Source organism: Acipenser ruthenus, chromosome 23 (assembly GCF_902713425.1).
Source record: "Acipenser ruthenus chromosome 23, fAciRut3.2 maternal haplotype, whole genome shotgun sequence".
NCBI lineage: Eukaryota > Metazoa > Chordata > Actinopteri > Acipenseriformes > Acipenseridae > Acipenser > Acipenser ruthenus.
This window is the reverse complement of record NC_081211.1, coordinates 15,882,261-16,026,439: the sequence shown is the minus strand read 5'-3', so window position 1 is coordinate 16,026,439 and position 144,179 is coordinate 15,882,261. Positions and strand designations below refer to the sequence as shown.

Genomic DNA, 144,179 nt, shown 5'->3' with positions numbered 1-144,179 from the left:
ACCCGCGAATGCAGACGAGCCCAGCATTCCTATCAGTTCTTGCATCACTGCGAACAGAAACAGATGCAGTGTATATTCCGGTGGCCGTGGAAATCACTGGGCTCAGTTAGATGAGTTATTTAGAGGTGGTGATGCAGGCTCGACTGTAATACTTTCGTAAACAGGCTATAACAGTCAGACAGAGGTCAAATTAGAAGAAATGAAGTTTTTTTTGTTTTTCTTTGTTTTATCCATCATGTAACAGGGTGAAGGAAGATGGATGGCAGAAAAACTGGACTCCCGACAGACAGCCACGCTGGCTTACGGAAGTGACCTCGACATGATAGCGCATACATAGAATAGTGATTTGTTGCAGCAGATTAATGGTACAGAGAAGGGAACTGTGTAAATGAGTCTGATGGTTGAGTGGGGGGGAGTCTGGTGCGGGAGCAGAGCAAAGGAGACAACAACAAAACAAACCACGGAGAAGCTGACTCTTGTGCATTACTTTCCAAGGAGGACTAAGCGCCGGTGCGAACCAGAGAACCTTGAGGGTTCAGAGAGATGCAGAGAAGCGAGACCATACCTGCTAAAGATGGTGGCAAGAGGGAGCTTGTTGTGTTTTGAATGTACTTGTAAAAGAACTGAACTTTACAACAGTAAAACATGTGTTGCATTGCAATCTGAGGCTTTGTCTTTAATTATCACAACACCCCATCACACACCCGTACTCCAATAAATCACAGATGGATTTTTAGAATTTTATAGCCCTGGGATTTTATAGCCCATGGTTGTCTCATAACTACACCTAAAAATATGTTGTTTATGCAATCCATGGTGCTTCCCAGTCCTGCAAAATGCTCCAAAAAATCCAGGTCTGTATTTACCCCCCAAGTCAAATAAAAACAATTTACTGTTTCTCTGTCTGACTTAGTTCATAACAGTGTATATAGTTCCTGAAATACTATTTTCATGCTAACTATAGACTACTTTATGGAATTGCCACAATTACAGTGTGTGGCAGGGTTACCATATGACTCCATGTACACTTGGACAGTTTGGGACAGTGCAGGCTTTTGAAATCGCATCACAATGCATTGTGGTACGTTTTACCCATCTGAGGTACCTTTCACGGCAGGACTGCACTTACCAGAATGCATTGGGGTGTGAGTTAAACATCTCAACTGTCCTAGTGTACATGGAGTCATATGGTCACCCTAATATTTTGTATAAGACACACTCCTTGCATAACCTCTAATAAGCATACATATCGAATACCCTATTTACTATTTGGAGTACTATTACATTAAGTAATCTGTGCACCTTGTAAAAACATGCTTGTTTTACACAGAGATATCACTGCATGTATTACCTTATCTCAAACCATTTTGAGTAATTATATAAGATAATAATATGCAAACAAGACTGGTTAAAACACTACGTTCTCATGCCAAAGTGATCATTATCAACTGTGCACAAAACCTCAAGACAGTAATGGTGTTTCGACAGTCACAAGAGGCTCTTCAGCTCGTGAAAGAAAACATGATAAGCAACACAATCCCTTTTATAGGGTTTAATACAGCTCTGTGTGCAGAACCAACAGGCCCTATTCACAAAGCTTTCACTTGGTAGTTCAGTAAAGACTGGATTTTAAAGTCAATGCTGTTTATAATTCATGAAGCTATTCAAGAATGTTGTTGGATAATTTAATAAAAGTCAAGAACAGTTTTGTAAATATGCCGTTTTATATAATAAACCTGCTGTGAATAGCGACCTGTGTTTAATAGGTAGCACCCAGGTTCTTCTGCACACACCCTACACTAAAATGAAGGGATTTCATATCTGAAATGCATGCAAACATTACGAGCTAGATTCTCAAAGCTGCTTGCTCCAAACCATCATTAACACATTTTTTTTCAGAAAGGAAAAATGCACACAAAGAAAGTTACCAAACTAGAAACCACTTATAAGCCGTCCTCAGTTGCTCATGTTAGAATTTTAATTGGGGTTTATTTTCAGGAAAACAAGTACGCTAAGGACAATTTGAATACAGCAAATAGCTTTGAAAATATAGCCCTTTGTTGATTACTGGAATAGAATAGGAGCTAAAATAAAGAATGTGTTAAAAACAGCAGCAGTTTAATGAAGAATAAACTGTAAGATGTATTAAAATGTGTGAAAACTAACACAGTTAAGAGGAGCACAGTATTGGGTGCTCAAAAAAGGAATACAGTATGTAATTGTAGTTCACTTTTAAAACAGCTGTGTGTTGAATTTAGTTTAGTGTCCATTTATTTATAGAACACCACCAAAATAAAGCAGGGGACTGAACTACAGCTTGGGGTTTCTACTGCAACACTCACTGGGTATGTTAATGAGACTATAAATTAAAAAGCAATGAAACTGAATAATTCAGAGATTATATGAGATTGATTCAAAGAGCTTTCAAAGTTTAATCTTTTCATTAGGCTGTGCCAATGCTTTCTCTGTTTAATAACAATTAAATTCAGGACTAATTGCTCAGGGACAAGGCTTGCGAGCACATTTGCAATGCCAACAAGTGCACAAGGCTACCACACATTATCATGCATCTCCTGTAAAGGCCAGTTTTAGCATTGAGTGTGTTCACTTTCTGTTTATTAGCATTGTGTGTGTTTCATTGTGTGGGCTGTGATGGAGTGTAGATGCATGCCCCGAATCATAGGGCACTTGGACCGTTGGCTTTCTGAGAGAGGTTGTTGCCCACAGTTCCATGGGGTTGTGGGATACATTTTAGCTTCACTGTGGACAGAGATGAGTGTAGGCTACTAGACTGGCAGGGTTAAAAAACTTTGTAACGCAGTCAAGTGAAGGGGTGCCAGGTAGAGTGAGAATACACTGCACTACCAACTACTAACTTGTCTGACACACGTTACCAGAACGTAAACGTACCAACCCCATCTAAACCCTGTGTATTGGGGACAAACAAACAGCGAAAGTAAACAAAGTGCTATACTGGCCAAAATGTTTAATCTCAATAAAACAGTTCTGGAATAATTAGTTCAAAATGATAGTCCACCAGTATAGGGCTAGAAAGTGGTACATCGTCACAATGTGGTACGCCTACTGAAACCTGACCCATGTAGCATCAGAAAATGGTATGCTGTCAATGCTGTGATTGACTACTGCACAAACAACTACAAACAAGACAAACTAGATCACCCACAATATTGTACATGTGTACAATTTTAGATAACCCAATGTGTTACTCATCCGTTAAAGTCACGTAAATGTACAGAATTGTGAAAAAATATATATTAACAAGAATTTTAAGGGCCACCGTACATTGTACCCCTTTCAGATGGGCATTTCCTTGTTTTGTGAGCTAAAATCATTTGCTCATGCCCAGGCAAGCACAGTACACGTACCACTTTGTAGCAGCCTTCTACACACAGCCCTCAGAGCACTCAGCAAGCTAGCTAAGAGCTTGCCTTTTTATATGCTAGCTTTAAAGAAACAGTGTCGGTTTACCTAGTCCACTACAATTTATGTGGCGAGAAAGGTATGGCAAATTTTCAAGATGCTTTTATAAATACTCTGCATCACAGATCACACAGCTGTGCAAGCGGGGCAGCAGATGCAACTGACCGAAGGAAAAGAAAATATTATACAAAATGGTTTAAAATCAAATGTTTTATTGTAAAGCTAACAATTTTAGTTACTGTGGAACTACTTTTTTCTCTCAGTGGAAGGTTACACAAATAACAATTATTAAAAACAAGTTTTAAAGTCTTCTTTATTTACCAACAGCACACTCATAGACCCATTTAATAACAGCAATAATACACTCTAGGGTCTGTCTTGCTCTGAAAAGCGATCTCCGTTCATCATTTAAAAATACTGTATCCCAATTAAACGAAGTGACATCCCAATTAAACAACTGTGTAAGGGCAGAGCCCTGAATGTAAATAGTGTTGGGGTTATGTGTTTTGGTGGTGGTTGGCAGGGATGGGGTTAATTCCTATCCCTGCCAAATACATGTGAGGATGTGACTGTTCCCAAATGTGATAATTGGTGCTAATTAGGAACAACCACAGGATATAAAAGGGCATCTTGAAGCTCTATTAGAGAGGGACTACCAGGGAGTTGGGAACAGAGTGAAGCACTGTGTGGACAAAGAAAATATGAGTGTTTGTAGTTTAAATTATAGACAACTGTGTGTTGTAAAGAAGCTGGTGTTTTGGGATACAGGGAAACAACTTAGTTGTCCCATCTTAGTTTAGTTAAAACAAGTGTTAAGTCTAGGTCTCCGAATGGAGATAGGCTTTTGTTTTGTGTTTGGTTTATTGTGATTGTGTTGTAGTTAATAACAACCTCCAGCCTGTGTAAGTGTTTTCCTGCCGTCCTCGGCCTTGAGCGGCAGCCACTCTACCACGACGACATAAATAGCATTGGGAAGGACCGTCTCCCAGAGTTCTGTGCCTTTTAAGCAGAAATCCCGATTATCAGTGTCCCAATTAAGTGGCTCCGACTGTACTTAACACCCTACTACACAATGTCTTCGCAAGTCTTAGACCCTGGACAAACACACCACACGTGTATTCTTCCTTTGTGGAAATAGGCAGTTTTGTTAAGAACAACAAAATCAATGTGGAGGGTCTGTATCTGTGTGTTCTTGTCTGCTATGCACAGAGCTGCTAACAGTCATTTATTTTGAGTAAATCCAACCCAAACTAAGCCTTTTATCACCTGGGATTCTTTTACTTAATTGCATGTTTACAGACCTGCCTAAAGCAGAAATGCCTATTTTTGTAAATGGAAATAATAAATCAAATGTTTTTAATGCCCTGGTACATCAAAGAAAATACTGTTACAACAATAACACACACAGAACCCCTTCGGCTGCATCGGGCTTTACAAACAAACCTGAAATACAGTGGAACCCAGAACACAGTGTACAGGTTTGCACATCTCGTTATTCATGAGATTCAATTCTAGTTGTCTCCTGCTTTTTCTGTCTAAGTGGTGAGAGTTTTTCTTGCCCTGGAGCACCTATGGAGCTCACACTTTCCCATCAAACGTGATGCCAAATGATCAGTGGGGTATTAATAAGGCTGGAGATGAAGTGTTCTCAAGTGAACAGGATAATAATAACACTGCTTCTTAAGTGAATTACAGCAGCTAGGATACCAAGGGTTGTTATGGAAACAAACGAAACCCGCTTGGGAGTTTGAAATTGGAGGGGGAGGGGTACCTGTATCACCTATCTGATGTTCAATATTGATGCTGTGATACAGTGCACTCCCTTTATACACTATAGTCTGGAGTCATAGTTACAAGACTGGGCTATTTGTGTACCCATTATAACACAAATGAGTGGAGTGGAATGGCATTATGGGGCAAATGGGAGCCATGACCCTGACGCATTATAACTTGTTCTGCTGTATAAAGGGATGGCTTATATAAGGGACAACTGTATGTGTTTTACGCAATGGCATGATGTTGAGATGCCATCACTTCCTGGATCTCAAATGTTTTCCATGCTGCACTTCCTGTTGAAGGCACTAGTAAATGAAACAGTCTAAATGTTTGCCATGTATTTTCTTTAAAGGAATTCAAAAATCCCAGAGTCTTCACCCATTGATTTGTCTTGAGCACCAATAACTGCTTTACTTCATTTCAATGTCAACTTAGTTCTTTCATGTTACTGAAGTTGACCAGGAGTGTATCATTGAAGTATCTGCAAGAAGCAATCAATACATTTTCTTCACAAACAGCTTTAAATAAAATGAGCATAAGAAATAATCCAATTCACCTTTTATATGTTGCATTATGTAGGAACATGTGACACCTACAAAATGATGGCATTGCATATAAGGCAAGGTTTAGTGGAATTATTTTGTAAGCACCATGCACTTTAATAAGGGAGAGAGGAAAGTCCAGGCCAGTGACACTAGCTACAGTCAGGCACATTACCAGCCCCGCCACCAGCGCCTGACTGAACACCACCTGCCTTTATCAAGCAGGCGCTGGTGGCTTTGTAAAGGGGACCAATACCTATGGGCTAGGTTGAGCACCAAACTCATTTCACATGTGACCTGAGCTGAATTTGAAACTGGAAAAAGAAACTAACAGTTCATTTGATATTCAAATAATACAAGTATAAAAGAAGCAAGCCTGTATAGAACAGTCCCCTGAACTTTGCTTATATATGCATTTAATTACAGTAGGGTGAGGATAAACTGCTAAAACAGCACCATCTTAAAAAAAAGACAGCAGGGAATTGAGCTGTATATATTTGTAAAGTGCATTTACATTACTGTAACATTGAGCTCCATGCAAGAAAGCTGCAGTAATTGGCCATTATAAAGAATGCAGTTGGTTTAACATTCAATTGCCAGAACCCCAAGCTGTAGCTACTGGTTGAATGCCAATGCAGACCCAGTCCTCAGCCATGGTATGAGCGCTGCCTGTGTGTCTGTGTGTGTGTGTGTGTGTGTGTGTCTTTGGGTTTGTATCTGTGTGTGTGCGCCTGTTTGTTCAGCAGGGTAGCGTTGGACTCATTGTCAATACTAGAAGGAATGAGTCCTGCCTAGTCTCATCAGGAGTCCCAGTCTCCCCTCGTGGGAGGGTGCTCATCAGGAGTCCTGGTCTCCCCTCGTGGGAGGGTGCTCATCAGAAGCCCATGTCTCCCCTCGTGGGATGGTGGTCATTATTATTATTATTATTATTTATTTCTTAGCAGACGCCCTTATCCAGGGCGACTTACAATCGCAAGCAAATACAAATACATTCAAGTGTTACAATATAAGTCATACAATAAGAACAAGAAATACAATAATTCTCAAGTGTGACAAACCACAATTCAATAATACAGCAGATAATAGTGAAAGTTACATCAGGATATGATTAAGTAGTGATAGTTACATCAGGATATGATTAAGTACAAAATACTACAGATTAAACACTTGGGAGATTACAATATTCTGAGGTACAGGATTAAATGCAGTAAAATAGGGGGCAGATAAGAGCAAAATAAAGCATATTTAAATGAAGGGTGATAGTGTCCCAGGATACAACAGAGGAGTTCTACAGGTGCTGTTTGAAGAGGTGAGTCTTAAGGAGGCGCCGGAATGTGGTCAGGGACTGGGCAGTCCTGACATCTGTAGGAAGGTCGTTCCACCACTGCGGAGCAAGGGTGGAGAAGGAGCGGGCTCGGGAGGCAGGGGAGCGTAGCGGAGGTAGAGCCAGTCTTCTAGTGCAGGCGGAGCGGAGAGGTCGAGTGGGGGTGTAGGGAGAGATGAGGGTCTGGAGGTAGCTGGGTGCAGTCTGATCAAGGCATCTGTAGGCTAGTACAAGAGTCTTGAACTGGATGCGAGCGGTGATCGGGAGCCAGTGGAGCGAGCGGAGTAGTGGAGTAGCGTGGGCAAAGCGAGGTAGAGAGAACACCAGGCGAGCAGCAGAGTTCTGGATGAGCTGGAGCGGACGGGTGGCGGACGCAGGGAGGCCAGCCAGGAGGGAGTTGCAGTAGTCTAGGCGGGAGAGTACCAGGGCCTGGACCAGGAGCTGGGTAGCATAGTTGGTGAGGAAGGGTCGGATTCTTCGGATGTTGCTCAGGAAGAATCTGCAAGTGCGTGCCAGAGTGGAGATGTGCTGGGAATAAGAGAGGCAGGGGTCCAGGGTGACTCCAAGGTTTTTAGCTGAGGAAGAGGGAGAGAGTGTGGTAGATTCCAGAGGAACAGAGATAGAGAGATCAGAGGAGGGGGAGGAGGAGGGAAAGAAAAGGAGGTCAGATTTAGAGAGGTTGAGTTTGAGGTGATGCGAGTGCATCCAGGAGGAAATAGCAGACAGACAGGTAGAGATACGGGAGGAGATGGTGGAGTCAGAGGTGGGGAAGGAGAGGAAAATCTGAGCATCATCAGCATAGAAATGGTATGAGAAACCATAGGATGCGATGAGGGGGCCCAGGGAGCGGGTGTAGAGAGAGAACAGGAGAGGACCCAAGACTGACCCTTGGGGGACTCCAGTTAAGAGAGGGTGAGGTGTGGAGGTTGCTCCACGCCAGGTTACCTGGTAAGTGCGGTTGGAGAGGTAGGAGGAGAACCAGGCCAGAGCAGTGCCAGAGATCCCCAGGTCAGCAAGAGATGATAGTAGAATAGAGTGATCAACAGTGTCAAAGGCAGCAGAGAGGTCGAGGAGAATTAGGACAGAGGAGAGAGAGGCAGCTCGGGCACACTTAAGTGAGTTGGTGACAGAGAGAAGGGCGGTTTCAGTGGAGTGAGCAGAGCGGAAGCCAGATTGGAGAGGGTCAAGCAGAGAGTGGTTGGACAGGAAAGCAGAGAGCTGGCGGTGTACAGTCCGCTCGAGGGTTTTGGAGAGGAAGGGTAGGAGGGAGACAGGACGGTAGCTCTGGAGGGAGGTGGGGTCGAGGGTAGGTTTTTTGAGGAGGGGAGTGATAGAGGCTTTTTTGAAGGCAGAGGGGAAGATGCCAGAAAGTAGAGAGGTGTTGAGGAGGGAGGAGATGAAGGGGAGTAGGGCAGGAGCAGCAGCTTGAAAGAGGTGAGTGGGGAGGGGGTCCAAGGCACACGTGGTGGGTTTGTGACCCTGGAGCAGGGAGGAGAGGTCAGAGTCTGAGAGGGGCAAGAAGGTGGAGAGGGAGGGCGAGTTAGTAGGGGATGTAGTGGGTGTAGGGGTTGGAGCAGGAGGGGGTGCGGGGGAGGGAGAGGTGTTAAAGAGTTTGCGGATATCTGAGATTTTAGAAGAGAAGAAGGAGGCAAAGTCGTCAGGGGAGATAGAGGAGGGAGGAGGAGGGGGGGGAGGGTTTAGGAGGGAGGAGAAGGTAGAGAATAGTTTACGTGGGTTGTTAGTGGAGGCTTGGATTACAGATTGGAAATAAGCACATTTAGCAGAGGAGAGAGTAGAGGAGAAGGAGGAGAGAAGAGTGCGGTAAAGGTCTAGGGCAGCAGGGAGTTTGGTTCTCTTCCATTTCTTTTCAGCAGATCGCAGTGTGATTCTTGCCGAGCGGAGCACAGAGGAGAGCCAGGGATGGGGAGGGGAGGGGCGAGCGGGTCGGGAGGTGAGGGGACAGAGGGAGTCGAGGGAGGAGGTGAGTGAGGAGAAGAGGGTGGAGGTAGCAGAGTCTACGGAGAGTTGTGAAAAGGAGTCGATAGGAGGGAGGTGAGAGAGAGCAGTGGAGGCAAGGACAGAGGGGGAGAGAGAGCGGAGGTTACGGCGAGAGGTGACAGTGGGGGTAGGAGGAGCAGGGAGAGGGGGGAGGGACAGAGAAAAAGAGATGAAATAGTGATCAGAGAGGTCCAGGGGGGTGACAGAGAGGTTGGAGGGGCAGCAGGCCCTGGAGAAGGTGAGGTCCAGTTGACGGCCAGCTTTGTGGGTAGAAGGGGACGGAGAGAGACAGAAGTCGAAGGAGTGAAGGAGAGGGAGGAATCCAGCAGAGTGGCTGGGGTTGGAGAGATGGATGTTGAAGTCACCCAACAGGACAGTCGGGGTAGACAGAGAGGGGAGGGAGGAGAGTAGATAGTCGAGTTCATCCAGAAAGTGAGTGAGAGGCCCAGGGGGGCGGTACAAAACAATGAGCAGGAGTTGACAGGGAGAGGTTAGTTGGACTGCATGAAATTCAAAGGTAGTGACAGAGAGGGAGGTGAGATCAGAGGGGACAGAAAAGAGTAAGGAGGGAGAGAGGAGAAGACCCGTCCCACCTCCCCGTCCGGTGAGACGCGGGGTATGGGACAGGACGTAGAGAGAGGACAGGGCAGCAGGAGTAACAGTGTTATCAGGGGACAGCCAGGTTTCAGTGAGAGCAAGGAAATCGAGCGAGAGGTGGGAGGCAAAGGCAGAGATGAAATCAGCTTTGTTAGCAGAAGAGTGACAGTTCCAGAGTGCACCAGAGAGTGTGCGGGAGGGGGGGAGAGGCAGAGAAATGAGGTTAGAGGGGTTGGAGGAGCAACAGCGGAGGGAGGGCAGAGGACGAGGACGGGAGGACAGAACAGGGATGTGAGAGACAGTCATAGCAGGACAAGCAAGACAAAAGGCACAGTAGGAGCAGTGGGGTGGAGGATACAGACCTGACTAGTAGATGGCTTCTTCCAGAGCGCTGGGAGGTTCGGATCTAGTCGAACAGCGTCTCAGCGCAGGCCTCCCCTCGCTGGACTCCCACAGCTAGACTCCCGTCATCAGGAGCCCCGGTCTCCCCTCGTGGGAGGGTGCTCATCAGGAGTCCTGGTCTCCCCTCGTGGGAGGGTGCTGATCAGGAGCCCCGGTCTCCCCTCGTGGGAGGGTGCTCATCAGGATTCCTGGTCTCTCCCCTCGTGGGAGGGTGCTCATCAGGAGCCCCTGTCTCTCCCCTCGTGGGAGGGTGCTCATCAGGAGCCCCGGTCTCCCCTCGTGGGAGGGTGCTCATCAGGATTCCTGGTCTCTCCCCTCGTGGGAGGGTGCTCATCAGTAGCCCCTGTCTCTCCCCTCGTGGGAGGGTGCTCATCAGGAGCCCCTGTCTCCCCTCGTGGGAGGGTGCTCATCAGGATTCCCGGTCTCCCCTCGTGGGAGGGTGCTCATCAGGAGTCCTGGTCTCCCCTCGTGGGAGGGTGCTGATCAGGAGCCCCGGTCTCACCTCGTGGGAGGGTGCTCATCAGGAGTCCTGGTCTCTCCCCTCATGGGAGGGTGCTCATCAGGAGCCCCGGTCTCCCCTCATGGGAGGGTGCTCATCAGGATTCCTAGGGTGCTCATCAGGAGCCCCTGTCTCTTCCCTCGTGGGAGGGTGCTCATCAGGAGCCCCGGTCTCCCCTCGTGGGAGGGTGCTCATCAGGATTCCTGGTCTCTCCCCTCGTGGGAGGGTGCTCATCAGGAGCCCCTGTCTCTCCCCTCGTGGGAGGGTGCTCATCAGGAGCCCCGGTCTCCCCTCGTGGGAGGGTGCTCATCAGGATTCCTGGTCTCTCCCCTCGTGGGAGGGTGCTCATCAGTAGCCCCTGTCTCTCCCCTCGTGGGAGGGTGCTCATCAGGAGCCCCTGTCTCCCCTCATGGGAGGGTGCTCATCAGGATTCCCGGTCTCCCCTCGTGGGAGGGTGCTCATCAGGAGTCCTGGTCTCCCCTCGTGGGAGGGTGCTGATCAGGAGCCCCGGTCTCCCCTCGTGGGAGGGTGCTGATCAGGAGTCCTGGTCTCTCCCCTCATGGGAGGGTGCTCATCAGGAGCCACGGTCTCCCCTCGTGGGAGGGTGCTCATCAGGATTCCTAGGGTGCTCATCAGGAGCCCCTGTCTCTTCCCTCGTGGGGGGGTGCTCATCAGGAGCCCCGGTCTCCCCTCGTGGGAGGGTGCTCATCAGGATTCCTGGTCTCTCCCCTCGTGGGAGGGTGCTCATCAGTAGCCCCTGTCTCTCCCCTCGTGGGAGGGTGCTCATCAGTAGCCCCTGTCTCTCCCCTCATGGGAGGGTGCTCATCAGGAGCCCCTGTCTCTCCCCTCGTGGGAGGGTGCTCATCAGGAGCCCCTGTCTCCCCTCGTGGGAGGGTGCTCATCAGGATTCCTGGTCTCCCCTCGTGGGAGGGTGCTCATCAGGAGTCCTGGTCTCCCCTCGTGGGAGGGTGCTCATCAGGAGCCCATGTCTCCCCTCGTGGGATGGTGGTCATCAGGAGCCCCGGTCTCCCCTCATGGGAGGGTGCTCATCAGGAGCCCCGGTCTCCCCTCGTGGGAGGGTGCTCATCAGGATTCCTGGTCTCTCCCCTCGTGGGAGGGTGCTCATCAGGAGTCCTGGTCTCTCCCCTCGTGGGAGGGTGCTCATCAGGAGCCCCTGTCTCTCCCCTCGTGGGAGGGTGCTCATCAGGAGCCCCGGTCTCCCCTCGTGGGAGGGTGCTCATCAGGATTCCTGGTCTCTCCCCTCATGGGAGGGTGCTCATCAGGAGTCCTGGTCTCTCCCCTCGTGGGAGGGTGCTCATCAGGAGCACCTGTCTCTCCCCTCGTGGGAGGGTGCTCATCAGGAGTCCCGGTCTCCCCTCATGGGAGGGTGCTCATCAGGAGCCCCTGTCTCTCCCCTCGTGGGAGGGTGCTCATCAGGAGCCCCTGTCTCCCCTCGTGGGAGGGTGCTCATCAGGAGCCCCTGTCTCCCCTCGTGGGAGGGTGCTCATCAGGAGCCCCGGTCTTCCCTCGTGGGAGGGTGCTCATCAAGAGTCCCGGTCTCTCCCCTCGTGGGAGGGTGCTCATCAGGAGCCCCTGTCTCCCATCGTGGGAGGGTGCTGATCAGGAGCCCCGGTCTCCCCTCGTGGGAGGGTGCTCATCAGGAGCCCCTGTCTCCCCTCGTGGGAGGGTGCTGATCAGGAGCCCCTGTCTCCCCTCGTGGGAGGGTGCTGATCAGGAGCCCCGGTCTCCCCTCGTGGGAGGGTGCTCATCAGGAGTCCCTGTCTCTCCTCGTGGGAGGGTGCTCATCAGGAGCCCCGGTCTCTCCCCTCATGGGAGGGTGCTCATCAGGAGCCCCTGTCTCTCCTCGTGGGAGGGTGTTCATCAGGAGTCCCAGTCTCTCCTCGTGGGAGGGTGCTCACCAGGAGTCCCCGGCTGCCTCATTTGCTATAGCTGGCTGCACTAACAGGCGAGACAAATGGGCCAATGTATTGCAGCAATTACATTATTTTATTGCAACAGAAAGAATAATTAAATCTCTTTTATACTGTGAAATGTCAATATCAGTCCTCAGGGTAGCATTTATTTAACATGTTGATTGTGTTTAAATGTTTTAACACTGGGGTGTAAGCATCAAGGTTCTTGGTCCATAGCCCAGGCTAGTTCTGTTTCCAATTGAGCAGTTGAAGATGGTGGGCAGAGAAGTCTATAAGTACTGATCCACAAGAAGAGTGGCAAAGATATCCCACAGACTTGTCTATAAGCTGTGGCAAATCCACAGGAGGTCATACCCAGCTGTACTGAAGACACACTGAATGGGTGCCAGCACTGACAACACTTTTTTACCAAACATATTATTGTTCATTTTTATGTTGGACTGATGGTTAAAAAAAAAATCTGTATTGCAAATCATGGCATTGAAAGTTAATGACGTTGCAACAACAAAGTAAACAGATCAACAAAACTCAGTTCATACAGCATGTCTGCAAAACATTAAATGACTACCTTGCTCAATACAATAGACTAACCTGCTAATTGAAGCTAATGGCAACTCACATTCAAATTAGGTCTACACATAGTACTGTCATTTTGCAAACACAGGTGTGCATCCACCTGGCTCATGGAGTTTCAATGTTGTAGACACAGGTGTGCATCCACCTGGCTCATGGAGTTTCAATGTTGTAGACACAGGTGTGCATCTACCTGGCTCATGGAGTTTCAATGTTATAGACACAGGTGTGCATCCACCTGGCTCATGGAGTTTCAATGTTAAAGACACAGGTGTGCATCCACCTGGCTCATGGAGTTTCAGTTTAGAATTACGTTGTCTCGCAAGCCAGCAGACATGCTGTAGCCATAATAATGCAAGAACACAGACATTGAATTACCTGTTTCAACCACACGGGTCAGGATTCTTCCCATAGGCCACCACTGTAATGATTTAGCATCTTAGCCCATTGAATTGATTGGAAAAGCAAGGGCTGGATGCAAACCTGCAAACCATACAGTTCAAAGACCAACGTCTTACCACTGCACTAAAGAGCACACGCTGCAGTCGATAGTTAAGTGCATGTCGTATGCTAAAGTCATTATTATTAACATTGGCTGGTAGGAGGAGATTCGCTACAATATCTCTCTGGGATGTTTGCTTTGCTATTCATTATACTTTATTACACTTTGCTATGCTTTTACTATGGTAAAGTTTTAAAAGGGCTAGCAAATATTCCATTTGTTTTTAACTGAAGAACTTCCATCTTCAGCTTTCCACTTCCTATGATGCTTTTAGGGTTTAGGATACGCAGGATGTGTGTTTGCGTATGCCTGTCAGCAAGCCGAATCCAGACAGCTAAAGGATTGATTGATTATCTGAAACCACAGTGTGTGCCAATGCTTCTGCACGGCCATATACAAACAACCAGACAACAACCGTCCAGGGGGATTTCATGAATACCAAACCCTATTTAATTAATCAAAACAGACTTTAAAAAACAGTCTCAAAAGTGAAAGACAAGGCTTTGCAGACTGATCCTGTGTGCCAATAATAATGTCAAAGGGAGCAACAGCACACTCTCCAAGGGCCCCTGATTCATGTTCTATCAACAAAACCACGGTACAGAACATTGCTAACAGCCAGAACTCCCTTCACGGTAAGAAAGCACTGCAGCAATACTAATAACAGTGTTCAAAAGTGTTCTTCAGACCATCAAAATGGGTGCTTCATATTTCAAGCAAATCAACCAACCGCAAGAAAAGCAGTGAAAGTTCAATTCTCACTCATTCAAACATTGTTCATTACAACTTCCAGGTTAAATACCAACCAAGGCAAGTTAAGCCATGCAGAATCTGCCATTAATGAAAACAATGGCTCCATTTACAACAAAAACAGAAGTAGTACATTGTGGTTGTCATGCTATTATTCCAGAAAAAAATTCCTTTACCCTGTTGTTGTTTATTTTGACATGGGTTTGATGTAGTGCCTCAAGGCATTCCACACTTGGAACGCGCGTTTCCAAAATCTAGAAGAAATATAGTATAATGATGGTATGCTGAAATCACGAATCTAGAAGAAGAAAAAAAAAACTTCCATTCTGAGTGCACAATGTGACTTCCAGGAACAGGGATGATCTACTCATGGATAGTGGAATCAGGAGAGTTCTCAGAAGTCATTACCTCTCGAGTGCCAGAATTGAGCAAAAGAACCCAAAGAGGAGGGCTTTATCGTCTGGTAATGACTCCTCATGAGGTTAAATGTCCCGAGCCACTAACTTTTTATTTATTATTAGGATTTAAGCGCTAGTTCGTATATTTGTTTAAATCTCAGTATTTAAGCTACCGTTAGGTAGTTTATATGTGTTAATGCTGCTCGTGCTGTTTGGAACTTCTTCACAGGGTGTACATAAAGTTTATTCAAGTTTATGGTGGTCCTCAGCCCTGCTATTTCATTTCTAGCTGCAATTAGTATTAATGAAAGTGGTGAAGAGTGATACCATTTGTAATGCAGTTTTGAGAGTCCAGTTAATATCTATTAAACTGTGTTTCATGGTAAAAAATAAACAAGATGAGAACCCCTGCAACTACTAAAAGAAACTTGTATTATAACTCCATACAAGGACAGTGCAACTCTGAACATTAATGCATTTGTTTGATACTGTCATAGCATTCCAAAAATGAAGTCTTGAAAATCAGGAGGCTTGCTGTACAAACCTCCCACCACCCAGCACAGGCATCAGGGTTTTATGCTGTTCTCATTGATCTCCTTCACGAGCTGGAGTCTATTCGGCACATTAGGCACTACGACCCCCCCACCCCCACCCCCCACTCACGTCTGCAAACCCAGTGACGAATTCCAACATTCCACTGAACATAGAACATTCTGTCCGAATGCAGCAAGGCCCCCGGCTAGAGGTAACTCCGTGGACTAGCTCAGAAACTACTGCTCGAACTACATGGGCGAGAAAGATTGATCACCTGTAAAATCAGTTTTGTTGTTCTATGTGGCCTACAACCCCTCCACCGGTTACATAATGTATTGAGAAAGGAAAAACAAACTGCTAATGTTACAAAACTAGCAACAGTAAGCAAAAAGAGTAGTTAGAAAGAAGGAGTTCTCCCCAAGACTTTCAAATTATTTTCTTGTGGTACAGTACCATTACATTTGTGCATTATATTATCTATTTTATTATTGTGTTTCCCAGAACTTGTTGCAGGGATGGTACAATATACAATAAATACATCATATATTTAAAAACAAAACCATTGCATTACATTGTACATTCTGTCATTTCTCTATTAGCAAAACATCTTTAGAATTTCAGGAATCTTTGGGATGGCTTGCTTCTCTGGTAAAGTGTTCAGCAGTTCTGCAGTTATTCTCTAAAGACACTTGTGCAATATGGTGCTGCACAGCGTGGCTCTGAAAGCCTGGCACATCTGCAACCAGCATCGGTTCTGAAGCAGCTCTCACTGCGCTTGATTGGTAACATGTGGTGCGCAGTTCACAGTGAGGTAACCCTCATATACCATGAACTACTCCAGAAAAAAATAGCTTTTGAAAAGTTCTCAAAGCTGAACAAGAGGAAATGTGATGGAATCATGGCAGCATTATACATACAGTTCACTTTCAGAAGCATTTTTTAAAAACAGATTTGTCAACAGGGCAAATACTTAAATGCATACTAAGCTATGAATCATCATAAAGCCGTTTACAAATGCAACATGTTTAGTTTATTAAGAAGAGGAAGGCAGAACAGTGGGTGCTTTTAGCTGCTACAGCCTTCCTCAACATTAGAGAAGTGAAATAAAGTTTTCCTGTAATCGAATGCTTTCAAATATACAAACGAAAATATTTTTAATATGTTTACATGAAGATCAACGATATTGATTACTGTTGTTGTTTAACGGCAGCTCGTAATTTAAACACATATTTCACACTTGTAAAGAAAATGTTCCAGCTAGATTTTTATCATGTAATTAATTACTGTAAGTGTAGTTTTTTCTTTCTCATGCAGACGGGTCAAAAAACTTCTAAATCATTAACCCACTGGATTTATGAAGTGTTTAATTTAACACGACAAAACATTACGTAGCTGGCGTGGACACAAGCATGATGGTTTAATTTTTATCTTCATGGGAGTAACATTCAAAAACTCAGTAACTTACTAGTTTCATCGTGTACGTTAAGAAAATAATGATATTAATTTTCTCTGTAGAGCGGTTCCCAGAATTCATTGATACACATATTTTACTTTCAAATGGATTTTATTTCACATGCCCTAGAAAACGGCTATATATTCAAAATTCCATCGTATTAATTGTTTTGAAGGTTTAAAAGAAGAAAAAAAAACTAAAATATAAAACCAGGAAACTAAATTAAACATTTCATGACAGTAATCTTCCTTCAGATGTCTAGCTTTCCATTTCTTAAAGAATTAGTAGTCGATCAGAGGAGGGACCGACCACGTTATTGACCATAGAAATCCATAGGTGGATGAGACTGACCGATTGGTTTAATAATGATTAGATTGAGGGCTTCTGAGTGGCGCATCCGGTAAAGACACTCCTTGCAGAGCGAAAAATAACGGATGGCTGATGGCACTCGTTTTGGAGGACGCGAGTGCTCGTGCTCGTCTCTACCGAGATAGTCTGGTACTACACGAGGTTAAAGACATTTCTCAGTGTGCTTGCCTTGACTTCCAGGAAGTATGTTACTGCTTACTTCCTGTGTCATTTCACCGCAGCAGTGACTTGTGGGTCAAAGCTTGTTACTGGCTGAAAGCATGTCAATCAATAAGGAAAGCACCAGGTGAAAAGAGCCAGGAAGTGCCAGACATTCTAAAAGCATGGCTTGCAAACTGAGATTTCAACCTAGTGTACTGTAGTACCAGAACTGTTTTAAAATGAATATCCATGTTTGCTAGAACGCGTTTCTTTCAAAGCGGCACATTTAAGACTTGTGTAATGCACGAATGTGCATGGTAGCGGACATTTGAGGAACAGTTTTGTTAGCTGCAATTATTTTAAAGCTGGCATTGGTCTTACACTGTGAAAGTCAATCTCATCTCATTTCCAATATCAAACTGGGGCTGCAGTCGGTTCCATCTGCAGTCTAAAATCCACTCTGCAACCGGACACAAGTCAAAGAGCACCTGATAAACAGTCTGCTGAGGTCCCACCTGCTTTCTGAAGAATATACTTAAACCTCCTGACCCCACAGCTTTCATATCAGAGTTTATAATTCTTCATGAATCCTAAAAAGAAATTCCAATAAAACAAAACCACAACTCCAGGTTCAAACACTGCTTATTGTCTCAGTCTCAAGCCTTTACAGAGCCCCTCACGATGGGAAACAGTGCAAGTGTTTGATTGCGTACATCGACCTTCTATTGTGGCTTGAGCATATTCCAAAAGCCATTCCACAATACATAGATACCCTCCAGTGCTTCTGAATGATCTCTGGAAATCGCTCCTGTCAGGCATAATTGCTTAGGTACAATTACATGTAATTATATCATTAAGCTAATCTATTGGAGATATTAAAATAAGAAAGAAAAGAAAAGCTAGCAGAGGCACTAAGATGTTTTAAGATGTATTTCCTGGGGAAACCTGTTTTATGGTGACCTGTAGAGCTATTTGTTTTGTATTGTCGTGCATAACTGCTCTTAAAATAAGTGATTAAAAAAAGTAAGGAAAGTTACAGAAAGAATGAAACCAAAACCAATGACATTTCTAGGAGCTGAATGCCAGTCCCTTCCTTATTAAACAGTGCCATCTACTGTTTAAACATGGTACTGTATTTTGAGAGGCCAGATTCACTCTAGTTTTGCTCTGGTGAAAGGTAAAGTAAACAAACACCAAGCTGAGACTCGGACCTGCAGCCTTCCACAATGAACCTCCCTCTCTGTTTGCAGCACTAGGAATGTTTTTACTGGCATTCACATCCCATATTTATTACAGAGCACTCTGGTTGTAATTAGTAACCAGAGAGCTACACAAAGAAAACCACATCATTATTTGCGACTGCAGTAGAAACTGTTTGCCAATGCTTGCTGGAGTGCAGAGTATTGGAAGTGCCCTGGATTTCAATGTGCAGCCCAGGGTGTGGGAGAGAGAGAAATGAGGGAGAGAGAAAGAGAGGGAAAAGGGAGGGAGGTCGGGGGGGGGACTCCACTGTACATCTGCTTGTGGTTTATCTGCTTCTCGCTGCTCACTGCCACGTCCTCTATCTGCGTGACTGCACAGGCAATGTGCTTGATCAGAAAAGAATAACAGGACTGTAATAGAATAAAATTAGCCAGGAACAACTTACCCCAAGGATTCATTTCGCATTATACTAGTGCTATCCTAATAGCGATTTTTAAAAAAAAGCGAGATAACAAAAACTAGGATCACTGTGTAATTTTTATACGCAGTCTTTCGCTTCTCATGTGAGATGGATCTCAGTCTCATACGCAGTCTTTGGATTCTCATGTGAGATGGATCTCAGTCTCATACACAGTCTTTCGCTTCTCATGTGAGATGGATCTCAGTCTCATACACAGTCTTTGGATTCTCATGTGAGATGGATCTCAGTCTCATACACAGTCTTTGGATTCTCATGTGAGATGGATCTCAGTCTCATACACAGTCTTTGGATTCTCATGTGAGATGGATCTCAGTCTCATACACAGTCTTTGGATTCTCATGTGAGATGGATCTGTGTCTCATACACAGTCTGGATTTTCATGTGAGATGGATCTCAGTCTCATACACATTCTTTGGATTCTCATGTGAGATGGATCTGTGTCTCATACACAGTCTTTGGATTCTCATGTGTCATGGATCTCAGTCTCATACGCAGTCTTTGGATTCTCATGTGAGATGGATCTGTGTCTCATACACAGTCTTTGGATTCTCATGTGAGATGGATCTCAGTCTCATACACAGTCTTTGGATTCTCATGTGAGATGGATCTGTGTCTCATACATAGTCTTTGGATTCTCATGTGAGATGGATCTGTGTCTCATACACAGTCTTTGGATTCTCATGTGAGATGGATCTGTGTCTCATACACATTCTTTGGATTCTCATGTGAGATGGATCTCAGTCTCATACACATTCTTTGGATTCTCATGTGAGATGGATCTGTGTCTCATACACAGTCTTTGGATTCTCATGTGAGATGGATCTGTGTCTCATACACATTCTTTGGATTCTCATGTGAGATGGATCTGTGTCTCATACACAGTCTTTGGATTCTCATGTGAGATGGATCTCAGTCTCATACGCAGTCTTTGGATTCTCATGTGAGATGGATCTCAGTCTCATACACAGTCTTTGGATTCTCATGTGAGATGGATCTGTGTCTCATACATAGTCTTTGGATTCTCATGTGAGATGGATCTGTGTCTCATACATAGTCTTTGGATTCTCATGTGAGATGGATCTGTGTCTCATACACATTCTTTGGATTCTCATGTGAGATGGATCTCAGTCTCATACACAGTCTTTGGATTCTCATGTGAGATGGATCTGTGTCTCATACACATTCTTTGGATTCTCATGTGAGATGGATCTCAGTCTCATACACAGTCTTTGGATTCTCATGTGAGATGGATCTGTGTCTCATACACAGTCTTTGGATTCTCATGTGAGATGGATCTCAGTCTCATACGCAGTCTTTGTATTCTCATGTGAGATAGATTTGTGTCTCATACACCTTCCAAGTGGGAAGTCACTAGTGTTCACATGCCCATGTGGTGGCAAAGGCTTCCTTTTCGATTTGCGCACTCTTGAGGCACAGGTGACTGGTCTCCATGGACTTTTCTCTGCCTTTGTAGAAGAAGTGCCCCAAGACCATAGGATGACGCATCAGCAGGTGCAACAGTTTTAGTTTTTGGTTTACATAGAGCTGGCCCTGGTGGCATACTTAGCTCTTGTTAGATTTCATTAAGTGCTCACTGCTGGCTGGATCCCCAGCTCCACTTGTTCTTTGCAGAGAAGGTCTCTTACAGGCTTTGTTTTCTCTGTTAAATATGGCAGAAATTTGTTTAGGTGGTTAACCATTCCCATGAATCTCCTCACCTCGCCAGTGTTAGTTGGCTCTTTCATGGCTGTGACAGCTTGTACTTTCTCTGGATCGGCTCTGACTCTTGACAAATAGACAATATGGCTAAAAAATGTGACACTGTCTTTGTAGAACTCACATTTCTCATTCAAAATGATCCCAGTACCTTGGATCCCCTGCAGAGCTGCGTACAGACGCTCATTGTGTGCAGCTTGTGTTGCTCCATACATCATCCATTTGGCAAAGTACCTCTTCTAGGCCTTCTAGAACTTGGGACATTCTTTTGTGGAAATATTCAGGTGTAGAAGAAATGCCAAATGGCAGTCTTTTGAAGAAAAATCTTCAAAATCGTCATGAATGTAGTTAGCATAGTAAAAGCTCTCCATAACCGCAATGCTTTGAGAAACAATAAAGCACTGTGATAAAGCTATCTACAGTGTCGCCTGCTTCTTGCTGTCGCTGGTTTTCTTTCGAAAATTACATTGCTCCGATGTACGAAATGGGATTCCAGTGCACCTTCTACAATGTCCTACTGCGAGGAAAATGTGCAATTATTAATACAATTCATTTTTAAACAAGTTAACTTCCAAAATCAAGACGTCAACCAGACTTCTAAACTTCAATTTGTGTGTGTGTGTGTGTGTGTGTGTGTGTGTGTGTGTGTGTGTGTGTGTGTGTCTGTGTGTGTGTGTGTGTCTGTGTGTGTGTGTGTGTGTGTGTGTGTGTGTGTGTGTGTGTGTGTGTGTGTGTGTGGATGTTTTTACACCTCCCCCAAACTTCCAAAGACATACTGAAGAAAGTTATAACTTCTAAATGCTTGATTGATTAGATTATGTTCTGCCCAAAACCAGTTTTACAGCCTGTGGCCAGAACCACTGTTGTGAGGCCAGCCAGTTGAAACGAAACTTTAAACAAAACGCTGATTTTTATCTTAAACAACTGGTCTCTGGCTACAAGACTAACAATTGTGAAAACCAGACTCCAATGTGTATTCAACTTTAATATAAGGAGTGTACTCCCCCCAGTGGATTAAATGAGTAAATGCATGGGAGCATTTACAGTCACAGAATTCTCAATGAAGCGGACTGTATTACAATTGAAACCAAAGAAGTATGTATTGGCATCACTGTGCAATGTAAAAATGAATCAAACACAGTTATTCTTTCAACTTCATGATTCTAAAACTCATTAGAAACTCAAGTTTGTGAATCCACTAATTTGATGTTAAATGCTTAATTGAACATGCTTAAATAATTTTTGAATGTCTTTATGAAATTATTGAACCAATCTAGATGATGTGTAGACGTTGTATGATATTATATACTATGAAAAATTAACTCAAATTGGATCACATTCAATATGCTAGAGTGTAGATGTTTTTAAATAATTGGGTGTAGAAATTGTTGTGGATTTATTTGAAAACTACTGGTGCTGTGCCGATTATCCTAAAGTACTGTGACTTTGTATGAGCTAAAGAATGTTGAAATGGGATGGTCTAGCTATGCTTCGCAAATATGTGGATTTAATTACAAGCTTTGATACTGTGAATAAATGGTTTTGAATTCTTAATTTTTGTAAACCTATTAAATGTTGTTTTTTAATAAACAAAAAAACTCTGTATAGTTTGTCTGTTTATGAAGAAATTTGAATAAACCTGGAAAGAATAAATATAGTATTCTTATATTTCTTTTAGTATTTATCTTAAGAACCTTAGAATTTATGAATATCATTTTTAATAGAAATATGAAATATAATGGGGTCAACCTAAACCCTAGACATACAGAATTCTTACCACAATACTCACTCATCGGTTCACCTGTAAGGCAAAGAGAACACAGCACATCAGCCATTCTGTATATCAGTGTATTGTAGGGAAGTGTGGTCACTTAATTATTTATTATAATGACAGACAATTCTGCTTTGATAGAGTATTCGAATTCCTCGATTTATTGATCAATAAAAGATTATTCTTAAATAATGATATCCAGTACATGGTTACATTTGATTGCATTCAATGGTAAATGGTAGTCACCTAGCTTACAATCAAAATAATAAACTGGTCATATCCCGTTCAACTGGGAATGCTATTTCAGGCAGGAATTTCTTTGTCAAGAAGACCCGAGCAGCTCATTTAGGTGCAGTCTCAGTTAAACTTATATAGTACCTCACAGATTCAATATTCTGACACCATGTAATATTATCACTGTGGTTATGATTAGAAATAATTATACTGTAACTCAAATATTGTTTTATTAGCAGTGACCATCTTGTACATAACTCCCTCAATACAGGCCCATACCAGACCTCTAGATGGCAGCAACACACCATGAACCATCACCATGGGGAGAAACACATCATGAAACACCACCACAGTGAGAAACACACCATGAACCATCACCACAGTGAGAAACACACCATGAACCATCACCACAGAGAGAAACACACCATGAACCATCACCACAGAGAGAAACATCATGAACCATCACCATAGTGAGAAACAAACCATGAACCATCACCACAGTGAGAAACACACCATGAACCATCACCACAGAGAGAAACACACCATGAACCATCACCACAGTGAGAAACACACCATGAACCATCACCACAGAGAGAAACACACCATGAACCATCACCACAGAGAGAAACATCATGAACCATCACCATAGTGAGAAACACACCATGAACCATCACCACAGTGAGAAACACACCATGAACCATCACCACAGTGAGAAACACACCATGAACCATCACCATGGGGAGAAACACATCATGAAACACCACCACAGTGAGAAACACACCATGAACCATCACCACAGTGAGAAACACACCATGAACCATCACCATGGGGAGAAACACATCATGAACCATCACCACAGAGAGAAACACACCATGAATCACCACCACAGTGAGAAACACACCATTAACCATCACCACAGTGAGAAACACACCGTGAACCATCACCACAGAGAGAAACACACCATGAACCATCACCACAGAGAGAAACACACCATGAACCATCACCACAGAGAGAAACATCATGAACCATCACCATAGTGAGAAACACACCATGAACCATCACCATAGTGAGAAACACACCATGAACCATCACCACAGAGAGAAACACACCATGAACCATCACCACGGGGAGAAACACACCATGAACCATCACCACAGAGAGAAACACACCATGAACCATCACCACAGAGAGAAACATCATGAACCATCACCATAGTGAGAAACACACCATGAATCACCACCACAGTGAGAAACACACCATGAACCATCACCACAGAGAGAAACACACCATGAACCATCACCACAGAGAGAAACACACCATGAACCATCACCACAGAGAGAAACACACCATGAACCATCACCACAGAGAGAAACATCATGAACCATCACCACAGAGAGAAACACACCATGAACCATCACCACAGAGAGAAACATCATGAACCATCACCATAGTGAGAAACACACCATGAACCATCACCACAGTGAGAAACAAACCATGAACCATCACCACAGGGAGAAACACACCATGAACCATAACCACAGAGAGAAACATCATGAACCATCACCATAGTGAGAAACACACCATGAACCATCACCACAGTGAGAAACACACCACGAACCATCACCACAGAGAGAAACACACCATGAACCATCACCACAGGGAGAAACACACCATGAACCATCACCACAGAGAGAAACACACCATGAACCATCACCACAGAGAGAAACATCATGAACCATCACCATAGTGAGAAACACACCATGAACCATCACCACAGAGAGAAACACACCATGAACCATCACCACAGAGAGAAACATCATGAACCATCACCATAGTGAGAAACACACCATGAACCATCACCACAGTGAGAAACACACCATGAACCATCACCACAGAGAGAAACACACCATGAACCATCACCACGGGGAGAAACACACCATGAACCATCACCACAGTGAGAAACACATCATGAACCATCACCATAGTGAGAAACACACCATGAACCATCACCAGAGTGAGAAACACCTAGTGGTTGGGTTGTTTAACCCTTTATTGGCATTTCTTTCCTTATTGTTGCAGTGATGATGATTTCTTCTCCTTTGAATACTATTCCCTCTGCTATGTGGATTTCCTCACAGAAAATCCAGTATAATCTTTGGATTCTCTGGGGTGCAGTGCTTAGAGGTTTTTTTTTAATTATTGCCTCTAAAAGCTTGTGATCAGACATACTGATGGAATCTTTCCAGTCCAAAGACAATAACTAGCATTTCTTTTTCAATTTGTGCATAGCGCTGTTGTGTTTCTGTCATTGCTTTTGAAGCGTATGCCACGGGTGCGTCATTTCGCAATAAAACTGCTCCCATCCACTGAAATCTTTACTGGCTTACTGACATCATAATACTTCATCTTAATACATGGGTCAGTGCTCTCTTCAGGCTGGACAGAGCCTCTTGATGTTTTTGTTCTCACTGCCATGCTGCTTCATTTTCCAGAAGTTCTCTTAGAGGTGCAGTATGTTCTAAACTTCCCTAAGTAGGTCACCATGCCTAGGAATCTCTCCAGGTCTCTGTTGCATTCTGGGGGTGGCATGTACACTATTGCCTCAATCTTACTCTGATCTGGATTCAGTTCATCACTTGTAAGCACATGTCCCAGATATTTAATTTCACCAAGTCCTGTTTTGCATTTTTCAGCTTTAAGTTCCTTTCCCTTGCTCTTTCCAGGACTTGCTTCAATCTGTATGTTTCCACTCCTTCAATTCCTTCAAACAACCGTGTCACCATTCTGTGAATAACCTCTGGTGCTGCATTAATGCCAAAGGGTAAACACATAAATCTGTAGCGTCCATACGGTGTGTTGAGAGTGGGGAACTTTTGTCATCTATCTTGAGTTGCCAGAAACCTGAGCTTGCTTCCAGGACTGAGTAGTATTTGGCATCAGTCACTTTACATGTGATCTCCTTTGATAATGCTCTCTCTGAACAGACACATTCAAACCCTTTGGATCCAGGCTGATACTGCTCTCTCTGAAAAGCCACATTCAAACCCTTTGGATCCAAGCAGACTCTTAGATTTCCATCTGGTTTTTACACAATCACTATTGGATTAACCCACTCTCATACTCACCGAGAACATCAGTCCCTTCCAGCCAGCCTATACCGTGAAACACATCCTCGTACTCACTGAGAACACCAGTTGTGATTCCAGCTATTCCTCGAATGGGTTTTTGTATCTGCTTTCACTGCCAGGAATTGAAGTGCTTGGCATTGATCCTTGCAGTTCACTTTGAGTGTTCACTTGCCTTCAACTTTAATTTGTTCTCCTGTGTAGGTGGACAGCCTTACTTTTCTTTTCTCTCATTGCTTGCCTCTGCATATTCTATTATACAAGCCTGCTGGGATTACATTAGCTTGTGTACCTGTGTCAAGCTTAAAGTTCACTACTGCATCAAGAAACTTTTCAATTCACCTTTCAGTCATCTTCTTTGGCATTTGGTGTTGTTACAGTTGCTATGAAAAGTTTGTTTTGGAAACCGATTTCATCCTCCTCCGTTGTGTGCACTTTCCTGGCTTTACACATCTTTAAAAAGCGGTTCATTTTATCACAATTTCAACATCGCTTTACATAGGCTTTGCGGCAAATGTTCTAATCCGCATCTTTTGCATTTTCTTCATGCCCGAGCTATGCTTTTTACTTTCGGTTTGTTTCATCCCCCCCGCATTTACTTGCTTGCTTATTTGCAATGTAAGATCGTAATCTTTTCCTAAGTTAACGTTAGGGAGTGTCTTCTTACAACATCACAGTTCTGTATTACTTTCAAAACAATTTGAAAGTTGAAAGTAAATTGCGTTTCTCACAGGCGCTTAAGCCTAGAATTGGTTGCACCTCTTTCTCTACAATTAACAGAGACATCTTGAACTGCTGGCCTTTGTGCTTCAGGGCTAACATGCAGCTCCCTTTAACTTGAATGTTCTCTCCTGTATAACCAGTTACTTTTATCTTGGCTGGATGAATTTTAGATTTTACATGCAGAGTTTTATAATCTTGCAGTGAAATCAGGTTCACCTGTGCTCCTGTATCAAGCTTGAATGGTATGATGGTCTCATTCACTGTTAAAGGTATCAGAAGAGCACAGCTAAATGAAATCTACACATAACTCTTCAGGTTCATCTTCTTTGACAGTTTGCACTTTATTTTGCTAAGTTTTTGTTTTGCAGCATTTAGCAAAATGGTTATTTTTGCCACGCTTACTACAATACTTCCCATAAGCAGGACAAGCTCGTAATTATAGTTATTACCACATCTACCACATGGTTTTCGATTTGGCTGCTGCTCCTTCTGCTGCTTTGTTTTTAAAAGATATTTCTTGTTCTTTACTGCGTGCACTGCGCTCTCAATTTCTTTGTTCAGCTCCTTGGCCTGTGATCTGGTAGTTTCAGCAGCTCTACACATGCTTACAGCTCTGTCCAAAGTTAAATCTCACTCTCTTAGCAGTCTCTCTCTGAGTCCGTTGTCTGATATTCCGCATATAATTCTATCTTTAATCAATGAATCTTTTAGATCTCCAAACTCACACATCTTGCTGAGCAAACGTAACTCTGTTAAGTATTGATCAAAGCTACCACTTTTTTTGTCACGTGCAAAACTTATATCTCTTGTATGTTACGTTTCGTTTCGGTATAAAGTACTCTTCAAATTTTTGCATAATCACTTCAAGATCCATGTTCTCTGTTGTAAATGTAGAAATATCAAGGCCTTTGTTTTGTCCTCTTCACTTTCAGCGCTGCTTGCAGTTAAATATATATTAAACCTTTGTTTAAATCTCTTCCAATTTTCATAAACATTTCCAGACAATTGAATACCCGACGGAGTTGGAGTTGAGTTATTTTCTGGTGTTCTTTCTTTTTCCTTCTTTCAGGTTTTTCGTGTCCATTTCTAACACCTTGTTTTGTTTAACAACACCGGAGTGAGTTTGTATGCATCTTTATTGTTTTGCCATCTTGAACACACTGCTTAACTAAATCAAAATCTCCACCCCCCAGCTCTCTAGGGGCCATCTACCAATAATAATCTTTTCCTAAGTTAACGTGAGGGAGTGTCTGTTAATATGTTACATTCCTATAACATCACAAGCGCTTTTATTTCCGGAGTGGTCACACCACTGTTGCTATGCTAATGGAATGACTGGCCTGCGTTGTCAGGAGCGATGAGAATGCGCCCTCGGTTTCTGTTTGGCGACAAGCACGAGAAGAGCAGGAGGGGAAACTGAGCCAGAGCAGGATCAAGGAGACCTTCGCTGCTTTATAAATGGACCTGGTAAATACTGGCCATAGATTTATAATCCTTTAAATTGAATACAAGAGGAGTAGCAGCTGTGCTAGTGGCACTACAATGGCAATGCAATCGGGGTGAGAGAGGCCTGTCAAAGCCTAACTGGTGCTGTTTACCCTTTTTTATTTGTGTCTGCTACATTAGATGCCATTGTTGTAGTTCTTATTAGTGTATACAGTTTATTCTTTTTGTTTTGGTTTCTTGTTTTGTGCTTGCTCTTAATAAAAACGCCAGTTTGCACCAATCCTTTTGTTCATGCCTGCTTTCCTGTATGACATCACACCCGCTGGCTGCGACTTCTACAAATAACAAAGACTTTTTATCTCACTAGTCAAGCAAGTCCCATAGTTTGAACTACCGCTATGGCCAAAGCATTTGCATCACCTATAATTTTAGGATTGAGACATAATCTGTTCTATGATATTCTATAGCTACTCTGTGGTATTCTATAGCTCCTATATGATATTCTATAGCTACTCTGTGATATTCAATAGCTATTCTGTGATATTCTATAGCTACTCTGTGTTATTCTATAGCTACTATATGATATTCTATAGCTACTCTGTGATATTCAATAGCTATTCTGTGATATTCTATAGCTACTCTGTGTTATTCTATAGCTACTATATGATATTCTATAGCTACTCTGTGATATTCAATAGCTATTCTGTGATATTCCATAGCTAATCTGTGATATTCTATAGCTACTCTGTGATATTCCATAGCTAATCTGTGATATTCTATAGCTACTCTGTGATATTCCATAGCTAATCTGTGATATTCTATAGCTACTCTGTGGTATTCTATAGCTACTCTATGAACACTGTTGCTGTGTCAGATTCATTGGCAATTCAAATGTTTTGCAGTTTGAACTTTGTAGACTACAGATAGCACAGTCAGGCACACACTGTACTGTAATACAGGCCTTAATGGCTTCAGATCTGTTTACTTATCATAGTCCATTAATGACATATAACACACTAAGTAAATAATGTTCAGTGCTATTTCTGTCTGTTTTCTTTCAGACTCAACAAAGCCCAGCACATTGTATCTTGTGCTAGTCTGACACTGCAAGGTGAGGTGTGACCATTGTGTTCAAGGTGTAAACAGAATTGCATAAGTACATTAAAAAAGATTGCTATCATGTGTGTATTTCAAAAGGATTCTTTTGACATTTGTATGCAAGTTTGAAAGAGATGCATTTAACTCAAAAGGTTTATCAAGAGGTACTATTGACTGATTATGACTTCTATTTAAACTCTTTATTCCAGGATGAATCACGCTGCAGCTGTACACTTGAGGATAATAAAAAGGGTTGCATTCAGCCGCTTCTCACCCTCAGAGAACGTCTATCAAAGAAACATTAAAAAATGTTTTGAAACCACAGTGCAGCTCATTTTAAATTGCATCATGTCGGTCTTCTAAGTTACTCTGTTGTTTTTGACCAGTTTTCCACTTTGGCACGCATGAAACTCATGACCTACATGATGCCTTGCGGATTACAAATCATGAATATGAAATAAATAACCTGGCACTGTATAGTTATAGTACATTATAATATACAATTATAGTATAGTTATACAGTGTCAGGTTATTGATATCATAATCAGGATTTATTCACAGGCTTTAGTCATTTATTTGAAACTCAATGGGAATTCCATTATTAAGTTTCTATTAGTATTTCTAAATGTATCTGAGTAATTACCAACATTCCAGATGTGAGACTGCTGTTCTGCTATTGAGGTATAAGAAGATGATAAAGTCTTTAACCACACTTTATTGCCTCTGTGTGTCTTTTAATTGTGATCCATATGTTTAGACACGCAGATAACAGCACAGAATTTCAAAAGTGATTTTGCTGAGAAATTAAAATGATTATTTTATAATGGTGTGCTCGTAACATTCCTGGCTCTACAGGGCTTTGGAAAAGGCAAGTCTAATTGGAAGAGAGTTCCAAGGTTACAGCAGGGCTCTGTCTCTCATGCTGTCATTTCAATAAGCTTTAATAAGCTTTTTGGATTTCTTTACATTTTAATAAGCTGTCACATGAGGGTGGCACTTGGGACACAGAAACCTCCTAATAACTTGGAAAGTCCTGAAATCTGACATCTAGATTTATGGACTCTGACAGCCATCATTTCTGTCTCGCCAAAGTCTCTTAAAATACCTTTATTACACATGCCAGTCAAAGAGCTATCTTTATTACACATGCCAGTCAAAGAGAATTCTTTATTACACATGCCAGTCATGCCAGTCTAACCCCCTTAATATCACTCCTGTCACCCTCCACTTATTGAGAACTTATTGTCAAATGAATTAGTAAAGGAGAGGCAAAAAGCCAGAGGAAAACACAGAAAAGCAGAAGCTCTAATGTAATGTGTGTGTGTAACTTGACACAGAGGAGAGGGAAAAGGTTTCAGAGAAAGGTAGTCTGTTTTTATTTATTTATTTATTTAAACAATGGTCAACCGAAGTTCCTACCATGCCACTGCCTGGCCTGGAGCACCAAACAGGGGAGCATACCCACGTTCTTATTTACCACTACCTAGCAGTACCACAACTGGATGGCCAGTGAGGGACGCCATTGTAAAGAACGACTTCTAGAAGTTTCACATTAAAGACATGTCATTTTGCCCACACATCTGAAAATAAAAACAACATTTGTGTTGGACAGATAAATGGAAACCAAAGCTGTTGTTCTTGATAAAATCTAAACCACATGTCGTTAAATTGCCAGCATGGATACAAAACTTAAATAACTATGTGAAACCTGTATTATAATACTCTACTGGCACATATAGTGTGTGTTTTCTATCAAAATTCAAACACAGTATCTATGTTCTATTATTATCTAAAAGTGAAATCCACCTTTGCAGTAGGATCAAAAAGATCCCGATATTTTGGATCTAGTAATCCCGATCTCCTCTTTAAATTCTGAAAAACCCAATTACAACATTTACTCACGATTAAAAGTGCGATCGGATTAGCAAAGCGAAATCCAGATCACAGTAATCCTGATCGCATGCTGACGTTTTGAAAAAAACAGATTTTACCATATAATCCTGATCAAATGCGGAAATCAAATTACCATAGTTTTGGAATACGACATGCGTCGCTAGAGACGCCTCAACTATACCCCCCGTAGAGGGGGATGCGTTCAGCAGGAATAATGAACTACACAGAGGTACAGTTCCTGGCACGTTGATCCAGTTTTGAAGGGTGTTGTAGCTTGTCTGCTGGCTCCATCTTCATTACAGTACTTCTTTACAATGGGAAGAAACTACCTTCATCTTATTTAGACAGATTTAACGAGCATCATTACCAGGCTGTGGTTTTTAATCAAATATTCACTTAAAAATCACCTAATCTGCAAACCTTTTCATGTGAAGGGTAATTGCTGAAAGAAATCCACTCAGCAGTTTGTATTTACTCTCACCACCAGGTCAAAGGTAAGGTAACCCACCCAGCTCCCCAGGGGTGTGTATTACAGCATATTGTATTTGCAATGTTTGAAGCTCGCCCCAGAGCAAAGCAAATCAGTGAATCACGTACATATTCGATTCATTTCGTCACGGTCAGTTCTCTTAAACTACATATTTGAATACTGCTTTTCCGATCATGGATTTCCAATCGTCTTGTGAAAGCCTTTTGTCCATTCGTGTATTCAGTCTTTCTAGGATCCTCATTCAAGGCATGGGGACGTTTCCCGGTCCTTGTCTATCACACTACATGGCAAGCATACCCCTCTTGGTTCCTTCACTCCTGGCCTCCTACAGACGTTACATACTGCATCTGACTATAATCCAATGCACTTGTGATTTTATACAATCATCTTTAGCCCTCCAGGCTGTGTGATCACATGACTACAAGGAGCCTCTGTACCTGCATGCACTTGTTGAAGCATCCCAAGCCCTGCTGATGAGCCAGTCTGCATGGGTCTTTACAGCTTATTACAAACCAGTCCAGACAACACAGCAGATTACAAGGTTAAACTGCAGCTTGCTGGTAGAATCACAATGCAAAATCTGCTAGTGCTATATACAGGTGTGGGCCTGTGTAAAGTGTGTGGGAATCACAGGTGTGGCCATTCCACACTTAGGTAATTGGTGCTTATTGGGGAGTGGACACATGTATAAAAGGAGCCAGAAATCCTTTGTTTGTTGGAGGAAGGCAGGTGACTGTTTTTGACCTGTGTGGATATAGTAGTGAACTTTATAATGAAGGTGAACGCCCAGCCAATATTGTAGTGTTTGGTGTAAACCTTTTATTTTGGCCCTTGTGCCTTTTTCTTGGTGTCTTTTTGTTTAATAATTGTGTGCTTTGCTCTTTAAACTGCAGCTTCTGTAGAGACTCTAATTCCGTCTGGTAACATCTTGGGTGGTGACGCTATCCTGTCACTACAGCTAAAATTCCCATTAGCCTGAGTTTTACATGTGTATACTGAAACCTTGATTTCATGTTAGTTGCTGAGAAAAAGCTAGTGATTTGTTTCTTAAGTAACAGAAATACCTAAGATAACCAATGGAATAGTCTATTGTACAGGAAAGAGAAGCACACACTCTTCAGGGAATCATGAAGCGATGAAAAGGCAAGAGATGTTTCAGTCTTTTATTAAACTGCTGCATGGCAGCACCAAGCTCCCAGACTCTCAGCAGCAACTTACTGCACACAAACAAAACTCTAGTGGCTTCACTTCACAACAGGAGCTATAAACACCAGCATCCCCACCCTTGATTGTTTTAAAGATTTACAAAGCCAGTACGCTTCAATTAAAGACTAGCGTGAACGCTGTGTGTTTTTGTAAACTTGAATGTATCAAACACATATTTTGTTTAAAAAAAAAAAAAGTTAAAGTAACAATGATACAAAATGACTGCGTTAAAAGAAAATGAATCAAATTCCCTACCAGCTCCAGACGCTATATCCTACAACATGGTTACTCCCTCGGGAACAGTCCTGCTCTGCTTGGAGCATCAAAAATAAAAAGGTTTGCTTGAGACACCAGAAGAAACCTTTAAAAACAAGAGGAAATGCTTCCTTCGTGCTGGCTGGCTGACTGGCTCTTCACATGTCCATTTCGAACTGGTCACTTTCATCCACTAGAAAAAAAAAAAAAAAAAGAATGAAACCAAGTTAGTGTTTCGTTGGGTGAAGACATAGGGGCTCAATTTTAATTACTTAAACAGTGGCAGATCTAAATACCACCGCCTTTAAATACAAGAAACACAGTCCCACTGGGGTCCCAGGCAGAGCGATGCACTGTCCCTCTTAGCATCCTTAAATACAAGAAACACACAGCGGAGACAGGGCTGGGATTTTGCAAGATTATTTGCAGGCGCTTTTAGATCAATACAGACGGTTCTGATTACTTTTTAGGATACCGATATTCTTGATTCAGTGACTACATTTCATAAATGTGAAGAAGTGGCGTGAACGCCTCAGTAAGATTAGATTGGAAGTCCACACCTTTCGTAAGATTTGTGCATATTACCTTTTACAGTGATTAAATTAACTCTTCAAAATGCAGCAGTCTGGCTCCAGCCTACATTCTCTGACACGCTTGGGATCTATCTATTTTCAGGAAGGTGCTGTACACAGAAGGCATGTGAAACAGGACTGGACAGCCTATGGCAGCTGCACGTGGCCCCCATTGCTATCTGTCTGTCAGGGATACTGGGGAGCGGCTGCACATTAAGCAGCTTTTTCATGAAGTCTGAAGCGCTCTGTGCCCAAGCAGACCAAGGCTTCAATCTAGATTGGGAACAGCTCGGAGAGGCCAGACAGAGGGCCAAGGCCCAGGGCGGGGATACAAGTGCTGCTTCTGCTCTGCAGCCTGGAAACAAACGCTGTATGTCCGTGGCTTAATGTTTTCCTGAACTCAAGCCAAAAGCAAGCATTGCCCAAATCAGGGTTCCTCTCAAACAGATTCACAGAGTTTCTTCACTTGCTCAAACTGTGCACTCTTTTTCCTACTAATTAAAAACTTTATATAAAAAAGCACTGCACACAAGGGCTGCTGTGGGGCTGGACACAAAGCCCATCCACCATTAGGAGGGTCTGGAAGGCACAAATATGGCAGTGGAGTTATCTGTTTGAGCTGAACAGACACCACTCGCATGGCACTGCTTATTGTGCAGGGGGGGGCGTTTGAAATAGCTGAATGATGTTTACCGGGGGAAAACAACCTGAAAGTCACATGTTGAAAGCTCTGGCCCCTCCTTCCTCTGAGCAAATCGGGCTCTGATAAACAACTGAGAGCAGACCCCCAGGCTGAGGCCTTCCACAGCATGTGACTGGGAGCAGCAGGGAGGGAGGGAGGAAGGGAGGCACACAGAAATTACACAACTTATTTACACAAAGAGCAGTCAAAGTTCAGTGCTTCAGAGACAGTCCTGCAGAATATCTAGCACTCCACCCAGCAGGGAGTTCACATAAAGCTTGCATGGAGTTTCATTACAGGGTCAGAAGTTCAGAGCGCTGTAAAGCTGCCAGCATTTGCAGGTCTTCTGTCAACACACTGCTGCAAAGAGCCAGCACACAAAACTCCTCGCTTTTATTTTGTTTTTTTTTCTGCAGATTCTGGATCCAACAGATCACCAGGCGTAGTCTTAGACATACTAAAAGAAACGTAATAAATTCAACGGCAAACGCCTTGAAAAGTCTCATTATAGTTACAAATGGCACATATACTATATTGCTGAACTCTGTCACAGACTGAGAGACCTGAACCAAGGTGATTTGCTGAAGTGCTCCACCTTCCCGTTGTGGAGCGTGTTCCTCTTGTTCCAGCGAACACCTCAACGAGCAGCTCCACAAACCTGGTCCTGTTCACAGGGAAGAAGCAGAACATGCCGGGTCTGTGCGGCTCTCTAAAGGACACCTTTATGTGGCCCTGTACAGTATGCCCAAGTTCAGAGAGCAGACGGGGGTTATAAACTGCATCCCTACACCTGCCACATTGACTCCTCGATGCTGGCTAATGTAGGAGCTACAGTGGAGTCTGTCTCTCAGCTGGCCCTGCACTGCAAATCTCGCAAGTCGCTCTGAAAATCCTCCCAAGCATACAGACAAGGCTTCCACTGTCTCAACACATGACAAGGACTGCCAGTCCCTTCAGGGAGTCTGCGGTGGAAATGTACAGTGAAGGAGGCTGTGTGCAGTCTTGGATTGAAAGCACCTGCCAATCAAGTGGCTGTTATCACATCTAGAAATCAATTCAAATGACAAAACGTTTTAACCAGCAGGCATTCCACAGCGTCTTTATTGAACACATTGAGAGACTTCAAGCCAAAATGTTGTAAAAACGTAACACTATTGACTAACAGTTATGGATGCTATTATCAAATCTGTACATTTTTATGCTACCCAGTTTTGAACAGAAGTGAAGCATGCACAGATTTTCTCTGTCTGACCTGCAGCTTTCCCCAACCACCTCACACCCACCCCAACTGTGTCCGACTTGCCCCCACACCCCGCCTGTGTCTGACCTGCACCCTGCCCCCTCACACCCCACCTGTGGGTGACCTGCACCCTGCCCCCTGCCCCCTCACACCCAGCCTGTGTCTACCCTGCCTTCCCCAACCACCTCACACCCGCCCTGACTGTGTCCGACTTGCCCCCTCACACCCCACCTGTGTGTGACCTGCACCCTGCCCCCTCACACCCAGCCTGGGTCTGACCTGCCCCCTGCCCCCTCACATCCAGCCTGTGGGTGACCTGCACCCTGCCCCCTCACACCCAACCTGTGTCTGACATGCCCCCTGCCCCCTCACACCCAACCTGTGTCTGACCTGCCCCCTGCCCCCTCACATCCAGCCTGTGGGTGACCTGCACCCTGCCCCCTCACACCCCGCCTGTGTCTGACCTGCCCCCTGCCCCCTCACACCCCGCCTGTGTCTGACCTGCACCCTGCCCCCTCACACCCCGCCTGTGTCTGACCTGCACCCTGCCCCCTACACCCCGCCTGTGTCTGACCTGCACCCTGCCCCCTCACACCCCGCCTGTGTCTGACCTGCACCCTGCCCCCTCACACCCCGCCTGTGTCTGACCTGCCCCCTCACATCCAGCCTGTGGGTGACCTGCACCCTGCCCCCTCACACCGCGCCTGTGTCTGACCTGCACCCTGCCCCCTCACACCCCGCCTGTGTCTGACCTGCACCCTGCCCACTCACACCCCGCCTGTGCGTGACCTGCAACCTGCCCCCTCACATCCCGTCTGTGTGTGACCTGCACCCTGCCCCCTCACACCCCGTCTGTGGGTGACCTGCACCCTGCCCCCTCACACCCCGTCTGTGTCTGACCTGGCAGGTCCTTGTCGGGCTCCTCCTCTTTCAGCTCCTCCAGTTTGGACAGGGGCGGGTGCTGTGGCACAGTCACCCCCGGGATCTGCGGCAGGCAGCAGGGGGGAGTCCGAGCGAGCGGAGAGTTCCGGCACTCCAGGAGGAACTTGCGCTCGTAAATGATCCTGGTCCCTGAAGAACAACAGAGGGAGGTGAAAAACACTCCCAAGTAGAACTAGTGAGAATACGTACATTCAGAATGATTCTAGGAACAGGTTCTGTTCAGGGAAGATAACACACACAATCACTTATCACAAATGTACTTTAATGAGGACTACTGGATATCACTTGGGCTCGGTAGATTGGGACAGGTTTATCAACTTTTTTGTTAAAAGTAAAATACTGTTAGTGTTACAAAAATTTGAAAGCTACTGGGCTGGTTAATTCTCAGAAGTATCTTGTCCAAGACACTTGTCTGCATCCACATGTTGTACAGTACTGGACATAGTTTTGCAACAGGAACTCAAATGTTCCCTTCACATACATAAAGTAAACTCAAAAACACAACAGAATAAATGTGCAGGCAGCTCACTGACCCTGCTAGAATAGCTAGCTGATGAGACATCATTGTGAATAGCTGATGAATTCAAAAAGACAAAGCTACTGAAACACACTCAAGCACAAATACGAAATACGGGCCAACGCAGAAACTTCCTGTGTAATGGAAGCAATGCTGCCAGATCAAATCCATTAATAACCAGGAACTGTTAACTGGATATCTTTATCAGCATCACATAAAAATGTAATTTGAAGTCAGGCACCCCAGGTGTTGTTGACCAGGTTCAGCCACAAGATATTGCATCAGGCTGGTATACCTCCCCATAGCACAGTGTAAGCGGTCTTCTTTCACAGTGGAATGTGTTTACCATTCCCTGCATTCGTAAACATTGCGTGAATGTGGAAGCAGAATCCAATTACAAGAGACATTCGATGCAAAGGCACGCGTCTGCATTTTTACTGTACCACTGGCACCTCCTCACATGTTATACAGTACAGGGCCTGCACAGAACAACATGTTGTGCAACTGTGTCCTGCCGTCAGAACAAAGGAAGGGAATGTGCTGGCAGACACACACAGGTACAATGGCACTCACTGCTGTGGTTCAGTGTTCGTTCTGTGTATTGCTGCATGAACAGGCACATCTCTTTTTTTGAGGTGCAGAAAATATAAGTACTCCATAAAAAAATACTTTGAATGCTGAAGTATCCGTTATGAATACAAACATTTTATTCGGTTGACATTTAAAGTTTCACTTCCTTGAGCTGCTGCCAAGCTTAGATAAATCAACATGTGAGCATAGCACAGGAAACTATCTTTACAGGATCAAAACAAACTGGTGGTTAAAGGGTTATCTTCATACAGGTGATCAAAGCTGTTGATCACATTACTGAAACATATATATGTTATGATAAATGTCAGAATCCGCTCAATCTGAAGTTTTGCCAGTAAATGTCAGCTAAGTATGGATTGCTCTGCAGACATTTATCGGTTAATCTTAGGATTTACTAAAGCTTATTTGTAAATACAAGTGTGTCATCGAAGAATTTATTTATTCCTGCATATAAATTGTCAATTAACAAAATAATCAATGTCGAACAATATATTTATTTCTGCATACACATTTCCCATTAACAAAACAATCATTAATGATCTTACAGTGATGCACAACTGAGCAATTTAAACTAGTTCAACGTGGCACTGAACAATATTGTGATGCAGTTCTGTTTTGTTTTTTTAACAGAAAATCACACTTCAGTTATGACAAAAAATGCCACAAAGACAGGCACTGAATAGATATATACTTATTGCAGCATGACTTGTGGCACTTGGAGTTACACAGGACTCTTGAAGCCTCACAATGCACGAAAGCGATTAGAAAGTCATTCGGTCATTAGTCAAAGGCACTTGATTATTCTTGAGATTTACTGGTAAATGTCTAAAGTAAAGTGTTATCAAGTTTATTTCGGACATTTACCAGTAAATCTAAAGATTTGCAAATATTCCGACTTTTACTGTAACATCTACACTCTATAGAAGAGTGTTAAACTCCATGCGTGCCAATGTTGTTCACAGAATTCCAGATGTTCTGTGAAACGGTCTCACTTGGCAGGGACGGCATGTATCCCACGACGGCTGGCAGCAGGTGTGGCTGAACGGGGCCTGAAACATGAAACAAGAGCCTCCAGTCTGTTCCACTCCCAATGGCTCCAAGCCAGGGCCAGCCTGTGTGTGCAGTTACAGCAAACCACACTCACTGGACTCGGGCTAGGAGGGGCGTGATGGGTGTCCTCTAGGTCCTGCACACAATCAAGAGCGAGCAGCAGTGTGTTCAGGTCAGGTCGCTTGCAATGCTGCACAAGGAAACTCGCACGGAACTTGCCTGCACTACAGTCAGCAATAAAAGAACTGTGTATGTTATTTATTTTTTTAAATATTTTGATGTGAACCAGCATCCACAGGGGGCTAAGTTGAGCCCTCCAAACTAATTTCACGTGTAACCTGTGAGGGATTGAAATCCAGCCCCACAGAGGTGAGGTTCATTACTTTCTAGTGAAGTAGCCCCTGTGACCTCACCCATATCAGATACTCCCGAGAACGACAGAAACAAGATGGTCGGGTCAGCTGAACGGGGTGGATGGCATTTTACATATTTCATAGACAAAAATACACTGAAGAATCTCACATGCAAGGTTAGAAGTTTGATTTTCATTACATGTGCCTTATTTGAATGGTATTAAGATTCTCCAATGTTTACTGTGAATACAGCCCAGTGTACAGCTATTACAGCGAGGCAGGAGAACCGTGCTCCCTCCCTCCAGCCTGTTCACAGTACAGACCTGCTCCCTCCCTCCCTCCCTCCCTCCCGTCTGTTCACAGTACAGACCTGCTCCCTCCCTCCCTCCAGTCTGTTCACAGTACAGACCTGCTCCCTCCCTCCCTCCAGTCTGTTCACAGTACAGACCTGCTCCCTCCCTCCAGTCTGTTCACAGTACAGACCTGTTCCCTCCCTCCCTCCAGTCTGTTCACAGTACAGACCTGCTCCCTCCCTCCCTCCAGTCTGTTCACAGTACAGACCTGCTCCCTCCCTCCCTCCAGTCTGTTCACAGTACAGACCTGTTCCCTCCCTCCCTCCAGTCTGTTCACAGTACAGACCTGCTCCCTCCCTCCAGTCTGTTCACAGTACAGACCTGCTCCCTCCCTCCCTCCAGTCTGTTCACAGTACAGACCTGCTCCCTCCCTCCCTCCAGTCTGTTCACAGTACAGACCTGCTCCCTCCCTCCCTCCCTCCAGTCTGTTCACAGTACAGACCTGCTCCCTCCCTCCAGTCTGTTCACAGTACAGACCTGCTACTGCAGGATCGGGTCGGGTCGGGTGGCTTCCTGCTGCTACTTGCTGGCTTTTGTGGACTGCATGAAAATGGAATTGAAATTTCTGGGCACTTGCGCTAAAAATAAAGCAACGCCAACCAGCAACTGGCAATATGTGAAGAATGCAAAGAATGGAAAGGGTGGATTAGAACTCAAAAATGACAAATGTGAATCGATATTGAAAATATTTCAGAGAATAAACCTCAATTAAACGGGCTCAGGCTAACTTTTTTGTTCTCTCCTTGAATCTCCACTTATAAAAAGTAATAAGTCCTTTGTTTATAGTTAGGGCTTCTGTTTTTTTGGTTTTTATTAATTTAATTTTTCGGTGCTTATTTTTTAGCTATTTGAGTTATGTATTTTTTTTTTTTTTTTTGCTTTTTATACTGTATGCAGTTATTGTTTTCAGTTACTTTCCAAAATTCTTGTGCGTTTTTTTTTTTTTGTCAAAATATGTTTAGTAGTAACTCGACAGTACTTGCACACTTCAGTTCTATCTTCTTTCCTTTGCTGTCTTCCACAACAAAATCCTTATGGTCACGGGCACATTCTTCTGGGGTTTTTGTGTCAAGACATTTTTTTACATTTCGCCACAATTTGCAATTCTAAACTCCACGAGCTTGTAAACATTCCCTATCGAACTGTAATATATCTTTAAATCTCACGAGCAAGAACAATTTTCTGTTTCTAATTGTAATCTCATTTAAATCATGTAATCTTGTGTTACATTCCTCCAATAGAAATGCAGGAATTTGCTGCCACTCAGTAGTTGGGGTGGGTTTAAAGTATTCAGAACTAATCTTGATAGATACAAGTCAGAAAGGAAGGGCATTGCCCAACTGCACTGGCAAAGTTTTTTTTTTTTTGGTACAGTATGTGATTTTTTTTTTTTTTCATGAGGAAGGCATCAAGTCAACATGAATTTCCAGTGTTTTTTCCCGTGTTTACTGGATACACACCAACTTCATTTTTTTGTATCCGGGGTGTTTTAAACCGAAAATCAGAGGCCCTATTTATAGTACATGATTCGACAGTGTAAAAAACAGTATTTTTGTGGGAGATACAGTACTAAATCAACTAAAAAAAATAAGTTGCAGTTCCCATTCTAACCACCAGGTTGTGCACTTGTCATATTTTCTAAATGGGCATTTCAACACACTTGTGGTTGGTTAACTGAAGATTAAATCAACTAATGTTTACAAGGTTACACTAAAGTTATGCATGTTAGAACATTGATAAAAACACATTTTACTGTTTATATAAAAGGTAACCCAAACTAATTTGAACTCAAACATATTAAGAAAATAGTTGTAGGTAAAAACGAGGTAAACTTTTTTCGTCCTTTTCAAAACAAAACCAGTACAACTGTGTTGCATAATCCGACATTAATTGGCTTTCACTGAAGGCAAAACGTCCACGTGATAGAGAAGAATGCAACACCTCAACACAGGCGCACCGAGCAAAAAACAGCCAACAGAAACTAACCGTGTGCAAAACTGCAAACACTAAACTTTAACTTCACGAGCAGGATCTGAAGACCAAATGACCATATTCAGTGATGGAAATACCAGTACATTTTCTGTCGTGTATATATGAATTCAAGCACCGACTTTAATCTCCAGGAGTTATTATAACTCCTAAACAGCATGTATTTATTAACGTTTAAAATGTTTCGAGTCTTTTCTCTAAGAATGCGCATAGACGCGCAGATACTAAATGCACCACCATTAAAGTAATAGTACTATACTTTAATAATTTTGCTCATGCGGTATTATCAGAACATAAGCACGTGTACAAGCTATCACGTGGTTTTAGGTTACTGTACTTGTTGCAAACTTTCTACGAATCCCCGCCATTAGATAACAATTTGAAGGGATACGTGTTTACTTGCACGGTCTGCACAGGATGTCTCTTCCTACCTCCTGGCGTGGTGGAGAACAGGGTTCCTCCCGGCGTTGAGCTGTACCGGTCCGGGAGCTGGGTCCAGTCTTTCACATGAACAACTCGGGTCGGAATAGGGCAGCTCTTCCTTTGCTGGCAGTTTGCAGACATGCTGGTTACTCAGAGATTTTCACACACAGAAATATATATATATATATCTTTTTTTTTTTTTTTTACAAAAAACTGACTTATTTCTGACATATATTGTATAAAAAACCCTGTGTTACGATAGATAGAACAAACAAAGAAACACGGGGTGTATTGCAAGAGCAAGCTACGATATTAAAATGTTTGCAAACGCTTCCAATCTCTTACTAAACTAATCAGCTTCCCTGACTGTTAAATTAACTACCGAGCTGTGCTATAGCCTATAGCAGCGTGTACACAGACTGCTCCGTCTCCTAAAACACAGCGAGCAGCAACAACACCACTGGGGCCCTGAACAGTGCGAGCCAGTTGGATTTTGTGGGCGGGCTCCTAAACCGTGTCTCAGCTGCTCCGTCGTATTCCATACAGGGCAGAGCGTCCATTCCCGGGATGGTGGTGGTACACGTAACTACTCTTAACATGTATATAATCACACTGTTAAAACCTAACACAGCAAGAAAGATTTCACATACTTTTTTTATTTATTTAACAGCTATAATGCATCCAGTACTGTATCAACACATCCGTAATTAAAAAAATAACATCTTAAGAGTTTTATTAAACTTGGTAATCAGTTCCTTTTTCACTTTTGCAGTTGTAGTTTTTATTTTGTACTGTGGAAGCATGAAAGAAAAAAGCAGATACATATAAGATCATGTGCTAGTGTCATCTGTATTAAAAAAATAAATAAATAACACTGCATCAACAGATTCAACTAGGCCTGGAGAGGGCGCATGGGGAAGGATTTGGGAAGCTGCTGCCATCAGGCCCAGAAGCTTTTGGAAGGTGACAACCTTCAGTGCCACGTTGGGCTGGAACAGCTCCAAGCAGGTAGTTAGCCTCTGGTTGTCCGACAGAGTGGCGATTATGGACCTGGAGTCAAAATACATCCCCAGATAGATAGCTGTCTGGGAAGGTGTCAACCGGCTTTAGAAGAGGTTCACTGAGAGCTCCAAACGTTGCAGGTAACCAGTGACCAGCTCCGTGTGTAACGCTGCCTGTGTGGGTGACATATATAATAGCCAGTCATGCAGATAATTGAGCTCTGATGCCTTTGAGTCTCAGAGGGGCCAATATAGTGTCCATGCACTTGGAAAACGTGCAAGGCGCTAGGGAGAGGCCAGATGGCAGGACACGGCACTCGTACGAGGTTCCCTGAAAAGTGACCCGCAAGTACTTCATGAGGCGGGTCTTATGGAGATGTGTTAATTGGCCTCACTGTCTGCAGCAGCAGTTGCATTGTCAGCATCTAGAATTTCCGTCGCCTCAAGAACAGGTTGAGCTGTCTGAGGTTGAGGCCACCATCCCGTTTCAGCACCAGAAAGTACCTGGAGTACGACGGAGATTGCCTGTTTTTGTAACAGGGCTGACCTCCTGAGACGCTAAGATAGCATCTTGTGGATTCATGACCGTTGTTGTGGTCACAGCCGGGGGCGACGCCCTTTTTCCCTGTTTGGACGCAGGACCGCACTTGTTGCCCAGCTTCTCCGCATCATGCTCCCCATAAAGGTTGTCTATCGCCCGGGAGACAGCAGGGGCGGTTGAGTTTGGTTCCCTTATAAAAGTTTATAGCGTCAATTTTTTCAGTTTCCCAGTGCTTTGCATGTTTTGTTTTAATATGTTTTTGCCATAGCTCAGTGCTTTACCACGCTTTCACTATGATTTATTATACTTTGCTATGCTTTTATAAGGGTTTCTACAGCTGCAGGCAGAATGCATTTGATTGTGAAGCATGGTTCAAATGACTAGGGCTCAGTAGAGATTAAGAGTCTGTAAATTAATATGCTCTTTGTAGGGTGTCACCTCATAAAGTCTGGGTGAAAGGACTGCAAAGCGAAGCTGAGCTGTGCAAAAAGATGTCTCTTATTAAGAGACACTACACACAACATGTTAACTTATTATAAATAACAACTATGAAGACTGTGCTCAGGGACCATAGCTAAACATAAAAAAGTGTTGTTTTTGGAATCATGCTCTATACATTAGATCTGTGCACAGGATAAAATGTTCTGGACTTGGCAGATCACAGTGATTGATTTCTTATATGTAATTTGAATTCTATATATGAGTTATGCAATACTATATAGTTTCATATTCTTAAATCAAGTTATAGAAAATGTCAAAACTGCATTGCCAATCAGTGTTATTATTTCTACTCATAACCTGTAACATTTAATAGCAGAATTAATAGTATGTTTTGATATTGCATAGAACTCATAACAACCCTAATATAAAGTAGTACTTCAAATGATGTGGTGCTGTTGATGTTTGATTTTCATAGCCTTGCTGCACAAACCCTTGTGGAACTTTATAATAATAAATCAAGGGTGGGGGTTATACAATGTAGGTGGTAGACTAGCAACATCATCTTAATAAAAACACAGTAAATGCATTGGAGACACATGGGAAACTGACAAATAACCATGTAAATACATCAGGGGAAACCATCAGGGGAGCTGTTTTCTGTAGCTTTCACATTTGCATTATGTAGGCAGGGCTGGTTGGAAACTGCAAGTGCTACTGTAAATCAGCCACCAGAGGGAGCCTGTTAGAGGGGACTATCATGGATACATTAACCGGCGATTCAATCATTGAGACTGTGAACATATCTACTGCCATGGGAGTGACTCTGCCCACTTAGAACAATAAAGGCTATAGAAAAACGACTCTAGAACTTCAGACAGTGAAGCAGTGAAATTGTGTTCTTGTTAAAGGAGAAAACAAAGCATAGCAAATGAAGGTGGGTTTAGTAAAGCAACAACAGGCTGGATATTTGAAAGCTCACAAGCTGACACTCACCTTGTACTGGAGTCTTGATGGTGCCCTCTTGTGAGAGCTGAGGGAAGTGCATACCATACATGAATATATCAAGTAGCTGTTATCTCAGTTTGTCAGATTTGTAAGTTTGTGTATTACACAGTAAGCTCAGGTCTGCTCTTTTATGTCCTATTACATCCACTGGAGGTCTGGAACTTGAAATGTGTTTCAATGGTAGGGCTCATTGATTTGACAGCACCACTGAACAGGGAAATGGCATGGGACAATGTACAGCATGTTCAGCTTGACTCCACCTCAAGATGTTCATTGGATTTCATTCTCTTTTGAACTACTGATAATCGAGATCCAACGCTATCAACTCTTACCTTTCAGAAAACAGTAAAAGCCAATGGAAAGCGATGTGTATTACAGTCAGCACTCGGATATACAACACTCAGATACACAGCAGTCGCGTTTTACCATCCTTGTATTAAGAAACAATTCAATTCCCATTATATATGTAACAAATTAATGCACTTACTCATCACACGCGATTTCCGACTCCGTCACCAGTTTTCTGATAACAAAGCCCATTTCTTCAGTGTTACAGTTTATTTGATTATCCGTCACAGCCCACATTTTTTTTTCTTGCATGCCAAATCAGTCTGTCTTTATTGTGCAGTTAGTTTCACCCGATGAAAATGCAGCAAAAACAAAGCAAACGAGATCAGCTGCTGTAATGTAAAACAGTTCATCGTTAAACAGTTTTAGATACTGTGATGTATTTTTTTCTTTAGTTGCTTTTGTATTACAGTCCACGTGTCGTCTCTTTTGGCAAGTGATATTTCCAGAATCATATCGTTCTGAATTCAAATACTTCTTCTGTTGAATATATAGTATTGTACAAACAAAGTACATCTAAATGGAAGCCTACTTATTTTAAAACAATCCTTTCAGCTATGTATTTTTGACATTGTATCTTTTTTGTCACTGAAGTGAAAATTTTATAGGGTTGGATATGCGAGTGCTGACTGTATACAGTACACAGTCACAAGAGGCTAAAAGGTTCAGATAAATCTACAGTAGAATCTTTTGACTGTAATGAAAACCCTTCAAGTTTGAATGATTCCCTGCAGACCAAGACAAAGGGAATTTGAGGAGGACACTATAGAAGTGAGACGGGAACCACAGGAAGAAACAAACGCCATCCTGGCAAGGCTGGCAATACTGTATCAAAGGAAAGCTCAGGCGATGAAAGGGAGACGACTGTCACATGCAGGTGAATAGCTATAAGAAAGAAAAGGGCAGATAAGATTAAAAAAGGGGAGGGGAACACTTAGGGGCCAGACTGTCAGGAATGGTATGAAGTTACCAAAAGAGACAATAGGAAGGGATTCGGCCCAGGGAACGTACTAATCTCAAATGAAGTGCCTCTAGTTGAAACCCAGAGACCAAGGAGAAGTTCAGTTTTGATTCCTGTGATCAACCGTTTTGAAAGCCCTGCTCTAGATCCCAGCTTGGGTCGTGATGGCTGCCTTGTTTAGGGTCATAGAATTAGGGTGATTAGGGTCATAGAATTAAGCGCCAGTTTGATTGGAAACTCAATTTGACCAGTGCTCAGAAGTCAGGAATCCTTTAGTGTAGTTTACACATTTTAGCAGTGTCCCCTGGTACAGACATGGTGTCATTCAATTGATCCAAACAGTGCTGCTGGATCCAGATAGCTTACATTTTACATACAGATCTGTTCATGGAGATTTAGTCAATGATTGTGCAACAGAGTTTACAGTGGGGTAACTCCAGATAACAGAAATGACATTAGTGGGGTTTCAACAAAGGAGTCTGTAAATAAGGCTGCATTTACTGTTTGTACATTGTCTTGTTCTTGGGTAGCTGTATCTTGTGCTTTACACACATTTACAGCTGTAGTATGTTCTTTTTGTTGTTGCTGCCTTGACGTTTCTGTTTACACCAACATTGATGTGCCAAAGAATGAAGGATATAAATCATTTTTAAACTTTGTTTATACGTTATAATGAAGGTAATCTTTATTGTTTTGATGAATTTCACTTTTTAAATTTACAATGCATTAAAATTGATTATATAGAACATGTACAGTGGCTCTCAAAAGTATTCACCCCCTTGGACTTTTCCACATTTTATTGTGTTACAACATGGAATCAAAATTGATTTAATTAGGAGTTTTTGCCACTGATCAACACAAAAAAGTCCATAAAGTCAAAGTGAAAAATAAAATCTACAAATTGTTCTAAATTAATTACAAATACAAAACAGAAAATAATTGATTGCATAAGTATTCACCCCCTTGAGTCAATATTTGGTAGAGGCACCTTTGGTAGCAATTACAGCCATGAGTTTATTTGGATAAGTCTTTACCAGCTTTGCACATCTGGACACTGCCATTTTTGCCCATTCTTCTTTGCAAAGTTGCTCCATCTCCATCAAGTTGGATGGGGACCTTTGGTGAACAGCAATTTTCAACTCTTTCCACATATTCTCAATTGGATTGAGGTCCGGGCTTTGACTGGGCCACTCCAGGACATTGACTTTTTTGTTTTTAAGCCACTCGTGTGGCTTTTGCTGTATGTTTGGGGTCATTGTCCTGCTGGAAGATGAATCTTCTCCCAAGTCCCAGGTCTCTTGCAGACTTCAGCAGGTTTTCCTCCAGGATTTCTCTGTACTTTGCTGCATCCATTTTGCCCTCTATCTTCATGACCTTTTCAAGCCCTGACGCAGAGAAGCATCCCCATAGCATGATGCTGCCACCACCATGCTTCACGGTAGGGATGGTGTTCTCAGGATGATGTGCGGTGTTAGGCTTGCGCCAAACATAGCGCTTACCATTGAGGCCAAAAAGCTCTATTTTGGTCTCATCAGACCATAGAATTTTCTTCCACTTGGTCTCAGTCTCCCACATGCCTTCTGGCAAATTTAGCTGAGATTTGATGTGAGTTTTTTTTTTTCAACAATGGCTTTCTTTTTGCCACTCTCCCATAAAGGCAAGTTTTGTGAAGCACCCAGACTATTGTTGCCGTATGCAGTGTCTCCCAGCTCAGCTGTGGAAGACTGTAACTCCTTTAGAGCTGCCATAGGCCTCTTGGTGGCCTCCCTGTCTAATGCCCTTCTCGCCCAGATACTCAGTTGTTGAGGGCAGCCTGTTCTAGCCAGATTCACAGTTGTGCCATATTCTCTCAATTTCTTAATAATGGACTTTACTGTGCTCTGGGGGATATTCAATGCCTTGGAAATGTTCTTATATCCTACCCCTGATTGGTGCTTTTTGAAGAACCTTATTCCGGATTTGCTTTGAATGTTCCTTCGTCTTCATGATGTAGTTTTTGTTAGGAAATGTACTAACCAACTGTGGGACCTCCCAGACAGGTGTATTTAACCTGAAATCATGTGAAACACCTTAATTGCACACAGGTGGACTCCATTCAACTAAGTATGTGACTTCTAAAGACAATTGGTTGCACCAGAGCTTATTTAGGTGTGTCATAGCAAAGGGGGGTGAATACTTATTATTATTATTATTATTTCTTAGCAGACGCCCTTATCCAGGGCGACTTACAATTGTTACAAGATATCACATTATTTCACATTATACAGATATCACATTATTTTACATACAATTACCCATTTATACAGTTGGGTTTTTACTGGAGCAATCTAGGTAAAGTACCTTGCTCAAGGGTACAACAGCAGTGTCCCCCACTGGGGATTGAACCCACAACCCTCCGGTCAAGAGTCCAGAGCCCTAACCACTACTCCACACTGCTGCCCCATGAATACTTATGCAATCAATTATTTTTTGTTTAATATTTGTAATTAATTTAGAACAATCTGTTGATTTTATTTTTCACTTTGACATTATTGACTTTTTTGTGTTGATCAGTGGCAAAAACTCCTAATTAAATCCATTTTGATTCCATGTTGTAACACAATAAAATGTGGAAGAGTCCAAGGGGGGTGAATACTTTTGAGAGCCACTGTACTTCAGCCATTTTGGCAGCATTTTAACGTTCACAACCTTACTTCACACAGTGCTTGCTACCTTTGAGCAAACCAATACGTTTGGTTATTATCATAACCCTGGTTCCCTGAAATTCAAATGTAACCATTACCAAATGGGATACGTCAGGGTGTTCCTCCTGCGCTGGTTCTGGGTCAGGCAATGGTACCTGAACCGTGGGGACTCAGACAACAGGGTGCCTTACAGAAGCTCTGTCAAAAGGGACTGCTGCTGGTTCATAGCTTCAACAAGCTTTTCCATCTGCCCCACAACCTGGTTCGTATTGCCAGAATGCCTGCTATGGCGGCTTCTGTGCCCTCTTCCTGGGTGGAGGAAAGGGGGAACTCTGAGCCAGAGGACAAAGAGGAGAAGATGAAGAGGAGGATCTACCCGGTATAACAGGGAGGGACCCTCTTGACCACACTGCAGGGGATGAAGTCTAGATGCTGTGCTAGTGTCAGTTGCAGAACGGTCCCTAGAACAGACCAGCCTCCTTTCTAATGTCCTCTTAGAAAAACAAGCAACAGCTGCGGTCTTTAACTGCTCCCTCGGCATGCTCCCTTCCCAGGCAGTGGATGCACCTGTCATGCTTATCCTCTGCTGGAATGTTTCTCTTGCAAGCAGCACAAGGGTGAAACCCAGGCATGGTGAAAGATTGAATAAACAGTTCAGCCATGCAATGCCTGCGCACAAAAAAAACAGACAGCAACACTGACTGGTGCTGAACTGATGTGTACACAGAGTGCACAAGAATGGAGCACTGGTAACAGTCTTGGTGCCAAACTGCATTGAACCAGGTCACTGGTACCGATTCTGGTATAAACAAGATGGCTGGTACCGACCTTGGTACCAATAAAAGGTGACTGGTACCTACTTTGGTACCAACCAGGTCACTGGTACAAGCTCTGGTACCGAGCAGTCACTGGTACGCACGCTGGTACTGTAGGAGTGCCCGAGTACTGACATCAGTACTTAAGGGGCTGCAAATCACCTGCTAACTAGAAAAATCTAGTAGACTTTATCGGCAGTGACCCTAAAGCAGACAGCAACGGCAAAATAAATAAATCCCGGTAGAAAAGGCTCCTGTCAATTTAACAGCACAGTGCAGCTAAAAGCCCTTAACACTGGCAGTGTGTCTCTGTGGCATGAAAAGCTGACTGAAAAAAACAGACAGCTAGCGCAGGACACCGTCTGTGTACAGAGACGAACCCAATAAAGAGATATATTATAGATATAGCATATAGGAAAAGGCTCTAGCAAGAAATAATATTGACTCTTGAAGAGCCGAGCAGTAAGGGACCGAGTCCCGGGAAGGGGCAGGGAGAGCCGCCTGCTTCGCACAGCACACAAGGCTGTAGTGGGACTTAATCAGAACCTTGGCTAAGATAGAATTATACGTTTAATATTAAAGCAAAATTATTTCAGAATAGAAATTTGAGATTGTGATCAACTTATCTGTAATTTTGGCTGAGGCAGGCTGAAAGAAAAGGTGCTGATCCCCTTGCGAGTCATCGATATCTCCTGGGGGCGGAGATGACGGCCGACGCAGACGGGGCTCTTAAAGGAGCAGCTTTGATATAAGTGCTCAGGTAAGTCAGGATATATCCCATTCGGTACTTGAAAAGGAACTCACTATTGCTACATAAAGAAAAAAATTCACCATCTCTTGAGTTTAAAGTTAATACAATACTGGTAGCAATTATCAGAGGACAGGTGCCCAGTGTGTCAGTGTTGAGGATTGTAGTGTGCTGTACTGTACTGCACATGTTTTTTCTGTTGTATGTTTATAGGTGAAACACCAGTTTCATTTTAATGCATTTGTTTTGACAGTGTTTTAGTTGTGTTTAGCAGAATGTTTGCAGTTTTGCTCTTCTGTAAAGGGCAGTTTTTAAGGAAAATAAGTCACCAGTTATTTTAATCATGCAGATAAATTATAGCAGCCTGCACAGCTGCAATTTTAGAGTGCATGAGATATATGGAGAAGCCTCACCACCTAAACATGCTGCGAATGCAGGTCATAGTGATCCAGAGACTATGTCCATGTCTATTACGGGCAATACATGAAATTTAGTCTTTGTGAAAATAGATTTTACTTTAATGATATAGATTATTATTAATATGCAGCCATGGCTGCATCAATGTTACAACCATAATTGTTGTATACAGTGTACACAGTCTGGTGTAGATATCGAACAAAAAGGTCTTGGTCTTAAGTTCACAAGGGTTTTCAAATTCATGAAAGTCTGTTTTAGACAGCGACCTCCATCCCAGTTTTTTATACTTCAGACCTGTGGAAAATGACGAAGTTGAGGCACCCCTAAACAATCAGATAAGAAGTCTGATATTTTCTCAACACACCACCCATGAGGGTTACTTGCCCTTCAACTATTTCCTGGCGACAAAAAGACAAGAAAGAAACTCGCACAGTAGCCTAGTACAGTTCCATCTTTTTATTGAATATTAAGGTAAATATTTCACATTAATACAGGCTACATAAAGTAGAGCCACTATACGACATGAAATTTACTCTTCTTTAACCCTTTTTAGTATGTAAACAATTATACATGTATTTACCACTCTAAAAGGTCGGATTTCTTTCTTTTTTTAAATGTAATTATCTAGTTCTCGGCTGCATATAAATAGCTTACAGTACTGTTCAGCCAGCAGCACAAGAACGGTTTATGTGGGTTTAAAGTCAAAATGGCTAAACTAAGTAGAGAATGTATCCTGTTGTACAGGCAATCATTTTGTTCATTGACAGTGGTAAATAAAAATAACAGCTCACACAGAAATTTTAGTTAGGCACATCAAAAATGGTCTCCTCTTTTCCAATGTAACTTTAGGACACAAGTTTACATATCTCTATTTTCTCTTATTATGCCTGTATCATCTTCAGTTAACATGGTTCAGATGCACATTTCCAATATGTGGTGCCCAGGTTCCAGTCCAGACCTGTAGAAACAGACAAATCGATTTGAATTAACAAGTGATGCAAAGCAGGGCTTGGGTTCCTAGTGTTCGTTTCACAAACTTTCAGAGCTTGTGTACATTCAACACACATGTTCAAATGATTTTACAAGAATCGTCACAAGAGCTTATATTTTAAATCTGGGCTTAAGAAATTCTCTATCTATAACAAACTTAATTACCCAGTGCACATCAAGGAAAAAAACATACAAAAAAAAAAAAACCAAAGCAAGAGCTCCCGCTACGGATGAAGTTCCCTAAATCCAGGGGGCTAGAACTGGCTGCCTTCCAGATAACTCTCTTTGAAAACTGTTGTCAAAGGAAGCGACGTTCTTGGCTCGTAACCCAGTTGTTTGAAATACCTTTTAGAATTTTACCTGCTGGGGATCTGCATTTTCCGCTGAGTTTGGGACAACCTTTAAGATGGGATTCCATGCAGGATCGGCAGTATGTAATCCATTATACATCTGGCCCCCTGGACCTTCCGCCATTGTTGGATGAGGAGGCATCATTGCGCCGCCGTACATGGACATCGGCAGACCCTGGAGAACAGGAGGTGGTGAGGTTCTGGGGTGGCTTGCTTCTTTGTCATTAAATGGTTTATATTGAAAAGCATTTTCTAGATTTCCAAGTTAGACAATCAACCACCAAATTACACCAAAACTATTTATATATTTTTTAGACTATAAAAAATGAAAATGTTAATAGAAATTCACAAAACCACAACATTTAATGCATTTACTTTAGGGAAATCCATGAAGTTACTAGGCATGGGCTGATGGAAGGTGTTAGAGGGCGCCACTATTCCAGTATCGTCTCGCTCCATGGGCTGATGCTGAGAAAAGGCAGATTGGTCTGACAGCTGCTGATGCATCATATGGTTACTCATGAGGGGCTGGGACCACCCAGACATGGCCTCTGAAAGAAGAAATGAGGTGCTCATTCAGAAATGCATTTTAAACAGTTTCCTTTTATTTGTATTTTACACACAAAGCATAGTAAATTGTAATGTGTTAAACCTGAAAACATGGTCTCCATTTTAACAGAAATGAAGATGTCAAAAGCCTGTTTCACCCTCAATGTACCAGTTGCTTAATTCAGCCCCATGTTTCCATTTTTCTTTTTTTTTTTCGTTTGAGAAGAATTCACTTTATAAAATGACTGAACTTGTTCTTTTTAATTGAACAATTATCAAACAAATTAAAGTGGGATGCCTAGCAGCAGACACAGACTACAGGCTTAAACTTGGTTTTGTCGGAGTTTGTACATGGTCACCGTCTCCTGCTCCTTAAACCCGTCAAGTGCACACCTTCAATGAAATTCATAATGTGGTTATTTGGAGCAGTCTTTTCAGGCTCCAAATATAACTAACTGTCTAGCCAAGGTTGAACAAGACCTCAATGTATTACCAATATCATAGTCAATGGTAGGTGGAACACTGCATCTGACCTAGTATGCTCTGCAGAAATTAGGTTGCTTATAATATGCAGGAACCAAACACTGCACATTACCCTTCAGAAATACAATGCTAGTAGTGAACACAAGCAAGCTTCAATAGAACCCCTTCTATCCAAACTGAATCTCATCCAAAAATGTTCCACTATAATACATAAACAGAAAACATAATGGCCCCTACCTGAAGCACTGCCTACACCAAACGACCAAATCCCCCCGTGTCCGACTGGGGCAGTGTAGTTGGTGTTGAGAAGTGCTGGATTGACGGAGCCAGTCTGCCGAATGCGAGCCAGTCTCTCTGTGCCGATGGGAGGGGGCACCTTGCGATCCTGGCTGGAGCTGCTGTTTTTAGCCTGAATCATGGTAGGAGCAGCGGTGGAAGCAGACAGAGGAGAGGACGTGCCAGAAGACACAGATGGAACGGGAGATTCGCCTGTTCAAACAATAAACAAAAACATGGATATTAATAAAAAATGACCATTCCACTAAAGAAACTGTTTATTTGATTTTCCAAAATCACATTGGCCTTATTTAAGCTCATATTTCATACCACATTTTGACTGTAGGGTGGAGGTGGGAGTCTAAAATGTTTATGTAATCCGAAGGAACATTTTAAACCGACAAATGTTTTTTGCAAGCTAGAATGAGGTGATAAAAACACACAAAAAAACCCCACAATGACACGGCATGCAACAGTGTTAGATTTAATGTCATGTTGCCCAAGGCAGAGTCTTTTCAAAACACACAGCAAATACCAGTACATACATGAGGTTGAAGCGCTCCAAGGGTGTGGGGAGAAATGCTGTCTGCTGAAGCTGGGAGTCCCTACGGGAGCGTGTCCTTGTAAAAAGACTGGGCTCCCTGATACGCTTGTGGCAAAGCTTGTCAGTGGCGTAGAAGAGGAAGAAATAGAATTGCCAGAAGGGTCTAGAGCATGCATTCCTGAAAATACACATGAGAAAATGGGTTTTAATTTTTTTCAATTTAAATGAAATGTATTTATTTATACAACTAAAATTAGGGGAACTGACTTGGCAAAACACAAATTGTGTGTATTATCCAGATAGTTATAATTAGGGGTTCTGTTTTCAGGGTTTATTGTTTTTTTATTTTATTTTAGTAGTCGCCAATTGATTTTACCCCATTTTTCTCCAAATTTGAAATAGCCAATTGTATTTTAGGCTCAGCTCACCGCTACCACGCCCACGGGAGCGGCAACGATGAACACACACTGTCCTCCAAAGTGTGTGCAGTCAGCTGACCGCTTCTTTTCCCTCTGCAGGCCTGTCATGCAGCCAACCCAGTGCTACAGCATCGGAGGACAACGCAGCTCTGGGCAGCTTACAGGCAAGCCCGCAGGCGCCCGGCCAGTCTATAGGGGTCGCTGGTGCACGGTGAGCCGAGGACACGGTGTGTGCTGCCGCCTGGGAACTCCAGTCCACGGTTGGCAGTGGAATAGCCTGGACTCGAACCGGCGACCTCCAGGCTATAGGGCGCATTCCTGCACTCCGCGCAGAGCGCCTTTACCAGACGTACCACTCGGGAGCCCTTATTGTTTATTAATTAAGTATTTCTTTTTTACAGGCTCGAATTCTGCATGCACAGCGATGGGGAAATTGGGCAAAAATCTAGTTATTTTATCAAACTATTAACAAATAAAACATCAGAAGCTTTACATTTGTAATATACTCCCATCTAATACACTTTTAAACCCCAGTTCCCTTTGGAAGGTAGGAATTAAGCTGCATCAGAATTGAACCTAAAATCAGAACCCCTAATCATAAGACAAAAGAGTTATTTGGCAACTGGTAAGCAGAAAAAATGCACATTATTTGGGATGGTTAAAGCTCAGTTAATGACCGAGTTCATAAAATGATGTGGAAGGAGCTGCAACTCTCAAATGGATTGAACACCTGTACTGATGAGTCAGTCAAGGAAATTAATTAGAATAGTCTGAAATTTTGGAATTGGATATAAAAACACATTTGATTAGGCGATTCCTTTATTTCTTTTCAAAAATGTAGTATGTCATGCACTGAAAATACACATCTGTGAGTATAAATTGTTTGGTTGCTTATGCATGCAGCATTCCTGTGTAGCTATGTAGGTCAGCCAATAAGATTTGTAGCTGAGCAAGCAAACGTGTAAATAAGTGGAGTGGAAGTTTACGGGTGAAAATCAGGTGAAAAAATGGCGAAAGAAGTGCGAGCAAAGTGGCAAATATCACTGCTAAGCAGAGAACTGAAATATCCAAAGGGAACATTTCCTGAAAGTGGTGGCATTATGTTTTGTATAGCATGTAATTTTCCTGTGGATTACAAACTAAAAGCAAGCTGTGACAAACATATTCAAAGCAGTTTACACAAAATGTGAAAATCAAATCAATGTGTATCCGTATACTGCACACCCTCCCTGAACGTCCCTTGTTTTTGCCCCTGCCATTGTGATAGCACGAAACATACCCGCCAGCTAATCATAGTACACAGCGAGTTAGACCTTGTTGTTTTGCTTTAGTTTTAAAAATGGAATTTATGTATCAAATTAAGATTAAAAATCAGACCTCAATAAATCGTTTTGGAAATGTGGGATTATTTAGAAGAATATGACCGAAAACTGAGGTGAATAACAGTCCCAGATTTCAACCAGATGTCTCGGCATTCACTGTATTTATATATTATGGGACCATACAATTCTGGGTATTTACCCACTTCACCAATCAATTTTTCCATATTTTCTTTGCTCTGTTACCAGTTTGCTGCTGAATTACGTGCCGGAGGTGGTCGCTTAGGAAGCAAGTGAATCAGCTCCTTAGTGGATTCCCGCTTGCAGTGAGACCGCTGCAGCATCTCATCTACCGCGGGACCGAGCGTATGCCCTGGAGTCATCTAGGCGTCCAGCAGCAGTGCTTTGTCCCCGTCAGGCACAGCTCATCCAGCTGTTGTGGTGAGGGTCTGTGGTTCTCAGAGAGGGACTGCAGCAAATGCGACTGGTAGGCTACTAGGATGATATTGTAGTTCCCTAGCCGTGCAGCGAACGCCCCAGGTGAATAGGCTCTTGAGGATCACCTCAAACCCAGCACTGCTTGTTAGGAGCGCCAAATTAGGCACCAGGACCAAGGCAGCAATGGAAGCCTCAACCAGTGGAAAATGGGCCAGGCCCAGCTTTTCCGCATCATGCATCCTATATAGGGTGTCCATCGAATAGGAAACAGCAGAGGACTGGATTTCATTTAGAAATTCCGGGTGAATATTGGGGGTGGGGGGGGGGGGGTGATATGGGAGAGGCAGTAGGCTCATTGGGAAATACTGATTGCCTTGTTTCTCCTGGTTGCAGTGGCCCTCTAGATTAGCAGTATGAGCTTTGCTGGCAGGGAGAGCTTAACCGCTGGGGACGTGCTGTCCAACTCCATGTCCTCCATGACGGGAACGCCAGCTCCTGTTCGCCAACCTCCTCATTATGTCTTCCTGCCAATCTGCACTTACAGCCCCATGGGGCCCCCATGGTGGCAGGCGGGGCAGGCGGCGCCAAACATTCCCGCAGTAATTCAGCGAGAACAGTTCCTTGGTGGGAAACAGCTGCCCAGATCTTTTCCATCTACTCAGAGTCTGCCTATCGCCTGGAACAGCGACTCTTCTTTCTCTTCTGCGGGGAAGGGAAAAGAGAGGCAGAGCTCGAGGAAGATGATTTCCTGCATGGGCTACTTTCATGGGTGCAACGTCCGCTCTTCCTTTGCGCAGAGCATGGGGTGAGGACACAGCCATCTCTAAAAGAGTGTGATGGGGGAGAGTGCTGAGCAGGAGTAAGGGACACAGAACATTCCTTAGAGCTGTCGGATAACCTCTTCAAGCGCGCGCTTGGAGAAAGGGGCACAATTTGCAGAAACTGTGATTACCCAGTACCTCCTTGGCATGCTCTGGCCCCAGGCAGGAAGAGCACCTGCTGTGCTTGTCCTCCACAGTCAGAGTGGCCTTGAACCCGGGCATGATGCAAGGAGCAAGTAATGCACAGTATAGGTTTGCACAGTTGTTGCCTCAATCTGCTTAGCGGCACCAGTTTGGCACCGGTCAGTACCGGTTCACTGTATTTAACACCAGGTCGGTACTGGCATAGAAATATGCGAGCACATTCCTTTTGATACCTCGGGGGAGGAGTCATGATTGCGTGAGACTCGGTGAGCAGCTGTGGTGTACAACATTCAGGATTCGGGTCTTTAGGAGAAAAATACCTATTCAGTAATGGTTATATTTCGTACTTGAAAGGGAACCGATACGCAATTTATGACTGTGCAAATTAATAGAAGCTTCTTGCTCTTGCACAGCAGTGATAGCACCAATTTCTCACCAACTGTATGGGGCTGCTTTGCTTTTGCAACATGGAGGCTAAAGAAACTAACTTTACAAGACAAACAAATACTAACCAAATAACACAATCAAAATAGCAAGACTTTCTTATGATGTTTCTGAACACTGTTTTGGGCCAACGGTATTACTGTTTCTTCATGCGACTGTCGCTGCCAATAGTGATTCCAGTAAAACTGGGCACCAATATGAATACAAGCAGACAGTGGAGACTGGGCGCAATGAGCAGATACGGTATGTGTGCTAATTATTCATGAATGGGACATCCAGCTTGCAAAGATGTGAATGGAAGTAGTTACCACAAGCCATGTAGATAAAGAAAAAAGGAAAGATCATGTAAACAGTTAAACTTCAAAACATGGTGTCAATTACCAATTTACATGAATTATACTGTCACTAAAATCTAAAACTTGATTAAGACAGTAATAAGCCAATCTTACCAATGGGACTTGTTACAATCCGCTGGGACGCAGACCTGTACCCAGGAGCCTTGGAGCCATCAGGAGGAAGCACGTTTTCCAGCTGTCCCATGTTACTCATGTACGTGGCTGGTGCGTTGTAGGCTTGATCAGGTGGTGTTCGCGTAGGCAGGTGGCAAGCGCCCCAGACTGGGTTGGTATTCACCTGGCTATTATCGAAGATGCTGCTGAAGTGATTGAAAATCGCTGCAGGACTGAAGTTTGGAGGCAGGGCTTTGTTTCCATGATTGAAGTGCACCTGTGAACCATTCATCATGCTGATGGAGGAGAGCTGCATGGAAGGAGGCACGCCAGCCTGCTTGATGGGATCCTGCGACTGTGCCGACTGGACGAAGACCGACTGCTGCTCCTGCTGCAGGGCGGAGCCGGGGACCATGGGGTAGAAGGAGCCACCGTGCTGAATTCGGGGGGAAGCGTGAGGGGCCGGAGCAGCGAAACGAGGTAAAGTGTTGCTGGTGTGAGTTACGGAGCTGGCGCAGACAGTGACTGTGCGGCTTGTGGATAGGCTGGAGGAAGCCATGTGTCCGTGATCGTCGTGAGATGCGTAGGGCATCGATAAAGGTGGCCTGCTGTCATGCATGCCGGCTACAGCAGGCTGAAGTGAAGGCATTGATGAAGCCGTAGAAGAGAAAACTCCGATCACTCCAGAGTTACTGCTCTCCGAAGAGCTGCCTGGGACGGCCGGCTGCATCATGTGCCCTGCTGTTGTCTGTTCGGAGCTGCCGGAGTTCTTGTCCTTCATCACGGACACAGGGGAGCACGGTTCGTTCTTGGGGGCGGGTGGTGCGATGGGGGGTGGCGGAGGGGGGGTGGGTGGAGTGGTGGGCTGCCCGCAGTGCAGAGGCGCTGGGGAGCTGGCAGGTCGGGAGCTGCAGACGCTGGTCACAGTTGAGGTCACTGTTGTCACAGTACTCGTCTTGGGATCAGAGGTAAAGAGCTGCTTTCTGACCGATGAGGGAGTGGGGCTGTTGGTCAGGCAGGCAGCAGACTGAGTGATGTGACAGGGAGGTGATACGGTGACGGGAAGGGTGTTTGTGTTCGCTGTATAATCTGTGTGGGAGGTAGTGTGACAGCCGGGGCGAAGGGCACCGCCGTTGTGCTTCGGGGAGCTGTTGTTGCTACCGGGACTGACGGGCCTCACTGGGAACGGCCCCCAGGTATTTGGAGACGGGGAGAAGGTGCCACCGAACTGTGCCATGGGCAAGCGGGGGTGTCTGATCTGGTGCATGGTCTGGGCAGCAAGCAAGGCAAGCTGGGGGTGGGCGTAGGCCAAAGGGAGAGAGACGGGAAAAGGAGGGCGCACGCTTGTTGAAATGTTCTTGTTCAGCTTGTTTCCAGACAGCGATGTTGATGGCGAGGAGGGCTGGAAAGACACCGAGGACGATGGAACCAATGAAACCATAGCCTTGTTTCCAGACGCAGTGGTGCTGGTAGCTCCGGTTGATGTAGTGAAAGTTGACCCGATTTTGGTGTTGGCACCAGGGGTTCTGATATGATTGCGGGGAATCAGGTCCTCTAGTTCCTTGGCAGGGTCTTGAATCAGTGCGTTGATGAGCTGCACTGCATGTCTGGTTGATTCTGTTCCCCCCCTGTAAAAAATGAATATCAAATTAAATAAATGACCCTATTAGAACACAGTGTGCAATATGAACTAAAATACTGTCGATGATTTCAAATCTAATAAACTGAGGGACTGCACAATATTTCCTGGTTATGAAAGAACATCTTTTTATAGTATATTCTTTAAAAATTTGAGTTAATGCTTTCAACTTTATACCATGGCTTGGTTGCTGGAATCGCACGATGAAGTTCCCAAAAATAATTTCCTAACCGTTCATAAACTTTCTTCCAATCGCCATGTGTTTTATGAGCCAAGGATTGGCGCAAACAGGAAATGACAACCAGGCAAAGCACATGATTTTGAAGAATTTCCTGTTACTGCAAGATATTACATTCCTTTCAAGAATTTACATTCGAGGACTGCGTTTCATTAAAGGTTTATCTTTTTTTTTTTTTTTTGCTTTAAGTGGTACTTCTCTGAGCTAGGGTTGCAGTGATACAAGCTGAACAGAAAATGGCAATATCCCGATAAATCAACTGGATCTAGAACTATATTTCTTTTAGATCATTTTAAAGATAATTAACAGTTGTATTAATGTCAACAACAGTACTGAATATAATTTCAAAGACAATATAAATATTTTACTGAATTGTATTCTTGTAAACCTCCAATAGTACAATGTCCAGACAATAAACTGACTACAACACTAAATCCACTTTAACTTTCAGTAAACTATGAAAAAAAGAAAGAAAATTGCCTACAATAAAGAGTCAAACTTGGTTATACTTACAGTAGATAGAAATATAGATACTGAATGCTTTACTGGAAAGAATGAACCCCTAGTCTCAGTATTACATTGAATGAAATGGTCACCATTGTGGTATTTAAGAACATTTGAACGAATGTTAATGACATAACCGTAATAGATTTGTTTTCCTATTTCATTGAAATATGAACTCCCTAAAAAGCAGGCAGGGTTAGACAATAGCACTATCCCTGCACCCATTCTATGTAGTATTATTACATAAAAATGCCCGAGTCTCTACTCTGGGGTCTGGACTTTTAACAACCCCACCCCCCAGCCCCCCGAGGAAATGCAGACTTTACTGTAACTAAAGGCCATACAAAGCCATTCTTTATTAACAACGGAGATCTGCTGGAAGTACAGTGGTAGCCACAGCCAACAATTTAAATGTTGCAACAACACAAAAATGGAGGCTGTGTGGTCCAGTGGTTAAAGAAAAGGGCTTGTAACCAGGAGGTCCCCGGTTCAAATCCCACCTCAGCCACTGACTCATTGTGTGACCCTGAGCAAGTCACTTCACCTCCTTGTGCTCCGTCTTTTGGGCGAGACGTAGTTGTGAGTGACTCTGCAGCTGATACATAGTTCACACACCCTAGTCTCTGTAAGTCGCCTTGGATAAAGGCGCCTGCTAAATAAACAAATAATAATAATAATAATAATAAAAATGTCGCAGCTTTGCAATCCTGTTTTTTCTGACAATTAAATCAGCTGCACTTTATTAGTCCTGCCACCACCCACCCCCAAAATGGGAACAGAAAATGCATTTAACAAACCAGGAGGAACGATGAGGAGTGTTGCTAAACAGGACATGGTTTTGGATTTCTGCTCTACGTGAACTGATTGTTCACGCTTGTTCAAACGAGAGGAGTTATTTAACTAAATAAATATAGCAGGCTATAAAAAATGCAAATACAGCTCAAAACATTCACCCTTTAAGTGTACAGGAGATGTGCAGCATCCTTATTCTAATATTACTGTAAATATGTATTTGTATACTACCTGTACAGTCCTTGTACACTTCCAACTATAACGATGCACTACTCTGTACCAAACTATTATACAGTGCTGTTAATTTTGTATTTAACTGTATATGCATGAAAGGTGCAAAAATGAAAACAGAGCATTGAACTTAATAATGCACTGAAGTCCAACGACAATCAAAACCGCAACAGTTTACATAGTCCAGATGGCAGTGGCACAGATTTTGCTATGTAATCGTGGTGTGGAAAATCAAGTCATACTGTATGTTATGCACATTTGTCATAACTTGTGTTTTCCTAGAACATAGAAGGTAAGTGATTTTTTTTCTTTATTCTGTCCATTGGGCAGATCAGAAAAAAAAAGTATTATAATTAGTGGTGCAACAATTGATCGATTCATAGATTACTGATTTTCTGTCCTTAAATTTCCTGAGCTTCGATTACATATTGGCAAATCGATGCATCAAATTAAAACCCAGTTAGAAGTCTCCTGTTGCCGGTTTCCATTGAAACCTCGAGTGCGCTTCTTTTAGTGCTAATACGGTACACTAACGTCTGCGCGTTGCTATGATATGTACTTCAGGCCTCTACAGTCGCTTTGGATATACCCCATGTAAAATGAGTTGAGTTCACTGGTGGGTCTATGCATTTGTTTGCAGTAAAAAGTTACATGCAAGAACACAGCATATACCTTTTATGTTACGTGTAATCATTTAAAAAAAAAACGCCAATATTAAATCTACCCATTACTTTATTTATTTATTTATTTATTTAAATTTTTTTCCCGGGAGTTATTTTCAGAAAGATTACTCCGAGATGGATTTTCTTTCTTTTTGTCCATCACTGCATCACCAAAACCACTGCAGGCATTGGGGAAAATGACATTGGAGGAAATGTAAAACACAACACATAGAAATGAGAAAGGATATGTATGTGTTTTATTGAAAGATAGGAGTTTGCTCAGTAAACAGAACAAACTACTATTCTTTGAAAGGGTGCATATCACATAGACTTCAGTTCCACAGTGAAAAGTACCGCGCCGTATTTGGACATTTTTATAGCTGGCTGTGGCTACCACTGTAGCCCTGGCAAGCTTAAGGATCACCTCCAAGTCCCAACACTGCTTGTTGGGGCAGATAACATTCTTGTACAAGAGCGCTAAATTAGGTGCCTGTACCAATGCTGCAATAGAAGCTGCGTTGGTACAGGCACCTAATATAGCAATAGAAGTCTCTACTGGCAGAAACTGGGCCGGGGGCGTGCACGGGAGAGGTGGCAGGCTCGTCACTGAAGATTGACTGCCTTGCCTCACCTTCTGTAGACTATGGCACCTGCAACAATGGAGTGTCCCTCTTGATCAATGGCATAAGCTCTGCTGAGAGCAAGAGCTTAACCGCAGAGGACGTGCTGTCTGACTCCACCTTCTCAGGATGGGAATGCCAGCTACTGTTCGCCACTTCCTCAGAGGCCGTGATGCAGAGAGCATCGTCTTGCTGCCAATCTGCACTCGTAGCCCCCTGGGACCCCAAAGGCACAGACGGGGCAGGCGGTGCCGAATGTTCTCGCAGCAACTCTGCAAGGACAGCTCCTTAGTGGGAAACTGCTGCCCAGAGCTTCTCCATTTGCACGGAGCCGCCAATCGCATGGACTGGTTACTCCTCTTCGGAGGAGGAGGATAAGGACAGGCAGAGGAGGATGAGGAAGACCATGAAGACGGCTTCCTGTGTGGGCTACTTTCATGGGTGCGTCGTCCGCTCTCCCTTGGCACAGAGCCATGGGGTGAGGACGCAGCCACCTCTCTACCAGAGGAGTGAGGGACGCAGAGCGCTCTGTAGAGCTGCGGGAGAGATGTTTCTCCAATGTGCACTTGGAGAAATGTGCACAAAAAACTCGCAGAAACTGCGGTTCACCAGTACCTCCTTTGCGTGCTCTGGCCCCAGGCAGGAAGAGCATCTGCCTTGTTTGTCTTCCACAGGCAGACTGGCCTTGCACCTACTGAGAAATGGGTTGAACTTGTATGGACTACCAGTATACTGGATCTCCAAACAAAATATAACCACATTCTACTGGCAAGAGCCTTGCACTGTCCCTGTGGAATTGAAATTAATTATTGTTATTATTTTTATAAGAATAAGAATATTAGGTAGCGGGAAATGTGGGCAATAGTGTAGCCAATTATAGATTTACTACCAGTATTTTGAGAATGTATAAATTACTTGTATATCATTAACCTAAAGTGCTGGATTTTAACTCCGTTCATAATGATTTCCATTACACGAGAGTAGATGTTAAAACTTCATGCTGATTTGAACTCGGCTCTCGCCAAGATAAGCACCAACTAAGACGTAGCTTTACAGTAAACTAATGTGATCCATATGTGTCTCCATCCATTTACGTTTCCTTCCATATGATGATGTAGATATCCTTCTGTCTGGTGTTAATGGCTGAAGTGTAATGCTGGCTCCAGGGATCAGCTTATTTTGCCTCCCTGGCGCATCAGCACACACAACGGCTGCGATGCTGGCTCCGGGGATCAACCAAAGTGCGGCCTCCCCAGCGCATCAGCATGACAACCGTCTGGATTGAGCTAAGTAGGGTACATCTCTGGGGTTTTCAACTACCATAAGGATCAGAATTGCTGAAGCAACAGTTCTGTACGAAAACCTACTCAAATTCAAGTCACACCCCAAATATGAACCCCCCCCCCCCCCCCCCCAAAAAAAAAGTTACATTATTTTAATTTCTAGGTGCCAGCAGGGAACACTATTACTGTACATTAAAGCATCAGAGTAAGTCACCTCCTATAGTACAAATGCAATTGGCAAAATAAATATGTACAGTACTTAAAGTATCGCTACCAGTTATTGCCACTATTGTCTCGCTGTTTCACTTTCATATTACACATTATGAAACACACTGCAGCCCAAACCGAATAACATAACCTCCCAGGTCTGGATTAACCCCCTATACCTGCAGCCCTTAACAGTCTCTGCCCTTCCAATGACGTGTCGACTGAGCACGGGCTTGTACGTCTTTGAATCTGCATTAGTGAGCTGGTCATCCACTGGACGGGTCTACACAACAGGTTGGCTACGCAGTGCGGCGTTGTGTGTGAATGCTCCGTGGAGATGGACAAATCAACACCCAGCAATAACACAGTCCTGAAGCACTATACTTTGTTAATAGTCCTGGTTCCAATTAAGCAGACACTTTTTTTTATTCCAGTCACTTCTTAGCACAGTCCCAGCGCAGCAGCTTGCTCCTCTCACACGTCATTCCTCACGCATCACCCCCACCTCGTTCTTGCGCCGCTTCCACTGCACGGCCATAGGATGCAAGCAGCCTGAATGACATGAAATGTAACCCCGAATCCAAGTCGCTCCCCCCAAATTTGAACTTATTTCGGTATTTATTCATTAAAAAAATTAAATGAATAAATACGGTATATATTATATATGTACGTGCATAATACATCTATATGCAGTCAAATACATGAATAGTACACAACGCTTTCTCATGGAACGTTGGTATTTTTTACAATTCTTTTGTATTTGTGTAACGCTCTGTCTGGCTTTTTGTTTTGTTTCCCTTGCTTTTTGTATTATATTTTTTGGTGGCCAAATGAGGCAGGCGGCACTTGCGGTTCTCCAACACAACCTAAAAACGAAGTGTAAACCCAGTTTAAGAAAGCTGCATGATATCAAGGCCAAATTGGAACGCAGACAGAAACATTTAAATATACCCTCCCGCATTTTAATATTAATTAGATTATTTTCATTGGGAAGGAGAATTTTTTTCCCCTACAAGAAAACTACATGGAAACCCAAATTGCCCGAAAGGTATTACCAAAACAGCTTGAGAAAAAGGTGAGACTTATTTTATTTTTTCCATGGAAACCCTGCCATTGTTTAACTGACAAGGAAGGAAGGTTTCCAAGTGTGGATTGCTATGTGATGCTACGCATCTCTGACTTACATTATCTGTGCCATTATCCTGTAATATCGCGGCAATTGATTTGACAAACGATTCAAATAACAATTTCTGTATCACTGCACAAAAAAAACCCAGATTTAATCAGGAACCTAAGCTCTTTAAAAGCACAAACCTGATCGTGATCATTCTTTCTCCGTTCTTATCTTTCTGCTTATCCACGTCAATGTGCGCTCCAGTGACATCCTGAATGGCAGTGATGTTACAGCCTCCTCGCCCCATTATTCTTGACACAACAGAGGCAGGAACCGAGAGTTTCTTAGATCTGGGGAAAACAAGAATAGGGGTGAGTCAGTATGCCGGTTTAGGGACGTGACGGTATTGATGACGTTCCTGTTATGCTACATTGGAAGAATTATTTAGTTAGTAGGTCTACATGTTTACTATGCCAAACATAATATATCGGTATTCATTATTCTAAACAATGTTTTCAATACTGTACTGTACATGTTTGTGTTTTAAGCAAAATTACAGATCATTTGCTAATTTTGGAAGGACTTTTATTTATTTATTTTTGTACATTAGAATTGTTCTAGCAAACAAACTACAACAACACGTTATGACCAATATAGATCTTAACCCTTTGCTGTCCTATGTCGGACCAGGTCCAACATTACAATTTTGTAATTTTTGCAGACATCTGCAGAGCTTTTTGAAATGTTATAGTAATAAAATAATGACTTGGATCGCATTATTGAGGAGTTTGGTGATAAAACGAGTGATCAGGAGATGATTTATCGGTATGCACGACTATGAAGAGGTATGTGAAAAATACAGCGAACAAGGGGTGGGGCGGGGCTGGAGATGCAGTACCGAGTGTCCTGTTGATATGCAGTGCCTTTTAAACTTGTTTTACTGTGAAAAAAACTTAAAAAACAGCGCGTCTAAAATAAACTGAGTGTGTGAAAATAAATTGGACCTGACGCGCCTGAGACGCACTGAATAAATTGACTGCAAATGGTTAATAGAATAATACACACTGTGGCAGTATAACATATATTGTACAACTTTAGGGTGTTTTTTTAAAGTTTAAAAAACATAAATGGCTATGCTTTTTTTCAGCATTTTGTTGTAGTAATATTTAAAACAGCCAAAGCTTATAGTACTCCGTGAAAGCAAGTGTGATTTTCGTGAATTACCGTAATTAAATTTACAGTAGTAAATCTCAATTTTTAATAAGCCTTCATTTTATAACTTGCATGATGTACTGTATGCCATGATATTAAGGTTACCATTTATCATACTGTGCAGATTTTATACTGGCCCATCCCTACAAGAAAACATTTTAATTAACACCCAAAGTTATCAAGATAATACCTGCTCAGCATATTATAATCACCACAGTGCAGGTAAGGGTTTACAGTCAATATCATTGTATTAGTAAAATGATGTAGACCTCCGAGGACTACTGCAAATAAGATTCATTTTATTAAATAAATGATTATTTTAAAAATGTGAAAACTACCATTTACCCAAAGCTTTTAATCTATTTAAAATAGATATTTACAGCCGTGAATGAATCAAATTGCATTTAGAGTTGTGTGATTAATATTTCTAAATTAGCTGAGACTTCTTTATTGGACCTTTATTACACAGTGGCTTTCAATTAGACAAGTTGCAATTATTTTATCTACAGTTTAGAATTGATTTGTAGAATAAAGCATACATTGGCTTAGTAACAGTAAATTAAACAGCACCAACAATAAATACTCTGAAGGAGTAAAAAAATAAATAAAACATCTACCTTCTTACAACCTCTTTCCAACCATCCTCTCTTTTCTGGCCTCTTTTTGGACTGGTCAAGTTCATTTTTCCATTTGGAGAAGATACTGGCAGTGATACAGTTTTAAATGTGGCAGATAATGAATTTGTATTCATGTCACTGATGCAGTCTTGTATTCTGAAAATCAAATTAAGACTCATTACAAAAAACAAACATGTGGATACGAAACACAAAAGACAGCAAAAAAGCATTTTTAAATCACACCACAAGATTCAAAATATGGCAATGACACAGATTAAGCGGGGAAATAACCTTCTCATAGCCCCTTCAAAACAGATTCCCAGTGCTTTATATAAAACAGTACTAGCCTAAATCCCTTCTCCTTGGGATGTTCAACACTGGCCCTTGGGCATTTGGTTTAAACCATCTCATATACTCATTTTAAATCTGCCTTGCACTTCAGTGTACAGTAGTCATGTTGCTGGAGACAGTATGCAAGTATTCTCTGTGCATTAAATTGCAAATTCAGCTGTTCTGAACCAATTATGTCAATGGGAAAACTGAAATGATTGTATGCTGGCAAGTCTGTCTTGCTAGCCATTACAGTATCTGAGGGACCATGATGAATTAGATGGGGGGGGGGGGGGGGGGGGTCTTGTTAACTGCAATTGCTTCAACATCTGAATGGATTTAGTAAGTGATTACCCTTATAAAAGGTGTGTTGATGTGAATTTGAGAGAAATAAATGTGTGACAGGCAACCAGATAAGACTAGGGTGATGCATCGATGTATCCTATCCTTTGATCACCATCGATGGTCAAGCATGTACATAATTACTTTAATTTGTTTTTGTTGCCTGCTTGATTTTTGACATGCACATTAATACAACAATCAAAAAAGGTAAGTATTTGGGTTCAATAAATAAATGGCGAAAAATCAACAAAGATCGCTTTCCAAATGTAACCTGCTTGGCCAGAAGCATCTTAAGCATCCCAGCAACATTATTCCCTAAGCAAGCGGCTTTTCAGCAATGCTTGGCAGATTGAAAACAAGCTGCGTTTCTCTTACAAAGCAAAGAATGTGGATGCTATCATGTTTGTTAACAAAAACAAAGTATAAGAAATGGACAATAAGGATAAGTATAAGAAATGGACAATAATGGACTGTTTTTTGTTATGTTGTTGCCGTTTCCATTACTTGGATTCACTTGTTTAATTTGTCAATGGATTATTTCTGCTTTTACCACCATTTGGCACCGATCAAGTCCACAAGTTATGTATAATAGGATGTCATTTAATTTATGGAATAGTTTTCAATAATGCAGTAGCTATTCAGTATATAAAATCAGTAGTTGTAAATGCTTCTGTTTGTTTTGGTAACATCAATGCATTGGCTGTTTTGGGAAACTATGCTAATGGTAAAAAAGGCATAATTGTCCCAGCCTTATAACCAGACTGGTTCTTCCAAAAGAACACAGAAACCACAAGAGATCTCCAATCCAGAGGACTACCTATATTTTATGACAATTACACAGGACTAGCAATACCCAATTCTTCACTCACTAACAAAATGCAAAATGTTACAGATTATTGCATTTTTTTTGTTTGTTGGTATACCTGCCACCAAACTTAGAATGCTTCAGCCTGTCCAGAAGGCAGCTGCCAGACTGCTTTCTCATACTCGTCATTCTCAACACATTATTCCAGTGCTCATATCCTTGCATTGGTTACTAGCGAGCTACCGAAGAACTACTAACTGTATATTCCTACTCGTTCCTTGAGATAAAAAAAATGCAGAACTTTTAGTTGTTTCAAAAAGTCATCTTAAATCAGCTGGAGCCAGAGCTTTTTGCTGTTGTGCGCCTCGGTTCTGGAACTCTATTTGGTTACCATTAGACAGGTTGAAACATTGGATTCTTTTAAGTCTAAATTGAAAACATACTTTTTTGAATGTGCTTTTATACAATTGGTTGTAACTGGAGTGCACTATATATTGAGCTATTTTGTTTAACTTTGTACAGCGTTCTGGGATGCCATGGCGTGAAGGGTGTATATAAAAATTAATTTGTATTGTATTACTGCATTCAAATGCAAAGAGATCCAATGGGGTCCCACTTACTTTGGCTGATTTTTGGGAACAGAGGAAGCAAACTTCTCATCTCTCAGAGACGAATGCAACATTGTGGCCTGCCTCTTTTCCCCAGACGAGGGTAGGTCTGGAAGGTAGTTTAGCTCCTGGCTCTTGCTGCCGCTGCTGCTCTCACTGTTGCAGTCAGTGCTGTCGAGGTTATCAGAATCACTGTTCCCCCCAGCCCCACCACCCCTCGGCTCCCCATGAATTTTATTTTTGTCCGCCTTCTGTTGTGCTAAAGACATTTGAGGATCTTGTAATATAATCTGAATATTTTGGGAAGTGTCTATAGTTTTATTTTTCTTGTTTTTCCGGTTAGTACTTGGCGTGGTCACCACATTGGCACGCTTCTTCCCAAACGCATTGGTAAAGGTGGGGGAGGTGGCAGAAATGCCAATTGTGGTGGTCGTGGTTGCACTTGGAGGCTCGATGGGAACTTCAGGTTCTGCAAACAGAAAAAGGAAGGAGTTAAAAAAAAAAAAGTCAACTTACAGAAAATTAAACAAGTCTTTCAGCACTATGTAACTACGCAAAGTGACAGCCATAATATAACTAATTAAATCGTTTCGGTCTTGGAAAGTCAAAAGGACAAATATTACATATGAGCATACTCAAGGACGGGACATGTTTACTGGTCTGCTGGGTTGAATGGAATTGTTTTTCTTAGACTACATTGGTTTAGAGGGGAGTTATTCTTTCTTGGCCTAGTTAAAAGGTCTGCACTATTAAAGTTAAAACTATTACAAGAAGTTTGAAATCTCATTTTGTACCCTATATATTCAGTGCCTTTACCATTGCTTAATTTAACTTTTTGGTTTAACACGTATACACCTTTAAAGGGTTAACACTATATTGCAGCCTTCTCAATGTTACCCTTCCCCCTGCCCCCCACACGCACTTTTTCCATCTCTATCTACAGTTGCACTATAATCAAATACACATTTTATCATAGTGTAGCCAAATTAGGTTACTATTTTTGATAAATAGCTTCGGGCGGATATAAAAGGGCCTAATAGAAGTGTTAATTAAATGAAATTATACCCTCAGAGGAATCTTTTTCTGGATCTTGCATTTCTGAAACCTCCTTAGTCTTAGCTTCTTCCTCCTCCTGTTTTCTTTTTTGCTCCTCTTTCTTCTTCTTTCTCTTCTCCTTGCGTTTCTCTCTCTTGGCTGCTAGAGCCTGCTTCTTGCTTTCTTCTCGGGACTATTGTAGAAAAAGGGAGGGATCAAAACAACACCCATATGTTGGAATCATTACACAATTGTAAAGACTTGCAGCTTTCACTCCACTATCCACCCTATAATATATACAGTATGATCTTTTCACAGTATATTAAAACAGCACCTTGATTATTCCTATAGTCAGAGAAGCTTGGATTAGTTTCATTATACCAATATTGAGAAACACAAAACTAAACTCCAAATACAAGCACTGACTCCAATGCATAGGATAAACAATCAAACTTCAGAACTCAACCTCCATGTGACACATTAGAGATGAGCAGATGGCTTTATCAAGTTTAAACTGGAAGTTCAGCACATTGTGGAGCTGCATACTCAGTGGTATACTCAAAGGAACATGTTTAGGTAGAAGCTCTTGCTCACCTTCTCCAAGTCCAGTTCTTTCAGCAGGATGCTTGCGTTCTTGTTTGCTTCTGCTGCTTGCTGGTCTTTGGCTTTAACTATGGTTTCCATACACTGGTGGCATTTCTTCAATAACTCCTGAAAAGGTAATTTAAAACTAAACTTCGCTTCAATCATGAACACACAAAAGCAACAGACTCCATATGGAAAATGAAATACTGATTAAAGAAAATACTTAGACAGCAGTTAGCATTTCCTGAAATCTATAAGGATGAAGTATAAACCATATACAACTTGAACATGAACAATAAAAACAAACACATACCTTATCAGCAATGGTAGCGATGTATCTCATGCATTCAATGTCAGATGGGAACTGATTAACCTCTTTCACTAGATACTGTACTACTTTCACATGGCCCTGTAAACACACAATTGAATTATTACATTTCACACAAACTGGGTACAAAAGTTGCATAGCATTGGGAGAATTCGTAGAATCTTATTTTCTACAGGACAACCTTTTCATAAGCTACCAGATAATACTTGGATTTCAACTTTAAAATTGGAGGCTGAACACACTATTTCAGTATTACAACTTGGTTTCTCTGGACATTCAGCAGTGCTCCTGTGCCACGGCGGGTCTATTTAACAGCGGTTTGTTTGTGGCTCATGCACACACCTTTCGGAAAGCTGCCATGAGCGGGGTGATCTTCCTGTTGTCTGCAGCATCCACATCAGCACCAGCCTGCACCAGGAGCTGCACCACGTCGAAGTGGCCACCGTTCGCTGCCAGCCAGAGGGGGGTGTTGCCCTTCTTGTTACGGACATCAATATGAGCTCCTCTGTAAAATAGAAATTTTAACTGTTTAGTAAGTTCTTGGTTTAGGTAAATGGTATTTTCAGAATACCTTTTAGTGACACAGACCAACAAAAAAAATTCTGTATATACACAAGACTAAAAGTACAGTGCACCCTCGCTGCAACGTCCTTCATAACGATGAACCTGGCCCTGGATCCCAACTAAACAATACAAAATAAATGAATAAATACAAAAATGATGATCTAGGCCCACACTGTCAACATCCCGTTCCAAGTAAAGACCAGCACAAGAACTGAGACCTGAGGATCTGATGAACTTTCATGTCGGATCTATTTGGAATGAAAGCTCTTTCAGTCTTTTCACTTTTGCATGTTGAATTGAAACAAAACTGAAACTTTAGGATTTGATGCACTAAAAATTGGATTTTGAATAAAAGTTTGGGATTTTTGCTTTTTTTGTTCTGTGTTTTAATTCTTCAACGAATCGGATAAAGCACCGGCAGAATACTGGATACATGTCACGAACAGCTATGTGTAATTCTACTTTTTATTCACAATGTCATCTCAGTAACTTACTCCAACAGTTTATCATTCATTTTGATTGTCCTTTCGCTATAACGAACCCCTCTCTAACAAACAAAAGGCTTGGACCTTTGCTATAGCGAAGGTGAACTGTATGATCTTCTCTTGTTTAAAAGTTTAGCTCAATTAATTTTACAATCCTGGAAACTACTATTGTAAGTGACTCTGCAGCAGCAGTTGTTGATGCATAGTTCAACCTCTAGTCTCTGTAAGTCGTTTTGGATTATTATTAATAATAATAATAATAATAATAATAATAATAATAATAATAATAATAATATTTTAGCTTGACTGTCTCCCCAGGTATGGGGATTTTGAAAGGGGCTTGTGCCTTTGGCCGCCTATGAAAGACATTGTTCCTCGTTGGAGGCTTAATGTGGTGCTTGATGCACCCATGACGCCTCCATTTGAGCCCTTGCATTCAGCTGAGCTGAAACTTATTGCTGAAAGCAGGTTTCTTGCTTGCAATCACCTCCACAAAGCGGTTGAGTGAGATGCAGGAATTCTTTTGCGAAAGCCTGCTTAATTTTTGCAGAAGCCAGGACAAAGGTTACACTCCGTACCAATCGTGCTTTTTTGCCAAAGAATATCTCGGCATTTCATGTCAGCCAGTCTGTGGAATTGGAGGCTTTCCATCCACCACCTTTGTCTGACAGAGAACAGCAGCTCCATACACTCTGTCCAGTGCGAGCCCTAGCGTATTATGTTGACAGGATGAAAAGATGGAGACAGTACGATCATTTTTATGGCTGTCTAAACATAGACTGTCGAAACGGATAGCAGACGCAGTCAGGACTGTCCCTGAGCTCACTGCCCATTCCACCAGGAGCATGGCAACTTCGGGGGCTTTATTCCAGGGTGCATCTGTCAAAGACATTTGCAATTCAGCAATATGAGCTACTCCCCATACCTTTACCAGGTTGTGGATCCTCAAAACCCTGGTTCTGGAACTAGAGTGTTGAGGGTGGCTTCTCAGTCGACCCTTACAACACAGAAATAGAGGAAAGGTTCTCCCTCAATTCTTTAGCCCTAGTTACTTGTTACTGGGGTTCCGAATGGTAACGCACAAGGCAGCCTCGGCTTAGCCTTGTAGCAGTCCGGTCGTGCAGCAATGTTACCCTTGCGACGGGCTTGGGTATACTGACCCATTCGGTAATGGTTACATTTCATACTTGAAAGAGAACGTTAGGTAATTATCAGAACTCTGGTTCCCTGAAATAGAAATGTAACCATTAACCTTCAAGGTCGCTGCATCCATTATTGCTGCATCCATTATTGCAGCAGGCTTGAAAGAAAAATGACGCAGAGATCTGTGAGCACTGTCCTTTATACCCTCGGGGGCAGGCATTACTGTGCCCCAGGCTCAGCTGAGCAGCTTTGTTAAATCTTATTCAGGTTTTGGGTCTTTAGGGTTTCTTAAATGATGAAGCGTCACTAAAGTTAAACCTATGTTATTCATAGCCCTTTTGATTTAGATGTTATTTAAATACAATGCTAGATCTTTAAAAAGTCCACTCCCCTTCTGCACCCTGCCCATTTTTCCAGACCTTCATAAGGATTAAAAAAACACCCTCAACATGATACATATTTTCTTTGGACCAAAATTCAGACTTCAATTTCACTGAAACTGATGAATTTCAAGGAATAGTTTTCTATTCAGAAGCACCATACTGTAAACCAAATAACTAAAATGAACCCTGTATCTACAGCCCGTCAAAGTGTGAGTAGACCAGTCACCCTCCTTTCAAAGTTTCACTGTAGACTCCCCTATAAGTCTCCTCTTTATACATATTGTAAACTGCTGCTGAAAGTGGCAGTCCTGTATTTAAACGTTTCTTCAGGCGATTGTGGTTTCTCAATTCAGTATGAGGGAGTCACCTGTTGATAAGCAGCTCACAGAACTTGTAATGGCCCTTGTCTGCTGCGATTGTTAAAGCCGTGTCCCTGGATGAAGGCACTGGGGGTGCGTTGACATCAGCTCCTTTGTCAAGCAGGACCCTCCCAACCTCAGCATACCCTCCAGATGCAGCTTCCATCAGGGGGGTAAGGCCAGTCTGAAGTGGGGGCAAATAATATTTATTTAACATCAACCAGTTTTCATGCATAATTCATCAAATAAGAACCAAGAGATACCTCAAAAAGACAAATAAAAAAATACCTGACAGTCATTTTATTAATTTTTTTCCCCTATAGCATATCACCCTTTTTTATGTCCTATAATTTAAATGCGCAGGAAGGACCCTATATTGGCAATTGTAAAGTCAGGGGTATTTTCAGTAAGAGATTAGCACCTGCAAGTACATTAAAAATAATCCCATTGGGTCAAAGTACAAATCAGTTCAGGAGGAGTTAGGGACAGAATTAATCATTTTTAAATATAGCTTTTTTTTTAAGCTTTATAAAAATCACATGACTTGAGCTCAGTATTTTGTTATCCCAAGGAACAATACTACTCAAACAATCAACAATCTGCTCACTATTTAAAATGTAAATAACATTATGTATGTGCCCAATGAGCTACTGATGTAAAACGTAGACTGACAATATAGCGAGAGACCCATAGAAAAACAAATAGGCTAACAAATACTGAACAACCACTCCCTTGTTTTATCGGGTGCGTCAGGGTCCAGTATAAATCCTCAACGCAACCTGCTTTTTCTCTTTTTTGTATAAAAAGCAGCACACCGTTTTACAGCGGAGGGTAATTGCTTCTCATCAACTTGTCTCCAATTAACTTCACGAGTCTTCCTCTCCTTTCTCAAATGCATAAACCCGCTGGATTGAAACATTGAAATAATCTATTCCCAAGACCTCCAGACCTGAACCCCACTGAAAACCTCTGGAGTGTGATCAAGAGGAAGACGGATGGTCACAAGCCATCAAACAAAGCCGAGCTGCTTGAATTTTTGCGCCAGGAGTGGCATAAAGTCACCCAACATCAATATGAAAGACTGGTGGAGAGCATGCCAAGACACATGAAAGCTGTGCTTGAAAATCAGGGTTATTCCACCAAATATTGATTTCTGAACTCTTCCTAAGTTAAAACATTAGTATTGTGTTGTTTAAAAATGAATATGAACTTATTTTCTTTGCATTATTCGAGGTCTGACAACTCTGCATCTTTTTTGTTATTTTGACCAGTTGTCATTTTCTGCAAATAAATGCTCTAAATGACAATATTTTTATTTGGAATTTGGGAGAAATGTTGTCAATAGTTTATAGAATAAAACAAAAATGTTCATTTTACCCAAACACATACCTATAAATAGTAAAACCAGAGAAACTGATAATTTTGCAGTGGTCTCTTAATTTTTTCCAGAGCTGTATATTGCAGCTAAGGCAAACACAGTTAGACAGTAAAAATGGGGAGCCAACTCCAGGACCGCGATATATCCAAATCCACAGTATAGCGATGGGCGGTAATAAGGGGTATGCATGCATGCATACATACATACATACATACATCCATACACACCCATTTCATATTTTACACTTATGATGGCAGACCATTGACAAGCTGCAGTTATGTTTGCTGCTTCAGCCATGTACATTGTGGCAAAAAGGAGAAATCATCAGGTCACGCCACAACAGAACTGTCTGGACCATACAACAACCTGATGGTGGAGCTCCAGTTGGAGGATGCGGACAGCTACCGCAGATTTCTGCGTATGTACACCACCACCACCTCCTGTCACCGTCAGCTGCTAGACATTGTCACGTGACTCCACCTTGCTCACTGATTGGATACTTGTCCACGGCAATCGCATCCGCATTGCAAAAAAACAGAGCCCCACTTGATAGACTGCGAATGAATGCATTCCTATCGAGCCTGATTGCACGGTGCAATAGTGATGCGATAATTATGCAATCCATGGGTTGCAATCAATTGCATGCGATTGCATCGCATGGAAATCGCATAGTGTATCGTGGTCTTTAGACTTGCACATAGCATTAAAATAGAGCCCTCTGGCATCTAGACTACTTGATGTAGGAAGTTGTTTGTAGTGCTGCACTGAAGAGAAATGTAATGCAGTTCCACAGAGCTGCTGCTCACCTTTGCTCTGTGTTCCACATTTGCCTTCCTATCCAGCAGCAAGCTGACTACCTCGGCTCTGCCTTGGAAACATGCAAGTGTGAGGGCAGTGTTTCGATTGGTCTCAATCTGGGCGTTGATATCAGAGCCCATATCCAGCAGGAGCTTTACTGCTGGCACGTGGCCATTCATAGCAGCCAGCATCAGCGGAGAGATCCCTAGCTTGCTCCCAGTTCTAAAAAAAAAAAAACAACAAAAAAAACACACAACAATAAAACACGGCGTTAAACATTGTGATAATATTCAACGAACACAGCAACGCAAAGCACATCTCCTTGTACAGCTGGCTTTTGGGGTGCGTATAATTTGTACGTTAAACTAATGAGTTACCTTGAATTAATCTCAGCCCCAGCATTGAGAAGGATCTTGATGATGTTGACATAACCCCCCGATGCAGCCAGGCTCAATGGCGTGTAGTCGGAAACATTGCGATGCTCTTTGTTTGCACCACGCAACAGCAGCAACTCAACCACCTAAAGAATATATGAAAATAGGGCAACACAGTTAAATCGCTCCGATTTAAGAGATTACTGAGACTTTAACATTTATATTGTTATTCTACAAAAAATATACTTGAACTTGACAGAGGTAAGCCGGTATGTCCAAGTGTGTGGTCTCCATAATCTAGAAAACATGACTATATTGCAGACCCTTTAATACAACTATACTTTAAAATAGTATTGTGCTTTCCGTGAATTACCTTTATTTATTTTTTATTAGAAACAACTTGCATTTAGACAAACTTTATCAATAATAAATAAAACTAAAGCGGTGTCAGCACTTCGTGTTGGCAAAGTTTTTCAAGAAAGTTATTTGTTCCCAGGCTGTGATAAGCAGGTGTGCTTTGCACCGTACCTCTTGTCTCCCCCCAGAGCACGCCAGCGATAGAGGAGTGTCTTTGGTTCGCTCTGACTGCGCCTCGATATCGCCCCCTTTGTCCAACAGGATTTCCACCACCCCCACGTGCCCTGCAGTGGCTGCCAGAATGAGAGGCGTAAAACCTGTGAAGAGAGAAGAGGCCTGGTTACAGACACACACCACACAGGATACTGCAACCCGGAAAAGCAAACAAATCTTTTTCAACATCTCCGTGGATGGATTTGAATGCAAAGCATATACTCCAGGTGCAGCAGCTGTTCCCTTTTTGAGTAACATGTGTATTAGGCATCAAAGTCAATGCCTACATGGGAAATCAACACCTAATGCAAAAAGCACACACCTTATTTATGTCTGCCATAATACATAAAATGTCTAATAGGATAGTTTCAATAAGTCTTCAACGTACCCTTTTTGTCCCGGTGTTCAATGTTGGCACCGCGGGCTATTAACACGGATACCAGCTCCTCATGTCCTCCTGCACACGCCAGTGTTAGTGCCGTGTCATGGTTGCTTTCCGTCTGAAACGAGCCAAAGTATTAAAAAACAACCAATATTGTCCGATTCTAAGACAGATGACTGCATTTGTAAGTTGCTTCTCCCCATTAATACCTGGACGCTGACATCTAATGTTTATTATAAATAAATAAATAAATAAATAAATAAATAAATAAATAAATAAATATAATCACACACAGACAGTCTAAGTTCACTATAACGAACCTTCTTAGAAGGAACCCCCTTATTTTTAGTTTATAATTCTTTTAAATATACAGTTTAAATGTTGATCAATTTGAAGTGGTCTTGAAAGAACTACTGTATAAAGATATACTGTATAAAGATATTCAATTTGATCTGGGCATTTCTTCATTATTCTGATACAGCAAATTGCCAAACCCTACTACAGTGAACAGCCAATGCAAACCCCATTATTCTGTGGCGATGCACGATATAAGATAATGTATAACAGCTAGCATAAACCAAATTATTTTTATATATTTTATTACAAGCAACCCAAAACACTGTACAAGTTCAGAAAACTTGAAATACGTTATGCACTCAATACAAACACTATTCTCTCTATATATTAATATTACAGGGTGATTAGAAAGTAAGTTTACCACATCTAACCACCCCGTGTGGGGTCCTAACATACACATTTATAAAAGATCTGGTTGAAATGCAGTTTGTTCCCTGATAAGGTGCAGAATAGGAATATAATGTGGTAGCCAAGGAGGAAAGAACTTTAGGAAATTAAAATAAATTTGGTGCTGTCAAAGGGTATGTTAACGTTTAGCTATAGAGCAGAAATGAAAATATTACATTGTTAAAATGTAAAAATGTATCAGTTCTGAGAATGTTGAATTTTTACAGGATCACACTAATCAATTTGAAAGATTAGAACAGACACAACATTAGGTTATTATCATAATCCTGGTTCCCTGAAATACAAATGTAACCATTACCGTATGGGTGTTTACCTCCTCAAGACCCCGAAACCTATATCAAAGCTGCTCGTCAGAGCCTGTGACGTAGTCATGCCCGTCCCTGAGGGCATATAAGGACTGCACGCACAGATCTCAGCACCATTTTCCCTTCAAGCCTGCTGCAATCATGGACGCAGCAACCTTGAAGGTTAATGGTTACATTTTTATTTCAGGGAACCAGGGTTATGATAATAACGGAATGTTCGCCATCAAGTATGAACTGTAACCATTACCACATGGGTGAGTGTACCAAAGCTGTAACAAGGGGAACATTAAAGAACGACTGGAATGCTACAAGGCTAAGCCAAGAGGTCTCCACGGCTGGCCGCTCAGGAGCTGCAAAAGGGCTGAAAACCAGAGTTTCCCTGGGCCAATAAGTGGCTACTAACAGCACCTTGGCCCAGTCCTGCCTGATTTTCACCAGACACAGCAGGAGCATGACGAGCGGTGGGAAGGCATATAACAGTTGCCTCGGCCACTGAAGTGCCAAGGCATTTAATCGCCAGTGGGTCCCCGCCTCCTGTTATGGAGAACCAAAGGGGACAGTGGGGCGATTCCTGGGAGGCAAAGAGATCTAGCTCTGCTCTCCTAAACCTCTCCCAAATGAGGCTCACCACCTCAGGGTGAAACCCCCACTCAGACACTGGGAACTCCCATTGAGAGGATGTCTGCCGCCTACTTTAAATCACCCCGGGCAGGTGTACTACCTGCAGTGAGAGGAGGTTCTTGAGCGCCCACACCATAAATCATGCGGGCTACGCAATGGAGACTGGGAGACCTGAGGCCGCCCTGGTGGTTTATATAAGCCACCACGGTAGTGTTGTCCATGGACAAGCACATGTCTCCCTTCTGCAAGGCCAGATGAAACTGCCTGCAGCTCCAAAAAAATCTATGTTGAGACCCCTAGCAGGGGAGTTCCATATCCCCTGTGCCCCCATGCCATTCTACACAGCACCCCAGCCAAGGCTGGATGCGTCCGTGGTGATGACCTCCCTTCTGGTGACGCTGCCCAGCTCTACGCCTAGGCATAGATGGGCAGGTTGTGTCCACCAAGAGCGCGCCTATAGACAGTGGCAAGACACTGTCACTAAGCGGCCATGGTTCAACGCGTGCTAAAAAACCCTGCTGTTGATATTGGCTTGGAGACCCAATGGAAGGGTCTGGGAAGCTGCTGCCATCAAGCCCAGAAGTCTCTGGAACATCACTACCGTGAGCGCTCTGTTGAGTTTGAAAAAGCGCCAAACAGGCGGCTATTCGCCGCACTCGGTCATCCGACAGAGTGGACAGCATGGACCTGCAGTCCAAGCACACTCCTAGATAGGAGGCTGTCTGCGTAACTGTGAGTTGGCCCTTTGCACGATTCACAGACAGGCGCAACCAATGAAGGTGGCCGGTGACGAGCTCCGTGTGAGCCTCTGCTGGACACTGGGCACAAATTAGCCAGTCGTCCAGGTAACTGTGCACACCAATGCCTTTGAGTCAAATGGGGCCAGGATAGCTTTCATGCACTTTAAAAAGACACAGGGAGCTAGAGAGAGACCAAATGGCAGGACACGGAACTTATACTCTGTTCCTTGATAAGCGAACCACAGGTACCTCCTGTGCCCTGGTTTTATGGGGATGTGCAAATACACGTCTGAGGTCCTCTGTGGCGAACCAGTCGCCTGGCCTGACTGACTGAAATAGCTGTTGCAAAGTCAACATTTTTGACCTCCTTCGACCGAGATACAGGTTTACCTGTCTGAGGTCAAGGATTGGTCTGAGGCCCCATCCCGCTTGGTCACTAGGAAGTACCTGGAGTAGAACCCTTCCTTCAAATGGAGAAGGTGTACCATGCAATAGCCGAAAGAATTGCACAGAATAGCCAGTCTGAACAGTAGTAAGCACGCACATGTCCGTGGTGCACTGACGCCAATACTCCAGGTGGCTCCCTGAAAAGCTCCTAGGGCTGGTGCTGGGCTTGTGGCTTAGCTTGAGGTTTTTGCTTCTGCGCCTGGCGGCGAAACTTGTCAAAAGTTAGGTAATGGTTATATTTTGTACTTGATAAGGAACTATAATTCATTTATCTATCAGTGCTACTGGCTAAATAAGTTAAAATCTGCAAACAATCCAAGTGCACTTACATGTGCGTCTATATCCACTGAAGGATAAAGCGGCAGCATCGAAGGAGGGGAGGCGCCGTTACTTGGGGTCTGTGCCTGGGGCTGGGGTGAGGGCGATGGAGTAGTGTTCAGCATGGCAGGCACTCTGCTACTCACAGCTGGAAAGAGAGATTACACGATCAGTAACATTACAGATTGAGAACACATGAAACATACAATGCAAATATACATGATGGAAGAGAGAATGTCAACTTAAACTGAACTACCTTAAATCAATTTCATTTAGCAATAATTTGAAATTACTTAGATTGTTGTCTGTCCTCTCCCCTCCCCCCTTGCTATAACATAGATTTGTTGTTGCTACCTTACTATGCACCTCTGCATTTGTAAAAGTAGTAACTGGTCAAATTCAATCAGTTATTAAATTGGGGCTTAAAATGACAATCACATTATGCCTTCAGTGTAAAAAATATGAGCCTTGTATGCCACAGACTAAATCAAGACTTTTCAGATACATGTAAGGGATGCAATTTTTAAAAGCAAAACATTGTGTCAGCAATGCCTTGAGATTACAGCATTGCCACAAAAACGAGTCCAATTCAGTTAATTTTTTTTTATTTATTTTTTTTCAATCATTTAACCATTTCAAACTCTCAGAAAACCAGAGATAACCAAGCTGCATATCTACTATAAAAGATACTTGAACAGAAAAAAGCAACCACTTTATTTAAGATCAAGTGGATTTAATTTTGTTAAAATCTATTTATTCAGGATGATCCCATCCTGCAATGTGACAATGCACAGCCTTTCAGCAGCAGACCCGTAGTTAATTTCACATTGTTGCAGGGTTTAGCTGCATCTTTCTATAAAACATTCCCTTTAGAAAATGGCTTTTGGGAGCACCCAGACCTACCCTCACCGAGTGTGATGCCACAGTGCATTACGATGTCATTGTGAACACTACTGCAGGAACCGATTCACTAACAACTAGTTATTTTAACAACCAACAAGATTTCACAGCAAAGTGAGCGCACTTAAAATATGTATTCAACAAAAAAGTGGAGCCACTTTTATGTCCAGCCATAGGTATGTATATCTATATCTACAGATAGATTGCCGTGGACAAACTTTATAATTTACTTGGAATTGTATTTAGCTTTGCCACATGTGATACATTAGGTACGGCCTAGGCTGGACATTAAAATGGCTCAACTTTTTTGTTGTTGTATACATATTTTAATAGGATACATGCAATTTTATAATAAAAACACTCAAACATAACATGTATAACTCTAAACCTAAACTACTTCTCTGCTTAGTCATACATTAGATGAAAATATTCTACAAGTGCCATTCACCTTTTACATAATCTAGTTCCTCCCATTAGCTTTATTGGCATTCAGTTACCTCAGTCAAACTGTACTGATGCAACAAACAAGACAAAAAATACTACAATAAGAAACTTGATGTAAGCAAGCAAAGCAAAAAGGAGTACAAGTTGCTAATGAATTCAAACATGTTACCATCACTTTATAAAAATCAAAGTAACAAAAAACTACCTGCTGAAAGATCAAACAACTTTTACTGGTCCCTCTAACTCCAACTAACACTTCCTATACGCAAGAATATAATCAAAAGGAGGGGAGGGCGGGGTGACTGATCTGGAGATGTCACAAGATGCTATAGAAGCTGGCCTTTGCTTCCATTTAAATTATTTTCTCACTGAAATGCTGTTGTATCCAGAATACGACTCCTAAGTTACAAGAACAGCTTTTGAATTCCTGTGGCAGTTGTGCTTCAAGGGTAATGCATGTTTACAGGCAGCCTTCTTGAGGTGGTCTTGTGTACATGTCAGGGGTTTGGAACGCTGAGAGCCATTATTACAAATGGAGTCATATCCCAGATAGAACACTGACCAATGGCCACCACTGTCATCCAGATAAGAGCCAACATCGTTCAGTGAACCCATAGCCTTCTAAACTGAAGTTCTGCATTTATCAACAGCTACACTTCACAGAAAACACATTTACAAAGTCACCGTCATAGAACCAATAAGCAGGACAGTAGACTGCATCACATACGCTGCTGTTCTGGAGACTTTCATATAAAAAAATGACTATGTAAACCCTGTTCCAATTTTCTTATCTCTAGCACAGCATGACGGCCTTAATCAAGAACACAGACCTCAAACTTAAATAAATACAAAATACATCAAAGAAACTTCAACTGGTCAACCATATCTGCATTATTTGGGAGACTAATTACATACTAACTAATGGCAATATACCTGTGGTAATGACATGCTTTTGGAAATCAACAAGTCCACCTTTCAGGTAAACCAGTTATCAACTAAACGTTTACTCTGGACTTTGAAAAACTGCCAAAGTCTTCTAAAAATTAGCAGGATTAAATAGAAGCACAACCATCCCAATTTGTCTGTGTATGCGGAATTCTGTGCCTATTCCATGTAGTAAAACAGTTATCCAAACTAAAACGCTTAGATTGCTAGGAATTCAGTAATAAATGTTATTTTTTTGTCACTTGTAGACTAGAAGCAATAGCATATCTCTCCATAAAAAAGCCATTCTGGGATGCAGGTGAGAACTTCTACTTAAATGAATGAGAATGAGGATGCACTGAATTGTGTCAAACTTATTGGGGTTTATTCATGAGGAGTCTTTGTGCCTCAACATGCAACTCTGCTCCAAAAAGTAAATTTCTACAGCACAACACAGTGGTAAATGGAAGTTGATCAACCCATTGTTTCATTTATTTTCGGCTATGCAGCTTGGCGTTTCTGATTTTCTGAGTATGTGGGGGAGGGGCTCAGGGGCTTGCTGGCTTCATTAGCGCTTAACAGTTTCGATTCTTTCTTCTTCAGTTCCTTTGATTTCACTGTTCCCGGTGTTACATCAGTAGGGCTTGAAGTTTTCGTTTTTTATTTTCCAAATCACTAGCTCCCTTAAATATTAATTAGTAGTTGTTAAGCTGTCTCTGCATCCTAATAAAAGAGAAAACTATTCATTACAAACTGGGTTTAAGATTTTTGTTTGCTACAAATCAAGGCGATTTTAAATGATGGCTGCTATCAATGTAGACTCCGTACTGGGTATTTTATGCTGAAAAGAAAATCTGTCAGAACAACTGTCAAACGAGTGGGGGAAAATAACAAAAAGCACAAACTAGGCAACTGCAAGAATGAATTGCAATTAGGATCAGGGATGAGCAATCAATGTAATGTGTCACCTCTGTTTGAAATAAAAATAAGGCGAAACAGAATCGGGCTCAGTCAACTCAAACTTCAAGCCCTATACATCTGTCTTGTGGATCAATATGAATTGAGTAATAACTGGTTTAATTAACTTGATTTCTTACTATTAAATTCCTTGGGTAGTCTGTGGGTTGGTTTACTTTAAAACTAAAATATAGTTTGGTGGAATTTTTTAACTTGAGATTCTGTAACAGCCAGAAAAGATCCTGGAAATAAATACCCCTTGGCTGGCTATAGCTATAGAACCCAACAATATAGCCAACATGTTTTGTTATTTTCAAATATTAAAAGATATAAAATAAAAACACCAAAACAATGATGATAGGGAGCAACAGCTTTTTTATTTAAAACTAATAACGTTTTGATATCAACTTTTTAATATAATTGAAGATATGGGACAGTATATTGCTTTGTATTACGTACATCTTAACAAGGACAGTGCTTGCAGCATTATATTTTTTCAATATTTTTTTATATACTTTTATATAGAAATTTTAAGTATAGTAAAGGGTTCAGAAAGTTCCTTAAGAAGCCCAGATCACAGGTACTTCTGTTCTAGACTAAGTATTCTAAACATTCCTCAAGTGTTAAGAATGATCATGTTTGGGGCATGACTACAGGTGTAAAGCAGGAAAGAAAAGGGAAAAAAAAAGTCTTAACCCACCTGCCATAATGTCATCAAGGGTGTCAGTAAGCGTCTGTGCAGGAGTAGCAACCATTAATCCATCTGGTGCTTGGGTCAGCAATCCCTGTCCCAGCCCAGCTAACTGTTGCTGTCCTAACATCTGCTGGTTAACCATGACTCGCTGGAGGTCAGGTGTGTTTGTGTTGGGGCTCTCCAAGTTAATAGAGAAATCTGTGGACTGCAGCACTGGCAATGGCTGGATAGGGATGAACCCTGTTTGGATAGGTGGGGGCGTCTCCTCTAGTTGCTGTTGCGACTGGCTTTCTCTGTACAGGATGGTGTCTACCTGGGGTAACTTGGAGAAGTCTTCGTCTGGCAGATCATCCTCTTCCTCTGCCTGATCAATGTCCTCTCCATCCGAGCACTGCTGGGCTAGTAAGGGTGGTTGCTGCAACTCTGGGGAGTCTTCTTTCAGTCCCTTGGCCTCCATGTACTCTTTGGTAAACTGCTGCTGCGTTTTCAGTTGCAGCTGCCGTTCGACCTTCTGCAGTTCTTTCAGGATCTTTTTCTTTTTCTGCACTTGCTCTTCCCTGCTCTTCTTCAGCTCTTCGATCTTGTCTTTGGTCAAAGGTTCGCCCTGAATCAGCTCCAGCGACTGCAGCTGTGCCTTCTCGATGGCGCTAATTCTCTGTCCCAGCTCATTCAGCTTGCCCTCAGTCTCTTCCACAATGCATTCTAAAGGTTGGTATGGGTGGAAAGGTGGCAGGAGGTCATGCTCAGCTACCTGCAGGGGACTTGACCTTTGCTTGGATGCACCTAAGCACATGAAAAACGATTGGAAATAAAATAAAATAAAAAAAGCCATGCAAAAAATTACTTGCCCAATTGAAAAAGTTTAAAATATCAACACACTTCTTTTTTTTTTTTTTTTTTAAATCTCGGCTCAATAGAAAATCTGTCGCCGTTAAGTTTTTATAAATAGGCAATGGTTTTGTTAAACTGACTACAACACACTTCTAGTCTAGCCTTTGCCCAGAAACAACTTATGAAATGAATCAAACAAAAAAGTTGTGATCCCAAAGCCAAATCCACCATGAGGAAGCTAGCTTAAAACGCACAGCTGAGGATATGGAGAAATAATGCATGACTGACTAGTTACTGTTAGTGGCTCGACCCAAATATACCTTGTAAATCCACCCAACAAAAATTGCATCCGCTATCTGTAAAAAGGCTGCATGTTTAAAAGCAACAATAGCATGAACTAGCACCATTTCTCTGAAATTTCACAAATCAAAATCAATTCCTACATTCTAAACACTGCATTTCTCTATCGTACCAGGCAAGGGGTTTTGAAACCCTGCCCAATGGTGCCCGAGAAATCTAAGATCAGGGAAGGAATCTTGCATGTGAATGTCATTTTAAAGCCATCTGTTTGGCTAGCAGGTAAAACTGCTGAATTACAATTCTGCATAACATTTGTAAATACGCTTGTGTGTACATATTTTTTACATTCAAGATTTAAGTGTCTAACATTCACATTCAATAAATATACATTTGCAGAGTAATTTGAATAGTGGTTTTAATCTGAAGGAAGAAACATGGATTACAATTTCACAAACACATTCCTCCCACAATAGGATTGTTTTCTGTTAGTAAAGGTGAAACAAATCACATAAAATAAATCTGACTAAAACAGGAGTGCACTTATACGGGGCTCTCTGCCCACCTGTACACCAATCAGCTGTTTATATCCAAAAGGAAACCATTTCAGAAATTCAGTGTGGTACTTACCTTTACCATATCATTGTTTCAAACATACTATTTACATAAATCAGCTATCCAAAAAATGTCACAATTGTAAAAGGCCAAAGCTTCTAACTGATTAGTGCATTTGTTTAGTACATTACTCCTCTTAGCATTATCCAATATTACTAAATATTTGCTAATTAATGGCTAAAAGTACTTGTTTGCAATGAAGCCCTTCACTAAAAGTTGACTGAGGTGGGGAAAATTCTGAAGCCACTACTCCACACACCCACAGTAAGAAAACAAAAAGACAGCACAGAAGTTCAGTCAGCTATGCTTACAAAATACTGAAAGTGTAGTTTGAGTTTCTAACCAATTAAAAGGTAAAACAGAACGTAAAGTGTTTAATATGTAAGCACTATTCCACCAAAAAAATGTAACTGACAAATCCAGTGAGCCACTTTGTGTATCTAAAGTTGGATTAGTTTACTTTCTGCACCACTCAACATTCCATTTAAACTCCAAGCAAGCCAACATGTACATCACCTTTCGCAGATCAGCCAGCATTATTGGTCTCTTCACTTCTATAATGACCCATTTAAAAAATGCAAACACCCATCCAAGAGAATATTTATTCAATTGGAATAAGAAAAAGAGACATGACGTGATAAAGCACCCGGAAGATTTGAGAAACAAACCAGGCAATTTTACGTTGCACAACACAAAATCGGTACAACAATGTGTTTCTCAGGCATGCAAAGATGAGCATAGGCAAAACAAAGTCTTGTACCAGAAATGGTATTCCAGGAGTTTATGCTACAAATGTTAAGCTGCATGCGTCATAAAATTCATATATATATATATATATATATATATATATATATATATATATATATATATATATATATATATATATATATATATTCATATTTTATATTTGCATCACTCAGACACTAACTTGTAAATTTAAATTTAGTAAAACGTATAATATTCAGTGTTGCATTTTTAAAACAGGGTCACTGTGCAACAAGCAATGTAATTCAATCATAGCACAGCCTACTCCTAGTGTGCCCTACAGTTCTGACTGATTGAACACTGTCTACTGTCAATCTAGACTAGCAAGTCAAAGCTGGAAGTTAAGCCTTTCTACAAATACACCAGTCTCAGTAAGTTTTACAGTAAATACATACACATTATTAATTAAAACCTTAAATTGACATAAATCATTACTAACCCTTATTGGCCACAGGAGGTGGTGCTGCGATGTTGGAAGGTGCTCTGTCCGGCTCCTGGGGAGGAACCACCATTGCAAGAGCTTGGACTGGGACACGTGGAGCCTGAAAAGGGGTTCAGCACTGCTTCATACTGATGACTAGAGTACAACTTAATAAAAACAAACAGTCTATCCTCCTCCAACATCTAACCAAATTGACAAAGCAAGAAAAAGCTTCCTCAATAGATATAAATATATATTTTTTTTAAATTGACTATTTTTTTGGCATTAATGTAAAATGGTCTGACGTGCTTGTATACATATACATTTTAAAATTGCATTTGTGTTTACATTACTGCCCTAACTCAATCTCTCAAATCAACTTTTATATCTTATTCATCCACTACAAACATACCTATCCTTTATTACATCATGTATTTAAAAAGCTATGAGCAGATGCCGTTAACAGATTCTTACCTGAGAATGGTCATGGGAAGGAGGTGTAAGCTGGGACATATCGGGCGCAGGGACCGAGAGAATGTTGTTTGGATAATCTAGCAAGTAGGAGACTACGTTTGTGTGGCCACCCTTAGCAGCTTCGATAAGCATGGTTGATCCATCCTACACAAAGGGAAGAGAAACAGTCAAACAAATGTTAAGACCACTGTCTAAGTGAATCTCTATACTTTGCATCTGTCTCCAAAATAAAAAATAACCAGATTTGAAGTAAGATGGAAGCAGCTGTTTTATTAAAACATACAAGACAGATTGACAGATTTTAAATGCAGTATGTATATCTATTGTTAACTTCAACCAATACCATGTAAACAAGTTATTTTTGCATTAGTTTTCCATTATTTCTCACCTTTGCAAATATGAAAAAAGGTAAAAAATATATATATATATATATATATATATATATATATATATATATATATAAAAAAGTCATTGGAGGTATGGCAAGGTCAAATCAATCCATGTACTATAATGTAACGCACAGATAATGTATTAACTGAATTCCACTGATGCTGTAGACTGTGCTGGTCAGTTAGGTTTGAGGAAAGGATCAACGAGCAGTCATGAAGGTACTGCTTACCTTCAATCGATGTGTAGGGTCTGCCCCGTGTGCCAAGAGGAGCTCAACAACAGCCAAGTGACCTCCAGCGCATGCCAGTGACACCACTGAATGATCATTGTTAGCTGTAGCCCTATTGACGTTAGCACCTATAACCAAAATACAGCAATGTTGATAAAACTCCAACAAACATATGAAAGTATGGTCACCTAAAAGAACTGAATAAAACTAAAAGCTGCAAAAGTTTAAGCGTGTAAACACAAACAGAAATTGCACTGTGCTAAGATCTTGAATATATTTTACATCATTTAATATGTACAGTATCTTGCTGTTGTACCACTGTCGTTTAAAACATTGACAATTAAACGCAAGTAGTAATACAATACAACTTTAAATACGAATCAGTGCATTTACAAGAAACATAAGAATTCCGATATTTTTCGGAAAAGATAGTTTTCCGAAAAGTAATTCCGATATCAAGTCACGTAAAGAGTTTTCCGAAAACGTATCGGAAAATTCCGTTAAGTGATTTTTTCAATATTCCAATAGTATTCCGAAACCTAACAATTTATGTCATGTAAACACACTTTAGGAAACTCGATTCTGATAGTGTACAGCACATGTGGAAACCTTGTCATCATTCCCACACGTGATTATTTAAGCAACTATATACATATTTCTAGTATGGCAAAATAAAATAAACAACACATTGGCAATAATGGATTAAACTTTTTGGACAGAGGCGAGACTTAGTACCTGAACAATGGGAGTTGGGAGAACGGGTTTTGTTTTATTACTTTCCTATTTAAATGTCCATAGATTAATACTCGCATCTTCCTTGACTTTTTGTAAATATTACAGCCCAACTTAATTTTTGGACCATAAAAAGAACAAAACATGATCAAGATGAGGAGAAAGAAAAGTATGATGGCAAGTTATAGAATGATGTCTTGTGTGAGGGTGGAAATAAAAAGCAGGCTAGTGGCACATAATGGGAACTGCTTTATGATTCTGGATTATATAATATGTAGTCCAAGGGATGCTTCTGTTGTGTGCTGTATTTATTTGTTCGAAACAAAACAAAACCAAAAAAAATCCCCAACAAATGTATAAATGGATGTCAGGATATCAGTCACTGATCAGTTTACACGGATCCTTTTGTTTAGTTACAGATAAAGTTATATTATTCATTTAAATAAAATAATTAGTATTTGATCAAAAGCAAACTAAATTATTACAACTTTTAGTACCATTTAGTACAACTAAACAGAAATTGCCTATACTGTTGGCGCAGCAAATTAATTCTAGCTGGGTAAAACGCATTGAGAATTTACAGTAACGTATACTATACAGTAGCTTATATGAAGAAACGAGTGAGCTGTTGCAAGAGGTGGACAGTTTGCACACGCTGGAGAATTAGAACCAGAGAGATGTACAGCACAATAATCTGTTGAATACAGCATGAGAATTTGAAACTTTGCTGCATATGAAATATCTGATAATTCATGCCTGTCTTGCTACATACTGACCAAGCCCTGTCTGTTCCTATCCTAGTCCTATCCTACTGCGTATGCACAAATGCTCTACGTTTTCCGAAAAATTAAATCCATGTACACAGTTGAATTTATCAGAAATCTAATTGTATTATCTATTTCAAGTCATGTAAACACAGAAAAAAGTGTCGTTTTCAGAAAAACTATTTTCTGATTCAGTTTTCCGAATACATTTGTTTTCTAAAAACTTAAATCTCATGTGAAACGTACTGACTGATAGTTTAAAGTTTAAGCAAACTGTTTAAAAAGTTTACTACAAAACATACCTTTGCTGATTAAGAACTGTACAGTGCATAAGTGGCCAGCTCTTGCAGCTTTCATCAAGGGTGTCCTCCCACCTTCTGATTCATGTTCCTTTAGCAAAGAGTAGAAAATATTATGCAGATTCAGATGGCTGAAGTACAGCAGATTTAGATTTTCTGTATTCTTTCTCTCAATACGTGACATCTCATCGTTTCTCCGGTTTAGACGAGACTTGTTTACAGACAGCTATTTTTTAGATCTCCGTACAATCTAGATAAATGCAAGCTGAAGTGAGCTAATTAATCCATGGGTTATTGCCCAGTGATTCATACATTTTTGTTTTTCTTTTTTATATAGCTGGAAGCTACAGCTATTCAGAATCTTGTGCCAGTCTCAGCTGAAAAATATTGATTCTGTCATTCTGATTTAATTACAGCATTCTGATAGTAGCCGTAACAATCTTGCTTTACCAGATCCGCCTCAGCTTGAAGGAGCACATCCGCCACGTCAGTGTGCCCATTCACAGGCATAAGTCAGCGCAGTGTCCCCTGTTGCTGTAGTAGCGTGAACATTTGCACCTTTAAAATAAAGTCAAATACATATACATCAATGCAAGTCATGAAAACATAATGTTTTACCTGACCATTTACAATTATCACTGCTGCAATTGCAAGAGTTAGTACCGGAGACATCTCTGTGGGTGTTCAGTAGGAATACCCTCCATCGTTGGATAATAGAAACTGTGTCCATGTGCACTGTGCAGTTTGGATTAGTGTTTTACCAATGATGCCACAGCTCAACAGATTTGTCCTAATTGGCCAGTTTCTAAATCTACCTTGTCAAAACAAAGAAAACTTATAGTACTTCCACACACATACTGCAGGGAGCCTGCTGGTGAATTTGTGGTTGACAATAATCCTTATCAGTTTTATTTAAAATATATAAAGTAGTGGTTCTCCATTTCAACACAAGAGCCTCCCCAACATGACTCACAGATCGCGTCTAAGTCTCTAAACAGTTTGTAGCCACAGAGACTGCACAGAGAACATCACAGCATAGTTTGGACTGCTACAGGCAGTTGAGGTCAGGCTTTGAGAACATATAGGCCCACTTTTTGTAAGAATGTTGAATTTAGTAGAAGCCCCTGCAATACCTGCTGCCAGCAGGTACTTGACCAATTCAAGATGGCCCTCCTGAGCGGCTTCCATCAGAGGTGTGGAGCAGCCCAGTTCAATGTCAGCTCCAGCCTTTATCAGGAAATCCGCCACTTCCAGGAACCCTCCACAGCATGCCAGAGTCAAAGCTGTCTCTTGGGTTTCTTCTGTTTGGGCATTGATATTTGCTCCTGAAAACAGGTGGGAGGATCATCAATTTGAGAAGAGAAAATAATCTGGTAATTTTAATATTGACCTATAATATATATATATATATATATATATATATATATATATATATATATATATATATATATTATATATATATATATATATATATTATAGTATTGGTTGATAGGTGATATTTACCCTGTGCTAGCAGTAGTGCCACCATTTCTTCATGGCCTTCCCGAGCAGCTTCCATTAAAGGCGTATATCCTTCATCGTTCACCTCTTCCAGGTTTGCACCTCTCTCTATAAGCAATGCCGCCAGTTCCACATGTCCTCCACATGCAGCCAGGGTCAGTGGAGATTCAAAGGAATCAGCTGGCATGTTCACTTGGGCACCACTGTCCAACAACAGGCGGGCAACTTCAACATGACCATCCTAAGAAGCAGGAAAATACAGTTAGCCAGCATCCCTCATCTATAGATAAACTTGAATAATATGATTGCAGAAAGGAAATATTCTGCTTTATTTTTCTTCTTTCCTTTTTAGGCCAAGTACCTTATCTAAGGTGAAAGTAGGTAGTTTATGATTAATACTAAAATCAGGTCTGTGAAACCAGACATAAATATGTAAACAAAAGATAGAAGTATACTTTATTGTTTTAAACATTTACAGCCTTCCTATACTTTAACTGTTTAAATGGATACAATTGCTCCAAATCTGACACTTATGGTTTTGACACGAGGTACAATCAAGCTCTTTATATTATGTTTCTTTTAGGCAATTTAAGACACTTAAATTAGATCCCACAAATTTTAGCAACAAAGGGAGAAAAGTAAAAAACTGTTATACGGTGTAGCATATATACAGAATACACTGAGCATTTAAGCATTACATGACAGTTAGCTTTAGCTAATGGCATGCAAACATAAGAGGCTTTGTGTATTGCCCTTGTGAATGGATTACATTTATAATCCCTTTATTATTAAAACAGATCCTTCAGATCCTGTCCATAGCCTTATCTTACCATGCAGGCCTCCATCAGGGCTGTGTGCATCTCATCAGTTTTATGCTCCTGGTCAGCCCCAGCTTCCAGCAGAAACCTCACCATGTCTAAGTGCCCTGTATATCACAGATTTAAACTCTGATTACAACCTGAAAAGCTGAATGCCATAAATCTAAATTACAAATCTAAACAGCATCTTCCTCCAACTTAAACAATTTATGTTCCCAATGGGTTGTTATTCCACAGTACTTGTCTGCAACTGCAAATTGTACAATTTAAAATCTAGGAGGAATTACCTCAATGCTCTCTGCATAAAGACTGTATCAAAGTTCCCTTGAATCACGAACCTTTATAACATGCCAGTGTAAGTGCACTTTCTTTGAACTCATTGGAGTGAGTGTTGATACCAGCTCCGTATTCTAGGAGAACACGTGCAACTTCCACATGGCCAGCACTAGCAGCTTCCATAAGCGGAGTGTGTCCGTTCTCATTGTGATCCTCGATGTTCGCTCCTTCTTTCAACAGCACTTTCACAACATCCACAAAGCCTCCAGCACAGGCATAAGTGAGTGCGGTGTTGCCTAAAAACAAAAAGGTACAGGATTTTAAAACATGGACCAACATGGTTCAGCATTACGTAGTCCAATGACTGAGCGAGTCAGTATACCAGTTTTGCAGTTTACCGTGGTTTAGGTGTATCACAGTATTGACACTGTTTCTGTTATGTAATTACGGCATACTGGTTAATGCTATGTTCATGTTCCTATGAAAGAAATGAAGGAAAAGCCAATTTTCATTTGAACATTTGTATTCAACATTCTGTACAAAACAAGTCTCAAGTACTACTCTTCTTTCTTACCTAGCCACTTGAACATTCCAATCACCATCATCACCACTGTTTTACCCTTGCATTAATTCTACTGAAAATATGCTTCTAAACACAGGCTTCCCGGGTCTCTCATTCACTTTTTACGCCATGACTCATGAGAATATTCCGCTACAAAAGAGCTGAAGAACAGTTAGGTATAGATACACAGGTTTAGCAGCATATCTTGTATTAACCACCCATCTGCTTATCCTTCAATTTCCACGTGGAGCACAAGCCAGTCCAAATTTGTCATTTGTCAGCGTGCAGACGTTTCTCTGTGCATCTGCAAAGTTTCTCACATCTTTACCGTGTGCTACACTAAATCAACATGTACCTCAATGCAACAGTATTTGCAGCGCTATGCGTTCTCTGCCTTATCTGACCCACTCCTGTTATTTTTGCTTTTTGTATACTTCTAAACATTTGTTTTCTTGTGAATAGTCATAAACTGATTTACGTTTTCTCCCCATTCCTCATCCACTAAAAATATTATATTTTCATGCATTTATTTCAATTTAGTTTTTGATCAAGCTAATAGTTACTAAGCCCAGCAATTGCCACAATAAATCAGACATTGATGGGCCAACATTAGGTGGTAATGTGTTTGTGAAGTGACAGGAACCATGTTTGAACATTATTTGATCCTCTGACATCTAAACGTCTGCTGTATCCTAGGATAGAGTGTAGGGCTGCTTATTACAAATGTCAGAGTCAAAATAAAAAACAGCATTTTAATCAAAATGTTGTGTAATTCCTAGAAAATAGTACTGGGAAAATATTGGAGACAAAAATAAGGTATAATCAGTAAAAACCGACATCCAATTAAAAGAACAATCCTGTCATTTTTCGGTAAAATTCAAAATAAACCGGAAACGCAGAACACTAAAGATACAGTATATGACGTGATTGAAAATTTGTGACTCAAGTTTTCTGATGTATATGTGCTAGACAAAGAAGTTAGCTCTGATAAAAGTTATATATATATATATATATATATATATATATATATATATATATATATATATATATATATATATATATATTTGAGCTAAAATATATATGTGTGTGTAAAAAAATAAAAAATTATATATATATTACATGGATGAAGGCTATATTTGCTATTTGCATCCTGAGCCATTCGGGAAAAAAAGCATAATACTCTAGAGGAATATATACTTGAACTTTGACCTATTCGACTCCGAGACCAATTCAATTCAATTCAAAACGCAAAATGTCTTATTTTCAATCACTCTAACACCCACAGTACAGAAATGTTCATTAATGATCAACAAAATGAGAATACGTTAAAAAAAAAAAAAAAAGTAAAGTTGGTACATTCATACCTCAGAGAAACAGGAAATTAAAACAAGGTAAAGGCAATCATCCAAATAAAGCTGAAGCACTAGGATAACATGGAACGTTTGTCCAGCACTGAAACACTACGTTTAAAAAACCCAACTGTACTGCTGAACCTCATCATCTTTAATATGAGCATCAAAGGTATCCATGTAGTATAAAAAAATAATAGATGGGCCTCAAGTTACAGGAAAACAATTCCATCTCAGGGTTCTGTGACGGTTTATAAATTACTCGACCTAGGGACTCGTAATTTATGACATCATAGAAACCCTAGATGGAATTATTTTCCTGTAACTCACTCACAAAATGTATGTTATGTTGCAATTTATATTGTTATAATGCTACAATTGTAAAAACATTGTTATTATTTAAGTTCTATTGAAATAATATATTTCCATATTTCATAAGTGTATTTTTTGAACACTGTCCAAATTGCTTATGAGAGCTAAGAACGAAAACTCAGTTTTTGATATGGAAATTGACAAAATGGGCAGCTGGGTTAACTGTCTGAAGCATCATTTTATTTACATTTAAAAGGTCAGACCTAATGCTGCCTAATAAAAGCTACAGTAATATGTTTATCATCTTATTCATAGCTCTAATAAATGTAATGTAGTCAGTTTATTTTAAATTTACTGTGAACTGATTATACATTAATTCAACAATAAGTTTCAATATCTCAAGTAGTGACAAGTGACTGCAACGAACAAATCTTTTCTGTACAAACTATGCGTAATAATCATTAGTAACTACATTGGAAGCTTACTTGCGCAATGTCACGTTGACTGTAGACATAAATCCAGTAACATATGTCTTTGTGTTAAAATACATTTTTCAATGGTTTTGTATTTGGGCAAAAACACAACCCTGCTCTTAACCTTTTGCAGACGGCCCATTATAATTTCGATCGATGACGTAATTGCATATAACTTGGTGACAAGAGTCCTATTTATTTGAAATTTTAAAAAATAAATAAATAAATAAATAAATAAATAAATAAATAAATAAATTAGACAGTAAAGAAAACATCCCACGAAGAAACCATTATTACAAGTAATCATCTTCTTACCTCGTATGATAAACTCCACACACCAAGTGAACTATCCCAAAGAATGAAGACAAGAGGCTGGTAGGTTTAGATTTTGGTCGAGGAAGACACAAGACATAATATACATTGTGCAAAGTAGGCTGAGAGGAAGACACATTCAAGTTAACGCTAATAAAAGGTCTCTAAGGAGGCCTAGGTTACAGCGTTACAGACGTCCTGTATTGGGCAAATTTTGGTTTTCCCCCTATAGTCACCATACCTTACCCTGTGGGTTTTGATGGACCTGAAGATGGTGTCTTTCCAAGGCTACAACAGAACTCTATGCAGGATGAGATCCAATTTGAAATTGTCTGTTTGGAGACAGGTTTTGTCCTGGTTTTGTGAACCTTACAGAGATCACTGTCACTGAAAATGTTTCCCCAAGTTAGAAATTGTTCTTACATGTTAGCCAGGGTCTGAACTGTGGTAACATAAGTTTATTTAATATAGACTAAGACTCCCTTGAGGGATGATCCGTTTCCTTTACGGGGGGGGGGGGTGGTTAGGTGGTAACCTCCAACAACTCGACACCCTAGTGTGGGGACATTCTCAGCCAGGTAACATGTTGGAGATTGCAGCGATGTGAATATTGATGAAAGGTAGGGAAAATCCTTGTGAAACAAGTGGCTTAGGTAGGATAAGAAATTTAGATAGAGATTTTGGATCGCACCAGATGACAACTTCATTCCCTTTGCTTGTATGGGCCTGCAAAGTGGCTTGCTTTTTTTTTTTTTTAAGCAAGTAGCAGTTTGTACTTGTTCAAATCAGCCTTAGTTCCTCAGTAGTTGCCCTTCAATCTTCAGGCAGCTAATATTAACTGCGTAGGACTGTGGGAAAACTTCCTGTTCTGGACAGCAGATCGCTGCTCAAATGTAGGTGCAGGGGCCCGGCTTCCGCTACTTCCAGTATCTCAGAGATCCAGAACCTCTTGGGCCAACAAGGAGCTAAGGATGTGACTGGCTTCGTCTTAATATACTTATCTGAGTGTTGTTGGCCTATTGGCAGCTCCCAGACAAGGCTTAATGCAGAGGGAAACTGGAAAAACAAAAGTTTAAAGAAGAAAGGAGACACCCCTGTGCGTGTCACGTGTATAGTTTTGCTTCTCTTACCAGAGATTACTGCTGCCAGTGCCCAGAAACTGCTGAAATAGCTGTGCTGTTGGCCTGGCCCCTATCTAGAAGGCAGCCGACACAGCTGATGGTTTGTGGGCATCCCCTCCTATGTGGAATACATTTTAGTGTATACACATCCTGAGTGTGTATACAACTGGGTCTCCAGGAATACAGAGTATGCTGTAGAGAGCGGGGATATTTCCTTGTAGACCAATATGCCCCTGTCCTCGAGGATGTGCTACTTCTTCTATCACCATGGTGAATGCTGAGAATGTGGATGTCTTCATCTGAAAAACCTACCTGCAGTGATAACATTCGTCACAGACCTCACCTTAGTGTCAAATGTATAACATGCAGCCTCCTGGTAAATCGAGGCGACATACTTACCCTCCTCTGCATGGCCAGTTATATATTGCTCGTGTAGATGTCTGCCAGGCAGCAGACAGCTTTTCCCCTAGCTTGTGTTGATATCAGGTGACATACAGGTTATAGTTATTAACACACCTGTTTCATGAAGAGGTGGTGCAATCCTTCTTCAGATAGGTGTCAATCCTCTGGTGTGGAAGACCGGGGGGTGCACTCGCAGCTGGTGTAGCCAGAATGGAATTCAGTTTAGGCTGTTAAACAAGTAAACCTATCCTTTAAGATGTTAAAGGAACTTCCTTATGTGTTTAGGTCGGGCATTGGTTTTGAGAGGATTAAATCCTTCATTAAACAGCATTAGCCTATGCAAATGAATTACCAAATATAGCCCATTGGGTCTCCAGACCGCCTTCAGAAGGTTGTTTTTTTTATTGAAATTTATTTATTTTTTAAAAGATGCCACAGGAATCACTCACCTATTTAGGTATGGGTATTGGTGTTAGAAAGGATGAAAGCCTTCTTAAAACAGCAAGTGCATATCTGTATGCAGCTATTTACCATATAGTCCATTGGGCCTCCAGACAGCCTCATAGAAAGGGGAACCCTTCAGAGGCTTTCTTATCCTTTGCATCAAAGATGTGTGGAGTTGCTCATACTAGGTAAGAAATTCTAAATATTTAACTACAGTTCATATTGTTAGAGAAACTTCAGGGACAACACACCGATCAAAACATTTATTACACTGAAGCCCCAAACCGATAGATACTGAAATACTAAACAGCATTAAAAAAAAAAAATTCTATGGTTTCAATTAACGTATACTATGTCTTCAAAGCACAGGCATTATCCGAGAGCATACTAAATTGCTTTACATAACCAAGAATGCTTACCGACCCGAAAAGATCATCTTGCGTACCCCTCAAACAATCTGGTGTGAAATCAAAACCACACAGTATTTATAAACTTTTCTGATCCTAGTTTCTGAGGGTTGTGGTTACCACTAGTAATGTTACAGTTTTTAGGTAGGAGATCCCTAAATTACTTATGAGGACATTTCTAAAGAAAAATGAATGTGAATTTTAAAACTTGTATTTTTTACATTCAAACTAGGTAAATTGTAGGGTATATATATATCATCATAGAGGGAATATGTTTTTCTTAATAAATCTTCAGGCTGTCAGCTGTTTGGAAAGGTAAAATACTGTATATCCACTTTCAGTGGATATTAACATTGTACAACTTCAACATCTATATACAGTACTGTGCAAAAGTTTTAGGCAGGTGGGAAAAAATGCTGTAAAGTAAGAATGCTTTCAAAAATAGACATGTTAATAGTTTATATTTATCAATTAACAAAATGCAAAGTGAGTGAACAGAAGAAAAATCTACATCAAATCCATATTTGGCGTGACCACCCTTTGCCTTCAAAACAGCATCAATTCTTCTAGGTACACTTGCACACAGCTTTTGAAGGAACTCGGCAGGTAGGTTGGCCCAAACATCTTGGAGAACTAACCACAGTTCTTCTGTGGATTTAGGCAGCCTCAGTTGCTTCTCTCTCTTCATGTAATCCCAGACAGACTCTCTGATGTTGAGATCAGGGCTCTGTGGGGGCCATACCATCACTTCCAGGACTCCTTGTTCTTCTTTACGCTGAAGATAGTTCTTAATGACTTTCGCTGTATGTTTGGGGTCGTTGTCATGCTGCAGAATAAATTTGGGGCCAATCAGATGCCTCCCTGATGGTATTGCATGATGGATAAGTATCTGCCTGTACTTCTCAGCATTGAGGAGACCATTAATTCTGACCAAATCCCCAACTCCATTTGCAGAAATGCAGCCCCAAAAACTTGCAAGGAACCTCCACCATGCTTCACTGTTGCCTGCAGACACTCATTCGTGTACCGCTCTCCAGCCCTTCACCGAACAAACTGCCTTCTGCTACAGCCAAATATTTCAAATTTTGACTCATCAGTCCAGAGCACCTGCTGCCATTTTTCTGCACCCCAGTTCCTGTCTTTTTGTGCATAGTTGAGTCGCTTGGCCTTGTTTCCACGTCGGAGGTATGGCTTTTTGTCCGCAAGTCTTCCATGAAGGCCACTTCTGACCAGACTTCTCCGGATAGTAGATGGGTGTACCAGGGTCCCACTGTTTTCTGCCAATTCTGAGCTGATGGCACTGCTGGACATCTTCCGATTGCGAAGGGAAGTAAGCATGATGTGTCTTTCATCTGCTGCAGTAAGTTTCCTTGGCCGACCACTGCGTCTACGGTCCTCAGCGTTGCCCGTTTCTTTGTGCTTCTTCAAAAGAGCCATCTGATCCAAACATCAATTTCATATTTTGTTGACAGCACATCTGGAAACCCCTTTCTGCCTTGAAATTGCTGCCTGGGAGAGACCTTGCTGATGCAGTATAACTACCTTGTGTCTTGTTGCTGTGCTCAGTCTTGCCATGGTGTATGACTTTTGACAGTAAACTGTCTTCAGCAACCTCACCTTGTTAGCTGAGTTTGGCTGTTCCTCACCCAGTTTTATTCCTCCTACACAGCTGTTTCTGTTTCAGTTAATGATTGTGTTTCAACCTACATATTGAATTGATGATTATTAGCACCTTTTTGGTATAATTGTTTAATCATACACCTGACTATATGCCTACAAAATCCCTGACTTTGTGCAAGTGTACCTAGAAGAATTGATGCTGTTTTGAAGGCAAAGGGTGGTCACACCAAATATGGATTTGATTTAGATTTTTCTTCTGTTCACTCACTTTGCATTTAGTTAATTGATAAATATAATCTATTAACATGTCTATTTTTGAAAGCATTCTTACTTTACAGCATTTTTTCACACCTGCCTAAAACTTTTGCACAGTTCTCTCTCTCTCTCTCTCTCTATAGTGCCTTGCAAAAGTATTCAGACCCCTGACCAATTCTCTCATATTACTGAATTACAAATGGTACATTGAAATTTTGTTCTGTTTGATATTTTATTTTAAAACACTGAAACTCGAAATCAATTATTATAAGGTGACATTGGTTTTATGTTGGGAAATATTTTTAAGAAAAATAAAAAACTGAAATATCTTGCTTGCATAAGTATTCAACCCCCACACATTAATATTTGGTAGAGCCACCTTTCGCTGCAATAACAGATTTAAGTCTTTGGGGTAAGTATGTACCAGCTTTGCACACAGTGTCGGAGTGATTTTGGCCCATTCTTCTTGGCAGATTTGCTCCAGGTTGTTCAGGTTGGTTGGACGACGCTTGTGGACCACAATTTTCAAATAGTGCCACAGATTCTCAATGGGATTGAGATCAGGACTTTGACTGGGCCACTGTAGGACATTCACCTTTTTGTTCTTGAGCCACTCCAATGTTGCTTTGGCCTTGTGCTTGGGATGATTGTCCTGCTGAAAGGTGAATTTCCTCCCAAGCTTCAGTTTTTTAGTGGACTGAAGCAGGTTATCTTGCAGTATTTCCCTGTATTTTGCTTCATCCATTCTTCCTTCAATTGTAACAAGATGCCCAGTCCCTGCTGATGAGAAGCATCCCCACAGCATGATGCTGCCACCACCATACTTCACTGCAGGGATGGTGTGTCTTGAGGCATGGGCAGTGTTAGGTTTGCGCCACACATACCGCTTTGAGTTTTGGCCAAAAAGCTCAATCTTGGTCTCATCTGACCACAAAACCTTTTCCCACATCACAGCTGGGTCACTCTCATGCTTTCTGGCAAACTCCAGACGTGCTTTCAGATGGTACTTTTTGAGTAACGGCTTCTTTCTTGCCACCCTCCCATACAGGCCAGTGTTATGCAGAGCTCTTGATATGTTTGACTGGTGCACCATTACTCCACTCCCAGCCTCTGTAGCTCCTTCAAAGTGATTGTAGGCCTCTCTGTGGCTTCCCTCCCAAGTCTCCTCCTTGTTTGAGTGCTGAGTTTTGAGGGACGGCCTTTTCTTGGCAGTGCCTGGGTGGTGTGATGCAGCTTCCACTTCCTGATTATTGATCCAACTGTGCTCACTGGGATATCCAAACACTTGGATATGTACAGATCACCCAAGCTTTTAAAACACATAGCGCTCTAATGTATGTGCAACAAAACTAACAAAGAAATGTGCTGAATAATTTAAAAAAAACACAAAAACAATAAAACATCCTGGCTTCACAGTTTCACAGAATATATACGGTGAGGTTAGTTTGAAAACATTTCCCATGTAAATGGCAGGTTACCTGTGGAGGACTGGGCGTTGACGTCAGCACCATGAACCAGAAGCAGTTTAACAATGTCCACATATCCCCCACTCGCTGCAGCCATTAAAGGGGTGATGTCTCCCTTGATCCCTCGATCCTCCACATTTGCATGCATAGCAAGCAGAACCTAATGAGAGAACAAACTTGCTTAGCACTGGGTGCAGTGTCAGCCTGTCACATGTGTTAAACAGGTTTCAGAATTGGAAATCCAACCACACACTAGTCTGGAGTGAGTGCCAGCCCTGTGGTCAGAGCAGAGGGCTGTACCCAAGCTCAATCTCAGATTTATTTCGCCAAGTAACTTCACTTTCATGAACCCTGTACTCCCCAGCTTCATGTTGGTAGGCACCCCCTGTGAGAACAAACTACTAACTGGGAAGAATTCATTACTACTGAGAGGTAAACCAGATTTGGATAAACAAAATATGTTTTTGCCCAAAAAATTTAAAAGTCGAGGAAAGGGCAGCTCCATTAGCGTTATACCTTGAACTGGAGAAGTTTCAAAAGATACTGCTTGAAATAAAAAGGCTAAAGGAGTGCAGTAAAAAGGTTTGAAGCTAATTAATGGTAGGATGGGTACAAGCACAGCTCATTGTAAAGAGGAGGCACATTTCATTGATAGATTGTATAGTCTTACATGTAGGGCCCTTTTTTCACTGTGGGCACATTGCCCATGTAATGCATTTACTATGGTGTGGGCAATTTGCCAGTGATTTGCCCATAGGGGGAAATATAGGCTGTAGTGTTTTGGTGCATCTGATTTGCCACAAAATTAAAATAAATAAATAAATAAAAACCCAGGGACAAGGATGTTTACAGTATTATTAACTATATTAACCGGTAAACTATAAGACACATGTTACAAACATATATTCAAGGTACAATGAAGACTTACTTGTGCGAGTTCATAATAGCCAGCTGAACAGGCCAAGCAGAGCAGACTCTCGCCCTCCTCGGTGTGTTCGTTTACACTTCTTCCTTCATCTAGTAATTTACGGACAGCATTCACATCCCCGTCTGAGCAGGCCTCCGCCAAACTACGGCTAAAAATAACCAAACTGCTAAAATTACTGGGATTGTGCTGGTGAATTTTAAAAACTCAAAAGTAAACAAATATGCCTTAATTACACAAGATACTGCCTACTACATGGCAATTCAGCTGTTTTTTTTTTAGCTTCTTGTATTTCATAATCCTACCCAATGCAAATTAACTAGTTGATGGTATCAGTATTTGTTTAAAACACATTTTCTCTAATTTGGCAACTTTTGGAAACAACTATAACCTGGGACACTCCATGAAAAAACTTGATGGTTTCATAGGTGAATCATCAAAACCACACCCATGCCAAAGAGCTGAAGGACATGTAATAAGTATTAAACTGTAGTGCAGACAACTATTATTTTTTGGTTTTAAATGGTACAGCAGTACACCGTTAGAAACAAACATGGAATAACCCAACCTCTAATAGCCATGCGAAACTAAATTTGTACATTTCCACCTAGCCAAAATAGCAGAAGTTATGGAAGCAATTTTACAACTTTTGTTTTACAAATTGATTTACTATTGTGAAACTAATTGTAAGAGGAGATACTTCATAAAAGGCAACAATTAAAACTGTAAGAAACTAAGTGAAGACGACAAACGTCTCGGCTCGTGCCTTCTCCAGTACACTGAAGGTAGCACCGGCCGAAACGTTTGTCTACTTGACGTAGTTTCTTATAGATTTACTTTTTAATTATTTTGATTGTTCTGAATGTATGGATGCTAATCAAAAGAAAAAAACAGATGTGGGTATTTATACTACTGTAGATTATACATTTAAAAAAGGGACGTGGGTTGTATATGTTTCTGGATTGTCATTTACATTAATTGGTCCGTTTTGGCTTACCTGACCTCAGAGTTTCAGAACTGCTTGTTAAAACAGTGCGTCAGGGGTTAAAACACTGAAATCACAAAACAATGACCTAAATAAAAATAGACCAGACACAAAAAATACATACTTGTCTGCTTGCCCAGCGTTTAGTGTGTTTTCTGCTCTCATCCGAGTCAACGCAGCAGCAGCTTCATCCAGTGCGCAGCTGACTGAGGAGGTCAATCTCCGGAGCACTTCTGGATCTGCGAAGGCTTTACCATCGGCAGTCGATAATTTACCAATTCCTTTTGTTATGTTCAGCAATCATGTTAGTATGAACATCACACATGTAAAAGCAAAAAACAAAACAAAAACCAGCTTGGGGTTAATTGCAAATCATGCACAGTTAGTCTTAAATAAAAACTGGCGATTTGAACTGTGCCAACCCCCCCATACAGTCCTCGATCACCAGGACACAAGGTATTTTTCATACCTCACCTCTACTAAGGCTTGAAGTTAAATATTTATCTTAGAGGTTGGCACAGGTACCCAGCTCAGAACACTAACCTGATTGTAAATTTAACAACTGCCAGTTGTGACAAAACTGTTTACATGTTTGTAGCTGAGCTGCTTAAAAGTAGTTCTCTTCATTACCAATGCTAACAAGGCTGCAGGAACACTTGACAGACCTCAAGGGGAAAGGTAAGCGTCTTCTATGCAATTCATTTATAACAATGGATCACCAGAGGCAAGTTTGAAAATTACCTAAAAAGGGTTCCCAGATTTTCAACCAGTGCTTACCTCCAATTCCTACTGGATTTATCAGAATAATTTAACATCCACAATATCAGGCTCAGTGTAAATCAGTCACCTTAAATGCATTTACCATCAGCCAACAAATCACACATCCTCCACTATTCTTAATAGCAAGAAATTCAGTTTATTTTTGCAGACTAAAAGGACAGAATGCCATCGGTTTCAGACCATTTACTTTGTTCAGAGAGAGGGAAAAAAAAAAAATATCAGAAAGCATATTCGTCCCCATTGTACATATTTAGGCCCTACTAACTAGATCCCTCCGTGTAATCATGATTTTATTCAATCAAAGCATTCAATGTCTACAAAGACAGTGCGAGTGTTTTTACCCATATTCATTGGTAACTTACACTAGTCAGTTTCCTGGGCCCTTCTTCAAAGGCGGCAAGTTGGCAGTTTCCACTGACCTTTTTGCAAAATAGGGCCGAGTATCGGCAGTGTCTTAATAATACGATACAGTAAATTTAACATTAAAGCACTTTTGGTCTGCAGCTGATGACTGCAATGAATTTGGCATGTTTATATTTTAAATACTTTGCAAGTGTTGTCTGGAATTGTGCACCTGGGGGGGAAGCGTGCTGCAGCTCCCATGCTCAGGGTTAATGAAGTCCTGATTTGACAGCATGTACACAGACAGCTTTTATGATTACGTTAGTTTATTTTTCAGTAAAAACAAGTTTAAATTGCAGTAAGTTGGTTCTGCTATTAACAATATTAAATACCAAATTTGTACACAACACTCGAACACGTTTGGTCAGTGTCACAACTGTTGCATGAAACTGGGGTTACCGTATTCTGCTGATGTTAATACAGCACCTCTCTGCTCTTACAAGCATTTGTATTAGATGAAATTGTTATTAGTTTGTTAGCGTCCTTTTCGCACTTGTTTATTAACATGTGATCTGCGTGTTTTCCCCTAACAGACCAACGTCATAGTGCATTCGTAAATATTGACACATGCTTTTGAAAGGAAGAGGCAGGCTTTGTGTGTTACAGGCGCCAATCCGCCTAACCCCGAAAACTTTGTCGCATTTACAACTATTTCAGTCACAGTCTGGAGCTCTGCAAATACTGTAAATAATACAACCGAGCCGTGCCCATACCGAGCCCTCAGTGTGGTTAAGAGCAATGTTGATAAATATGTAACAGTCTTGATCATAGTTTTGTCAATAGCAATTTATAATAGTTGTATAGATCTAGCAGTTTTCAACCCTGTCGCACTGCCTCTGTGTCGCTTCTGTTGTGTATGGTCATGTCGCTGCGAAATTATCTCCACCAATTTAAAAAAAAATAACATCGCATCTGCTGTGTGGAGACCTTTACCCTAGCATTTTTATGTCCCGCCTCTGTTGACTCATGATTGGACACCTGTATCCCATTGATTAAACCTACTAAGACCTTCAACTGTTTGTTCCGCCTCCGCTCACTTATGATTGGACTGCCGCAGAGAAAATGCAGTTCTATTGGTTGATTTTATTTTATATACCAAAAAAAAAAATTCTGCACAATTAAAAAAAATGATTAAAATCGGTCTGATTAATCTGTTATTATTTATTTATTTCTTAGCAGACGCCCTTATCCAGGGCGACTTACAATTGTTAGAAGATATCACATTATTTTTACATACAATTACCCATTAATACAGTTAGGTTTTTACTGGAGCAATCTAGGTAAAGTACCTTGCTCAAGGGTACAACAGCAGTGTCCCCGACCGGGGATTGAACCCTCGACCCTCCGGTCAAGAGTCCAGAGACCTAAGCACTACTCCACACTGCTGCCGCTGTTGTTAAATCAGAGCAGACCTAATATATACAAGGAAAATGGGGAGATACGTATTTTCAGGATGGGGACAAACTAATGCCTCTTTTCCACTGTACAACCAAGCCACACCAGGGAAGAAAAAAAAAAAGAAAAAAAAACACAGTACGTGAATGGTGTCTGATGAACCTTCGAAGTTTTAAAACAATCTTCGAATCCCTGGCTAGCGAATGAACCTTCAGACACAGCCCTAGTTTTTTTCTAGTGTTTTGTTTGGGTGCTTAACCACTTCAACTCCAGATGTAAAAATGAAACCCCTTCCCAGGTACCAGATTTTGAAAATAATAATAATGATGTTTTCAAACCCGTAATTGCTATAAAATGTTAACATATGATGAATAAAACAAATAAAATGACCTAAACTGTGTTTCTCATTAACCCTTTATGCTCCTGTGTACTACATACCCATGTTCAATAGAGATACATGTTTATTTTATTTTTTGTTTGAACAATGAAAACAAATGCTGCTAATAATGCCAATAACAATCAGTAAACAGTAATTATCAAATAAAAATCATCAAAACGTGTGCCATTATCAACTTGCTCTGTGCCATTTATTGAAATGTTCAATACAACAGAACCCGGGTTTGCCTTCGCAACCACTGCACATTTTCTTGTGTCCTTTCTTTTGTTTTCATTTTCGTAGCAGACCCTGAACCTTTTTACAGTCTCTGCTTCCCTTGTGTTGGAGGGATAGTCACAAATGCGTGTACACAGCTATTTTGCGCAGGAACTGTGATGGATCGCCTGCTTTATTGCCTTGAACCCAGTACTGTGTTTTGCAAGGATTTCGTCACAGCACTGCCATTTCAAACCAAACAGCTTCCCGTTTGCTGCTGGCTTACCTGTAAAATAGCTGCATGCTCTTTTGTTTGTACAGTCATAAAGGTAAGGGATTAGCTTTTCAGGAACAAAAACCAAAAAGCACTCCATTGGAGAAAGCAAAACTCTCAAGTTCCACGGCAGAGTGCACATCTGTGTAAACAGGTGCAAAATCAAAATGATGGAGGACTGGCATCATCATAGGGATCAGTAATAAACACCCAGTCCCCTGCTGTTCTTGGCTCCACATCCTCTTCATCATTACCGCTGAGTGATAAGTCTGCATCACTGTGTCGCTGGCATCGAAATCATGTTTAGCTTGCGAAAAACTATATAAAACTACAACTAAACAAGTAAAACTAAAAATAAAACAAATACATTAAAAACATAATGAATGAAGTTGAATGGCTTCCCGTAATATATCTGTCTTCTAAATGCCCACAGCTAGATTGGAATCGCTACATGCACATTCCACAGTACTAGCACTGCCTTAGAGAATGAAACCTGAAACACTAGACTGAGAAACCGCTCATAGAATAGAATGGGAAACTTGACGTACGCAGGTACGGCATGGTACTGTAAGTGGGTTTTCATTTGACGTATGTGTGTACGTCATGGTGTTGAAGTAATATAATAAAGGTCAAGGATGAGGAATTTGGTAGAAATTGTGCGAGTGTGTGAGTTAAGTGTACCGTACCCGCAGTTTATGTCCATTTGCTTCAAATTGTCAACAAGGCCTGCTTGGTACCCTATTGGGGATGTAAACCCCGGTAGCAGCAATGATAGAGAGATTTCTTGAAAAGCAGGACACAGTGTTTGCACAAGACTGCAAGCTCTGGAGTTTAATGCCACCTGTGAAACATCTGGCAGCACGGTTTACTGACACCTTTAGTGTGGGACAGTATGTCAGTGTCCTCCCTCCAACCTGCGTTGTCATATCTTGATGGTCTGCCTACAGACCTTGTTGGTTTGTGTCTGTATACAGTGAGGATGGGAGCAACATGGATTACAGGAAGTGCAGTATTCCTTTGATTCAGAAACTACTTGCTTTTAAGAATATCTAGCTTTTGTTTGTCACATGCATACTCTTATATAGGCATCTATATTTGCTACTGTATTCTATGACATGCAGATAATGAGAGATTACATGCATTATATTCCCCAATAGATGGCAAACGGCGCTAAGTCGGTCTGGCAGCATTTTCATTGGAGAAAATACACAGAGGGCGAATATGATGGCAAAAAAACAAGCAGACTGGGATATTTTATTAAACTATGTCCTCTAGGATCTACCAATATAAATTTGCTGTCACAGTCACTCACAACAGTCAAGCTTCTCATACAGCCATCGAAACTGGAATTCCCCAAGGGGTCTGCAAGTGAACTGGTTATGCCAAGGCCTCTGATCGTTAAATTTGAAGACCTGATGCACACAAGCAGCACATACCTGCAGCCTCAAGTAGGGCTTCCAGTCTTGCTTGTGTTTCTGGGTCTACTGTTCGTAAATCTGCCCCATCTGCAGCACTTGATAAGAGCAACTCTGATGCCGTTTTCAGCATGGGATTGTCCAGATCTTCCTGGTCCAAAATGAAAGATTCAACCTAAAACAAAAACAGGACAGACATTTATGAAATTCCAACAGTATCTATCCAAAGTCCGGATAGATCCTTCTTGTCCAAGAAATCCAGCATCAAATCAATGCCTTAAGTGTTAAAATAATTAGTCAAATACAAAAGCAAAGGTAAATCCCATATACTGTGGAACTGAAATATAACACTGTAACTTCATTGTAGCACAAGCCCATCTCTGTTAGTGGTGCAGACAATCCATTATAATTTTAATCGAATTACACACTAGTTCTTTTAAAATGTTTATTTTGTAATACTGTTCTTCATTTTTTGAAGTAGTGCTTTATATGTGGTAAGTTAGAAAATAAACCCTTTTATGTTTAATTGTATATTTAAATACGGCATTTCGGCTGTACAGAGTTGTTTGATATGATGTGCTTGAATAGAACTTTGGAGTTGTACCGGATAGTTGCCTTTCATTTTAATATTGATGTTTAAAACGTACCGTCATAATGACTGCCGCAGCGGTTTTAGGTCTGAGTAAAACCGCGGAGGTTCTAGTGTTAATGTGGTAATTTTTGTGGCGCATATGTAGAATAATATTGTCTAGCATTAGGTTTGAGTATTCGAGTACTCGACATTTAACGCTCGAGCACTAAATTACTTGAAATTCCCACCACTAGTCAAAACATGTTAATGTACAAAAAGCCAGATAAAAATAGATCAGCTATTACCATTTAAACATGTGATATACATAATCAGAATAATCAACAAGATTGTTTATTTAATTTTTGAATGGTGCTAACACAACCGAATATAAAATTACTCTGCTATTAACTTGCTGAGCACACGGATACAGTTTTGTACTTAAAGAAAAAAGTGATCCAATAGCAAAACCGGGACGATTTAACAAATTTTACTGTTTCTGACTAGGACAAAAAAAATCAAGGCTGAAAACTGCGACAATCGCAGTTTTCCCGGGTAACCCTAATGTTCTGAGACGCTTTGTTTTTAGCTCTACTTGTTTCCTCAGAATATTAACTAAACTATGCACAAACTGTTTACTTTGAGTCAAGTTACTTTGTATAGTTAGGTTTCCTGTGTGCAAAAGGAATGAGTCCAGCAGTTGTTCACATTGAGGTGCAGCAAGCGGCCCAGCGTTTGCAGAACAGACAGAGACCATCTCTTTGGGCGGACTCGGTACGGTTCATTTCCCAAGCAGACTTTGTTATTCACACCAAACCATGCCGAGTGTGGACCAAACCCTCTAAACTGACCCAGTAGACTGAATCTACATTAAAAATTCTTAAGCAGTCCTGCGATTTGAAAAGGCAGGCAAGTGATATTTCACACTCAGACACATTCAAAAGTGTGATTGCACACCTACAAATATGTCCTTTCCAAGACTTTTCACACAGGAGTGAATTCACATATATACATGCATTTTCTTAATTATAAATTAAATTAAGTATTTCAGATGAACAGTACTATAAACTAGTTCTAACCAATAATATCAGCTTATTTTTCAGCATGTTGGAATCAGTAAAAACCTGCATATAAAATATAGCCGATCTATATATTTTTTTTACATTTCATTTCCAAAAAGCACTCTTAGGTGCACATAAGTTGAAACCAAATCTTTAAGGTCAGAAAGTGCTGCAAAAGTAATAAATACATTGAACTCGGGGCCGCCAATATGCAGAACGCCAAACTCAAAACAGATGAATTCAAAAGAACAAAACACCTGCTGTTCAGAAAAGAAATAGGGAAGTGTGGCAGAGTAGGGGGAGGAAAGGTGTAGTCCTTGATAGAGTGGGTACAGGACTACATCACCCAGAATGCCTCAGGGCTAGAATAAGAGCCAGGAAGGGAAACACCTAAGAGGCCTGTGAAGAGACCTGAGAGGGTGAACCTTAGAGAAAAGTACTGTGCGCACTACTGTGTGTAACTGGTTTAGTGAACAAGTGGTTTTGGTCACCAGTTAATGGCTTAGCCGTCCGGTTTATAGTTTAGGGAAAAGGTTCAGTTATCGCTCCTTGGTGGAGTTAAGGCCGGAACACACATACACAGCGCTGCACCGCTGTGCATTTCTGCAGTGCGATACTGCTCGTCCCCAACCAGACACACATCAGCGGCATGCACCAAGCAACTTTCTGCTACAACTATTGTAGAAAAATTGAATGGCAGTTGTCAGTACCACACAGTAGGCTATGTACTTGAAGACAATGTACAGATATAGCCAAACGTCTACCGGAAGCTGCAATAACAGTATTTCATGTTAGATTTTGATGTAAAACTTTTGGCCATAACTGTAAAACCCCCCATATAAAATAGACTAAATAAAAACACTAGTTTATTTATGAAAGTTGTTTTTCTGTCACCTATATGCAGGTGTATGAAATGAGCTTGGCAAAGAAACATACAACACATTGCTGAACACGACGTCTACTATCACTGAAGTAGGGCTGTTACGATTAAATCAAAAAACTTTATACGGGATAATCAATTAAACAATTACATTTTTGTAACGCACATTGTTCATAACATTATTCAAGTTTATCAATGAAACTGCACCAAACACCCTGCCTTGCTATTTTTTTCCTGATCTAGTGTTAACTGTCTGATTTTCTGGTCCCATCCTGACTACCAGCGAATCCGACAGGTTTGTATCCCTGGCAAACATGTAAATTGTGCTCATTTAAGAAAATTGACTGTATATAGTTTGCGCTGCTATGGAGTTTCAAAATGAACCGTTAAACCTGGGAATAATCCTTTTTTTGTGTATTTAAAAAATACCTCGCGAAGTGGTTCAGAGACGGCACAGAACCGTCATAATTGCCTGTGTGAAAGGCTATACCGCTACTGAAGTGCTATAGTGGGTGTGGTTTCAAAGTCAACATGCCACGTCACTATAGCGTAGGTAGGTAAGGGGTGTGCATACAGTGCTTAATTTGTGCTCTGGGCGTGCAGTCATAGCGTCGGTACCTCTAGTTAATCTCATAAAATGCTTTCTTTTTAAAATCTCAACACAGTTGTATTAAGTCTGCAAGTTCTTGCACGCATGCTAAAGAGACACAATCCGCTGCCACGTTTGTAGCCTATTTTAAATTACGATTTCAGCTTGAGTGCCTTTAAAGATGACACTGGCTGCAACTCTGACTTTTTTTATACACATAAGATTACTTGATTTGAAAAACATCATGAACAATACAAGCAATTTCTTACACTACTTGGTTTGATTAAATTAGTAGTACACAACAAACAACAACATTATTGAAAAAAAATATTTTGTAGCCTACTTCAATAGGAACATTAGCCTGCTACATTATATTAAACAAAACCTTAAAAATAATAAAGATCTGGTTCTCTTGCTTTTTTCAATGAATATAATTCAATTAATAGAGAATAAAAATATACTAAGTTAACAACTACCTAGCCTAAGTTTAATTAATCGTTTTTGTAATCTACCAGCGGCTTCTGTTGCATAGACAGCTGATAATAGCGCAGACCGTGGGGCAAACCAATGTTCGTGTTGGGGTGCTTTTTTTTCTTTCATCAATGTCATCCTTCTGGAGTGCCTCAATGCCTTTTAATTTGTTTGTTTTTTAAACTATTTAAATGCAAAACCACAACAAAACATGTATACAGGCTTTTTTTCTATTTTTAATTATTTGTCCTACGGTTACCTTGAATTAATTTGTCTGCACGCACTTCTTTGTATATGATGTAGAATACATGAACGTAAACATCTAACACAAGTACGTACAATACTCTTTCAAATAAACATGTTATGATTTTGAATATGCGCTTCTTCGGATCAGTATTATTGTCATAGCTTGCGCCTCGGCACTTCTTTACAAATTATGCACTGCGTGCATGTGTTAGGTCTTGTCAGTGTTTCAGATTGCACGAGAACAATCTGTTGATTGACAGGTTTGAAACTGTACTCGCGCAATCTCTTTGGCTGTGTGAAAGGGTTACGACAGTACTACACCGGCATAGATAGCAAAATTTCTGTGTGAAAGGGTATTTTACACACTCGTTAAAACGTTTGAGACAGCACAGTAGCTGCATTTCTGTGTGAAAATGGTGTTAAATTACAATATTTATAGCAGTGACCAAACATGATTATTTTGGAAAACCTCATCGTTTCCAGGACCACAGTAGTCCACTCATGAATGCAATGTGTAAAGAGAAGGGTTTGCTACAATGGCACAAAGTGCTCTGCTAAGATATTCACATGACAACACAATGCCAGCTGTTAGGACAAAGAAGACCAAGTCCCCACTGGCACGTAGAAACTCACACAAGCATAAAGGGGTCTTTAGATTCTCAATTATTGGAAAAATTAGAGGCCTATTAGATTGAGCTAAGGACTACCAATCACCTCAGCCAAGATCCCTGCCCAGCCAATAACTTATTCTGTGCAGCTTGGCTCGTCTAACCACATGTCTTTACTTGCGTCTTAGATGAACCAACTGCTTATAAAAACTGGTCACAAGCAAGTCAGAACTAAACTGCTTTTCAGGCATTTAAGTAAGGCTATTCTGATGGAGCACACACCCCTAACTGGCACATACTGAAAACATTTAAACAAAATGTGCGCATTTTTACAAGCACAGCCAGCATTGAATTGAGGGTTGATCACAGAAGGGGTTTTTTTTTTTTTTGTCGTTTAAAAACAGCGCGTAGAATTCTCTCTCCAAGGCCACTTTTCATCTGTATGACTAAAACTTTTACAATATTTAAGGACGGACAGGGTCAAGGTTCACTTGACAGGAATGGCGGAAGTGACTTGGGTCACAGTAAAGCCTGCAATAGTTTAGTTTGGTGCTATCTGTCAGTTTAAGGGTGCAAATCTATTTGCACCTGTTGTTTATATGTCTAAGGCCTGATAACCAATCAGTTTCCTTGCCTATTAGCACACTAAATGTTAGTGCCCCCCATTTTTTATTTTTTTTAACTTTCATATCAGGGTGAAAAATCTGTATATCCTTCATAACAGCAAAGACCATAACAAACTGAGAATGCATCTGATGCCAATAAAAGGTAAGAAAATGTTTTAAAGCTCTATCATTCCTTTCACCTAGTAGACATTTCAGTGTTCTGAAAATAGTTCAGAACACTGTTTTCAAAAGCTGTCGAAATAGTTAACATTCATATTTCGCTTTATAATTTTAAATTGAAATATTTTACACCATAGTTCTTAGGGCAACTGAAAACTACAGGTAAGATATCAGTGTGAATTAAAGCATTTTGTACTGAAAAGATAGGAGTGTGTGCATTTCAATGAACACACGAGGCACAGTCAATCAGAATCAGGGATGAAAATGAAATAAACAAATCCTCCCCTGCAGGAATAACAAAAGGAGGAGGCATGGATTGAATCAGCCTATCGGTGACTTGCTTTGTTCACAAGCATGCGCTAAAGCAGGAACTGCCAAATCCATCACTCATTCGATTGCCTGTGCCTTTAACACCAGAAGTACCAGAGTATACTCATACCTAGAAGCCTCACATCAGTCTTTCTGATGGCTGTATTCAAAACACTGTAAATAGTATAACGAACCGAGAAAGTGTCGGATGTAATAGTTTTGTTTTTTTTAATTTTTATTGAGTATGTTACATAAATGTCTGAAAAACCGAAGCGCATATTTTATATGTATTTCAGTACTGTGCAAAAGTTTTAGGCAGGTGTGAAAAAATGCTGTAAAGTAAGAATGCTTTCAAAAATAGACATGTTAATAGACTATATTTATCAATTAACTAAATGCAAAGTGAGTGAACAGAAGAAAAATCTAAATCAAATCCATATTTGGTGTGACCACCCTTTGCCTTCAAAACAGCATCAATTCTTCTAGGTACACTTGCACAAAGTCAGGGATTTTGTAGGCATATAGTCAGGTGTATGATTAAACAATTATACTAAACAGGTGCTAATGATCATCAATTCAATATGTAGGTTGAAACACAATCATTAACTGAAACAGAAACAGCTGTGTAGGAGGAATAAAACTGGGTGAGGAACAGCCAAACTCAGCTAACAAGGTGAGGTTGCTGAAGACAGTTTACTGTCAAAAGTCATACACCATGGCAAGACTGAGCACAGCAACAAGACACAAGGTAGTTATACTGCATCAGCAAGGTCTCTCCCAGGCAGCAATTTCAAGGCACAAAGGGGTTTCCAGATGTGCTGTCAACAAAATATGAAATTGATGTTTGGATCAGATGGCTCTTTTGAAGAAGCACAAAGAAACAGGCAACGCTGAGGACCATAGACGCAGTGGTCGGCCAAGGAAACTTACTGCAGCAGATGAAAGACACATCATGCTTACTTCCCTTCGCAATCGGAAGATGTCCAGCAGTGCCATCAGCTCAGAATTGGCAGAAAACAGTGGGACCCTGGTACACCCATCTACTGTCCGGAGAAGTCTGGTCAGAAGTGGCCTTCATGGAAGACTTGTGGCCAAAAAGCCATACCTCCAACGTGGAAACAAGGCCAAGCGACTCAACTATGCACGAAAACACAGGAACTGGGGTGCAGAAAAATGGCAGCAGGTGCTCTGTACTGATGAGTCAAAATTTGCAAGTTTGGGGCAACCTACCTTTCGTGTTCCTTTACAAACTATCTGCAAGTGTACCTAGAAGAATTGATGCTGTTTTGAAGGCAAAGGGTGGTCACACCAAATATTGATTTGATGTAGATTTTTCTTCTGTTCACTCACTTTGCATTTTGTTAATTGATAAATATAAACTATTTTTGAAAGCATTCTTACTTTACAGCATTTTTTCCCACCTGCCTAAAACTTTTGCACAGTACTGTATATATATGTGTGTATATCCGAAGAATCCGACCCTTCCTCACCAACTATGCTACCCAGCTCCTGGTCCAGGCCCTGGTACTCTCCCGCCTAGACTACTGCAACTCCCTCCTGGCTGGCCTCCCTGCGTCCGCCACCCGTCCGCTCCAGCTCATCCAGAACTCTGCTGCTCGCCTGGTGTTCTCTCTACCTCGCTTCACCCACGCTACTCCACTACTCCGCTCGCTCCACTGGCTCCCGATCACCGCTCGCATCCAGTTCAAGACTCTTGTACTAGCCTACAGATGCCTTGATCAGACTGCACCCAGCTACCTCCAGACCCTCATCTCTCCCTACACCCCCACTCGACCTCTCCGCTCCGCCTGCACTAGAAGACTGGCTCTACCTCCGCTACGCTCCCATGCCTCCCGAGCCCGCTCCTTCTCCACCCTTGCTCCGCAGTGGTGGAACGACCTTCCTACAGATGTCAGGACTGCCCAGTCCCTGACCACATTCCGGCGCCTCCTTTAGACTCACCTCTTCAAACAGCACCTGTAGAACTCCTCTGTTGTATCCTGGGACACTATCACCCTTCATTTAAATATGCTTTATTTTGCTCTTATCTGCCCCCTATTTTACTGCATTTAATCCTGTACCTCAGAATATTGTAATCTGCCAAGTGTTTAATCTGTAGTATTTTGTACTTAATCATATCCTGATGTAACTATCACTACTTAATCATATCCTGATGTAACTTTCACTATTATCTGCTGTATTATTGAATTGTGGTTTGTCACACTTGAGAATTATTGTATTTCTTGTTCTTATTGTATGACTTATATTGTAACACTTGAATGTATTTGTATTTGCTTGCGATTGTAAGTCGCCCTGGATAAGGGCGTCTGCTAAGAAATAAATAAATAATAATAATAATAATAATAATACTACTAATATATATATATATATATATATATATATATATATATATATATATATATATATATATATATATATATATATATATATACACACAAAAAATTTACAAATCAAAACAAGAAATTAAGTAAACATCTGAACAGACATCGGTTTACAACATACATATTTATAAAACTGAAACGATAGCAATACATTGTTTTCTTTTCAACAGCAATCGGTTTATTATCAGATGCGCAAAAGCAACTGAACAACATAGATAAACTTAAAAGAAAACGTTTCAGAAGCGCACAGCACAAGAAGTAATAAAAAAAGTCTCATTTATTTTTCTTTTTTTTTCAACAAAATGGTATTCCTTTACCTTGAGTCTAAGGCTGTTCACAATCAATACAGATAATGCGCTTCTCCACGCCGCCTTTCTGCACAGGGCACAGCTGTTCAGAGTTGTATTTTTATTGCATTTGCCAACCTGGCATTGGCATCTTTTGCGGCTCTCAGCAGGGTTGCCAGCTTCAGCTGTGGGTACACACTTGGCAGTCTCCCTCTGTTCCAAATGCTTCTTGCGAAGTTCCTGTGCTAACTGTAAAATATATTCCTTCCTTGGTAAATTCTGCTCCGTGCATTCTTTGTAAAGTACCTAGGAGCTGATGGCTCCTAGGTCCAATACATTGTAAAACACCTGAACAGGCCACCGTCAGGAGACAGCTTTCACGGAATACATATGTGCCATCTGATCCAAACATCAATTTCATATTTTGTTGCGTTGTAAAACTCTCACTAGTCCCGATGCTAATTGACTGACCAAAGCAGCGCAGCTGGCAAGCAGACGGCAGCCTTTCAAAAGGCCGATTGAAAACAACAGACTGTCAGTCATTCACTCAGGCAGAGAGTAGAGACTAATCTAATTACAGCGAAACACATTGCAGACTGGAAAATAAATACGGACAGAAAGGTACACGAACGCACAGCCCCACACGTGTTACATGACTGGAGAAAATTACATTTTAAAACCAAAAACCGCCAAAGTGACCGCCGCAGGGCTTCTAGTGTTAAAGGACATAGTCTGGAGGCACACATTTTCGCTCCTGTTACTTGACAGTCAATGTTTCTCGCTGCCTGTCAGACTTTTTTCTGCCAGTCAAACTGACAGGCGGCTTCCGTACCTCCCTGTCAACTAGCTTGTGAAACCAGGGATCGACATTAGCCGAGATCGCAGTTTGGCCGGTAGTTATGTAGCACCACAGGCCCGACTGGGCCGGTTACATTAGTTAACTTGGATAATATTGATATAGTATAGTGCACATGGAATTTGCTCATTTTTTATAAATGAACTACATACCAAGAAAAACTTCACCTTGCTTGATTAGGCCAGTGAAGAAAATGTAACATTCTGCTTTGCTCCGAGAAGGTTTATTATTATTTTTATTATTATTGTTTGATAGTGTTTATTACTAGGATTATTATAATTCAGTTAAGCTTGTAGCATTGCTGTGATCACATGGTAACAGCTTGGTTGCGGTTTAGCTTATGAAAAAACAAGTATCATTTGTACACACACACACATTTTCAAACCTTGAATACAGTATTGAAATAACGCAACATACATTGAAGCCACTTCGCTCAGTCACTTTTTCTTTTTGAGAGAAAACACTACTTCGATGGCCCAAGGGGCCAGTAGTTAAATCAAAACCTAGAGCCCTAGAAACCATTGGACATGTATTTACAAGTTAACAGAAACACTGAGACTGCAGCGATACTGCGTGGCGGGATCCTTGCTTATCCTATGAACAGCAGTCTTGTATGCCAATTCCTTACCGTCAGACACAGGACTTCTCTGTTATTGAAGCAGTCCGACAGACACCCTTTACTAACCAGCAACACTGTAACCAGTTCAGGACTCTAGGAGATTGTGCCCCTTTCCCAATTTCACTACAGGAATTTTAACACCACACTTGTCAGATTCTTACACAAGAAAGGATGACAAGCAAAAGAATACAAATATTTGGTTGACATAGCGCTAAAAGAAAAGTGTGGTGCCCAATGGGAATAAGTGTTTCTTACAGTAGAAAACTGATCTGAGCTCTCAGTTTAGTTAACTAAACCCTTAATTAAACCAAGTAGTTTAATTAGGCCTTTTTAATTGTTCTCAGCTTCTAAAAAGTTGCAGGTTTGAAATTACTTATAACATTTTATAGTTAAGCTGAAATCTCACAAACTGCCTAAGAACAGAAGACAATTAAGGCCTAATTAAGCTAATTATTAGTTCAATTACGGGTTTAGCTAAGTAATTGAGAGCTCAGTTGGAATGAAAACCAGAAGACACAGGGGGTGCTGTGTGGCTTTTAGTGTTAGTTTTTTATTGTTAAAAAAACTGACCAAACTTTAATTAAAACTAAGAAAAAAAAAATTTGAGTACCATAACATTAATACTTTGTACTATGGTTACCTGAAGTCCTGAGAAATGTGATTGTCCCATAATTTTGGGTCTCAGACAGAAACAGTAAAATTGTCCTGGTTTTACTGTTTTACTGTATTTACATTTTTTCCCCCAAAAAATAAAACAAACAATCTTATGGGTTACTTCAGGGGTGTCAAACTCCAGTCCTCGAGGGCCGCAGGGTCTTCTGGTTTTCATTCCAACTTAAGCTCTCAATTAACGTAATTGACCTAATTATTTGTTGAATATGACTTATTTAATACTTTTCAAGGTCTTTTACAGTTGATGGTTTTACAATCGCACTTGATTCAAGGTACACTACCTATGAAACATTTTGAGGCCTGAAGAGAAGTGTTAAATGTGTCCAGTTAATCAAATAATTAGACCAATTAAGTAACTGAGAGCTCGGGTGGAACGAAAGCCAGAAGACACTGCGGCCCTCCAGGAACTGAGTTTGACAGCCCTGGGTTACTTGTTTAAGAATGTTGATTATGTGGTTAATAATTATTAATACTGTATTCAAACTTCCTGGACCTTGTTTAGTTTTTAAAATGTTATCTTGGTAGTGCCACCAGCAAAGTCAGCCTTTTTAGTCCCTATTGTGTTTTGATTAATACAGTCTTCATAAAAATCAGTACAATAAAAGAGAGATAGAGATAGCAATACACACACACAGCTGTCCAGATAAGCAGTGTACCTGCTGTTTTTATGCGTTAAATATGAAATACGCACTTAATAAAAATAGTATGCGTAATGCAGAGTAATTTTGCTGCACAGCTTGTCTGCCTCCCCACCCGCCTCCCCTAAAACTTTCACTAACTACATCTCCCAGAATTAGGGCTGTAACGAAGGGTACATTTTGACCTTCGAAGGTTCGGAACACATTATCAAAGAAGGTTCCAACCTTCGATAGTACAAATTTGAATAATTTACTTGTGACGACACCATAAGTACTAGTTAATATTTGATTAAAAGTTCTAGTAATCTTACACGTAATCTATATACATGGAATAAAACATTAATATGTAGTTTAAATATATGTTATAGGGGTCCCCAGGCTCATCCAGTTAAAGCGCTGCCGCAGGGAGCGAAGGATGAGTCACGCAGCTTGGACGACACCAGTTATTGTCCAGGCTACGCAAAGAGGCCGAACTTTGCTGGGGGCCCCCCGAGGGGGAGCGACACATTGGCACTGATGCTTCTGGGGTGGAGGGTGGGAAACTGGCAGGGATTGCTTCTCATCGTGCAACAGCGAACTCCAATGGCCAGACACGGAGCACATTCAGAGTGGATAAGAGGCAGGGCTGGTCTCTGTTCTCCGGGATCGGTAGCCTGCCCACCTCTGCTCTGGATTGCTCGCCTTAAAAGACATTCTGGCTTTAGGCTTGCGAGATCAGGGGTTGCTCACACACCTTAGAACGTCTGTGCTGGGTGGGACTCACTGCGGTGAGGAGAAAAAACATAACTGGACATTCCAAATTGGGAGAAAATAAAAATATTTGTTATATAGAACAGTAATCCCGTTATTACACATTGTTTATGTACACATAATTGATGCCGCTTGAGAGATACATATACAGTAGTGTTAGACAATAATGCAATTTTCTGTTATTGATTATCGGCTGTAAATTATCACGATTATGATTATCGGCGAAATAAAATAACATTTCTTGTAACGCGTCTACAAAAACTGTTAACTTGTTTACAAAAAAGAAAAAAACAGCGTTTCAAAAAATGCTTTCCAGTTCTCAGCTGTTGAACAGTTTCACATTCCAAACACAGATCTATTCCACTGTAACCCCCCTTGAGATCTTCATATACAGCTCTTGCCAATTTATTTTTGAACCCAAATAGTGATGCACGTGTGTCATAAGAAGTAATACATAGTATTTATTTATTGATTCATACTGTGTCTGGAGAACACTTCCAGGGTTCTCCCCAGGCCTTTTCAGCCCGATCCACCCGCCTTGCAGATGCTACTGTGCCTTTAACAATAAGGATTGACTGCGCTTCCAGCAGACTAGATCAGTTGCACATTTCTGGGTGTGAAAAAAAAAAAAAAACTCTTGGAACCACGACAGCTGTCTTACGTCTTGACACAACATTTAACCAATCAGAGAGTTGAAGGGGCGGGTTTTCTGTGTTAAGCACTTCAAGAGACTAAAACGTTAAAAATGACTGCTAAACAAATAACCAATTATTTTCAAAGCAAAAATAGTGACAATGAATGTAGGGGGTCAAAATAAACCGGCGATCAGCACAATCCACCGCCTAATACTATATTTGCGCAGGTTACTTTATTAAAAAAATATTAAAGATTATTTTCAGGTATTATCATTCAGTTCATTTTTTTGTCATATTATTGTACTTTAAGGTACATAATAGCTATACATATGCACAAAAAAAAAGCGTATTCCTTTTGTTGTGTTATTTTAACAATATGTAACCAGGTGCTTGTGACAGATATTGGGGGTTCATATATAGAGGCTGTACGCCTTTAAGAAGAAAGGCGTGATGGGATATCAGCGGAACATTTATCAGCCGACATACAAATGCTGAAGTGCAGAGGTGCTGGATTATTACACTCCGGTTTCATGCAACAGTTCTGATGGTGTGTTAAAACGCTTAAACTGAACAGTTGCATTCAAAAAAATGTAGAACAGTGAAAAATAAAAATAGACGTGTATTAACAAAATGCCCTGAAAACTTAAAGAAAATTATTTAAATGAAGCAATAAGCTCAATAATTAAGCTAAAAGGAAATGAAAAGGTTACCTGTTTTTTTTTTTTTCTGAACTCCAATAACCCTACGTTATCTTTCCCCAGGCAAATCGTAGAGTGCATAAATAAGCACGGTAATTTACCAGAATAAAAAACAGTAATGAAAAAGAAAATGTAGAACATAAAAAAGCGCAACCAGATATAGTCAACGAAAGACAACACATTATTCAAATTCTTTGTCGTACAATATATTTAAGGTAAGGCAAGTTTATTTTTCTGTTAAGTGCTCTCGGATGTTCTGTCGCCCGGCTGTACAGAATTCCTGGGGAGAACCCTGACTTCGGCTATAAAAACACTTTGCTTACCGAGGGGTGTTCTCTTAGTCGGAGACTACTGTATATGTTATTACAAAATGTATTGTTAGCACTATTTATTCAGTTCTTGCTGTCTGAAAAATACTGCTTTGATAACGGGGTATTCGGTGTGTATTATTATTATTTATTTCTTAGCAGACGCCCTTATCCAGGGAGACTTACAATTGTTACAAGATATCACATTATTTTTACATACAATTACCCATTTATACAGTTGGATTTTTACTGGAGCAATCTAGGTAAAGTACAGCAGCAGTGTCCTCCACCTAGGATTGAACCCACGACCCTCCGGTCAAGAGTCCAGAGCCCTAGCCACTACTGCCCACTGCTGTATATTTACGTTTATGTACAGAAATTCATATGAACACAATAAAAGTTTCCACTCTACAAAAACTCAATTCAAGATGGCAAGACAATTAGACGAGTCATTGTTGGCAGAAAACTGACGTCCGATTCTCGTGAATCAGAATTTTCTGACAGCGACTAATTTAGAGAGTAGGTGTTCCCAGTATATTTTTAAAATAAATGTTCAGTTCTAAACCATGTATTACGTAGGTTTAAAGTTTTGCAGTCCTATGTCAGACCAGATCCGACATTAACATTTATCCTTTCCTGTCTGACATCAAAAAGGCGTCAATCCCTAGTCGTTTTTTCTCTGTAAAAAGCCAAGAAAAGCTTTCAGAGGCCGATAAGCCAGAAAAAAAAAAAAATGGAGGCGGATCTGAGCAATACGCATAGTCCCTTCACCACAGACATAACCAAACAAGATTGCTGCTTCCGCCAGGGTGTCCTCTGCTCACCGCGGACCAGCGACACCTGTAGACTGGACAGGCACCTGCGGGCTTGCCTGTAAGCTGTCCAGAGCTGCGTTGTCTTCCGACACTGTAGCTCTGGGTTGGCTACATGACGGGCCTACAAAGTGAAAAGAAGCGGTCAGCTAATGGCACACGTTTCAGAGGACAGCGTGTGTTCGTTTTCACCACTCCCGAGTCAGCGCAGGGGTGGTAGTGGTGAGCTGAGCCTAAAATACAATTGGATATTATAGGCACCTGGCCAGACTACAGGGGTCGCTGGTGCGCGGTGAGCCAAGGACACCCTGGCCGACCTAACCCTCCCTCCCCCCGGGCGGTGCTCGGCCAATTGAGCGCCGCCCGATGGAAGCTCCCATCCTCGGTCGGCAAAGGAATAGCCTGGACTCGAACTCGCAACGTCCAGACTATAGGGCACATCCTGCACACTTCGCGGAGCGCCTTTACTGGATGCGCCACTCGGGAGCCCCAAATGTAAAAATATCTGATGAAATATTTAAGTCTCTACTACTAAAAATAGATTTGTTGATTAATTTCAAGAGATAAAGGCAGTCAGCTGCAAATTAGTTTAATAAATAAAAATCACAAAGTCACTCAGGTGAACAATGTCTTGTAATTTGCCCAAACATCAATATTTTTCAACAAAACTTTCAGGAAGTATTGCAAGATCCCTCGGGTCATAGAATAACATGTTTTTATACATGCATACAACAAGTGACCGCAGTAATCCATGTGGTAGTTAAGTTACAGAATAGCGAAAAAATTAGTTTTGACCATTTTTTTTTGCGCTAAAATAACTATTTGTATTTTTTATGCTCTCATTACTATCCAATCTAGTAGATTCAGCAACCGTCAGTTCTGGCAGATTCTACTGTACTTGCTGAAGCGCTTCTCCCACTTTAGTGAAGTCTGTGTGTGTACTTGAGTACATTCATTATTGTAGGTAGTAATTCAGCACAGAACTGAATGTTTGGTCAAGCACACTTATAAATGATTTAAGAACACTCAGAGACAGTCATTTTCCCAGTGCTAAAAAGAGGAGTGTTTGGATTTTTTTTTTTTTTTTTTTTTTTTTTTTTTTTTTTATCTGAAGATAATAGGATACTACCAAAGTACAAAATATTAGATATAAATCCAGAAGATATTTGCACATGTATGGAAGGCTTTAATGTTTGTTTAATAAACTCACAACTGGGTACTGGCAAAACCTTTTGAAAACAGTTTTCAATGCGAGCACTGTATTACTGCATGTGCTTTCCCATTAGAACCGTGTTTAAATTATCAGTAAATCCTAAAAGAAACAACACACACACAGCAAAAGCTATGGCAGACAGCACTCTTCTGGAATGTGTATGAAAGGAATGCAAAGCACTGGTCTGTGGGTGTTATAGTTCTGTGACCATGTTTCCAGAACTGTAAAACGCAAGACTCCTTTCATCCATCAACTACATCTCCCAGAATGCACAATGACTGCTGAACATGCTCGATATGCTGAAAGGCCTGGCACAGCGTCTGCCTAATCCTTGTGCTCAGGTTTTCATTGCAAACAAAAACTGCTCAGCTGTCCAGAGGGAACACTTGCAACCATTCCACCTTGAGGGCTTCTCTAAGGCCTTTTTGAATTTGCACAAACACAGAGCGACAAAAACCCTACGAAATGTATTTTAGTGGCTCAATAGCCAGAGATTAATTGAGCTGTCATGCCCCCTCCAGCTGTCACAACTAAACAGATCTAAACCCACCCCACATCTGACATTCCAATAAATTCAAGACATCAGCTATTGCAGCACACTTTTCTATTAGAGAGGCCATTACTTAATGTATTAATATGAAAAGAATACATCCTAAAGGGTAGAGTGCAATTGCTTTATTTATTTATTTGCATGCAAACTGTTTGGAAACATCTCATTTTGACTAAATAAATTATTTTAAAAGTAAAATCTTGTATGGACAAGCGGGATAGCGCTCAAATATATTTTAATTCCTATTAAAATGAATGAACATGAATATAAAACGGTGAACAGTGCAGATCAGGACACAGTATAATGTACACTTTGACAGCTGTGTGTATTATGAGCATACATAGTGTTCATTTTCACCCAATTAAAATAAATCCTCTAATATTAGGCACTTTCTACTTCAAACTTTTGACAGTGTATTTTCACTCAGTTTCTTAGCCTTTCTTCCCTCCATTAATATAAAATGTCACCTTCTCAATATGTTCATATGGCGTTAAATCTAGTCTCCTGGTGAGATATCAATCAACCCTTTGAGGCATACTTCAGTATTGGTGCTTGGGTGGGATGGGCTGTCAATACGATGCAGTACAGTACTACACACGTGTAAAGCAAGCAACATCTCACAAAGTTGACATAGTTTAAACAGGGGGACTTAAAGAGAAGAGTGACAGTATGGGGTGACTATCCAATGTATTTGATTGTCAAATTATATTACTAAAAACAAACAAAAAATGTCAAACTACGAATATCCACATAAAACCGAACCTGAAGTGGTATAAAACAGACCCGCATAGAGATAAACCGCAATCAAATGGAAATTACTGAAGTTGTTGTAAAACTTCAAAAACTGGGGCGCTTTGTTGTTGTTTTTTCGGAGGGTCCGGGGTATTGTATAATCACAGCCCGGTTATGGTAACCAGTTTGATTCAAATGATGTTAAAATAGTTATCAACGTGCAGGAATGAAAAGTATCTGCTTACTAAACGTGCACTGCAGACCCTGATTTAAAAGTCTGTGTTGAATTTGACAGACCGCCTTGTTAATAGCTTGACACATGACAGTAGTGGCAACGACGCAGATTCCCCCCAAAAAGTATTTTGTACAAATGAAAATCTCCTAATTAAAATATGGTCAATGTGCTAAATCTCCCAACTACTCCTTAAAAAATGCACTTCTGTAGTAAAATATACCAAACTGAAGTGGGGTAAATACCTTCCATATTAAGTTTACAACAAGTGCACGTTAGCATTAAATTCTGTGAAAACTAGCAGGCCTTACTGTAAACAGCAGGCCGCTAAATGTGTACAGTTCGGGTAATAAAAAGCTTTCATATGCAGAAAATGTATTGGCTCAGCAAGCCTGTCTCTGTAATCTGTCTTTAACATTACACGATCGTATTTCGTTCTATGTGCTACATTAACATAAACCAGATAGCTTTTACAACCTGCGTACGCATTTGTTTATGCAATGACGTAACTGCACCACTATATATCATTATAAAACGGATCTATTATTATTTTTACTACAACTACGCATTATATTTAAAAAAAACTTGAGGTTTGTGCAATACTACTACTACCACCATCTTACTAGGCCGCCGTGGAGCTACCGGCCATAAATCACACGTTTAAGCTTTAGGATGTATTTTATTTGATTGCCCCATCTGCATTATTCCAAAGGAGAACCGTGTGTGTGTCAATGTATAGGTAGCGCGCGTTCTGTGATAAATATAGGTTGTGTTTTAATGTAACTTTACTTAAGGGAAGGGAGTAGGTTGAAGGAGCTGTCTAGCTTACCTCAGATACCTCGTCCTCGTCGCTGCCGGATCCCGGGCCAGACGAGAGCACTGCGGCCGCAGCTAGTTTGAAATCCAGCCTGTCCGAACCAGGCCCGCCAGCCTCTCCGAACAAACGTACTTTCTTTCCTCCGACACCAATCCCTAGGCCGCCGAGCCCGGCTCCTGGTGCAGCTCCAACCCCCATCCCTACCGCAGGGGAGCGCGGAGTCACCGAGTCAATCTCGTCCTCGAAGCCGTCCGTCAGCATTGCCGTCCCGGCTACTGCATTCTGCATACTTCCCTATATAATATGTAGTTTAACAGACGTAATATTGTATTTAACTTTCTTCGGGTTTGTATTCTTTTTTTATTTATTATATTTTTACTTCAGAAATTCCCGAAACTCTCCTGAAGCGAGACGAGAAAAGAAACCCTTTCCCCCCAGCCATTAACTTTCTTACAACCTATCCCACAGCGAACCATTCCACGAATAACCCCGCCCATCCTCCAGCCTTTTGCCAATCAGATTGACCAAGATAGAGAGAAGACGGAGTCTTATTGGTTTTGGTGTCTGTCTATCAATACTCTCTCACGCGACGTCAAGGTTGGTTGAGAAGCGTGTCACTGGGCTCTGAGATTTGACGCCAGGAAACTGTATTTCTCTACGGTGATTGGTTCCCACAGAGGTCAATCTTCATCTCCCACCCACACGATCCGCCTATTATTATATTTCTAAAAAAAAAAAAAAAAAAAAGTGAAGGTTGATTTGGGTTCTGTATCGGGGTTAGGGCTGGTGTTTTCTGATACTTTGGAAAGTAATAGTCGTTGTCAATGCATTTCACAGCGTTAAACAAATATATTCCCGCCTGCTTGCTTTGGCAGTGGCCTGTCAAGTAGGAAATACGTGACTGTAACCTTTTCGGAGTCTGTTTACTGTTTTTGCCTATATTAGAAAAGACGGTGACTGGCTTGTCTCTCTCTCTCTCGCTCTATCTCTGCGTATTCAAAGTACGCAGCTGGAAAAGCATAGCGTGTACCGAGGTGCTACGCAGGGTAGTGTTTACACTCTCCCGATCCGTGTTGGCCCTCAGCCACTTTTATATGACGCTGGTGGTGGGACTTGTAGTTCCACTCCCGCGTACTGTTATTGCCATCCGTTCCTGTTTTTTGGATAGTAATTTGGTTTTCAAAATGTATAACTTTTTAAAGTACACTGATTGTTAAGAAAATTGTTCTGATCATTTCTGTTTTGGAAGGAGCTTTTTTCTCCACCTGGCGCGAACACAGATATACTGTAGCCTACTGTCTATACACGCTTCATAATGAAGAGGTGAAACTGAAAGGCTAGTTAGTAGAATATGACAATAAGGACTCAAATAAACGAAATGCTTTGGGAAATATACATCTTTTAATAAGTCGTTCGATTAGGTTCTGTTCAACTTTAGTGTGGTCATCATAATTTAAAATGAAATGCAGACAGGAAATACACCTGACCTATGACGTCCTTCAGGTATATCAAAGGTCAAATTATTCAGTAATTTGAAGTTCAGAGGGCTAGTTACTTTGTAATAACTGATTAAAATTACCTCCAAATGTGGGGCCTGATTGTCCAGTTGGTAAAAGGTTTTACTTATGTATAAAGGCAGTTTTAAATACATGTATTATTTTTTTTGAATACATTTTTGCTTTCCGTCCATTTGTAAGTAAAGTTACACATATTAAATGTATTTTTTGAATAAATGTATTGTATTGCTACCCTACAATACACTTAATATAAGATAATTCAATAATAACAAGTTAAATACACACATTTAGTTAACATTAGCCTCTAATTAATACAACAAAGACCACAATACAGTTTCTGGTAGTTTAACAAACAATCTATAAAAAAAAAAAACACAAAAGCACTTCAGCAATTTCAGATATGTGTTCTGACACCTTTACATCAAAAGTCTGCAAAAATGTAACAGAACTACCGGATTCTGCCGAGTCAACGCCAAGGGACCGTAAAGTTATCGTTAAGGTAAAAATGGGCCAGAGTGGGGCCCACACACATACAGAAATGAAATTGCAAATATGAATAAAATGTACTATTTCTGTGCCAGCTATCCTACTCAAGCAGCCTTTAGGGCTAGACACGTTTAGTTTTCACTAAACTAAACTGTATGCGTGCTGTGCAGTGAAACTTTTCAGACCCCTTTTTACTTTTCTCTTTTCCTGCTTGTGTCCTGCCTCTTCTCACTCCCTATTAGCTTCCGTCCTCCCCAGGTCTTCGTAAAGCCGAAAGCTATTGGCTGATCTTGACATACAATTATACAAATGAGCACATTTACTTTCCAACAGACAAGACTTTCGTTTGATAAGCATTTTATGATAACGCCTAAAATGCCTAAACTGCAATAAGCACAGTCAAGTTTTTTATGTAAATTTAAAAATGATTATTTCTGTAAAGTGTGTGTTCTGTTTTCTGTTAATTGTGTACTAAGTAGGCTACAGTAAAAAAAGAAAATGTGCCACAATCATTTAGTTTCAATTAAAAATAATCTTTTACTATTTTCACACTGTACAGTAATGTGTAAAATGCAGCAGCATGATTTATTTTGTGTTACTGTTAGACTACAGTAAAAAGAAAGTGTGCTACAGCTATTCATATGATTTTACTACTATATTTCTTCCAAAATTATTTATTTTTATTTTTTAAATCGGGCAACTCATGTCCCCAGACATGTCCGGTTTAGCAAGGGTCTACTGATTATGAAAACCTTTTTGATAGAAAAATATTTTTGATTTGGGAGTGAAGGCGGGGATCCATTGCCTGGGGCCATTTTTCCAGAGGGAGTATTTTTAACATTAGGTAGATAGATTACTTTTACAATTAGGCATGTTTAAAATTCAAAGGTAGAGCACAGCTCACAGTCACGCTAAAGAATCAAGAAGTGCAGCTAACATATTTAATGACTGGGGAAATACAATTCAAACCTGCTGCAGTATGTCCACTGTTTGGTCATTTCAAATCTTTGTCACATCATGAAAAAAAACACATTTGTAAGTGAAAAATGCTAAAATAAAAGTCGCTGGGCCATATTTATAAAAGATGGCTGTAATTTATAAAAAAAATTATAAAAAATGACCTGGCAGTATTTAACACTTGATTTATAAAACTACTACCTGGTTATTTTACTGGCCAGTGATGGTTTTAGATGTGATTTACCATCATGGACTGTTACTGAGAGATTGTATCTAACCAATTGTCAGAGGTATGCAAATGAGCCATGTTCCTTACTTAAGACGTCAATGGCAACACCGTCTGTTTACAACGTCACAGTATGGCTACTCGACAAGGAGACAAGGGCCTAAAAGGACAGGAGATTGCCCCTCCTGCTCTCTTTTCCTTCTCTCCTCTTTCCATTACAGCCTATTGCTGAAATCAACTGCTGCCACGTGCCCCATGGACCCCTGGCCAACAAATCTCATCTGTCTGTGCTTCTGACCTTGCTCCTTCCATTATGCACGCTCTCAACCTATCCCTGGTTTCAGTCAGGCCTGGTTCCTGCTGCCTCAAGACTGCCCGAGTAACGCCAGTGCTCAAAAAGCCCTCCCTTGACCCGGCTGTCTTATTTAACTTCCGTACCACATCCAGTCTTCTTTTTCTCTCCAAAACTCTTGAAAGGGCTGTAGCCAGCCAGCTTATGAAACATCTCACAGATAAAACTCTGCTTGACTCCCTGCAGTCTGGCTTCTGTCCTCCTTGACCTAACTGCTACTTTTGATACCATAGATCATAGCATTCTTCTTGACCGCCTTCAGAAGTATGTTGGGATCTCTGGAACCTGTCTCTCCTGGCTGTCCTCTTACCTATTGGAACGCATGCAGTCTGTTTTCTATGATGGAAGCAGTGCTGATGCAAACCCGGTCACCTGTGGTGTCCCTCAAGGATCTGTTCTCGGGCCTCTTCTCTTCAACATATACATGCTTCCCTTGGGTCACCTCATCCGCCAACATAGCCTCATGTTTCACTCCTATGCAGATGACACCCTGGATGTCCCTCTGCCATGGTCTGGCTCTCAGCTTCCATCCAAGACACCGAGGCCTGGATGTCTGCCCATTTTCTTCAGCTCAAAACTAACAAATCTGAACTTCTTCTAGTAGGATCGAAAACTCAAGAATCTCAATATTGCTGCCTTGAACCTTGGAAACTGTCTGCTGCTGCCTTCCTCCACTGTACGAAGCCTTGACGTACTTCTGGATAGTAACCTTTCCTTTGATGCCCAAATCTCCTCTGTAGTCAAATCCTCCTTCTACCACCTCCAAAACATCTCAAAGGTCCGTCCCTACCTTTCCCTCCCGGATGCAGAGATACTCTGTCATGCATTCATCTCCTCTCGACTCGACTACTGCAACTCTCTCTATGGTGGTCTCCCGTCACACGCCATAAACCAACTGCAGCTGGTTCAAAATGCCGCTGCTAGGATCCTTACCAGATGTAAAAAACATGATCACATTACCCCCTGTCTTGCCCAACTGCACTGGCTACCTGTAAAGTTCAAGATTACTTTCAAAATGATCCTGCTTGCCTACAAGGCCCTTCATCACACAGGTCCAGAATATCTCTCCAACCTACTAACCCGCTATGTCTCTCAACACAAGCTGAGGTCCTCTGACTCTGGCTTGCTTGTTATACCCAAGCAAAAGCGCGCCACACTATGGAACTCTCTCCCAGCTCTAGTGCGTGTAGCTCCCACAATCGCTCACTTCAAATTAATTCTCAAGACCCACTTGTTCTCTCTTGCTTTCCATGCTCTTTAAACCTGATACCTGCTATTAGCTGTTGTCTAAATTGCTATTTCAGGTTTTTCACTCCATCTTATTCGTATGATTCTGTATAACACACACATCCACAATGTCTAGAATTCACATCCTAGCCTTTTATTTAATGTATTATGCCTGTATTTAATGTATTTGGAATTGTATTTATTTATTTATTTATTTATTTATTTATTTATTTTACTGCTTGTATTTAATGTACTATGCACTGTATTTAATGTATTATGCATTGTTACTCACTATTTTCTAAAGCGCTTTGTCATGGTGGTCCACTATGAAAGGCGCTATATAAAACATTAAATTGATTGATTGATTGATCTGTACTATATAGTATTTAAATATGTATCATGCACTTAAAACATTAATATATGTGATTTTTGTTTAATCGTTAGCCGGAAAAGACCCGGGTAACTGGATATTTTTCAAGGCGGGTACCTGGTTCCAGATTTTCTACCCGTGCCAACCTCTGTTAATTACATATAAATCTGCACATTAAGCATATACAGCTATGGCCAAAAGTTTTGAATCGCCCTATAGAATTAACACGTTTTGCTTCATAAAGTCAAATGAAACCTGCTGAATAATGTTACTTTAACATATTGAATTACATACCGCTTTGTTGTTTTCCATATACTTAACGAAAACTGGACAAAATTTTTAAAAATTGACATTTCGAAACCTAACATGAAATCATGTTCTACTATTATGGCTTCTGGTAGACTTTTGAAATATCACTTTGTAATTTCTTTGGTAACATGATGTTAAATAAAAGATCAAAATGATGTTCATATCAGGTTTTTTTAAAATTATGTCTCAATCCTAAAATTCTAGGTGATGCAAAGCTTCTGGCTCTAGCTGTACAGCACAGTAGTAAAATCAAGTGAATACCCCGGTGCACTTTCTTTTTACTTTGGCCTAAATATCCCTAAAGATACCGGCTGAGTCATAAGTGAGATGGATCACTGGCTTGACTTCTCTGCCTGTCCGCCTGGGTCCTTGGAGCTCAGTCTCTGTGTCCGGCATGGGATCTATGTCAACAGGTTCCATGATAGTCTCTTCCTCATCGCCTTACAAAGGTGACTCAGGCGTCTGGGGAAAATCTGCACTGCTTTACAGTAGGGGGCTGGGGGTGATTGGGTTGGTCAGTCCATGAAGAATCAAAGACTGTGGTATAATGTCATCTGACTCTGTGTCAGGATCGGCAACAGATTCTACCCAGTGGGGCAATTGATCAAGAGCGCACCATTTCTGCTTTGCTTGACTTCTAGTCACAGATCGAAGTACTGGAGTAACAGGTTCAGCAGTTGGCAGGAACCTCACTAACTGTCCTATGGGCAGTATGTGGTTTCTGTGAAGCACTTTTATTTCTCTGCAGCCTGTCTCCTGCTTCAGCCTATAGCAGCTCACATTACACCCCGCAACCACTGTATCCTGAGTGTTTACTTCTGGTCTGACCACACCCACATCAGCGGTCCGTCACATACCTACAAAACCCTAAAAAACTTTGCAACTCCTTTAAGGTTTTGGGCCTCGGCCAGGTGGTAAGTGCTTCAATTTTAGCTGGGTCCATCGCAATGCCCTGTTGAGAGACAATGTGACCTACATTCTTTACACTGCATGACACCACCCGGGGATGCCTGCACGACACCAACCGGGGATGCCTTCAAGACACCGTCTGGGGATGCCTCCAAGACACCGCCCAGGGATGCCTTCACGACACCGTCTAGGGATGCCTCCAAGACACCACCCGGGGATGCCTGCACGACACCACACGGGGATGCCTGCACGACACCATACGGGGATGAATGCACGACACCACACGGGGATGCCTGCACGACACCAACTGGGGCTGCCTTCACAACACCGTCTGGAGATGCCTCCAAGACACCACCCAGGGATGCCTGCACGACACCGTCTAGGGATGCCTCCAAGACACCACCCGGGGATGCCTGCACGACACCACACGGGGATGCCTTCAAGACACCGTCTGGGGATGCCTCCAAGACACCGCCCAGGGATGCCTTCACGACACCGTCTAGGGATGCCTCCAAGACACCACACGGGGATGCCTTCAAGACACCGTCTGGGGATGCCTCCAAGACACCGCCCAGGGATGCCTTCACGACACCGTCTAGGGATGCCTCCAAGACACCACCCGGGGATGCCTGCACAACACCACACAGGGATGCCTGCACGACACCATACGGGGATGAATGCACGACACCACACAGGGATGCCTGCACGACACCAACTGGGGCTGCCTTCACAACACCGTCTGGAGATGCCTCCAAGACACCACCCAGGGATGCCTGCACAACACCGTCTAGGGATGCCTCCAAGACACCACCCGGGGATGCCTGCACGACACCACACGGGGATGCCTGCACGACACCATACGGGGATGAATGCACGACACCACCCAGGGATGCCTGCACGACACCAACCGGGGCTGCCTTCACAACACCGTCTGGGGATGCCTTCATGATACAATCTGGGGATACCTCCAAGACACTGCCCAGGGAAGCCTCCAAGACACCGCCCAGGGATGCCTCCAAGACACCGCCCAGGGATGCCTGCACGACACCACCCGGGGATGCCTCCAAGACACCGCCCAGGGATGCCTCCAAGACACCGCCCAAGGATGCCTGCACGACACCATACGGGGATGCCTCCAAGACACTGCCCAGGGATGCCTCCAAGACACCACCCAGGGATGCCTCCAAGACACCGCCCAGGGATGCCTGCACGACACCACCCGGGGATGCCTCCAAGACACCGCCCAGGGATGCCTGCACAACATCGTCTGGGGTTTGCCTCCAAGACACCGCCCAGAGATGCCTCCAAGACACCGCCCAGGGATGCCTGCATGACACCGCCCAGGGATGCCTTCATGATACCATCTGGGGATGCCTCCAAGACACCGCCCAGGGATGCTTCCAAGACACCGCCCAGGGATGCCTGCACGACACTGCCCAGAGATGCCTCCAAGACACCGCCCAGGGATGCCTGCACGACACCGCCCGGGGATGCCTGCACGACACCGCCCGGGGATGCCTTCATGATACCATCTGGGGATGCCTCCAAGACACTGCCCAGGGATGCCTGCATGACACCGCCCGGGGATGCCTGCACGACACCGCCCGGGGATGCCTCCAAGACACCGCCCCGGGATGCCTCCAAGACACCGCCCAGGGATGCCTGCATGACACCATCTGGGGATGCCTCCAAGACACCGCCCAGGGATGCCTCCAAGACACCGCCCAAGGATGCCTGCACGACACCGCCTGGGGATGCCTGCACGACACTGCCCAGAGATGCCTCCAAGACACCGCCCAGGGATGCCTGCACGACACCGCCCGGGGATGCCTTCATGATACCATCTGGGGATGCCTCCAAGACACTGCCCAGGGATGCCTGCATGACACCGCCCGGGGATGCCTGCACGACACCGCCCGGGGATGCCTCCAAGACACCGCCCCGGGATGCCTCCAAGACACCGCCCAGGGATGCCTGCATGACACCACACGGGGATGCCTCCAAGACACCACACGGGGATGCCTCCAAGACACCGCCCAAGGATGCCTGCACGACACCGTCTAGGGATGCCTGCATGACACCATACGGGGATACCTCCAAGACACTGCCCAGGGAAGCCTCCAAGACACCGCCCAGGGATGCCTCCAAGGCACCGCCCAAGGATGCCTGCATGACACCGCCCGGAGATGCCTGCACGACACCATACGGGGATGCCTCCAAGACACTGCCCAGGGATGCCTCCAAGACACCGCCCAGGGATGCCTGCACGACACTGCCCAGAGATGCCTCCAAGACACCGCCCAGGGATGCCTGCACGACACCGCCCAAAGATGCCTCCAAGACACCGCCCAGGGATGCCTGCATGACACTGCCCGGGGATGCCTGCATGACACCATACGGGGATGCCTCCAAGACACTGCCCAGGGATGCCTCCAAGACACCGCCCAGGGATGCCTCCAAGACACCGCCCAAGGATGCCTGCACGACACCGCCCGGAGGTGCCTGCACGACACCGCCCGGAGATGCCTGCACGACACCGCCCGGAGATGCCTGCACGACACCATACGGGGATGCCTCCAAGACACCGCCCAGGGATGCCTGCAAGACACCGCCCGGGGATGCCTCCAAGACACAGCCCAGGGATGCCTCCAAGACACCGCCCAGGGATGCCTGCACAACATCGTCTGGGGTTTGCCTCCAAGACACCGCCCAGAGATGCCTCCAAGACACCGCCCAGGGATGCCTGCATGACACCGCCCAGGGATGCCTTCATGATACCATCTGGGGATGCCTCCAAGACACCGCCCAGGGATGCCTCCAAGACACCACCCAGGGATGCCTTCACGACACCGTCTGGGGATGCCTCCAAGACACTGCCCAGGGATGCCTGCACGACACCAACCGGGGATGCCTCCAAGACACTGCCCAGGGATGCCTCCAAGACACTGCCCAGGGATGCCTTCACGACACCGTCTGGGGATGTCAGCTCTGCCTTGCCTGGGGTCGCCTGCTCGCCGTCACCTGGCCAGAGGAAGCCTCCGTTCGACCCCCAGAACTTTGAAAGGGACTTTGGGGATTTTAAGGGGGGAGGTGGTCGTTGAGGCCATGTGTTCTGCGCACAAAGGGGTGCGTATGTGGCAAGGTGCCCCCCTTTTATTATTTATGTATTATTATTATTATTATTATTATTATTATTATTATTATTATTATTATTATAATTTTGTATATATGCGGGTGGACGGACGAAAGCTGTCTGACATTGTTTATTGTTTGAGACCGGCGAAAAGCCAGTCTCGTAAAGTGCCACAATATGTAAATAAATCAAATTCAAACCTCAGTCTCGATCTCCTGCCTGTCATTCAGCAGTGAATGCAAGCTCCCACATGGCAGAACCCCTGCTACAGGTAGTCAATGCACATTCTGACATCCCTTTCTTCTTTCAAGCCACCACTATCGGCAACGCATATGGCTCCTGGATTCTTGTATTATCTTAGCTCTCTTCAAGTCCTGGAGATGCCTCTGGACATCTTCAACATCGGCAGGGGCAAGACGTCTACATCTCTCCCGGAAAGGTGTGTATTGTCCCTCAGGCGTATACAATGCTCAACCCTTTGAGCACATCCCACTTCCCATTCACAAGTGGAAAAAACTTCAGCGCGCTGGATCAACTTAGCTCTTAGTTGTTCTTTCCAAAGCACCGGCAGAGGGGAGTCACCAAAATGTAATAGGTTGGCATTCAAAGTGGGAGGGCACCTTCTAGTCTAGGGGTGGAGTGCATTACGGTATCAGTACGATATACATGAACTATCAGTGCGCCCACTTGTAATGTAACAGAATGCTCTGAAATATTACATATGGGGACTTGGACATCCGCAGCCGTCTTATGGGATGTAGCGACTCCTCTTCTCACAAAGAGACTACTCGACAAACTGTTGTTCTCTGATGCTTCAATTAATTTTTTTTTTTGCATCCTCTGAAACCTTGGCTCTCCTACCCACAGGTTGTACTGTGTGTGGGGGTAAGACCACAAGTGTTCCAGTCAACTGAATGGCTCCAACAGGTCCTTCCAGGACTCTGCACGAGAGCTCCTTCTCCTTCTTGCTGTATGCTTCTAAACACAAACTGTGAATTCTCAACTTCTTGAAGTATTCGGGCCCAGCAAAATCATGACACAGGTGTGCAAACACTCTGAACATGGCCGCATTGGTCCCAATCAGACATGGAATCTGACTGGGTGAACCGGTGGAAGGGCAAACCAAAGCCAAACTGTCCAAAGGTTGTCAGACCTCTACAAGGTCAGGAAATTTCAGACGCACTGTATTGTATCCCAGAAAGGGATTGCAAGAGCAAATGCCGAAAATGTTGTCTATAATATTGCTGAAATATTATTGTCACCTGTGTCTAGAATGACAGGGCAGGGTAACCCTTCTAACTTCACTGTAATCTCTGTTGTAGGGCCACATAAGCCAGTGGGTATAGATTCTCCTTCACTGGTTCCCTCTGAAGTTTTCAAACTGCTTTGCATAAAGAGCTTGAAGGCGCTCCGCAACTAGGTTGGCATTCCCAGGATTGGCGCATTCACTGATTCTATGGCCATCCTGTCCACAGCAATAGCAGAAAGACCTGAAAGTGAGTCTCACAGTGCTAAAGAGGGATCCCCACTTTTGTGTTCTCCTTCTGATCTGGGAGGTATACGGTCACGAGATGATACCTCAGCGTAATATTCTCTCCGGTGATAATAAAAGTTTTGCTGACCTGACTGGGTGTTTCCTGAGGGGGAATCCTGGCAAGGTCTGACTCTGAAGTCCTGCTGGCACTGAACTGCCAAAGAGGAGACTTGCGCTATTGCTTCTTACAGTTGCTCTTTCAAGAGGTCCACTTCTGTCTTGGTCATGTGAGCTACCTGATCTATCCAAGTGTCATAATCGTCTTCGTTGCTGGATGTGGGCTTAACTCCAGAGAACACTGTAAGACGCTTGTACGAGCTGCTCTCTTGAGGGGGGCTTCATCACATTTTCTAACACCTTCCCCATGGTGAGAACTACATTCTCTGAAGTGAAAGGAGAAGGGGGGCTTCAGCTCCAACCATACCTGTAAGATCCTCTAGCGTCTTCTATTCAGCCTGCAACCAGGTCTGAAGTCTTTGCTTGAAGTCAGGCTCTGCAGCTGGGGGTTAGACAGTACAGCACTTTCTGCAGCATCAAGAGCATTTGGCAAGTCCAACTCTGTCAGGTCTCTATCACTATAACACAAGGCACACCACATCTCATCAAAGGGGCTGTACTGTCTTCCTACACATTTCACTCTTCCTAGAGCCTAAGCATTTCTAGAAATCCTTGTGTAGAAACATCTTCTGGGATGTTCCCAACCCAAAACGCCTGGGGTGGGGCCACTCTCTCAGCTTCACACCACGGCAGTATCTTAATTGTGCCCATAGCTGGAGCTCTTCAGCAACTTCAATCTGTATAGGGGCAGTCCAGTTAGTCAAATGGGAACAGGTACTTGCACGGTTGATAAGAGAATCCTGCTCCCAGCGGAGCCTCCAGTTTTGTAGGGGGGTTTCTATACATATGCGATGGCATTGTAATGTTGTAGTGTTAGTAGCTGCGTGTGTACCTGCTGGTTTGGTATGTTGGTGGCTGCACGTGTACCAGCTGGTTTGTAATGTTGGTGGTTTGTAACCTTATCTCTTCATTGGATGGAAGAGAACACTCTAATTAAAATACCCCTAGGAATATCTTGTACTGTGCCAGCCTCTTCAATGCCTCTTCAACACATGTTTGCATTCCTATATTTATGGGGACTTCTCATTGACTCTCACTATATTTTTATTTACTATTTCTAACTACAGCCAGACAAAACTCCACACAGGGTGAAAGTCAACAACAAACTAAATATTTTAGCACTTTTTTTTAAAAGGCATATTTAGTTCTTAAAATCGTGTTTTACAAAGTGGGGACGTCCCCACAACGTCAGTTTTTCAGGAGTCACTATCTTTGTGTGGACATTTTCTCAAATTTTGTCTGCACATTAATAGTACTGCCCACAGCGACACACACACACACACACTTGTTTAGTCTCTTAGAATGTGTTCTTTTCACAGTTCGTTTGAGTACTCTCATTTTTTTGGACAAAGCACAGTCTTGAACTCTGGTTTGTTTTTCTGAAGAGTTTGTAGTAGTACGTCTGTGGCAGGACGGCTGAGTCGCGGCGTCCCCACACCAGGAAGCTGACAGAGACACGCGGATGAAAGCGCAGGTGCACGCTTTTATTCAAAAATAAAACAATTCAACAAAAACAACGCTCACCGAGCAAAATAAAAGTGCCTACAAAAACAGGTCACGAACACAATAATCTCCTTCCACCCAAAACAAGTACTGTGCTGGTGCTTCCAGCACGCTTTATTTTACTTTTTATTCTCCTCCGTTCACGTTCACGTTCCGCCTCCTTGAACACCCCAACCCCGATCAGTAAAGCGGCCGGTTTTTATACATGTGACCATCTCTGAATTAACCCTAAATGAATCAATCCGGATGGTCACATTCCACACAAGTATATTAGTTTGCGTGGTCGGCAGCCCATCTGTTAATTAATTCACTGCCGACCACGCATTCTCCCGAGATGTCTGGCAGAGACGAGCTGCTACCATCGCCTCTGCAAGACCACATTTAACTACACAACAACACCATCACCCGTTCCCCAAATACACCAACCAACACACCTAAATCACCCAACACATCCCCACGGTACAATACCAACACTATTCCCTTTTTAAATACATAATACATTTCAAACCATCTCTTTACACGTAGGGCTGGCTCTCTTCCTCCCTGCCACAATACAGCAAAACAGTGTCTGTATAGCAAGGGACTCCTGTAATAAAAGGTGCTGGATGCGAGTGAGAGGTTAAGAAAACCTGCATTTACTCCCCAGTAACTCGCAGTATTAAAATAAGATGTACTTGTCAACCCAGATCAGCTTTTCCGAAATACAAGGTTCTGTGGCTGAATAAAATATGGCAGGAGACAGTTGATCTGGTTAATGTGGTTGTGTGGTTTGTAGTGCACAGGTGTAGCGGTGATGCAGTGCTTAGAAACAACAGTCTAACAACAGTTCAATGGTAGATAACGAAGCTTTATTAAGGGCTTTTAAATAATAACACTGACTATACACAACAATGTAACGTTATACCTTTAATACTATAAAATGAGATTAAGTGGATCGACATTGTCGAGTTTGTTATAAACCAGCAGCGTGCTTTAGAAATAATTGCATTGCACATTTTGTATAATGTATTTTAAGAATAAGAACGCAATCTCGTTCAGTAATCTGGTCCAATTATTGCCTTTTTTTCTGACTGCAGCAAGTGTGATGTAGTTTTGTAAATCCGAGGTCCTATTGTAAGTGACTCTGCAGCAGTTATTGATGCTTAGTTCACCCCCTAGTCTCTGTAAGTCGCTTTGGATAAAAGAGTCTGCTAAATGTCTAATTAATAATAATTATTAATAACATGTAGACCCAATGTTGTGTACCAGGCACTGTCTTGTCCAGTCCCTGCTTTTCTGATTGGTTTCCTGTGGACTGTGCTGCCCTCTAGTGACATGATTATTAAGTGCAGCATGCTGGCAGACATCCCGACTCACTGGGCTATATTTTGAAAGTGTTTGCTCCAGTCTTTAATTAACTCTTATTTTTCTGGATGAAGAAAAATATCTGTTAATTTGGCAAAGCTAGAACCAAACAACGATGTAATATAATACAGTCTCCCAAGCACCCTCAGGTTTTGTTACAAATAGGAGTTCATTCAGTTGTGGCGGATGGGCATGTTTTCAGAGAAGATTGTCGAATCTGTTCTCTTAACCTTAAGCAGTTGCAGTAGCCTTGAATTGGCCCGTTGTCAGTGGATTAGTTCACCCTTAAGAAAGCCATCGTTGTAGATCATTAATGACCCAACACCCTGTACCAAAAGAAACATCATAAAATAGTCCATCCCAAGTGTTTGTCTGGAGAGTTTGTGACTTTCTCTGTCTTTTTAAAATTACCATTTTCTCCCAGTTGCATATTCTGTGGTGTTTTATATAATCAATCACTAGAAGAGTTTTTTTTTTTTGCAGATAATCATGTTATATACTTTTTAATTAAACTTTTTTTTTTTTTTTTTACTACAATACATGCTTTAAAACACTACTTCGTTGAATGTATAATTTGAGGTCAACGTACTTCAAATGTACTGTTTTTGTTAACCCAACATAACCAGTGTTGTGTCTCACATCGTTTACTGAAGCACTCGGGACTTGGTTCAGCAGTGAGAAGTCTGCCTCTCAGTTTTAACCAGTATGATCCCAGTTGGGAGAGCAATCACACACAACAGGAGCACAAGATAAATGAAATTGTTTCATCGTCGTTATCGTAAAAAACAGGATCACAGCATGACACCATACGTTACAAGTCTTTTCAAACGCAGCATGTTTCTCTGTTTTAGTACATCGTTTCAGCTCAGTCTGTATGAGTGTCGGACGTGGAACCGCACAAACATGCTGGATGTTTTGCGGGAGAGCAGACAAAGTTCTATTGAGGTATGTGTATGTTTTAATGAAATGATAATGAATGCTGGACTGCTGCTTTGGCGATGTGTGCTATGTCCTCTCGTGGGGGCAAACGCCTTGGGTATTACAGTAGTCTCTGCCTAAAAGAACACCCTGCGAAGTGTTCTCTTAGCCAAAGTGTTCTTTAAGACGGAGTTGACCACCTGACACAATATGAATCAATAAATAAATATTTACTACTTGTCATGACGCTCGTCATCAACATGGGAAATGAATAGAATAAGAGAAAAAAAAAAGTGTGTGTTAATAAACTATAATAATAAAGTAACAGACACATTAACGTTGCTAAACTGTCAAACTAAATTAACACAGTCCATCCCCCCACGCATTAAAAAATGCAGCAAGCCGCTCCAGATGAATTATGAATACCTGCACAGGAGCACAACTATGGGCGTCTGCAGAAAAAATTACTTGGGGGGGGGGGTAAAACTAGTTGGGGCAACGTGGTTTTGTATCGCATAATAATTACACTTCTAAGCCTCATTTACATTTACAACTCAGACTTAAGCCGTCATAGGTGCAGACGTCAGCAGAGATCCTTCTCATTTTCAGGTTGCGTTTCCACTTCAAGAGCAGACTGTGCTGCACCGTAAGGGGAATTTAAGAATACATTTTAGCTACTGTCTCCAAATATATAGAATACTTTTAACAACACAGGGACGTGTAGGAATAAAAGTTGAAAAAAGCCGTCATAAAGTAGTGTGCTTTATCAACATACTTGAAACAATTACTTTGCAAAGAAAAACAACCACAAACAAGCAGAGCAGGAAGTGTAAACTATGAAACATAACATGCCACCTGCTGACATATTACAGTAACGCTGTGCATGTTAAACACAATGCTCCAAGCTAACTGAACTATTAAAACACACACACACACTTAAGCAGCATGATACTATGACAGTCATCATGCAGAGGTCTGTGTGCCTCAGAGCCGCAGCACTGACACACCTCACTAGAGGCACAGGATTACAATCTTTAACTGGCCAGCAGCAAGCTATTTAATGATACTTTAAATTTAAGCATAACTTAGTGAGTTGGGTAAAAAGTATAACAATTATTTTATTATAGAAGACATGAAAACACCTTTTCCTGCTTATTTATAATGAATAACTATATGTGTTGTTGAACCAGCCTTTGCAGTTTGAATCCTGATTAAAACACTCTGCCTGAAAGCTCGCTCACCTATTTGACATCACCTGACCTCGCTGAATGAATTACTCCTTAAAAGAAAAGGGAAAGCATACGTTCTCTGCCTGAAACATAGATGTTTTCTATAAGTTGAATACGCTAACACTTAGTTTAGATAAGATTGTATGCCTGAACAACCTGGTAAAAATGATATAAGCTTTTTATACTATTGAGTTCTTAAAGATAGGATTGTTTTAAACTTTCAATCGAGGGCTAAAACTCTTGGTAAACCTAATCTCTCTGAAGGAGGCTACTTTTCTTTTCCAAAAGCAAAAGCTTAAAAATAGGACATTCTTTAAAGATAGAACTATGTTGTAAACTAAAAAAATCTTTTTAAATTGAGAATGTGTTCTCAGCAAAAGCTAATTCTTAATAAATAGTTCCTCTGAAGGAAGCTGTTATGTGTGTCATGACTGGTTTTTGGTTCCTCTCAAGGGGTTTATTGGGTTGCTTAAATTCATTTCACTCAGGCCTAGAGCACAAATATATTTCTCACGTAACCCACCAGGATCCATGCCAGTCCTATGAGGCACGCATGTGACACAGCATGTCAATTTTTTAGCAAATAGGGATTCTCTGTGAATCTCTCAGCCTCTTCCCTTTGGGGGGAATACGATGCTCCTCTGCCTTAAATTTTTTTGTTCACCAGGATGAACACGTCACATAGATTTATTATTTTATTGTTTGTTTGTTTTTCAGCAGCCGGCACCTGGATGCTCTGAAGGATGAGGCTCTGCTCCAACTGTTTTTTATTTTCTAATAAAGGTGGTTATTTAACTGAATTGCAGCGATAGTGCCTAACACTAATGGGATCAAGGCACAATGTGTAGGGCAGGGCTGTAGGACAGATGGCTCTTTCCATGCAGAGGTGAAGTATTCCATTTAAGGATGGGAATGGGTGTGAAAGACCCAAGGACTCGTGTTAATTAGTCAGCTTTTTCAGTTCACTAGCTTTAGTGGACTATTTAAGGTTAGTCTGAAATGCTTACATTTTATTCAAGCTGTGTTTGTGGTAGGACAATCACAGGGCAGGAGAAAGCTTTGGCACAGCAGTTTATAGGGAAATAGATCTATTTCCTCAAAACCAAATTTATACACAAGCAAATAATCTGAAATCAGCCATAAACTTTCCAACTGGCTTTATGTACATTTGACTACAATAAAACATCTTAAAAACAACAAAGCTGGCAGATTGGGGTATTCAACAGTAAGGAATGGGAATGCCCTGCCTCCATGCTTCAGTGATAGTATTCACCAAGAACCCTGGGCTGCTGTGCATTGTCAAGCAATGGACTCTGCAACACATATCTGCATTACAACAGTGCAGTAGAGGTGCAAGTTACCACACTAAACACTGCAGCAATCAACTGGATTTTGAGCTTCGAGTTGTTCTGAATGAGTCGCAGTGTTGCAATGAGACATAAAAGGTTTTTTTATTAAGAAAAGCCGGGTTTGTGTGAAATGTGTTAATGAGGGGAACACTATTGTTAAGTTCGTAATTAATGACAGCATGTGTGATTTTGACACAATCTGCACTTAAACACAAACTTAAGCACAGCTAGAGCTATATGGCATTACGTCTTCTGCAGTTTAGAATGCTTGAGGAACGAAGGAGATACCGATATTTTTCTTGACGATACGATTATCGAGTGACCCCTGTATTGATGCAGTTTTTTTTTTATTTCTACACTGATAATTTGATAACAGTATTTATTAGCATGCACTCTAGCAGCCTCACCTACCAATCACTGTTACCAAAAACAATGTATTTATTTGCCCCAAAGCAGCTGTTACCTGGCAGATATGCATTTAGACAATGAAGACTGGCAGATACCAGAAACATCCCCAGCTGGGATTTGGAATGAACCGGTTACATAAAAGGTTAAGGCAGCAGTAACCTTGATATGCACTGGT

General features: G+C 41.7%; 2 protein-coding genes and 1 long non-coding RNA gene across 3 annotated transcripts; 1 reads left to right on the top strand and 2 right to left on the bottom strand.

The window, feature by feature from the left end:
* The first annotated feature begins 27,779 nt into the window (after nt 1-27,779).
* Nucleotides 27,780-29,745, top strand: LOC117413278 (uncharacterized). The gene is made up of 3 exons (XR_009308205.1): nt 27,780-27,953; nt 28,994-29,043; nt 29,240-29,745. It is a non-coding gene; the product is annotated as an uncharacterized LOC117413278 (long non-coding RNA).
* A 2,817-nt stretch (nt 29,746-32,562) lies between these two features.
* Nucleotides 32,563-42,142, bottom strand: LOC117413277 (eukaryotic translation initiation factor 4E-binding protein 3-like). The gene is made up of 3 exons (XM_058996694.1): nt 41,595-42,142; nt 36,269-36,439; nt 32,563-33,067 (listed from the first exon to the last, which is right to left on the bottom strand). The coding sequence occupies exons 1-3, from the start codon at nt 41,725-41,727 to the stop codon at nt 33,033-33,035; spliced, it is 339 nt and encodes a 112-aa protein (XP_058852677.1). The 5' UTR covers nt 41,728-42,142; the 3' UTR covers nt 32,563-33,032.
* An 8,846-nt stretch (nt 42,143-50,988) lies between these two features.
* LOC117413276 (ankyrin repeat and KH domain-containing protein 1) lies at nt 50,989-126,610 on the bottom strand. Its single transcript, XM_034022217.3, is given in 35 exon segments — nt 50,989-51,505; nt 51,898-52,062; nt 52,263-52,438; nt 53,157-53,408; nt 53,741-53,917; nt 57,774-59,401; nt 65,264-65,413; nt 66,893-67,048; nt 68,990-69,446; nt 70,043-70,205; nt 70,607-70,723; nt 70,911-71,006; nt 71,268-71,430; nt 73,868-74,043; nt 76,044-76,257; nt 76,413-76,555; nt 76,938-77,083; nt 77,368-77,479; nt 80,569-80,705; nt 84,483-85,259; nt 87,424-87,526; nt 87,880-88,023; nt 88,499-88,626; nt 90,297-90,384; nt 90,744-90,795; nt 90,797-90,851; nt 91,427-91,618; nt 91,797-92,034; nt 92,624-92,718; nt 92,950-93,183; nt 101,623-101,770; nt 102,539-102,686; nt 103,645-103,801; nt 108,400-108,553; nt 126,129-126,610. Coding segments are annotated over 35 exon segments (7,677 nt in total). The 5' UTR covers nt 126,405-126,610; the 3' UTR covers nt 50,989-51,445.
* Between the last annotated feature and the right edge of the window lie 17,569 nt (nt 126,611-144,179).

Excerpts from the sequence above, each read along its gene's own strand:
- LOC117413277 (XM_058996694.1), bottom strand. The coding sequence starts at position 41,727 with ATGTCTGCAAACTGCCAGCAAAGGAAGAGCTGCCCTATTCCGACCCGA. Across the intron at positions 36,440-41,594 it reads GTTCTCCACCACGCCAGGAG|GGACCAGGATCATTTACGAG; the intron begins GTAGGAAGAGAC and ends GTTGTTCTTCAG. Across the intron at positions 33,068-36,268 it reads GCCCGACAAGGACCTGCCAG|TGGATGAAAGTGACCAGTTC; the intron begins GTCAGACACAGA and ends TTTTTTTTCTAG.